The sequence below is a fragment of the Neofelis nebulosa genome, chromosome 6 (genome assembly GCF_028018385.1).
Source record: "Neofelis nebulosa isolate mNeoNeb1 chromosome 6, mNeoNeb1.pri, whole genome shotgun sequence".
In the NCBI taxonomy this organism is placed as follows: Eukaryota; Metazoa; Chordata; class Mammalia; order Carnivora; family Felidae; genus Neofelis; species Neofelis nebulosa.
In genome coordinates, this window is record NC_080787.1 from 48,466,151 (window position 1) to 48,610,329 (window position 144,179).

A 144,179-nucleotide genomic window follows, 5' to 3' on the forward strand; every position below is an offset into this window, starting at 1 on the left:
ATACCTGAGTATTTACCCTAAAGAAATGAAATTTATTTCCACATAAAAGCCTGTGCACAAATGGTCATAGAAGTTTTATCCGTAATAGTCAAACACTAGAAACAGCCCAAATGTATTCATGAATAGTTAACGAACTGTGGTACATCCCTACCGTGGAATACTACTCAGCAGTGAAAAAGAACGCGTTCGTATGTGCAACAATTTGGTTAGCTCACAATGGAATTATGCTGAAGGAAAACAAGCCAATCTCAGGTTACATCCTGCATGGTGCCATATATATAACACTTTCTAAATGACAAACTAGTGACAGAAAACAGTTGTCAGGGTTTAGGGTGGAGGGGAAGGTGTCACTATAAAGGGAACACGGGGGAGAGTTTCTTTGTGGTGATAAAGCAGTTATGTATTCTGATTATGGTAGTGCCTTCATGAATCTACATATGTGATAAAATTTCATAGTACTACACACACACACACACACACACACACACCAAAAAAACAGGGGCGCCTGGGTCTGGGTGGCTCAGTCAGTTCAGTGTCTGACTCTTGATTTCGGCTCGGGTTATGATCTCCCGGTTCATGGGATCAAGCCCTGAGTCAGACTCTGTGCTGACAGCGCAGAGCCTGGTTGGGATTCTCTCTCCCTCTCTCTCCCCCCCTCCCCTGCTCTCTCTCTCTCTCTCAAAATAAACATTTTTTAAAGAAGTGCATGTAAACACTGGTGTGAGCTGAGTAAGGTCTGTAGCTTAGTTAGTAATATTATATGAATGTCAGTTTCCTGGTTTTGGTAATATCATGGTTATGCAAGATGTTATCCTGGGGAAACTGGGCAAAGGGTGGATAGGAACTCTCTATACTACTTTTGAAACTTCTTGTGTATCTTAAATTATTTCAAAGTAAAAAAAAAAAAAAAAAAAAAAAATTAACAACGTGAAAGCCAAACAAAAAAGCAATTCAACTTCGGTCGATTCCAGATGAGATGCTCTAGAAGGGCAGCAATCCAGTCCACCTAATTTGTCATTTAGGACCATGCTTGGCTCACCCAGTTCTACAAGGGTCTTCCTGGCTCCACCATTTACTAGCTGTGTGACTTGGGGAAGTCATTATCCGTGCACCAGCTTCCTCATCAGCAGAAGAGAAATTCTAACAGCTCCTGCATCATACGATGCAGGTTAGGATTAGAGTGAATAATACCAAGTGCTTTGGATACTTTATAGGAGGAGGAGTTGTTTCATGAAGGGACATATACATCTGGACTCCCAATATGTGATGTATGCAAAGCAGTCACATGACTGGGCCTCGCGTCTTATCATGATGGTCAGCCAATATTTAAACAATATGAACTCCTTGCTTGCATAATAATGTCTACAATACCTACGTTTTCCTTTTGGAAAACTTTCTCTTTACAAACTATCTCTCTCCCCAGAAATTTGGAATGTATGGAACTGTAACTGTCTGCCCTTTCTTTTAGTGCAATGTTCTTTAAAATTAGAAGGAAGACTTCCACTAAAGGATTTTGTGATATTTTTTCCTTGATTCATATTTCATTTCTAACTCTCCTAATACCCTCTTTGTATTTCTATCATTTCATTTAGATACATTTGATTATAATTTGATTTGATTATAATGTCCATGTCTGTTTCCTTTCTGAGATGTGAGCTTGAGGTCAGGGCCTGCATGCTTTTATTTACTAAACATAGAGTAACTGAGCGCCTACCATGTTCCAGGCATTGTTCTAGATGCTGAGGATACAGCGATGAACAGACAAATGCCCTGGTGTCGACGGTCGTTACTGGCTTGTATAGAATTCTTTGTATTCTTGGCTCTTGGCTTAGTGCCTCACCCATAGTAGGTGCTCACATGTTTCACGGATGGATGAATGGAGTGACAAAATGAACATTTCTGTTGATGGGTACCCTGTGTTTAAACAAAAGGGGCCAAAACCTAGCATGAAATTGTTCTAACTTCTAAAGAGAATGAGACACAATTGTCATAGGACTTTTGGAAACGAGCTAGCTATGTCCCTCTTCTGCCTCCTTCATGGGATTTCTAGTTTGGCATCTTCCTATGGACAAAGCACTAGGTGAGTGAAAACAAGACAATGCCAGAGCAGAACAGAAGTGTCTCCTTTGGAGAGATGAACAACTATCAAAAGACTCTCAAGAGATCTTTGACCTTTTTCCTCCTGAAGATCTTAATTACGAGTGATTCCTGTACTGAGAAATATAAAAAGATGAGCCAGAAAATAGCTGCTATGTTCCACCTCTCTGAATTTCTCGGTTTGAAGTCCCCCCATCTAAATTTTGCATTAACTAAGTTTGTTGGGAGCCAAGTCCGGGAAAAGAATCTAAAATCACAGAGGTTGGGGTTGGCGGTGGGCAGAACGAGACCCTGTCTCCCTTTTGCAGATTTTACAAAAACGCCCCTCACAGAACTATTACTAACATTTTAAGCCTGGTTCATGGGACTCTTACCTTGCTCTTCATGGGTGTACATTCCCTGGATGCCTTAGAAATATTCTAAAAATAGTTTTTATTTATAATTTTTCAAATTCCACACACAATACACACACATGGTGCAAAACTCAAAAGTCTCCAAAGAACAAACTGTGGAAAGAACGTGTCCTTCCTTTCATCTTCCTGTCCCCTGGATAGCTCGTTCCTTTCCCCAGACATATCCATTGCCATATTTTTTATATCCTTGTGAGGTACTTTATGAAAAGCTGTTATTTTGGAAATAGTGAGGCTCTGGCATCCAACATGCTTCACATATTCGGCTACTTGAAGTCAAATAGCATAAAAAGTGTTTTAGATTTCTAATGCAAGTAACTCTTGGTCAAATCGCTAACTTCATTTTCCACCTGCTTTCAAGAAAAGAGGCCAAAGAAGTATCTCGGAATAGTGGACGAGTACTGGCAGGGACTAAGGTAACTGGGGTCTGCCATGAAGTAGCAGAAATGAGCCTAGCTTCCCACCTGAAAACCGCAAGATTTCTAGACAATGTCCAAGTTTCCTTACAAAGGTAAGGGCCACAAGTCTGCTAAACAAGAGACTGATCACATCTCCTTTTCTCAAATCAAAGTGTAAGATAGGTACCGGATACATCTACAGGACCGTACATCGAAACTGACACTCCCATAGCCCAGGTGCTACCCACAGTCTGAGATTCTATGACATAGTCAGTGCAGTTATGACTCATCAGATCTTACTTTATTTTTTGAAAACTGGCAAACCTTCAATCAAATAGATATAGAAACATAAATCAGAAAAACATCACATCCCAAATATTCTTGATTAATCATACCTTATACATTATGCTCAAAGTCATGAAGAACTGGTCAGTTGCATCAATTAATTGTTCAGCAGTGCAATTAAGCCTTAAGATGTTGCCCATCCTTGCTACGTAGCGTATCAGTTCTTGACAGTTACATGTAGTTTTACAGTACGGTTATGGGTTCTAAAGCAAGCCTGCAGAGGTGAGTGGGACGATTTATAGCAAACTCACAATTGCAGATTTCCGAGTTCGCTCCCTGTAAGATTTATCCATCAGATCTGGGGTGAGGATTGAGAAGCACTCTCTCTTCACAAACTCTTAAATCAGTGGCTGCCCAAGCTGACTGACTACACATTGGCGTCTCTTGGGGAGCTTTAAAAATGCTGATTCCTGGGTTCCAGGCCCTTAGATTCTGACATCACTGGTATGGAGGTTGGCCTGGGCACTGGATTTCCCAGAGCCGCCCTGCTGACTTCGATGTGCCGCCGGGATCAAGAACCACTGCTGTAGATCTTGACCAGGACTGCCTGATTCTGGAAATCTCTTTGGATCATTGGAAATCGTTTCCTTCTCTCATTTGGAAATGGTGTCATCTTCTCCCACATCAGCACTACTCTTTGCATGAAAACGAGGCCCAGTTGCAGGCTACTCAATGTCGATCTAGAGACCAGCAGCATCCACATCACCTACTGAAACAGAATCTGCATTTCAACAAGATCCCCAAGTGTTTCATGTGCTCATTAAAGTTTAAGGAGCACAACAAAGTGGCCTCCAAGGATGCATTCTAACAACCTCCAGGGTGCGGTGACAGCCCACAGTGGCAAGGATCTCAAGCACTGAGCCCAAGATTTTTCAGAAAAAAAAAATATGGGAGACACTTGTTCTGTACTTCACGGGAAACCTTCTGAATTGCACTCTCTGGGAACCTGCCTTTAGAACAGACTGCTCATTCCCAGGTGATTATTTACATGAAAGGTTGATAACCCAGTGAAGCACATCCAACTTTTTCCCAGAGTAGGATATATTTTCTCCTTGGAAAAGCAGCCAGATCTAATTGTTGAAGAGCTCTTCTGCATTTCACCTAAATTGGCTTAGAGGAAACAGTATTACTCTCTAAAGAAAAATAAATTGTCTCTTCCTTAGCCCTGCAAATAGCTGAAGATAGTCTTTCCCCTACCCAGATGATCTTCGTAGTCAAGTTTAGATTTCTCAACAAATGCTCCTGTCTCTGTTTCCTACTCTTCTGGTTATCCCTCCAACCCTGCATTGGAAACCTAGTTTAGCACAGCCCTCAAAGTAAGCTAGTTCACACCAGAGAAAACCTCCAAAGTGAGCCACATAATATATAAATCGGATTGTCGTCAACTCTGACCAGAACATTATATATATATATTTTTTTTAATAATGCAGCTTGGGGTTACTTTTGGGGGTAGGTGGAAAGCTATGTATTATATTAACTCAATATTAAGCTTCTGTTTAACCCTAACTTCCATGTCCCTTCCCCTTGTATCATCAAAAGATGCTACCCCCTTCTTACACTTCCACAATTATTCATTGAACTTAAGTATAAGGCTTTCTTTATAAGCCACATACATTTCATCACCGTGATCTCTGTATCCACGGCTTCAGCCTGACAAAATATTTCTGGTTATCAGTCCTGAATAAACGCTTTTGGATTCAGATTCAAGTCTGATCTCTACCACTCTGTTGTAGAGCCTTAAGCAAGTTCCTTAGCCTTTATAAGCCTATTCTTCATCTATAAAATGGGTACAATAATAGTACCTATCTTAAAAGGTGGTTATGAGGTTTCAGTGAGATATTGTAAAAGTCACTTTGTAAAGTACAAAGCTGTAAAGGTTAAGAAAATAATGATCTCCAAGCTAAAAGTAACTTACAAACTTAATAACTATAACGCTGATTTGTTTTCAAGCCCCACAGAAAATAAGTCACAGTCTCCAAATCCTCTGAAAAACCCATCTGTCTCCTTCCCTCCCATCACCGACCTATCCTAGTTTGTTTCCCTTTTGCAGAGTTTCTGTCTTCTGTTCACAAAAGAGGAAGGGAAACCTGGCCTGAGAACCATAAAACCACAGACCAGAATTGTTCTCTAGAAACCAGCCACATGGGAGTGGATGAAAGCAGAAGACCCCTTCAATGTCCCTGACATGGGTGTCAAAGTGTCCAGACAGGGCACCCACTTCCAGTTTCTCACCGAGAGAGGAACTCAAAATTGCTCATCTCCTGGCCACTGGAATTCTATAGAGCCAGGGTTCCCAAGCTAAGGAGATATGATAACATATAATAAAAAAATAATATATATAATATGATGTAATACATCCATCATCATGAGACTTTGCCCTATTGCCAAGAAAGCCCCTTGAAGTTACTCAGGGGCAATGAAGTTTCACACAGAAGCCTGTGAACTTGTACAGAGCCCCTCCACACACACACACACACACACACACACACACCCCGCCCCCCACGAGTGGTAAAATTCCTAGACGGAAATGAGTAAGAATACACTCCAGGACCTATGTCATCGTTTATACCTTTCCACCTCCAAATCCTCTTTTCTTAAAATAGAGACAAAATAGGAGCCTAAGATTTACCCCCAAAAGACTAGGGAATGCTTGGTCATCTCTAACACTTGGTCATCCTTCTCTCTGAATTTCCAAATACTCTTCCAGACACAAAGCTCTGCGAATCTGCATGATTCACAGGTCAGAAACGCAGAGATTTTTAGAATACACACATTTTTTCCAAGAGGCTAACCAAAGAGTTGTAATTTGAGCACATGTACAAGGCTAGTAGTAAATACACTCAAACTACTCAAGTAACAAACACCTAATATTTATTAATAAATTAGTACACTTGAAGGCATTTTTTCTGCTATCGGTCCCTCCCCATGACCCACAAACCCCGCCCACACAAAGGGAGTCCACGCCACCTTTGCATTAGAGTCTGGCAACTGAGCGTTATTAGAGAGCATGTTTATAAACGGGAGCAGAGTTGCAAATATATCAGACAAGAGCTCTTACAGCTGCAGCCACTTTTAATTAAAGTGATTGAATGACAAAGGACACCCACCAAGACCAAGGCCTCGAGGGCAGACTGGACCTACCGACTACGTGTGTATAAAAAAACAAGACATCTTTTAAAGCAAAACTGAGCAAATCCCCTATGGAAAAAGGTGCCACGGGCACTCAGTTGTGACTTTCCAAAGTGCAGCAATACGTTCCAGAATAGCTCAATTCCTAAAAGATGAAGTTCAAGTTCTTTGGTGGCCCAGGTGTCAAGCCACTTAAATAGCAAGGTCTGATGGCTTGAGGATTTCATGTCTCCAGCCCAGAGCATCATTAGCATAAGAGGGGCACAAGTAATCAGGCATTCTACATGGTGCCCAAGTGAAAATCATACAATCAGCAACAGTGTGGTCAAGTTTCAGCCATGAATATGAACTATACAACAAGGCATATTAAAACGATAACTCAAAATCTATTGCATTACAGTAACGCAACGGGGTATTACACTTCTTTAACCCTTAAGAAAATTTGTAAATTACAAATAATAATAAAAAAAGTTACAATTAAAAAATAAAAAGCTGATGTGGATGTCGAGACATGAAGACTGCATATAGAATTCACAAGATGCCATTACACTTTTAAGAAGTTCAGAGCCTCACAATCCAGTGTGCAGGAAAAGCCACACTGCATTTGTGGTACATTAAGTGAATTTAAAGTGCACAGAACAATTTTGAAAACACATAAGAAGTTGAAACAGAAAATATGGAACCTAAAAAACTTTAGTGGTGGGTATTTTTCAACAGTTACACCTTGAGTAAGGCTTATAAACTAACTTCCTAGAAGGGTTAAAAAAAGAAAGAACTCAAAACACTAGCCATATACTCTGTTACACACACACACACACACACACACACACGCGCGCGCGCGCACGCACGCACGTGCGCGTGCACATGCACACACACGCAACTAGAAAAACAGAAACAAAACAAACAAAAAACCACCCTGCCACTAAATTGAGTAATTTCCAGAGTGCGGTATCCCTCATGGTCTACAATAGATCGGGAAGATGGCTATACACAGAGTCCAAGAGGGTCTGGCTGGCTTCCTGACTCTTGACTCCAATAATCTCAAATAGCCGGTCCAGCTTGTCCTCAGCCTGAGGAATCTCTTCAATCACCCGCAGCTCCTCAGGATTCAGAATGTGGAGCATGTCGTCAAAAATAGGCTGTAAGTCACAGGGGTCCAGGCGTACCTGCCGCAACACCGTGTCCTTCTTTTCTGCAGGGAGGACAGGGAAGGTAAGGGGCGGTCAAGGGACTGGACTGGGGAAACAGAACAGCGCTAGGAGGGGCAGTTCCCCTCTCCCAGGCCGTCCCCACCCCCACCCCAAGGTATGTGAGTGAACCCCTGGCACATTTTAAACGATACAATAGTTTTTACTTGCATTGCGCTTAAGATAATAAGATCTGCCTAACAGAGAGCAGACAAGGAACCACTTGCATGGGTTGTTGACTGTCCTTAGCGCGACTTTTGTCTAGACCTAAAAGACTTCGGGATTCTTCTATAACTCAGCAGAATGCTGAAATACTTAGAGAAACTTAAGGAAACAAAACAAAAAAACCACTTTTCCATCTGCAATGTGTTTACTAAACAAAGATCAGTCCGCCCTTTTCCCCTCAAAAATTCTAAGTCCATGTAATCTGCTTATCTAAACTACAAGGGCAAAAGCACACAAATAAGAAAATACTGCTTCTTGGATCACACCTTACAATGAGACAAGGGACTGTAACGTATTTATTACTCCTCTAAAAAGCTTTCTCAAAAATATAATATGTAGCATAAAATACAAACTAAAATATAAATCTTTCCTATAAATATAAAATAGATAAATGTAAATAGGTAAGGTATATAAGAGAGAACATATTTTATAAACATAAACTACAACAAAACATGAAATATAACCCTTTCTTTAAGATCTAACTGGAATTACCCAAACGGGGAAATTTCGAACAAAAACCCATTACAGATATAGTGTGCCTGCTAATTCCCTAGCCTGCCATGAAATATCCGAAAGTGGGAAATTATTTACCAAAAGTACCAATCCTCAATGTTTAAAACCTTGTTCTCTGCAATGATTCTGAAGAGAGTGCATTTTAATTTGAGTCACTGAAACTTACACTTCTGACCCCCAAGATAGGTTAGACTCTAAATCCTTGGATTCTGCAAACCCGGTCTGGTAAATAATTTTCAAAAAAACCTGCCAGACAACATTTTATCGGACCTTCCCCGAAACACCTTCGATAGCATCATGAGGATAAAGGGCAACCAATGCAGGCTCTCGGACAGATCAAAAGAGCTGTAAAGACTTCCTGGGTGGGTCCCCGCTGTCTGATGCCTCGGTTCCTCTAGGGCCAGCCTCACCTTGGGGTCTGTCATAGGTTTTCCTGGGCAGATCACTCCCGTGAGGCAACTATCTGGCTGTGAGACTGGCCAGGGAGAAACCCCGGGGGCTCCTCTGGGGGAGGCTTAAACAATGAATATACCCTGCTGCCGTTCTGCCAACGTCTGTACCTTTGGTAATAAAGGAGCCCGTCCTGCTCAGAGCCGAGGAGCCGCTGGATGTGGAGTCACAGCGAAGAAGAGGCTCCGACTCATCCACGAAGAAGCCCTTGTTCTTGTCCAGCGGGGAAGGCTCCACCGTCAGCAGGGTGGAATTCTCAAGTTTCGTGTTGGGGCTGGGGATGGGGCTCGGGCTAAGTGGGCTGGGGCTCATCGGGAGGGCCAGTTTGTCAGTTTCCAGCTGTGAGGGGAAACAAACAAATAAAAATGTTTCTTATTATATACTTCAAAAACTGTAGAGGAAAACAATGAAATCAAAACACCCTCTCAGATGCTATTTTTGTTCCATTTACTATTTTATAGATGAATTCTGCCATTCTGACAGCCTGTAACTTACATTATTGCTAGACACACATACACACACGCTTTTTAAACCCTCAAGAATATACGTGGTTCTGGCTAAGCGTTAAGCATTAAAAATTAGGAAGCATGTGCACGAAGCCGTTACCTCACAGGAACGGAACTGGACAAGGGAGTGAACAGGAAGATCTCCAACTTAGAAAAAAATTGATTGAGCTGGTGTAGGTCTTAGATAACATCTAGTATGCCCCCTCTGTATGAGTTGAATTATGTCCCCCCAAATTCATGCTGAAGTTGTAACTTCCTGTACCTCAGAATATGACTGTATTTGAAGATGGGGCCAACTAAGTAAGTTTAAAAAGAGGTGATTAAGGTATAATTGGGTTCTAATCCAATAGGACTGGTATCCTTAGAAGAAGCCTTTAGAAGAGGCACACAGCAGAAAGACCATGTAAGACACAGGGTGACGGTTACCGTCTTCTACAAGTCGAGAAGCCTGAGGACACCTCAAACTTCTAGCCTCCAGAACTGTGACAAGATAAGCGTCTGCTGTTTAAGCTTCCAGTCTGCGATACTTTATTACGGTAGCCCTAGCAAACGAACACATCCTCTTTTTACAAGTAAGGAAACTGAGGTCTAGAGAAATGACATGACTTTCTTAATTATGGGCTCCCAAAGAGTAAGGGGCAGAGCTAAGACTCATTCCCATTTCAAAGCAGCTCAGGAGAACACCAGAGGCCAAAGCAGCTGGAAGAGAGTGAGGACCACCCCACTGGAGCCAGTATAGAGCTCCTAAGGACTTAATGGAGACAGTGAAGCTTGCATTCTGGAGGGGAGGGTCAGAAAGACAAAAACAAGGAAGCAAACAAACAAGATGGTTTCACATGGAGATGGTGAGCTTCATGCCCATTGGCTGGTATGCAGGGAATGGATTTTGGGGGGCAGGGGAGGGCGGGCAAGAAACAAAAGAGAGAGCCCAGTTAGGATGCTGCTACAGTGGCCGGGTCAGGTAAAAGCATGGTTTGTACCTAGGTGTGCAGTGGGGAAATGATAGGCGATATCACCCCGTTTTACAGATGAAATGACCAAGGTCCAGAGAGGGCACACAGCCCTTGGGAGAAGGCCGGTGCTCAACTCAGGTCTGCTTAATACCTCTACTTAGCTTGTCATCTGACACTCTGCTTTAGAACTCTGGCAGGCATTTGTGGCATCTCTTAGTCCATTGACTTGAATCTTTTTATTGGCTCTTCTGGCATGGATGAAAATCTGGGGGCCAGGGGGCCAGATCGCACAGGGCAGGGTTCAGGGAGTGCTAATCACCACTTATTAGAACCCTCATGACTTCACTCAGACACGACAAGCAAAACATTGTCAAGTTCCTCAATCAGGAAGACACTGACCCTCATTTCAAAGTATTGTGCTGAAGGGCTGTAAAACGCACAAGGCAAACACAGCTGCTTCTTTTACAACCTGTAAGGCCTGAGGAATTCTTGCAACTGACTGGAGATTCCAAAGACCACCGATTACTGCACCTGCCCACTGTTCCAACAGCAGTTTTCCTCTGCACAACCACCCACACCCTGCTTCTGCTTCCCAGTACAAGCTGAAGACTTGCATAACGCATTCCCAGCTGCCCCCTTTCTGATCCACAGACAAAATTTTATGTTTCTGCTTTTACACTTTTAATTCAATAGGCCTTGGCATGTGCCCCTCCTCTCTGAAATGCACATGGCCATTCATGCCAATACACATTTTTTATTCACTCAATTAGACAAAGAGCACTTGTCTACACTCTGGTTCTCAGGGACCACATTACATTGGACGACATGGTCAGTCAATATAGTGCACTGTTCTTGCTTAAAAAAAGAAATTCCTGCCCACAAATCACATGCCAACAGACTAAGGAGTCCACCCACCTATTTCCTGAACTTAGCTCAAAACTTTAAATATTTTATTTTTCCCCCACTTTGGCCAAAGGATCCTATCAGTGGAAATTAAGTACGTGATTTCCAACACAATTCAGTGAGACAGAATGCTGCAGTGATGCTCTCTTATAATCAACGATGAGTCCAGCGAATAAGAAAATGTCCCTAAGAGTGGTTTTACCATCATCACCGTAGGGCTAACAATCACAGCCAAAGCCAGAGCTCATGTGACAATCATCTTTCTAGAAAATCTATTCAGCTACTAAATATAGGTATCTCTCCCTTTATGCAGGATACACAGCAGCTGGTTGATTTCCAGATTTCTCTAAAATTATTTGCACTTTTCCTACAAGGAAAAAAAAAACCCTGCTCATAGAAAATTAACTTCTTTCCTCCCTTTACCTTACTATTTACAATATCCATCAACACTGGGTTACAACACAGCAACTCAAGCATTGTATTACTACGATACCTATTAGATAGCTCTAAATGGAAATTAAGTCATTGGGGGTCACCTGGGTGGTTTAGTCAGTTAAGCATCTGACTTCAGCTCAGGTCATAATCTAGCGGTTCATGAGTTTGAGCCCCACATCAGGCTCTGTGCTGACAGCTCGGAGCCTGGAGCCTGCTTCAGATTCTGTGTCTCCCTCTCTCTCTTCCCCTCCCCTGCTCGTACTCACTCTCTCTCTCAAAAATAAATAAAACACTTAAAAATTTTTAAAAAAGAAAATTAAGTCACCGGGATATGTGGAATAAATTAATTATTAATTCAGAAAGTTCATGTTCACTGTTGAGTTGATAGCAAATAAAGAATACTTATTAATAAGATTTAGATACTAAAAGACAAACACTCTAAACAAGAAAGCCAGAAAAGGGTCCTTTTGTTAAATCTTTAAGCATACACTTAGCCAAATATTCACAAAATAGATTATGAGGGACTTAATTTTTTCCTTATGCATCTTTGGGCCTTCCAAATTCTCTACAGGGACATATCAACTTCTATAACTATAAAAACAATACAAGTTATTTTTAAAAGAAGTTACCACAATGGGGCGCCTGGGTGGCTCAGTTGGTTAAGCAGCCAATTTTGGCTCAGGTCATGATCTCACGGTGTGTGGGTTCGAGCCCCACATTGCGCTCTGTGCTAACAGCTCAGAGACTGGAGTCTGCTTTGGATTCTGCGTCTCCCTCTCTCTCTGCCCCTCCCCCATTCTCTCTCTCTCTCTCTCAAAAATAAATAAAATACTGGGGTGCCTGGGTGGCTCAGTCGGTTGAGCGTCCGACTTAGGCTCAGGTCATGATCTTGCAGTTCATGAGTTCGAGCCCCGCATCAGGCTCTGTGCTGACAGCTCGGAGCCTGGAGCCTGATTCGGATTCTGTGTCTCCCTCTCTCTCTCTGCCCCTTCCCTGCTCACGCTCTGTCTCTCTCTCTGTCTCTCAAAAATGAATAAACGTTAATTTTTTTTTTCAAATAAATAAAATATTTTTTTAAAATTTTAATAAATAAAATAAAAGCAGTCACCACTGATAAGTATATTTTCTATTTGCTAACTTGGAAATATTATGGCTACAGTAGCTCTTATTTATTTATATTGGTAGCCGAGGAACAGGACCACCTTGGAAGATCACCTACTTGGCAGAGCACCTCGCTATACTTCCGTTAAGTGTCCACACGCACAAAAGGGTAACATTACCCTCCAATTCACTGCAGTGAGGTAGACACTCGACTTAAAAGAAAGGCCTCTGGAGAAGTCTGGCCAATGAAGGCAATATATCCACCGGATATTTGAAGTCCTTTTGCAGAAACTTTAAAAATACAATTCTTTTGGGGCGCCTGGGTGGCGCAGTCGGTTAAGCGTCCGACTTCAGCCAGGTCACGATCTCGCGGTCCGTGAGTTCGAGCCCCGCGTCAGGCTCTGGGCTGATGGCTCGGAGCCTGGAGCCTGTTTCCGATTCTGTGTCTCCCTCTCTCTCTGCCCCTCCCCCGTTCATGCTCTGTCTCTCTCTGTCCCAAAATAAATAAAAAATGTTGAAAAAAAAAAAAAAAACACGTGTAGGAGTTGACCTTTTAAAAAAAAAAAAAAAAAAAAAAAAAATACAATTCTTTTTGCCTTACAGCCAGGAGACAAATCATGCTAACTTAGAAGACTCACTTGAGAAATGAGGTAGAGACGGTAAGACACACGGAAGGGGGAGGCAGCAGGGATAATGAGGGGAGAGCTCCCCAAGCAGCCAAAACCAGAACGGTTCTATTGTGCGAACTTCAAGAGCGTGCAATTTACTTTCGCCAAATGAGCCCCAAATGTCCTCCTGATGAGTTTCTATGCAAGTACACTTAGTCCTGCCAGATTCTGTATTTATTAGTCCCAAGTGATAGGGGAAGGGAGATAGATAAATGATTCACCTACTCAACAGCTGAGTCACACCTAAAGGTCCACTGCTGACCTGACTGCTTTCCTTTCTGATTAGCAGAACCACCGAGTACAAGATACCATCCAAATGGATGAGGGAACCAAGGTATTGATTGAAATTGGTGGGCTTGACCATCCCGGGGCTGTAGAGGTTTGTAGCAGTCCTTGTAAGAACAGTGATTTAACTTGTATTTGGGCTACACCGGGATGAGCCATTCATTTCCAGGTGTGTCTTTGCGACCCTCCACTCCTACGGCATCCAAATGAGCACCCACTCTGGGTGCTCAGCTCAACTACAACCTGAAACTGAAGCTCAGAAGTAATTCTTCTGTTTTAGCATCAAACCACAAATCGCTTTCCTTGTTGAGTAGCCTTGGGGATGGCGTAGCCAGGGATGGTAAAGGAAAATCCTTCCAAGCCTCAGTCATGGCAAAAGTGGTTTATAAATGAAATGAAATAAGGTTCCAAGACTACTCCCAAATATAGTCTGCAAACAGGAATCGGCCAGAGAACGCCAGCTTCAGAGGCTGTCTTTCCAGCATGCATTTCATGTGCCCCACAGTCAACTCCTCAACATCAAAATCATTAACATCCTGGAAATTCCACTGCAAGAGACGAAAGGAAATCGACTTCCAACTAGCTGTGTGGTCTTGGAGAAATCACTTCCCTCCTTAGACCTATTTCCTCATTTCTGAACAAAAAAGATTAGACTAGGTCATCTCTGTTGAAATTATGTCTTATTTATTGTTTGCCATACTATGGCTATTTCCTTCTCTCCCCTCAACCCACCCACCCCCAACTCCCTTTCTCCTTCCAAGTTACCCCTAACTGGTTCACTCAACGAGAGTTTACCACTGAGTTATTTTCAATTACTACCCAATTATAATCTCCCTGTGGTTGCACAATCTGTTTTCATAAAACGAATTCACAACTTTGATGCATCAATGACCCCCTGAAATGAAGCATTAATTACCCAGCCTAGATGCTCCTTGCCAATCTGCTAAAATGGTTCAACTTAACCCCTTGGCTCCTGGCACTAGCCAGTTGGGATTCCACAAGATTTCATATCCCACCGATATGCCCGACAGCCTCGAGAAGAGAACTCCTCACAATCAAAAGCTACCCTTTCAGCTGAACTTTCCCTCCAGGTCTCCTCCAACACTTAGAAAGATGGGAGAATCCTATGTCACATTTGCGACGTTTTCCATCACTTTAATAATGGTGTTTAAAAGCCCATTTGCTAAATTCAGTGAAAACTAATTGCTATTCCATCTGAGTTGACCAGCTTGTCACTCAGATCCAGCAAACAACAGGGACTTTAAGAAATAAACCATTACCAGTACTGTGCTTAAATGATTCAGTGTGAAATACACATATTCCATTTGCTGTGAAGGTAGCTCTTAGGGGCTTCATTTTACAAATGAAAAAACTGAGGCTCTAAGAGGTTTGACTACCCTGCCCAAGGTCACGGAGCCAGGATTCAAGATCAGGTCTGTCCAGTTTCAAAGCGACCCTCTTTGCTGAGCCATGTCACTTCTCTGTCTGGACCCACTACGTTTACAGAAAAATGACAAACCCCGTAACCTCAGTATGAGCAACCACATGACCACAAGGAGGTGCCCTGGCTGCTGAGCCAGAAGGAAGAAGCAAAAGGCGGGGTCTGCAAGGATCTGTAACTCAGGGGCAGAGCTTAGACTCCGGCTGGATGATGGCCCTGAGATAAAGATGAGAGAGAGATTCTGTAAATATCAGACACCTCAACGGTGGACCAATGACTTGCATTTGTATTTGAAAATATTTCCGATCCGACAGACCAGGGGCTGTTTAAAAAAAACAAAACAAAACAAACAAAAAAAAAACCACGTAATTTCCACTGAAGTTTTATCTCAAAGGAATTACAGTCACAAATAAATACATAACTAAAATTATTTGAGGATTATGATATTATCTCAAGCTTGTTTCCCCTGCTCTCCCAGCTGCTCGTGTAATCAAAATCAAATTAGATTTCATGACGTCCTATAGGTCTGGTAGATATGTAAGCCGGGGCTCTGATAAAAGCAAGTGCTATCTTCCCCGCCCATATAAGCATCTAGATATCTGAATCTTATGCAGTCCCTTTGTTTAGAGAACAGGAATCCAGATGATAAGGAAACCTTTGTCATCTAAATCTATGTGGTTCCAGGATTTCATATATAAGTAAGGTTCAGATAATGATGGTTACCAGCTGTCTCTCAAAAAACTTATCTGAATCTATTCAATTCCTAAGTTCAGATACTGAAGAAAACCTGAGAAATACAACGATTTTTCTCTTTAATAAATGAAATACGGTGGTGATCCCAACAACGAAAAAGAGAAAAAATGGGTGGGACACAATGGCTTTATTCTTCTGAGTGTGAGTTCTTATTAAATTCACTCAGAGTAAAGGTGTTGGCAGGAATAATCCAAATTTACACCTAATAAAATTATAAAATTTTCTTTTCACAAACAAAAAGAAAAAAAAGGAAATGGGAAGATGCTGATTCCTCAGCCTTTAAAAGAAGTGTTATCAGTTGTTAAGAAATTTGGAGGGAAGTCTTAGAAATGGGAATATGACCCGGAAATATACATTCACGTATATAGATAAAGCAAAGACGTTAAAATGTGAGTTAATTGTTAAATCTAGGTGGTTAAGCTTATGGGTATTTGTTGTACTGTGTTTTCAACTTCTCTTTGTTTCATAAGCCTTATTTTCTTAATTGGGAAAATAAATTTTAAACAAGGGCTAAGAGCCAAGTAACTATAAGACAAAAATTCCCCAAACTTTTCCTAGGCTTCTGATTTTTTTTTTTTTAACGTTTATTTATTTTTGAGACAGAGAGAGACAGAGCATGAACGGGGGAGGGGCAGAGAGAGAGGGAGACACAGAACTGGAAGCAGGCTCCAGGCTCTGAGCCATCAGCCCAGAGCCCAACGCGGGGCTCGAACCCACAAAGGGTGAGATCGTGACCTGAGATGAAGTCGGACGCTCAACTGACTGAGCCACCCAGGCGCCCCTAGGCTTCTGATCCTTTAGTCTGTTGTCATTCCGTCTTTCTTCTCTTGCCCAGCCCCTGTCCCAGGAAAGGGAGACAAGAGGGGGCTTCCGTTGCATAAGCAGGGAACAGGGCTAACACTTAAATCTAAATCATCAGTTGGCAAGTGGGCATTCCTGGCCTCATGCGGTCTAGATCCCCCTAGGGCCACCGGAGGTCATGGGATGGAAGAAGGAACAGGAGCGCGATGCCAAAAAGCCCTGCTCGTCTTCCCTGGAAAGCCCGATGTCAGCCCACAGCAGTAGCAGAGCTCAGTGGACGCAGAGGTGTGCTCTGTCCCCGAGAGCTGGGGACCAACAGCAGGACCTACAGTACTCATCCTCGGGAGGCTCATAGGATTAACTTGGCCCAAGAATGGCAAAGCCAGCGGGAAATTATTTTAAAAGACACCTCACACCCACCCTAGATCTGTCCAAGCATAGCATCATGAAAGTCTTTTGTATCGACTGCAACCTCAGTTAAGGCTATATTGAAACTGCATCCCAGGTTAGCTGGCCATAGTGTGTTTCTCCCTTAACTACGCCAAGCCCAAGTCAAGGCAGTTGCTACAGTCTTGTGTGTATATGTCATTTCTAAGAGTTAATTTCAAAAGGGAATCCCAAAGGCTACAAATCCACCCACATTTATGTGAAGGTGACTAATCCTTGCCCTAAGCAAGAGAACTGTTCCTCTCCTGAATGCAGAGGGGAAAAGCCACAGGAAGCCACAAGTAGTGCTGTATGAAGCTGCCAGAGCTGGTAAGAACCAGCTGGCTCTGGAAGGAGAAGGAAGGGAGCGTGAGCCCCGCCCAGCTGCTGGCGCTGTGTCTGCAAGCTGTCCAGCCTGCTGACACCAACGGTAACGTTGCAGCCCTGAGCTGACTCACTGACTAGCTTTCTCCAAAAAGGAAGCGATGACAGAGAGAGTAAGTGGGTTCTCTTGGTTCCAGGCTGGAGCCCACTCACATCCAAACATACTGCTGAGCCTTACAAGAGCTCGGCCCCGTGGACACATGAGGAGGTCATGCTGCCGGGAATGACGTGGGTTTCCCTACATTTCACTCACTGGGAACCCATGAGGAAGCCTTTCCCACAAAAAAGTCTTTGACCAATTCTAACCATGAAAAGGAGGTGCATGAATCTGACAAAGCTTGCCTTAAGGCATTGTGGAAGACAGAAAGTAATTTCACAGGAAACTCATGATCTTGAGGTAAGAAGGCTCAAGCTCATCTCAGCGACTCAACTGTTTTGAACTTGCTAAGTTTGATCAAATTAGTGTTAATTAATAAAATCATTAGTTGGATGCATGCCATTAGAATTGGAATATACCTGGTACATAATTCCAAAAGGAGCTACTGTGAAAAATACTTCTCCCTTATTAATCTCTGACTCACAGTTCTCATCTACTCGGTTCCCCTGCGGGTGGTGATTCTTACCAATTCCTCGCGTGTTCTTCCTCCCAGTCGATACTTACACCAATAAAGAGGTATTATATAGTCTCTACCCTTCCCCACCTCTTCTTTAGTTGTTACTATTTTTCTTATTTTACTTTTTTTTTTTTTTTAACACAATACTCGCTCCTCTCGACAAATGCATGCTGTTCCACTGTCCGGGCATTCCACAACTTCTACAACCAGTTCTCTGTTGAAGGTCATTTATGCTGCCTCCACTCCTTTATTACAGATGACGTTACAAGGAATACTTTACTTGGGACATTCTACACACATGGCAGAGGCACGTGGGACAATTCGTAGGACATAGTCCTGGAAGTACCAGGTCAATCATCAACTGCCATATACTTTGGTAGATAATACCAGATGGCTCTCCATAAGGGTTGGGCTCACGTACACACACATCGGCAACAGACAGTATCCCTTTTTCTCTGTACTCTCACAACACAAAAAATGGCGTCATACCTTCTCCTCCTTACCAATCTAAGAAGTTAAAATGGTATCTCTGTGCAGGTTTCCATTTTAATTTTTCTTGTTCCGAGCAAGGCTAAAAAACCTGTATACCTTTAGGAACCCTCACGATTTCCTTTTTTGTGAACTGTCTTGTTCACAGACTGCCCAATTTTCTTTTGGGTCCTTGGTCTCTTCATTAATTTGTAAAAGCTCTTGATTTTTTTAAGGTTGTTAACCCTATGTTGCAAACAACTTCTCCCAGTTATTATTCTTTTGATTTACCTATGATGTTTTCTGGCTTATCCATTTACTGTTAAGTAGTCGAATCTTACTGGTGTGACTTCAGTGTTTTCTATCCTTCTCAAAAGAGACTGACCTACTGTTGGGATAATAAGAACAAAGAAAAATTCCCCCATGTTTTTTTCTAGTACTTTTTTGGTGATAAGTCATGTTCATGGTTGTTCACTGCAGACTGTCCCCTGACAAAGTCCAACTGTGGGTAAATCAAAAGTTTCTCTGAAAAAAAAAAAAAAAAAAATTAATGGGAAAGTCAGGAGTGAAAGCTACCTCTCCCAAAGAATATGAAGAATTAAGCATTGAAAGTGTTGAACTGAAATTAACTGGTATACAATAAAACCTACTGCTGGCCATGATGCCATTCCTCACCAGCACGTGTACCTGCGATTGGTACATGTGTGATAACAGAACAAAAGATAGTCTCATAAACATAAAATGGAGAAACTGGGCCCGAATTGGAAGCTACTAAGCTTTATCAAGATATGAGTTTTGGCTTTAAAAATAAATTAAAAATATGATATCCAGCACTGGTAATTGATGGAGAAAATAAGCTTCTTTTCACCATATTGATTCTGATTTCATTTCAGTGGATTCTTTGAGAAAGCCAGTGAAGGTGTGGATTAAGCAATGGAAAATGTCATCAACTAATAGACTGCCTTTTCTGAACATGGAGATACTGTGCCTCAGGAAAAAAATAAAAGCCCACTTCAAGTCTACAGAATATCCTTTAATGTGGGGCTCAAATACCTACCCCTCCTGTAAAACTGTCAGCAACTTGAGGGAGGATTCCCAGGTTTTGTGTTTTATGTGTGTCTTATACGTAAATGTTTCCATCTAGTATCTCCAGTGTTGGACACAGGGCTCAAAACATAATGGGCATTCCATTAATGTTTACTAAATAAGTTGTTTATGTTAATCCATCTATCCTCAAAAGCAATTTTAAAAAGGAAAAGAAAAAGCATGTGCAAACACGTGTTGGGAGAGAAAATGTATCAATCTCAAGATCCCCAAGAAACTCCTTATAAACTATACACCTCAAGCTCAACTACCATACTGGATTAATCCTACGATATATATTTTTTCACATTTTAACATCTCTCAAATAGGGATAAATCTTACAACTATAATTGGCAGTGTTTTAATTGCTACCTTGGTAGTATATGCAATAATGGTGCATCTTACAATGGACATGGCCTTGAACTAAATACAAAATGATGTCTTAATTCTCATACCTACCTATACCCTGCAGAACGATGAAGCTTGCTAGATAATCACAGATGTAAAGCACCCAGACAGCATTTGGGACACAACAGATACTCAGCAAATGTTGGCTCCCTTTCTCCTTAATGTGCATCTATTGAAAGTAGAGTGGTATCATTTGCTCTTGAGTTAAAAACGGAAGAATGTAGACTTTAATTTCAACATAGAAGATAGTAGCAAAACTGTATTGAGCCCCCACTCAATGGCAAGTGCAGGACTGGGTATTTACACTCCTGATCTCTAGTATACACACTCTGGTTCCAATCTTCCCCAGATCCTTAGAAGACAGCCATGAATTCACGAAGCTGAAAGTCAATTTGTTGGATCCGCCAATTAGTTCTATTAGTTCTTAAAGATTCAAAGTTCGAACTTCAGCACTTCCGTGAAGTGGGGCATTGGAAACTTATTTATGTACCTTTAACATTGTGCAACAGTGAAAGCTTTCTGAACAGCTTGCGACGGAGCAAAACAAAACAAGGTTCTCGGTAAAACAAGTGTTCTTTGCAGAGTCAAAAGCTTGAGAAGCCCTAAGTGTGATTAGGTAGGGCTTCCTCAGCAGAAACCAGACAGAAAATCTCGGGGAAGAGGACCAAAATCCAGTCTTGAAAGAAACTACAGTCTGTTTTTTTAAGAGTGCCTTTTTTGGGGGGCACCTGGGTGGCTCAGTCACTTAAGCGTCCGACTCTTGATTTCAGCTCAGGTCATGATCTTGCAGTTGGTGGGTTCGAGCCCCATGTCAAGCTCCGTGCTGACTTCGCAGAGCCTGTTTAGGATTCTGTCTCCCTCTCTCTCTGCCCCTCCCCTGCTCATTCTGTCTCTCAAAATAAATAAACATTAAAAAAAAAAAAAGAGTACCTTTTTTTCCTTATTTATTTTGAGAGAGAAAGAGACAGTGTGAGTGGGGGAGGGGCAGAAAGGGAGAGAAAGAGAATCCCAAGCAGGTTTCACACTGTCAGCGCAGGGCCCAACGTGGGGCTCAAACCCACGAACGATGAGATCATGACCTGAGCCAAAATCAAGAGTCAGATGCTTAAGTGACGAAGCCACCCAGGCGCCTCTAAAAATGACTTTTTCAAATGGACAAATATACGTCTGCTATTGTTTTCTGTATTTTTGGGTAGGTCAGTACCCCTGCCTTCTGCTACAACCTTATAATTTCCTGTGTACCCTTCTGTTATAACATTTGCTTATCACACTGAATTGCACATTATTTGCACAAGAGTCTCCCTCTCGGTGACCGAGCTGCTCAAAGGCCTAGAGACCACCTTTCTTCTTTACAGAGTACCAGACACACAGCTGGTGCTCCACAAAAGGTTGTTGACCAACTGAATGAAACCCTGGAATGTGATAATAAGTAGAATGGCCTGAAATGACATTAAAAACCTAAAAGCTTATTCACAGAGCTTGCTTCTTTATACGCCATGGCCACCCTAAACACAAGCACCACGAAATGTACCTAAGCCTATCGTGTGGCAACAATCCCTTTATAAAGTCCCCTTGTCACCACACAGGGGAGTTCCCCAGAGCCCACAGTCACACCCTGCAAATTAAGTGACTTGACCTTAAATGACCCTCTATGCTGTGGTAACACGGCCGGCCGAGGGCAGGCGCGAGATACAGGCTGAGTTCAGCTAGCGTCTTAGGGCCTTGGGATAATAATCCCTATCTTCTCAGAGATGACCAACTGGTAAATTAAAGACGAAGACAAATCTGAATGGCCAAAAAGCCAACAGTTGAACATACAGCTGGTATTCGCCTTGATTCGCCCTCACTATGTTAAGTGTCTGAAAAGAGCTGGTCTCAGTCAGACCTTAGGTAAGGACAGCTGCATCCTGCAGCTGGTTAACAAAAAAAAAAACCCAGCAACTGTAGTTCCCTCCGCCACAGAAACAGTGGCAAAATCAGAATGCCCAGTGCTGTCCCCAATGCAGAGACTGTCCCAGTTGATTATACAAAGCAAAGCCATCCAGTGTCCAAACAGCGTCGACTATAGTTGGGGGCCGGAGGGGGGGAAGACTCTGCCTCTGGGACGCAGGTCTCCTGCATGGTTTCTGGAAGGGATCGAGAATGTCTAACAAAGAGTCATTCTATTACCCAGCAGTCCACAACAACAGCACTGGCTTCAAGTCCACTAGTTACGTTACAGCATAGTTTTGATCGGTCTTATCTAATGGAAGGCGGGCAGGAGGGGTAAGGTACCCAACTCCCCTGCTGGATTAGCACCAGTTCTTTACATTTGAGGATCGCTGGTCAAAGCAGACAGCTGAAGTAACACTTTACATTATTTTCAATTGTTGCAGGTCTTCTTAATATTATCATTCTGTAAAAGGTGCATAAAATCCCTTTTTCTATCCTTTATCAAACTGAGACAATAAAGGAATACTGAAATTCCAATCACAATTACTGTCGAACCTAGCCAGTAAGCATTGCTTTACTATGTCACTTTCTTACATCCCGCAGTTTAAGTAAACAGTACCTCATTCAATTTTGATAACCACTCGATCTTCCATTTTAACTAGAAAAATCTGGGGCCTTCAGAAAAATCTGAACCCCGTGTCGGGCTCTGTGCTGACAGCTCAGAGCCTGGAGCCTGCTTCGGATTGTGTGTGTGTGTGTGTGTGTGTGTGTGTGCGCGCGCGCGCGCGCTCAAGTGCACGCACCCCTCCCCCACTCATGCTCTGTCTCTTAAAAGTAAATAAAAGTTAAACAAAAAAAAAAAAGAAAAATCTGAGAGGGGAGGACAGAGAGAGAAGTTGAAGGGAGGGGTGGGGTGAGGAGGGGTGAGAGTAAATCTAGAGATTCAGTTGCTCAATTTTGTTTCCCTTTTTCTGACAGCCACTGAGAAAGCAGACCGTTATCTTCACACATACCATCACCTTTGTTTCTTCGCTAGAGAAAACATCCCCAGCCTAGGAACATTCGCTCAGGCAGCAAGGAATAAATATTTACCATTAGTGGAATTTCCAGTTCTTGGGCACTGAACCCAGATGGCAACCTGATGCTCAACCGCCCACTTTAACCAGTGTTGGAATGGGAAGTACCTCCCCACCCGACACTAAGTGGATGGATTTAAAGGATCCATTATGTGTATGAGTTGGAACTACTTAGGAACACTTTTTCCATCTCTCTTGCCTCTAGAGCCCGGGGAATAATGGCAGCCATGAACAGTAAACATTCACAAAGTGCTTACTGTGGGGGCACACTCACCTAGCTCTCACAACACCTCATAGGACAGGCACTAATGGCGCTCCCATTTCCTCAGGAACAAACTGAGGCAGAGAGGCCAGGGTTCCCCGCGACGTGCTGCCAGGGCAGGAACTTCACCTGGCACACATCTCCACACTGAAGCTCCAATCTGGAGCCTTACCAGCTGATTAGCTGTATATCCAGCAACCCCTCCTCCCACCCTTGTGGATTTATTCCCTCACACTCCCTAAGTATATAGAAGTTTCTCCCATTCAACCGTAAGCTTCCTTGACCGCACTGACTCTGTCTTAGACTGGTCTTTGCATTTGCCCCAAATGTCCGGTATAATACTGCACATCTAGTCTGTTAGGTAATAGAGATTTGAACATAAAATCACATCATCTCCTTTGCTCTTTAGCAGAGGAAACTTACATACAGACATGAGAGCACTGGAAAGAAACAACGGTCCCACTAAATTCTCTTTTCCAGCTATCCTTCAAAACCAAAGGGCAAATAATGCAATTTATTTATTGAGTTGGCATTTTCCAGACACAGAAAAACAGAATTTATTGCCGGAAACCTACCCTAAGTATTCTTGGGGCCAAAGAAAAATGATCTCAGGTAGAAGCAGACACTGCAGAAAGGGACAAGGAACAACAGAAAAGATCAAGATGCAGGTGTTATCCATGGGAATCCTGACGTGAAAAATCGTAACAATTGTGCCTTTTGGGGGCTAAGAAATGTGTGGTGTTAAAATTCAAGACAATAAAAAACATAATGCAAGAGAAGGATAAACAGAATTAAGGTCTCCTAGGGCCGTTGTGCTGTTTAGAAATAGTAAGAAGTACGCACTTATGAAACATCTCTCATAATTTAAGTTGTGATCTCTACGATAACCATTAAAAGTACAGTAAAACATGTGTAACTAGCAAGCTAAAAAAGGAAGAGAAGTAGAATCATAAAAAATACTTGATTAATCCCAAAGAAGGCAAGAAAGAGGGGGAGAAAAAGAGATAAGACAAATACAAAACAAATAATCAGATGGTTAGATTTAAACCCAAATACATGAGTAATTACATTAGAAATGTAACCACACTAGAATTCTCTAATTAAATGACAAAAAGCTGTCAGACTAAATTTTTTGAAACCTTAAATATATGCTACTTACATAAGACTTTCTTTAAATAATGCCACGGGGCGGGGGGGGGAATCAAAGCAAAAGGTTGGGAAAAAAGAGATAACATACAATTTGGAATGCTGTATTGGGGTTTTTAAATAGCTTTGGCAAAGTCCCAATAACTTCCAACTACGGCCCCACTGCCGCTTCTACCAAACGCTGATGCCCTGGAAGGGAAAAATAGATCCGATTCTAGAAGGCTTTAGATGTTGAACTCCAAGAAGAGAGTACTGAAAAACAACTCACACCTTAGATAAAGAAAGAGTCAGGTAGCTGAATGGATTAATCAACTGGTGCAACTAAACACTGGAGTATTATTCCGGGCTAAAAACAAATGAGCTATCGAGTCATGGAAAGACACGATGGAATCTTAACTGTATATTGCTAAGTCAAAGAAGCCAATCTGAGAAGGCTACATACTGCATGATTCCAACTATATAACATTCTAGAAAAGGAAAAACCATGGAGACAGTAAAAAAAAAAAAAAAAAAAAATAGTGGTTGCCAGGGTGGGTGGGGTAGGAGAGAGAGATAAACGGGCACAGCATAGAGGATTTTAGGGACAGTCTAAATACTCCACATGATGGTATAATGATGGATATGTACCATTATACACTTGTCCAAACCTGTAGAATAGACACTTAGTGAACCCTAAGGTAAACTATGGACTTTGGTTGATTATTGTATGTCAATGTAGGTTCCTCCTTGGTAAAAAATGTGCCATTCTGGTGAGTGATACTGACAATGGGAGAGGCTATGTATATGTCGGAGGAGAAGGTATATGAGAAATCTCTGTGCCTCCCTCTTGATTTTCTTTTAAACCTACAACTGCTCTTAGAAACTTAAGTCTTAAAAAAAAAAAAAAAAAAAAGAACACGCCAAAAAGTGAATTTTATTATGTAATTTTTTTAGTACATAAAAACAATTTTTTTTAGGTCAGACTCTGGATGTGTTTAACTAAAACATGGCTAATAGGCCACCATGGTTAATAATGGCCCAACTGTCCTTGCCAGAGGTAACTAAAAGGTACACCAGGCTAATCCTTTGAGTGGAAGCTAATGTGGGTGCTCTCGGGTTCATGAATAGCAAAAACTATTAACCATTTTTCAACATATGCACGCATAGTCATTTTTACACATTAAGCTTCCATTAACTCCTAGGGCAAAGTCTCAAGTCCCCAGCAGTTACCACAATACACCAAGAATACAAATCCATCATAAAGTGGGAAGAATAAGTCTCAGTTATGCCCCCTGCACTCTGTGTCTTGTTTGACTCAACTAATCTCAGAGATAAGCCGCACACAATTACATACTGTGTGATTAATAAAAGCTGGCAGCCAGAAATCCATGCTCATTGGCTCTTAAAATGAGAGTCAGAGCTGGGTCCACAGGGTTGCTAGACAATGATGGCCATTATGAAAACACGGAACAAGAAGCTTCATATTGGCTTCTCAGACTCCATCATCACACATAGGCTACCCCAGGACTACAGAGAAAGCTAGGATGTGTGATGCCACTGTTCCTTAAAAAATAAATAACAAAATAGATATTAGAATCTTGTTGGATATAGAGGAGATAGAAGAAAAGCGCTCAAGGGTACAAGAGTCTGGCACTTCGGGACTCAGTATTTTGTTTTGTTTTCGGATTCACTGACTCAGTGATTTTTGTTACGAATCACTCTCCTTGATACACAAACGTAGTCGCCTCCATAGAAACTTTGGGGCCTACCTCTCCCAACACCTGTCACAGTGCCTGGAATAAAGTAGGTGCTCAAGAAACATTTATGGACCTCAACGGAATCATCAGAGAAACATCCAAAGGTCATTTTTTATAGTCAACACCCTACCACCATCACCACCACCCCCAAAAGAGAATTACCCTGAAGATTAGGACTGAGTTTTCTAAGTGATTGCTGAGTATGCACAGAGAAATGAAACAGACTTGCAGAAATCAAAAAGCGAAATAAGTCTCGGCGATTTTTTTGGCAAATCTAACCCAACATCACAAACCTCAAGTCAGTCCTTGTAAACATTTACAAGGAAGATTGTCACACAAATACGGTCACACTGTCTACTCTCCCTAAACTGAAACAGGATGGCCCTCCCTCTCTCAATTCAGCAGTCAAACAAAGCCCTACCTACCCTTTCGCTTGTGCCCTTTCAGCTCAGTCATTTAAAAAATATTTTAATGGGGAACTTGAGACCAGAGAGGTTTAGTAATTTGTCCCAGATCACACAGTGGGTAAATTGAGGATCCAGAATTTGGACTCTACATAGACTGATTCCAGAACGTACTTTCTTCAAATCTATACCAGCGACACATCTTTCAATTGTATGATTGGGGGTGAAGAGTGGGTATCATTTGATTTATGAAATCAGTATGTGAGGATAACTTGAATATAAATAAGTCACATTTGGGGTGCCTGGGTGGCTCAGTAGGTTGAGCGTTCAACTTCGGCTCAGGTCATGATCTCACACTCGTGAGTTCAAGCCCCGCGTCAGGTTCTGTACTGACAGCTCGGAGCCTGGAGCCTGCTTCAGACTCTGTGTCTCCCTCTCTCTCTGCCTCTCCCCCACTTGCACTGTCTCTCTCTCTCTCTCTCTCTCTCTCTCTCAAAATAAGTAAATATAATTTTAAAAACTTAAATAAGTCACATTCTATTTGCCATTTAAATAAATAAACTTTAAATCACAAAAGTAATGTGTTTTCATTACAGAAGAAAATAAACAAGAAAATTCACTTCTCACTGTACCACCTGGATTTAATGACATAACATTAATGCTTTCTCATTTCCCTATGTTTATATTTTCCTACGCTTGCATTTTTTTTTCTAATAAGACACCTTCTTTTCCCTTAAAAATTCATCATGATCATCTTTCTACTTTACCAAAGATTCCACTCAACCAAATGCTAACATTGCATTGATCACAATTTACGTTTCTTGTAGGGATCATCAAAAAACCTAGAGGCTTATTCTCCAACATCTAAATCCTCAAGTCTCCTGCTTGCCCTGCCAGCTCTTTCCCTGAGTCAATATCCCAAGGAAGCCCGTTCATGTTTGCCTCTCAACTCCCTTATTCGAACGGCAGTCATTTCATCCAACTAGAGATTAAACATCTTCCTTTCCTTTCCCCCAGATCCAGCTAACTCGAAGCCAGCTTTAGTTGTGAGCCATACTTTTGGTCTCATTCTCAGGAAGTCACAAGACACTACTGCGTGCCTTTGAATGTTTACCACTGCATCTGTTCATAATATTTTTTTCTGGGGGCACCTGGCTGGCTCAGTCAGTTAAGCATCTGACTTGATTTCAGCTCAAGTCATGATCTCATGGTTGGTTCATGGCTTCGAGTCCCGTATTGCCTCTGTGTGACAGCACAGAGCCTGCTTCGGATATTCCCTCTCTCTCCCTCTCTCTCTCTCTACCCCTCCTCTGCTCACTCACACTCTCTCTCTCTCAAAATAAATAAATAAATAACAATAAATAAATAGATACTTTTCCTGAAATTCCACATTTCAAAGAAGCTAAAAATATATGAGGAGTTTAAAGACCACCTTCAGTACCAATTAGCACCTATAAATTTTATCCACTCGCTTCGATAAAAGAGCCACCTCTTGACTGTTTACTTCAATAGTGAAGAAAGACTACACTGTTAGTACAAAAAAATAAAAGCACTTGGACCTCTTGGATATATAAAATTGAGTCCCTTGGTACACAAAATTTGGTACAGAACAGTAATGAGTTAGAGTTGATGGGGGGAAAAACTCTCTCCAGCTCTTTAGGTAATGAGTTTGGAGCACTGGAAAATAACATCGACACAATGGCCTTTTAAATTTTAAGTGGGTTTTGGGGCGTCTGGGTGGCTCAGTCGGTTAAGCGTCCGACTTCAGCCAGGTCACGATCTCACGGTCCGTGAGTTCGAGCCCCGCGTCGGGCTCTGGGCTGACGGCTCAGAGCCTGGAGCCTGTTTCCAATTCTGTGTCTCCCTCTCTCTCTGTCCCTCCCCCGTTCATGCTCTGTCTCTCTCTGTCCCAAAAAATAAAATAAACGTTGAAAAAAATAAAAAAAATAAAAAATAAAAAAAAAAAATTTTAAGTGGGTTTTCTCAGGTCTCGGTGGCAACATTTTCTTTACTTTGGGAATACATTCAGAAACTTCAGTCGAAGTTTGTGAGAAACAGAAGTCAATACTCAAATTTGTACTTAATTCACGGCCTTTCAGGGAAGCATATTATGATTAAAGGAAAGGCTAAGTAAAATCAGGTATGTTATGATCATAACTACCATTTGTAGAACATCTTCAACATATCAGGACTTCCATATGCTTTATTTCTAATCTCAATTAGCCCTATAAGGCTGGCTTACAAATGAGAAAATGGAAGTAGAGAAAGGTGAAGTAACTTGCCCTTGGTCACCCAGATATTAAGTGTCACAGCCAGGATTCAAATCCAGCGCTGCCTGGCTCCAAAGCCAGAACTCAGTGACCAGTGACTATAAATAAGTCACACTCCTGGGTCCCCTCCGTTCCCGTCTGATGTACAGATCGAACAAGCCCAAGAAGAAGGATTGATCAATCCTGTTACCTACTGCTGTCAGCACCACGTGCAACCTCAGAAGGTAAGATGGAGTCCTCCTAAACTACATCACAAAAAATATCCTGGGGGAGGGTTGGGAAAGGGGAGAATAGGGGAAAAAAAAAAAAAAAAAAAAAGTCCTCCTTCTTGGATTTGTTCAGGTGTGTTGTGCAAAATGAGACCGTACATGGGATAACGAGATCTGGCTGCATAGTCTGAAGGCAGAACGTACCCCAAACACGATGATTCTCAACTCTGCGCCTCCAAATTAACACCATTTGGAGAGCTTTTTAAAATACTGATTTCTGGGGTGCCTGGGTAGCTCAGTCGGTTAAGCATCCAACTTCAGCTCAGGTCATGATCTCATGGCTTGTGAGTTTAAGCCCTGCGTCAGCTCGGTGCTGATGGCTCAGAGCCCCGGGGCTTGCTTCGGATTCCGTCTCCCTCTCTCTCTGCCCCTCCCCCGCTCACGCACACTCTCTCTCTCTCAAAAAAAAATAAATAAATAAAAATAATTTTTTTTTTTTAATACTGATCTGTGGTGCTCCACCTACAGATTCTGATCCGACTGGTCTACAGTGGAATCCAAGTACCAGAAATTTTTTAAAGTTCTCTAGATGATCATAACGGACAACCACCGAGAACCACACGGTCCCAGAAGGGGAGTGTGTGTGACCCAAACACCCAATATCTGTATTTTTCCTTATTATAGACACCTGGTAAAATCTGAACACAGGGACCCAAAGCTTAGTTGGAAAGACCAACAACCCAGGGACATTACCTGGGCCGTATCTTCCATCAGTCCCCGAATCTTCTCCACGACATCGTTGCGCCGGTGCTGGCGCAGGGCACTGATGAGCTGGGCGAGGCTGGCCTCAGGCCCCCGGATGGTCCAGTGCTGCAGAGCTGCGTAGGCCCGCTCGTGGTCGGCCGTGTACCCGTTCGAGAAAGCGGCCACCTCCCGCTCACTGGCATTGCACAGAAACTGATAGATATCCTTCCACTGGCTTCCCACTTGGGCTGCTACGAGCTTCAGGATGTCAATCCCTAAACCAGAGAGAAAATAAAATGAAAAACAGACACAGGCACACGAGGGAAGGTCTTTATATATGGCGACTGTTTTAGTGACCTAAAAGAAGCATGCTCTCCCCTTGTAATAACATCCAAGGGAGTGGACTGCCTTCTATAAGCACTTAACATACACAGCCCCTCCTAGGGACTAGCCAGGTACCCTCCTATAAATTTCACTTCCTGAGTATGGAACCAGAAGAAGGCACAATCCTGGAAGTACAATAAATAGCCCCCAAAACGATGTTTTGAAAGCCAAATCCAAACAAAAGAACCAGGGACTCCTTTGTTACTGCTAAAAACAAGTGCATCCATGGCTCCTGAGTGGCTCGGCTGCTTATGCATCTGACTCTTGATTTCGGCTCAGGTCATCACGATCTTGCATGGGTTTACGGGTTTGAGCCCCACATCACGCTCCGTATTGAGAATGCCAAGCCTGTTTGAGATTCTCTCTCTCCCCCTCCACCACACACCCTTTCTCTCTCTCTCAAAATAAATAAATAAAACTTAAAAAAAAAAAAAAAAAAAGTGTAACCAGAGGCCCCCGGACTAAAAAAGTGGTGAAATTAAGAAATTAAGAAATTCATGAGATTAAGAAAAAAGTAAGCCATGGATTAAAAGCGCAGTGGACTTTATCCAGCACCATCTGGGTAGAGTGTTCAGATTCTGGAAATAATGTCCTTTATGTCAACTGACGGTATGCCCAGCCATTCCAGCCCAATGGAGGCACTCCTTAAGAACCTCTGGCTCCTTGTGCTCTAATCCTATGCTCAGCAAGCAATTTTTTCATCTATTATTCAGTCTCCGAAGCTGACTTGCACAGTTAAAATGGAGACAACAACCAAAGTGAGACTATAATAACAATAGCCATTATCTCCCCGGTTTTATGTCTCAGGCACTAGCTCTTGGAACATCTTTATAAAGCATTAACATTCCAATCACACGGATAAGACCACAGCACCTAGAAAAGTTAGACAATCTGCCCAACAGCACAAAGGCAGCTGGGTCGGAACTGAACCTGACTCACTGGGTCACGTATTATATGGTAACTCTGGCGGATCGGTCACTTGTAAACTCCGTCAGTGTGGGTCTACGGGACCCAGATCTGATGAACGCAGGGTAAAATGCTGAGTCAAATCCCAGCAGCTGCAAGCTCGAGGTGAGTGCCTGACATTGACCCTCTGTGAGGTGTGGCTCTCCCTTAGCAACACGCTTTGGTGTCTTCCTGTACACAGCACCTTCTCTCGGCATTTACACGTTGGCTTTGCCCAAATTGATCCACGGCATTACAGAGAACCTCACAGTTGGGGACCTGGCAGGCAGGTTTACCACAACAGGGGGTGAGCCCTCTCAGCCAGTACCATGTCTTTGAATGAGGCCATGCTCCCATGCCCAGATACCGGAGGTATTATAGTTAACTGTTATGTGTTTAAAACATTAACTACTCAAAAAAAAAAAAAAAAAAAAAAAAAAAAAAGGAGTCAAGCTCCCACGTGAAGCTTAGGGGAAAAAAAAGAAAAGAAGAAAAGAAGGGAAGACAGGGAAGATTCCTGGGATCGAGAACTGAATTTTTTAATTAACTAGAGGTTAACCAAGGGGAAAAAGTCTTTTTTTTTTTTTTTTTGATTCAGTCAGTTCTTGGGGAAAATAATTATCAAACTAGCTCTCAATGTTTGCCTAAGAAAAGAGCAACACTAATTCCAGAAGTTTCTTTGAAAATGGAGAGCTTTGTGTTTCCTTGATGTCAATCCTTACTCTGCCATGCAAACCTATAGAGGCAGATTTATCTGCAAGATTGCATACATATCCTGAACCAACCCCCTGCAACTGGCTTTTAGAAATAAGTTCCTGGTAGAAGGCTGCTTTCTTGTCAACTCTAAGAGTAGAATGCCACAAATCGAGGCATTACTGTACTTTCCACACGATTTTCCCTGGGCAGTGTGAAATACACTTGAACTAGTTGCTTTTCAATTTTCATGGCAATGTTTAGCCAGATACAGAGCTTTTGATTTCAAGCAACAGACACCTAAAAAAAAAAAAAAAAGTCTGTGTCCTATTTAAAACCCTGCAGGTAACTTTAAGGAGACAGCCAGCTCTTTGTGATTGATGCGGTAGGTTCTTCCAAATACCAAGAGGCTTGTTCATCCCTGAATCTTAATTTAGGTTAATTTGACTAAGGCCCACAGTGTCTTACACGAAAACATGACTGCATTTTCTTGTACATGGGACTTTTGCCTAAATCTTCATAATGCCCATGACAGTGTGGCTTTGGGCAAACCACTAACTGTCATGTCCATTTCCTCATTTGTACAATGGAGATACTCACTAAAGTCCCTGGGGATGGGCTGATTAACATTTTCTATAGAGTTGATTTATTTTTGGAAGCACCCCGTCATTATAAATGCTCCATATGAGAAACACTAAAACTTAAGACTAAATGCATTTCTGATGCAAATACACAGCCTTTATAGAGTAATTACAGAGTTTAAAAGGCTCAAACCTAACAACAGTTCCCTCTCCCCAAACCCAGTATTTATACTTTGTTTCAGTCACAAAACAAAGAAAAAGGAGGAAAAAAAGAAAAACACAAAGAATGGATACAATGAAACTTTCCTTCAACTAACTGATGGAAGCTAAATTTAAGGCCCACAGATCAGGTCTCATTTTATTTCTTTATTTATTATTTTTTTAATGTTTGTTTATTTTTGAGAGAGAGAGAGAGAGAGAGAGACAGAGCGTGAATAAGGGGAGAGAGAGAGGGAGACACAGAATCAGAAGCAGGCTCCAGGCTCCAAGATGTCAGCACAGAGCCCAACACAGGGCTCAAACTCACAAGCGGCGAGATCATGACCTGAGCCAAGTCGGACGCCTAGCGGACTGAGCCATGCAGGCGCCCCTCATTTTTTTTTTTTTACCGTGAGAAAAAAAGAGAGCCAATGCACATGAGCTGCTCTGGGTCAGCGGTGTTCTTCCCCACCACCACCCCTCCCATTGCACAGGGGATAGATCTAAAACAGCAGCCTTTCCACACCACAGGGGATCACAACCCAGCAGGAGACGGGCCAGTCTGAACTGGCCCAAGAGCCTACGGCCCCTGGTCCCCATCCCCACAAAGGGGAAAGAAAAACCTGTGGAGTATTTCAGGAATATTTGCTGAGCGGCCACTGCGGCTTACTGTGTTTGCTGGACTGATGACCCCTACAGAATTTTAATGCAGAAAGAATGATATCGCCAAGAAAGTGAAGTAATGCCAATGAAATGGAAAGTGTGATGGGCTCTGGGAGTGCTCTTTACTTAGAAAGGAGTTTTAGGCAAAACTAAGCCATACAACTATAGAGAAAACCAGTAGGATAACCAAACCACATTGAGATAGTTACGTGGGGGCTGGGGGAGCGAGGCGGAGGTTACCGGGTAACGAAACCAGAAGGGACTTCAGAGGTTCTCTTTGTCAAACTGGATGCCGGGGAAATGGGTCCTCTTTTTATCTTGTTACTTTATTATTGGTTCGAGATCAGCTAGCCAGTTAGTAGTACCTCTACTGTTAATAGAGAACATGTTGTAGGACAGGAGCTTTATTATACGCTGAAATTATGAATGCACTTGGGGTTGGATACAGTGTGTATGCTTCTTCCCGGCCTGTTATTACTGACCAAGCAGATGCTGGGAAAGTTTTCTGTGGGGCTAGTAAATTTATTTCTTTTCTTTAAAAATTATGGTGCCCTTAGTGGGGAAGAAAAGGGAGGTCAGCACAGGTTTTCCGTAAAGGGCAACAGTAAATATATTAGGTTTTGAGTACTGCCATGATCTCTGGCCGAGGTCTCTTCCTCGACTCTGTTGTAACGTGAAAACAGCCATAGATGATACACGAGTGTGCCTATAAGAACCTTTATTTACAAAAACTGGGTGTGGCCTATGTATGGCCCACACACTGTACTTTGCCACCCCCTGAAGCAGATGCACTTAAAAGGGACCATAGCTTGGGGCGCCTGGGTGGCTCAATCGGTTAAGCGTCCGACTTCAGCTCCAGTCACGATCTCACAGTTCATGAGTTTGAGCCCTGCATCGGGCTCTCTGCTGTCATGATTGAGCCTGCTTCGGATCCTCTGTAACCCCCCGCCCCTCCCCGACTTTCTCTCTCTCTCTCTCCCTCTCTTTCTCAAAAATAAACATTTAAAAAAAAAATAAAGGGAACATAGCTAGATTATCAAATGGCATAAAGATTTAGAAAAACATCTTGTTAAAAGAAACACCCTGCCGACACACACACAAGACAATGAGAGTTCTCGCCCCAATCATTAATGTGAAATGGGGGTAACTGAAAGAGAGACCAACCCTGGTCCTGGTCACCTGTCCTATCCAAGTCTCAAGTTTCTTTTTTATTTATTTATTTATTTATTTTTTATTATTATTTTTTTTTATTTTTTAAAAAAAATTTTTTTTCAACGTTTTTTATTTTTATTTTTGGGACAGAGAGAGACAGAGCATGAACGGGGGAGGGGCAGAGAGAGAGGGAGACACAGAATCAGAAACAGGCTCCAGGCTCCGAGCCATCAGCCCAGAGCCTGATGCGCGGCTCGAACTCACGGACCGGACCGCGAGATTGTGACCTGGCTGAAGTCGGACGCTTAACCGACTGCGCCACCCAGGCGCCCCCCAAGTCTCAAGTTTCTATCTATCCCGGAGACAGAGGAGCTGAATAGATGGGACTCATTTAGCTGAAAGAGATGCCACATCTCATTCCTTAGGTTGAAAAATAACACATCCCTCCACCCACGGAAGTGCTGACAAGGGTGTGAAGCTTAACTTTGCTCTTCCTGTGATGTCAGGTCCCGGAGCTCTGAGAATGAAGCTTCTAAAGAAATCAGCATAGGAGTCAAACAAGCCCTTATCTGCCAGATAGTTGCTAGGGGCTGTGCGTGAGAAGGTGGCCCTGGCCCCAGGACACGGCTTTTGAATTTTGAGGAGCAGGTGGCGGAAAGATCATGAACTTAGTCATCACAAGATACGGTTTCAAATGCCATGACTTGTTAGTTGTGTGACCTTGGGCAAATGACCACCCCTAAGATTCCAGGGTCCACATCAGTAAAATGACAATGCCACCTCTGATCTCATAGGGTAGGTAAGGAGATTTATGGGATCGGGTAGTAAAACTGTCAAGCCGAGAGCTTGAGTGCACATCGGTTTCGCTTCCTCTGTCCCCACCACCTCTGCACAGACAGGTCGTCGGGACAAAGGACCTGAAAGGTGGCAGGGGTTTTGCAGAGACCTAGGGATTATAGCTACTTGACAATGAAGGCGAGCACCAGCATCCTGGCTTCCTGTGCTTTTTGGAACCTCACTGGCACATACCAGAAGGGGCACCGCCACACAGAAGGGCACTATCCACAGAAAGGCAGATGTGAGAGAAAAATGTTTCTGCCCCTGCAACATGCAGGGCATCCTATCAGTACTCATTGCTGACCTTGCCCAGAATGGCCACCAGGGAACTCAAGAACAGAGGCATGAAGGAGGTCATTGACTGAGCTACTGTGGAAGCAATGGCATTTTTCTAGTGCATCCTAAAATCCTGAATCAGATATCATCTGGGTAACAACATTAATTTGAGGCTCATTTTGTTAAGCCCAATGTCAGCTCCAATATGCAAAAAAAAAAAAAAAAAAAGTCCACCTCTTTTCATAAAAACCTGAACTGACCTTTATAATCAGAGAAGGTATTAAAGCTCTTTCCTTTTAGAGATAAATATCTGAAATGAGTGCCATCATTAAGAACCCACATTAAAGCCTCCCCGGACGAGGTATGAAGGACAGTGATGATGGAAACAAAGGCCATCTGTAACCCACAACACAGCACCTGGTTTCATGCCGTGCACCCGGCTTCAACAGAACGGGTGCGTGGAAAAGATGAGTAGGTTACAAGCTTTGTGATGGTACCAAATTCTCATCATTTATTTTTTTTATTTTTATTTTTTTTTAATTTTTTTTCAACGTTTTTTATTTATTTTTGGGACAGAGAGAGACAGAGCATGAACGGGGGAGGTGCAGAGAGAGGGAGACACAGAATCGGAAACAGGCTCCAGGCTCCGAGCCATCAGCCCAGAGCCTGACGCGGGGCTCGAACTCACAGACTGCGAGATCGTGACCTGGCTGAAGTCGGACGCTTAACCGACTGCGCCACCCAGGCGCCCCGCAAATTCTCATCATTTAAAAGATTCGAGCATTCCCACTGCATCTCCCATACTTGTGAAATGTAATGTCTGTTCTCATTATTCTTCTTAGAAAGAGAGGTAGAGCGACGAATAATGAGAAAATTCCCATAGAGGCAATTAATACACAACTTCCTCCTCCCTGGACAGATAACTCCATAATTATCTCTATGCTGGTTTCTCTACACACAGCCATCTCTTGCGATGTAGACACACGAAAGAAAGAAAGAAAGAAAGAAAGAAAGAAAGAAAGAAAGAAAGAAAGAAAAGAAGAAAGAAAGAAAGAAAGAAAGAAAGAAAGAAAGAAAGAAAGAAAGAAAGAAAGAGCAGGAGAAATGAGCTCAAGATTATCTCCCTTCTACCATCATCCTAATTCCTACCCCCCCCCCCCCCGACATTACTCTTTATCAACACATGCTGTGACCTCAAGCTTACAAACTGCAGGTACGGGGGCAAAGATGGATGCAGCATGTTTCAACGTATGTACAGAGCAATATACAGCAAGTTGGAAATCTAAATAAAAGCCTGGCTTTAGCATTCCTAGAATTGATGTTCTTCCCTATCCAATGGTCATGTCCTCATTCGTGCCTTTTCTTACCTCCTTCTTCTCCCTGAGCCCCACGTTGGCTGTGACTACCATTATCCCCAGCACCTGCCAGAGCCTAGCACATAACGGGAATTACAACGAACATCTTGAATGAATGAATGGGAGCCTTTTTTTCTGAGCTTTCCCCTCTTGCCTGAACCCCCCCACCACCACCTTTTATCATCTCATTAATCTCTATAACTGCAGCCATCGAGAAACTGAGGGGCCACATGCTGACACAGCCTCGTCATGTTACCGTGCCAGATCTCATGTGGTCAACAATGGGTGGAACCTGGGCTTCCTGGCACGGGGACCCAGTTCTTGTGCAAGAGCCTCTCCCTCTGGCAGTGCCCTCTTCCCAGTGAGGGTGGTCCGCCACAGCCATGTCAGGCACCAGAGGAAAAAGTCTCCCAGACTGTGTGCCCCTGCAGCCAAATCCTCCTGCGGAGAGAAGCTGTCTAGACCAAGGTCTGTCTGGCCCGATTACACAGTAAGTGCTTCTAAAAGCAACATACCCGGGGCGCCCGGGTCACTCAGTAGGTTAAGCGTCCGACTGCAGTTCAGGTCATGATCGCGTGGTTCGCGACCTCGAGCCCTGAGTCGGGCTCTGTGCTGACAGCTCGGAGCCCGGAGCCTGCTTCGGATTCTGTGTCTCCCTCCCTCTCTCTGTCCCTGCCCCACTCGTACTCTGTCTCTCTCTCTCAAAAATAAAACTAAAACAAAAAATAAAATAAAATAAAATATAATCAATCAATAAATTAATTAATTAAATAAAATAAATAAAAGCCACACACCAAAAACGTGCACCTGTGTTTGGTAGTAACTAGTATGGTTACGGCATGGTTTTAAAAATGGGATATCAACAGGAATCACTCTCAACGCATCACACAGGAAACTACTTTATCAGCACTTGGGAGCTTAGTACGCCCCAAGTTAAAAATACTCCTTTCCTCTAGTTGAAGTACAAAAGTTGAAAGAACTGCTTAAACTTCATTTTAACTCGAAAAGTGACTTCCGAAGCAGAATTAATCACTATCTTGTTGAAGGCTCAATGGACAATCACTATAAGCTCAGATGAATCTCAAAAGCTACTAAAAAAAAAAACCACTGTGCAAAGGTCTCATAAAGCTAATGATGGGCCGTCTACCAAAGACAAGTTCTATCAAAACAGTAAACAATTTTCCAGATGGAAGAAATAGATACCACTGATGCTGTGGGGAAAACTAATAACCTTGTATTTCACTCCGTGGAGGAAAACAAAAAGCACAAGGCCCAAGATGCCTCCTTTCTCCTGGTCTTAGTCTGTGTTTGAAGCTGTTCATTTATTCATTCGACAAAAACATATCGAGCCCTTATTCTGCACCTGCCACTGTCGTAGGCACTGGGGACACTGTGGTGTACAGGGCATAACAAAAGCCTTTCCTGCATTCCACTGGGAGATATGGAAAGTAGTAAGATATTTAGCATGATAGACAGTGAGGCATGCTGGGGAGAAAAATGTAACAAAAAGTCACTGGAGACGTTTGAACCAAGGAATGGCACCATCTGACTTCCATTTGAGCAGGGTCATTTTGGCTGCTGTCAAGAATACATGGAAGGGATACAGGTAGAATAGAAGCCACCAGTCAGAGGTCACAGCGATCTCCCCAGGGAAGGGACAGTCATTTGGGCCCGAGGGGCAAAATGATAGGAATATTACTATCTGAATATAGATATATTCAGTATTATAATATATTACTTCTGAATATATTTTGAAGGGAAGGCTGATGAGATTTGCTACTGGGTTTGCTAAATATGGGGGGAGATAGAAGGAGTCACTCTAACATTTTGGGCTGAGCACCTGGAAGGCTGGAGGGGCCTCTTTCTGCAATGGGTAACTGATGTGGAGGTGTGGTTTGAGATTCAGTTTAAACGTCTTAGGTGTCGAACGTCTAGACATCTGGGTCTATCGGGCAAGGGAGAGGATATTTGTATATTACATTCAGGTTCAAGAACCAAGATGCACTTGGGAATCACCAGCAGATAGACGGTATTTAAAGACCTTAGCCACCAAGGAAGGGAGAGTGTACAGGTAGGAAAGAGGTGCAAGTCCTGAGTTCTGGGGCTGTCCACTGTTTTATAGGTCAAGTTAAAGAGGAGGAACTAGCCAAGGAGATGGAGAAGGAATAACCAGAGAGGTGCGAGAAGAACCAGGAGAGAACAGTGTCCTGGAGGCCAAGGTAAAGAAATGTTTCAAGGAGAAGGGGATCAAGAACGTTAAATGCTGCCAATAGGCCATGCAGATTCAGAGGAAACTGAACTGAACAGACAAAATCATGTGGTCAGACTCTACAGAAAAGACGCAAGATTGTAGCTAAAATACTGCCATATTTCACTGATTCTAAGACATCTGAATGCATATTTCAGTCAATGCCTTTTCATATCTTGGTTACAGTGGATTTTCTTCCTTAGTGGTATTATATTTTTAATGTTTATTTAATTTTGAGAGAGAGAGACAGACAGACAGACAGACAGACAGAATCTGAAGCAGGCTCCAGGCTCTGAGCTGTCAGCACAGAGCCTGACGTGGGGCTTGAACTCACAAACCACAAGATCATGACCTGGGCCAAAGTTGGCCGTTTAACCAACTGGGCCACCCAGGTGCCCCCCTTAGTGGTATTTTAAAAAATGTTATGTCACTATCAGTGGTGTCTTAGGTTTGATAAAATATAAAGAGTCATTATCTTTTTAACTTATAAACTTGAACCCGCCTATTTTTTACAATACGACACAGCATCCACACTTAATATGTCAAATTCTGTGCATACCCTGCAATGTTAAAAACCAATTACTCAAGAAGAACAACCAACAGAAATCTAGAAATTCCTCCTCCTCTGCGAAATCTGCTTACATAACACCTGACCAGGTTGATTCAAGGGCACTGATTTTTAAGGATTTTTTTTTTTTTTTTTTTTTGGTTTGGTTTCTATTTGTATTTTAGCCCTCTGTGGGGGAAAACACTAATTTGTTTTCCAAAGAGCTTAAATGCAAAAGCTGTTAGTTAGATAAATTACAAAATAAAATATACACTTAAAACTAAATACCATCCCCTTAAAGCCCAGAGGAAGCATCATCAGCGGGTGGGCCTGGGGAGGACAGCAGCCTGCGATCCCCAAGGGCAAAAGCCCATCCCTGGCCACTTTGCGCACGAGATAATGCTTTTTAGGCTCCAGTGATAAGAGGCTTTTCTCCTGCAACAGTTCTTTCTGCTGCATAATCCTCAGACATCCTCAGAGGTTAAACAGATAGGTGCTGTCGGCGGGAAATGGCATTAGTGGAGGCAGAGGTGGAAAAGGCAGCGGGGTAAGGGGGGGAGGTGGAAAAAACGTCTCTTCCTGCCACTGTAAAATAACTATGGTGGGGCAGCCCCAGCGATGGAGCAAAGGACACAGCGGCCTCTTAAAATGGAACAATCTGCTCCCTTCAGCCCAGCTTCCCGGTGTTTACATTTCAAGTCTACTTCCCATAGGAAATTTGGGCTGACAGAGAGGTGACCGTCTGGAATTTTTAGTCAAGGAGGCTTGAGGCAAAGAAGGAAGGTTTCTTTGGTTGCAGCTGTCTGCTGTCTGGGGCTGAGAACACCACCAAGTTCAACAGATGTGGCTTCAGATTAGCAGGACTCCATCACCTCTGACTTATCTGTAACGGCCTTTATTTATTTATTTTTTTTACGAGAGCCCTCCAAGCCTAAGCTTAAGAGAAACGTGAAAAGTAGGAAATTGGTGTAACTTCTACAGAGGAGAACTCATTATTGATGACAATTTTGTAGTTGTTTTATTTCCGACAAGTTGGGTTTTGCTAAGGGAAATAAAATTTTCTTAATAGAACATGATAAAAAAAAAATCAGGCATAGAAATTTAGAAGTTTCTAGCCTCAGGTGATTCATGGGAAATTTCAAAAAATCTCTCAAAAAATAAAAATCAAATACAAAATTCATAGAACAGGATATGCCACTCAGTAAGCATGAGGTAAGTCTTTGTTGAAGCAAAGTAAACAATGGAAACTTAATGGTAACAGAAGCCTTTCTTATAAGGCTAGAAAAATATATTTACTAGTCACAGTTGTACCCCAGAATTACTCTCGCGATCTTGCCTATGTCAGCACTAACAAGCATCCCGTAACATCACTTTAGGGGGAAAAAAAAACGAGTCAAGTACTTATTATCAAATTCCTAACACACTTCACTTGTTCATCATTTCTGAATGCTGTATATGGTAGTTTCCATAATTCGATTGCAATGTTTTAAGTGCTCCCTGAAACCTGACTGAAGAAGTCTATTGATATTGTTCGAATATATCCAGGGCACGGCTTCCGGTTACTCAACCTCTGTCCCCTACCAACCACTGCAACCTTGGGGAAAGATTTATGCCAGAAACACAGTCCCAACTGGACTGCATCTGGCTGCTTTCCCTGGAAAAAGGATGAAGGCTATGAGAGCTGGGAATCCAAGAGACAGGTTTCCTTCATGACCCCCGTAAAGACCCATTCTCTCATACCTGACCCATCCTGAAGGAGGAACCACAATTTGGGAAGAAAGGAAACACATTTCCTAAGCCTACTGTTGGGATTCATAAGGACCTAGAACCAAGAATGATGCTCGTAAGTAACACTTAAAGAAGAGATAGGTTTTACTTATTTGCTGGGTAGTGCTGTGCTTGAGCAGCGGGGTAAGGATAGAGAACAGGATGGAAGAAACAAAACACATATTACCAGAAACTCAACCCCTAAAATATGGCTTCGTTCAAGGACAGTGTCTGAACTTTTTAAATAAGTGCACTGGCAAATTATGTCCGGGTTCTCAGGCAGCACTGTTTTCCCAAAGAACAGTCTTTACAGACAGACTGGGATATCAATCTTAGACAAATAAAGTTATGCAATCAAGTTATGCAAATAAGAGGTTTAACGACCAAGCCAGCTGAGCTGTACTTGAACTTGAACTCCATCTTCAGGTTTCAAGCCTGAGACACGGAAGCAGTTTGGTGTTTGGTCGTGGGTCGTTCTTAACTTCACTGGTCAGTTTTTGCAGCGCCGAAGGACAGGATTTTGGAATGGAAGATGTTAGAGATACTTGAAGCCAAGCCCTTCATCCTACCAGTGAGCAAAACCGGGCTCCACAAGGTCACAAGGTCCTTCCCTCTGCATAGCCTCCCTCCAAGCCAATGCTGTCCTACTGCACATGTCCCCTGAGCATGGTGGGTTCCTCCCCCCTCCCCCTTGCCCCAGGCTGCACTGTCGAGGCGACCACGGGAGCAGGCTGGGTGAGCAAAACTCCTTCCTCTCGGCCTCGAGAATGCTGAGAGTCACAGACTACGTGCCACACTGTCAGTTTCTTTCCAGCTCTTTTTGTTCTGGTCAGTTGGGCTTTGAGGCACGTTATGGCCACCGTTCTTAGTGTAGATTTTTTTTTTTCCCTGCAGCCATTTCTCCTGACCCACAGGACTCATTAAATCTCACCCTCGATGGAGTTCTACTTGTCTTAAACATCAGATACAACTGTCCCTCCACCCTGGCCTCAGCTCTCCACGAATGCTTAGTACAGCTCAACTTCCTGACCTTCCTGTGAGGAAAGAGAGAAAGAGAAGCAAGCCGAGCTGGCAGCTTTATCAATATTTACATATGATCTCATAATTTAGTCTTCATCAACAACCCCATGAGATAGGAGCTATGTCCACATTACAGATGAGAACACTGAGGAGAGGTTCGGTAGCTTGGCATAGTTGCACAGTCAGGATGGAGAGTCAAAACCGCAGGTGAATCCACCCATCAGCCCACATCTCTCACTGCACCATGATGCCTCCCGGGACCAAGCATAGTGTTACCCACCCTGTCCTTCTTGAGTCTTGGTTGCTTCCCTGAACATAAATCTTTTGAATATGTCTCCCGCCAACCCCGACTCCCCTTCATGGGGTCACAGGAAAGGAGACAAGTGGAAATAAAGGAGAAATCGGTTACAATGATAGATTTACGATAGCCCAGGTTTCAACCTTCTGCCCACTCTTCCTCCTCCAAACAATGGAGAGACGTGGGAGAGGCAGCGGCACATGCTAGTGACCAGCTCAGGATCCAAGGCCAGCTGCGTGAGTGCCAGTCCTGGCTCACCACTGGCTTGACGTGTGGACCTTTGTCAAGTCATGTAATCCTTCTGTGCCTCCGTTCTTAATATGCTGTAGAATGGGCACGGTCCTGCCATTATAAAGTAGTTCTGAGAATTAAATGAGAACGTACATATAAATCCCACAGAACAGTACCTGGCACACAGTAAGCATCTGATAACCCTGGTGTATTCTTTCTCTCCCTTCCTCCAAACCAGTGTGTCAATGCCAAGGCCTTACATAGGCTCCCTTAGAGCAATTTGCTTATAGAATAATCCTAGACGAGGACATTTTTGAGTAAAACCGAGTTAAAGTGAGAGGATGTCAAGAGCAGCCAGAAAGGTGCTTGAGTGCCTGAGAAGCAGGCCATGAGGGTGTAAGGAAAGGATCAATGAAAGGAGAATGCCTCTGCCTCTTCAAGGTCAAGGTGGGAAAGTTCCGTGTATATTGCAAGAGCTTCAAGAACTTCTTTACTTTCACCTGCAGCCAAGATCTAATTCATCTCCAGCTCCCAGCTTCTTCACCTCCCGCAGCCGGAAATCATCCAATTAAGAGGCTCAGCAAAGGTAGCGGAACACCGCCACCACCTGCAGCCCCACCAAATGAATGACCACCTAGGGACCATCACCATCCCCATGAAGGCAATCCAGGGAGACGTCCCCTTCTGAAACACGCCTTCGTCTCTCCCCCCCATCCACTTCTGAGTCCCCGTGGCCAAAGGGCTAAGTTCTTTTGCTCCCCCAGCCTCAGCCTTCAGTATCCTCACAGGCAAACAGCCTCTCCATGCTGTCATTTAAGAAACAGGAGTAATTGCTTTCAAACCCCGATAGCCTCTGAACTGAGCAGGACCGTGCAGTCCTTTGACCAGAGAAGCAACACGTGAAATATAAAAAGCACTGTCCCAGGAGCCAAGAGACTCAGCCTTAGTTTCTTCTCTAAGCCTACTGGCCACATGACGTTGGGCAAGTCACTGTTCTCGTCTGGCACTCAGTTTCAGCTTCTGTAAAATGGTAGATTAGACAAATACACACACACACACACACACACACACACACACACACACACGATCTCCAACTTGAAGCTCTCCCCAAATAAAACTAATCCAAATACCTTGTACGTTACTAAAGCCTAGTCCTTGGACCGTACCTTAACCTTGGTGTTCACACACACATAATTAAATGAAAAATAACAGAAGTCAAGCAGTTTAATAATGAGTCACGTTTAAAATTTCCTCTTTTTTTTTTTTTTTTTTTTTTGCCTTGGGATTCCTTAAAGGTAACCCTGGTTACAAATAGGAAGAGTTTACTTCAGACACTATAGTCCCCTACTTCAGCCAAAGTACAGCTAATTCAGAATCAGGCAGATTGACCATTGAGTTCCTTTTCAGGAAAACAAGTCAACATCTGGATGACAACTCTGAAATGGGAGATAATACAGTAAAAGACTCAACAAAGAGGGAGAAATATGTAACTAAGATGGAGACTAGCTCCTCTCCAATCTAATGCCTCTCATAGCACTTTCCCCTGAAGAAATAAGAAATTCCTGGCTGTCGAGGCGAAAGGCAAAACCTGTGGACCAGAGCTCTGCCTGGGCCTCTGAAGTACCCAGCAGGGCGCCTCGCCTATTCCCTGCAGGTGAAACCAGACTTGGACATTGCCTTTCTGGAAGCGAGATAAATTCTTTCTATAACCCCAGCCTTCCACTGATCTGTGAGTGACATTTTTTCCCTCATCCTCAAGGATTATTTTTGGATTATCCTGTAACATTTTAAGCATAGTCCCAACAAATTACAAAGCTGCACGGATCTGTGCTAAATGTGTAATTTAAGAACCCCTTGACAGGGAGAGTAATCCTCCCTGAGAACTAATAAGAACTCGTAAAAATATATATGAAAGTTAAAGAGGGGCGCCTGGGTGGCGCAGTCGGTTAAGCGTCCGACTTCAGCCAGGTCACGATCTCGTGGTCTGTGAGTTCGAGCCCCGCGTCAGGCTCTGGGGCCTGTTTCCGATTCTGTGTCTCCCTCTCTCTCTGCCCCTCCCCCGTTCATGCTCTGTCTCTCTCTGTCCCAAAAAATAAATTAAAAACGTTGAAAAAAAAAAAAATTAAAAAAAAAAAAAAAAAAAAGAAAGTTAAAGAGAGTTTCAGCAGAAGTCTGAACTTATTCATTGATACTCAGCGAGACTGCCAGGGGGTATTGCCCCAACATGTGTATCCTGGAAGCTGCCTTGACAGATGGATATGACAGGTGGATATGAGCTGCTGGCCGCCCTCCAGCCAGGACGAGAGTCGACTAACTTTTCCAAGGCAGGAAAGCACTTACCAGGTATGCTCTCTGTGTCACCAGGGTAAAGCTGTTCTCAGGAGTTCTGTTGGGAATGGAGTCCCTCGCCCATATGAGGAGACCAAGGCCTTCCTCAGCATAATAATTCAGAAATGGATGAGAGCCTTGGACACAGCTTCACCTTAGGCAATCAAGGTGACACATCTGAAGGGACTGAAAGACTCAAAAGTAGCTCCCCCCCGCCAGTCCCAACCACGCTACAAAAATGTCTCACATGCTCTCCAAAAGCATGCACGATTATCGCACGTTCCCCTGGTCCTCCCCAGCCACGTGTCCTGACTTAGGTGGAAATTTCCGCTGCCCTGACCTTACTCTAGGGTAAGCGCAAGGGAAAGCTTTACTGCGTGGCAGTGAGCACGCGGTCCTTCTTTGGCATCAGTTTGGGGTTAAGCCTGGCCTCTTATCTCGGCCCGGAAGCCCCTGTACTCCACTCTACAGCCCGCTGCAGGATCCATGAGGGCAGATCACACTGGGACAGACAACAGTGTGACGGCAGTGTCCTCGGTTACAGTAAAATGATCATGCAGACCAAAATCTGATGACCCTGCTGTGTTGGGTTCAAGTTTCCTCATTCTTCAAAGTTGAGATTCAAAGAGAGCAAGTCTTCCTCCCAGGATCAAGCAGCCTTTTAGTAGAAGACCCAGATCGGGACCTCAGGTGTCACAGTCCAGTGTCATTTCTGCTGCCGTGGCGCCTTCTGGGCACCGCGATCCAGCCTCTGAAGAACAAGCCCGTGGCTCCACTCAACCAGCTCATGCTTGTTGAAGGGACTGCATTTCAGATATTCTTACTCTGTGCAGCAATCCGGCATGCCTCCCTTCCAGCTCTCCTCAACACCACTATTCGGACAGTGAACGAAGAAAATATTCAATGCAGCCGTGCACGCTCTCAGCTTCTGAGGAAAGAAGGGGTGCGCTGCAGCGTATAGTTGGTTGTGCGTGTCCACTGCCTCTCTCGGTCCCTCTCTCCACACAAAGCACATCGTCCCCTGAGCGAACGACGAAAGGTAGGCGACCAGACTGCACCCCAAACCACTGCCTCCTCCCTCTATGGCTCTGGTTTGCCTAAGAGGCAAGATATAGCAGGTGCATGGCAGGTACCCCCATGAGGTGGACCCACGAGGTGAGACTAAGGTCTCTTGCCAAAAACTAGTATCTATCAGGAGGAGGTGGAGAAACCCTGGAGTAATTTTTCAGCAAAATACAGGGTAACTGCCACCTTTTCCTTGCCCCCCCCCCCCCCCATATCCGATGGTCCTGTTTTATAACTCAGCCCTTCAGCAGTCAGACTGGGAAATAGTTGCTGCTAAATATAAGGTGGAACACTGAGGCTAGAATTCAAGCAGCTGTCCAAGAACCAGACTGCTTCTCCAAGCCGTACAAGGCACCGGGAGGCAAGATACAAAAAGAAGTGCGAAGAGGGGCGCCTGGGTGGCTCAGTCGGTTGAGCGTCCAACTCCGGCTCAGGTCATGATCTCCCGGTCTGTGAGTTTGAGTCCCGCGTGGGGCTCTGTGCTGACAGCTCAGAGCCTGGAGTCTGCTTCAGATTCTGTGTCTCCCTCTCTCTCTGCTCCTCCCCTTCTCACGCTCTCTCTCAAAAATAAATGAACATTTGGGGCTCTTGGGTGGCTCAGTGGGTTAAGTGTCTGACTTCGGCTCAGGTCATGATCTCATGGTTTGTGAGTTCGAGCCCCGCGTCAGGCTCTGTGCTGTCAGCTCACAGCCCGGAGCCTGCTTCGGGTTCAGTGTCTCCTTCTCTCTCTGCCCCTCCCCCACTTGTGCTCTGTCTCTCTCTGTCTCTCAAAAATAAATAATAAATAAAAGTAAATAAATAAACAAACTTTTAAAAAAGTTTATTTTAAAAAAAGCTGCTAAGAGACAACACTATGGTATACATCAGGGGCTGGCCAACTAGTACGTGCAGGACAAGCCCCCCATTTCTACAAATAAGGTTTTCCTGGAACACAGCCACGTCCATCATTTACATATTGCCTATAAGGCTGTTTTCATCCCATAAAAGCAGAGCCGAGTATAGCAACATAGACCGTATAACCTTCGAACGCTGAAATACGTCCTAGCTTGCCGACCCCGGTAGAGCGTAGAGAAAATATTACCATGGAAAGGATAAGTCCATATCTAAATATAAAGCCAATAAGGAGTCTTGTTTGATTGTCTATGAGGCTTTCTGCCATTTCAGAGAGCACTGCCTCCAGCAGCAGATTAAGTAAACCAAGAAGGAACCATACCCTGCATGGAGGGAAAACCACATTTCCAGTAAGCTCTTTGAAGGTAGCAGCTTTGACGCTATGTAAGCACAGCCGCACGCACTATAAAGGAGACTCGTGGTCATTATTTCTGTGACTGAGTCAGGAAACAAACCGAGAGACTACCAGAGAGGACAGAAGTGACGATGACGAGTCACTTCTCGACCATCCTCATCACCGCCCTCAACGCTGCCAGCACTTACAGACCACGGACCACACGGCCGGCAACGTACTGAGCGCTGGGCACACACTCCATTCACTCCCACAACAAACGATCTGTTAGTATGATTCCGATTCTATACACATGGAAAACGAGGCACCGAGTGGCTAAATAACTGGACCTTGATCTTGATCGCACAGCCACTAAGTGGAACCAGACTCCAGAGACCTTGCTCTGAAGTGCATATGAGAACGACTTCTTTCTAACCTTCTAAACAGAGGCCCGGAGAAGTGAAAGGTCTTCACTGAAATGGACAGGGAATGGCACTTCTAGAATTTTAGAACCCAGCTTTATTGCTGTCATTTCCAGGGTGTAGTGTAGTGTAGTGTCGCTCTCCTCCCCAAACCCCTGGCCTCCACTGCCTCTGCTGCTCTCACCTCCAGCCCAACCAAGGGCCGCCTCCCACTGGCTTCCTTGCTTGAGGGCACCCACAAGACTAAGCCATTTGCATTCTGCTTAAATGCAAGCACCGGGAAGCATTCACGAATTAATTCCCTCTCTTCACGTCACCCAGCTCTCCAGTGTCCAAGAGCCCAAGTGTTCCACATTGAAGAAGCATATCAGATGGAGGAATATCAGCAAATTTTGTAGCTGGTTTTTGCATATTTTAAAGCACTACTGTCACGAAAGCTTCCTTTAGCTCCGAATAATAACTCTTGGTATCTACGGCAATTTCGTGTAAAGAAGCCACCTTAAGATCTTTATGTGAAATCCCTCACACCAAATATGATTATGAGCCAAAGGAAAAAAATCCAATATCTGAATTGAAAACAATGCAACCTGGAAAAGGATTAGGTAATTAGTTCATGGTTGCTCTAGACCAGTGTTATCCAATAGAACTTTCTATGATGGAAATGTTTCAGAGCTGTCCTGTCCAATCTGGCAATTACTAGCTACATGTGGCTACTGAGCCCCTGAACGGTGGCTGGCACAACTGAGGTACTGATTTTTTTTGTTGTTGTTGTTAGTTACTTTTACCTTTACGTGCAATAGCTCGGATGGCTACCACACGGGCCAGCTGGACTCCGGACCACCCGTCTGAGGGCCCTGTGCTATTGCCCAGGCCTGGGGACACACAATAAAACCCGGTGTCTGCTCTCTAAGAACTTAGAAACAATGTGGGGAGACAAACCACATAGACACAAATAGTTAAACAGTGCCAGACAATAAGAGCAAAAGGAGTTAAGAAATAGCATCTTAGAATCTAATTCTACAGAATGAGTCCTTTACCCTTTTGTTGCGAAAGAGTTGCTTGAGAAAGAGTGCACCAGCCGCTATTGTTTTTGCAGTCAATTTCTAGGAGATGCCGCTGTCCTTATATGTCATGTGCTTGAAGTAGCCACACCGGAAGGGCTCACTGTCCCTGGCCAATGCTTACTGTCTCCCCGAGACACAGAACTCAGAAGGTGCTAGTCAGGAGCCAAGTTCAGTTTAAACGAGATAAATCCACTTCCTTGGTCTCTCACTCTTTTATTCCTCATTTTTCTCCATATCCTGAAGTCTGAGAGAGAAAGGAAATACGATCGAGGAGAAATACTGTCCATTTTTTGTTCCCTCTATCACCTCGCAGAGCCTCCTGTCTGTATTCTCCTCTCTTATCCATAGAAGCATTTTTCGGGGTGACTCCCACTCCCCGCCCTGCCTTTCAAACTTCCCCTTCCAAATCCCTTGGACAATAGGTTGCTCGGGATCGCAACTTCACACTTTTTGCAAATAGCTAAAGAGAAGGGGGAATAAAGGAAGGAAGAAGAGACAGAAGTGGGAATGGAGAGAGAAGGGGAAGAAAGGAAGGAAAGGTAACTAGAAATGGCCCATAAAGGAACAGCCATGAGAGAGCGGCGACAGATTCCCGTCGTCAGTCATCCCCTCAGCTTCAGTTCTCTCTCTTCCATGGTTACCAGGAAGGGAATAGAGAGACTATTTTGAGACCATTTGAGCCTCTCGCGTTGCAATGTATGGCCAGTTGTGCACAGGCTAAATTTCACTGTCTTTGCTTTTGTGCTTTTTGTGACAAAGCAGATCAAACAAAAACTACTGTTTCCCATGTGACCTCCCAATGAATGTGAACCCACACCTCTCTTCATTTTAAATTAATGGAACATTTTGGTCCCACCATTGACCCATTACGTTGGGGTTATACTACAGAAAGAAGGAATGTTTTTAAAAGTGACAAAACGGGGGCGCCTGGGTGGCTCAGTGGGTTGAGTGTCCGACTTCAGCTCAGGTCACGATCTCACGGTCTGTGAGTTCGAGCCCCACCCCCGCGTCGGGCTCTGGGCTGATGGCCCAGAGCCTGGAGCCTGCTTCCGATTCTGTGTCTCCCTCTCTCTCTGCTCCTCCCCCATTCATGCTCTGTCTCTGTCTCAAAAATAAACGTTAAAAAAAAAAAATTTTTTTTAAATAAAAATAAAAATAAAAGTGACAAAACGATGACAAATGGACCATTGACAGCAGACATACATCTTGAGGACACTCATGATGCAGTAATAAAGAGTGACATCGATTTTTATGTATAAAACTTCTGGGGTGTCTGGGTGGTTCAGTCCGTTAAGCAGCCTACTCTTGATTTCAACTTGGGTCATGATCTCATGGCTCGTGAGACTGTGCCCCACATCAGGCTCTGCACTGATGGTGAACAGCTGTTTGGGATTCTCTCTCTCTCCCTCTCTCTCTGCCCCTCTCCCGCTCCTGCTCCCACGTGCGTGTTCTCTTTCTCTCTCAAAATAAATAAATAAATTTTTTTAAATTCTGAAGGGACTTCTAATTCTGTTGCTGCAATAGATGCATTACAGGAAACCACAGTCCAGACCCAATCAACCAGACATAAAATCGCTACGACTTCAAAAAGGAAGTATACAAGTACCACAGCACCTTTGGTCTTCGATCCTCTTGGCTGTATAACGTCTCATCTGGTGTTTCCAACACTAGGATCCCATGAACGCAGGATTGCAGTTTGCAGGAATTCAACTTTAAAACCCCTAACCTGGGGCGCCTGGGTCGCTCAGTCGGTTAAGCATCCGACTTCGGCTCAGGTCATGATCTCACGGTTCATGAGTTTGAGCCCAGCGTCGGGCTCTGTGCTGACAGCTCAGAGCCTGGAGCCTGCTTCAGATTCTGTGTCTCCCTCTCTCTCTGCCCCTCCCCTGTTCATGCTCTGTCTCTCTCTGTCTCAAAAATAAATAAACGTTAAAAAAAAAAAAAATTAAAACCCCTAACCTAAGTCCATAGTAGGTAAAGAGGGGTGAGTGGGGCCAAATAAAGGAGAGGCTCTTGTTGGGAAAACGGATGGGAACCAATGGCCCCGCGTCCGAGTGCTGAAGGTCTATAAGGCACTCAGGATCACAGCCAGGGTTGCTAAGGTAGGGAGAGATAAGTGACGTCCTACATGTACATGATCGCATATAGAGCACGCCCCAGGGCTAGGTGATTTTATCCCCTCTCATCCTCATGAACAACTCAGTGTGAAATGGGTGAGGATCACAAAAAGATCTTATTATACAGGATTATCTGCTGCCCAGAACTCACTGCAATCAGATCAACAAGGTATTGTTTCTAGAGGCCTCTCTGAGCCCCTGGGACGGTTATTAAACAGAACCTCGCTTTGTGATGGGATTTTACCTGGTTGGACCTTTGAGAATAGCAATTTGGAAAGAAGAGACCTTCCTTAGGTCTTCACACTTTTTGCAATATAAACATTGCAATGCAAAAACCTGGGGGAAAAGTTTAAATACGGGAAGAGATCATTGTACCCGAATGAGACTACTGTGATTTAGCTGGAAAAGCATAATCCCGAAGTACTGATTTGAATGCAGGAGTTATGGTTTTATTTGACTTGGCACTTCCATTCTTTTTTACGAGACGGGAGATTGTTTCAAGGACACAGGCATGGGACACAAGGGCACGGGACACAAGGTGGTCCTAAGAATGCCTAAAGGTCACTGAATTAAGCTGCTTTCTACTGCCGACCAGTTTTACTTCTTCAACTCAAAGTGTTCTCAAGAATTCTGACAGCTATGACCGCGGTTTAATCTGTAAGTGCGAATACTACAGGAATGGACTCACTTTTTTAATAAGGTAGGAGGAGGGTTCCGGACACTTACGGAATCCAGCAAGATGTTCTTTGCTCCTGTTCTCCTAATTAGATATATAAGAACAAGTGTCCTGACTGGCCATTTAGAGGGCAATTCAATGAAATAGCTGATCCTAGACCGACCCTGGACCAGAGGAAAAAGGTACGCTATCCATCGAGGGCTTTACTGGGTCAACTGAAAGCACTGGAATATGGGCGGTGAATTAAAATACTGTATCCAAAAAATAAAGAAAGAAAGAAACCCAGGAGCTCTTGATAACGTTAAAAATAAATAAATAAATAAATAAATAAATAAATAAATAAAAAAAAAATACTGTATCCATGTTAAGTTTATTAAGTTTGAAAATGACTACGTTTTTTAAGGAGAGTATCCTTGGGGCGCCTGGGTGGCTCAGTCAGTTAAGCGTCCAACTTCAGCTCAGGTCACGATCTCACCCTTTGTGGGTTCGAGCCCCACGTCGGGCTCTGTGCTGACAGCTCGGAGCCTGGAGACCGCTTCCGACTCTGTGTCTCCCTCTCTCTCTGCCCCTCCCCTGCTCGCACTCTGTCTCTCTCTGTCTCTCAAAAATAAACATTTAAAAACTTAATTTAAAAAAATTTAAAAAATATAGAGACTATCCTTACTGCTAAGAAATGTATACTAACGTACCTAGGCTTAAAGGACCATGAAATGACTCAGAAAAATTATTGTAGGCATGCACATATGTATACAGGTCTTCCTTAACTTGTGATGGGGTAACATCCTGATAAACCCATCGCAGGTTGAAAGTATCATTTAATACAGTAAGTGGAAAATGCATGTAATACACCTAACTCATTATTCTCAACTAAGAGAAAAATACACCTCACCTATCAAACATCACGGCTAAGCCTAGCCTACCTTAGACATACTCGGAACACTTACATTAGCATACAGTTGGGCAAAATCATCTCACACAAAGCCTAGTTTATAATAAAGTGTTGAGTACCTCGTGTAATTTACTGCATACTGTACTGAAAGTGAAAACCAGAATGGTTATTTGGGTACATCAGGGTTATAAGTGTATTGGTTGTTCACCCCCGTGACCGCGTAGCTGAGAGATGCCTGTCACCCAGCATCATGACAGAGTATCATTCTGCACATCACTGGCCCAGAAAGACCAGAATTCACAATCTGAAGTACAATTTGAAGCGAATGTATATATACATCACTTTGGCAACGTTGTAATGTCAAAACACCTGAAGTTGAACCATCATTAAGTCGGGGACAGTCTGCATATATACACTACGTATTATGTAACACTATTTTATATATATTATATAACATTATGCTATATGTAACAAACTCGTCTGTGTTATTACACATGTCACAACACAAAGTCTGTATGTAATTTTATATAAAAAGAGCAAATAAGCAAAAGGACAAAAGTTAACCACCGGTCGATCTGGGCACAGGTATATCGGTATTCTTTGTACTATTGCCAATATTTCCATAAGTCTGAAATTATGTCCAAATAAAACTACGTTTTATGAAAAAGGAGGGGAGAATTAATTGAAGCCTTCCTTCCCCAGCTGGGTTGCCTGCAAAGAGACATCTTATTCAAATCTATGCAGGCTCTATCCCAAACAGGATGTTCCCCCCAGTCTGATTTTCACTCAGACTAGCAAAAGGAAGCAAAATGAGTTTTGGGTTTTTTTTTTTTTAACTTTCCCTAAATTTTTGATTATAAAAATTGCATGAGCTTATTATAGAAAATTTGGGGAAAAGAACAGAAAACTAATAAAGAAGGGGAAAACAGCACTCAAACATTCCACTATACCCCACCAAACTGGAAGAAACATTATTTTTATTCTGGCGTATTTCTTTTCAGTCTTTTTCCAACATTTTAAGAGAACCAGGATTATATTGTGTAAAGTGCGTAGCCTGGGTTGGCTATGTTGTTTTTCTTTTAAGCTAGTGTAAACATTTCCCTATGTCGCGGGTAAAAAGAACAACACCTCATTAAATCGTCAATGTCAACACTGTATTCCACTACATGGATATGCCATAATTTACTTATTCATTTCCCTAAAACTAGGCCTTTGATTATTTTCAGTTTTTATTTATTACACAACATGCTGAGTTAAAAGTTTAAGGTCTTTGGGCTCAAATCTTTTTTTAGTATTTCCGCTCTATGCCTTTATGAGAGATTCACAAAAACTGAATTACTGGGGCAAAGGGCATAAACATTTTTAAGACTAAACACAGGGGTGCCCGGGTGGCTCAGTCGGTTGAGCGTCTGACTCTTGATTTCGGCTCAGGTTGTGATCCCACTGGATTGAGCCCCCGAGGATTCAAAGAAAGGGAAGTTACCACCACAAGTTAAAAACTGCACTCGTCACATCAAACTTGGCTGCTGGGACACGTCCTGTTAGCTGTTTTTAGCCTTCGAAAAAAGGAAAAACTGAAATATTCTACCCTGTATCAGCACACACTGACCACTCGGTAGAAGACACAGGGTCCAGCTTCGGATGATAACCAGTAGAGTAAGCTTTGGGTGTCTATAATCTAAAAGACTTTCCTATCCTCCTGATAGAAATGGGATCCTCAAAACACAAGGAGGGGAAAAGCACTTGTGAGAAAGTGACAGGAATCTAAAAGCAAGGTTCAGATTCAAAAAGGCAAACTTAATGAAGACAAGATGGGTTTTTCACCCTCTATTTTTCCAGCAGCCTCGTATTGTAGAAGCAAGGGACCTAACAGTCAGGAGTCAGTCCCATCTGGGCTGAACAAACAACCAGCCTGGGTCAAGGACACAGCCAAACTTCCCTGAACTCTATCTCCCCGCTTGTTAAATGACACGGTTGAACAAAGTCCCTAAGGGTCATTCTCAGGTCTCTGATTTGTCAACATTCTCCTTTAAATGTGCCGGGGAGAAAAGGGCAGAGTGATTATTGTCTGTGAATGTATTACGTCAAATGCGGACCACCTCATTTTTTATAGCACAACTAGAGCCAACAGCACATGGTATACAGTAGCTTCCAGAAACTTTGCATTTCCCACTCCTTCAGGCAGCAAGGACTAAGAAAGGACAGGCATGGGGATCTGTGAGCAAGGAGAAAAGAAGGCTCACCATGGCCATTGCAGTAGTAGATCCACTTCTCCCGGTTCTGGGTTGGGGTCATGGATTTCTTCAGCCCTGCCTTTTCCACAATGGCGCTCGGATCCTGCCGGGGCCCCTTTTTCAGAGTCCTTGAGCTTTTCCGGATACTGCATACCACTATCACCACAAGCACCAGCAGCAGGAAAAGCACAATCATCCAGGGCAAATGTTCATTGATGTCAAAATGCTTGTGTAAATTCTGTCTGGGGTGACTCCTCTTGAGGCCTTTGATGGGCGTGCTGGACTTCTCCCCCCCAGTGGCCTCCATGGATGGCAGCAGCTTCAGGATGTGTCTGTGGTGGGGGCCTTGCTGGTGGTTGACTACCTGGAGGTTTGGGAAGGTCTGGTTCACGCCTTCCTCATCCCTCGCTGAGCTTGTGTTGTTGGGGACTGTCCCTTCCTGGATGCCACTCGGTACCTTTGGTCTAACAGAGGCAGAAGAGCTGGATTCTGTTGAGTTCATGCCTAGAAAAAAGGAGGAGGGGAGAGCTTTTCTATATTTGGGGATCTGTATATTCCTCCTCTTCCTGTTCATCTTCAAACCAGGCCAGATAACGCAAGATGTGAACTGTTGGAGCTTAAGAGTAATTTATACTGCACGTTTTCGTAAGGACTCTAACGGCACTTTTACGTGGAAGGTAAAAACTAAACCTAACAGCTAAACTCACTTCCTCATGGCAAAACCAACAGTATCCTCAGGGACCCAACATCTGAGCTTCAGGGCAGCTTCTCCTACGCTTCACGTTCAGAGCAGAGCCATGAATGTTCAGGGTTCTAGTCAACTCTTAATTGTGCTGATTATTCACAAAACTAATCTAATTCCTTTACTCCTCCTCCTTTTGACCATTTCAGGATACAATGGTAAAATTGAGATTATAACTAAGGTAGGGAAAAAGAGCTCAAACGCAGTTCCAAATCCAACCAGGGAAAACTTTGGTGAGAAAAGTCAGTGAATAAAACAAAGCAGGACTTAGCATCTGCTATTAATAGATTAGTAAATTTTGGGCAGCTTAGTGGACTTCTTTCAGAGAAGCTTGCACATACTCCTGGTGTGAGAGCCAGGGATTTCGAGTCCCAAGAGACAGGACCTAGCCTGCATCCTTCACTGAGAAAACCTGGACAGTTCATTTGAGCTCTTTGAGCCCATTTCTTCATTTCAAAATGGCAGTTGTGAGAAGGCCCTCCTTACAGAGTTATCATGAAGGTCCAGTGTAATCACACACAAAGAGTATGCTAGAAAGCACAACTCAAGTTGGCTATCATCTCATGAAAATTAATCAAAAAGGACTTGGAAATAAATAATAAATTTTATATTCTGCCTGACGTCCAAATCCTAACAACTAGGATACTTGATGAAGGGCATAAAGTTAAAATAATTGGAAAAATTAAACTTATAGGCGCACCTGGGTGGCTCAGTCGGTTGAGCGTCTGACTTTGGCTCAGGTCATGACCTCACAGTTTGTGGGTTCAAGCCCCATGTCGGGCTTTGTGCTGATGGTGTGGAGCCTGCTTCAGATTCTCTGTCTCCCTCTCTCTCTGCCCCTCCCCCAGTGGCTCTCTCTCAAAAATAAACATTAAAAAGCTTTTTTTAAAGAAAAAAAATTCAAGTTATTATTTTCCAAATGTGAATGCCAGTTATGTTCAACATGCTACAAATGTGCTTGTTTCCTGAAACTTCTTTCTTTCTCCTTTTATGCCCCAACTTGTTTCTAATATTCATCCTTCCCTTCCAGGCATCATGGTATTTTCTCCCCTTTATCCCTCCTTCTTTCCTCCTGGCTGTGTCTATCCAGGATTGATTCCATGTTGGAAAACTTTGAGTCTGGATGGAACCTTGAACATCATGTATTTAACAAGTTTGAAACCAAGGCCTGAAGAAGTGACTTACATAAGGCCACACACTATCTTTATTTCTCTCGTTCTTATTTTTAAACTTGATGTGACCTAGTTTTTAGATATTTGATTCCCCCCCTAACAGAAAACCTGAGTCTAAATGTTTCTAATACATGCAAAGAAGCCAGATTAAATTAGCCACGAAATGGAGGCCCTTCCTCAAAGGGTGACTTTGGAATATACAAAACGGAGAAAACATCCTCCACACAAGCCCATTTTCGGTACTTCCACTGGGTTCAAAACCTTTTTCAAATAAGTAACTCATGAGGTTAAGTTACCTTTGGGAATATAGGTGGAGGAAGGGACTTCATGGGATTCCATGTGCTCCGGGTATGAAAAGATGGCTGTGCCAGGGGAAGGTGAGGTCGTGCTGGAGGACGAAAGTGTGCCACAGACGTTGTCTGCTTCCTTGGTCCCCGGCTTGATCACCACCAGGTTCTGACTCAGACAGTCTGTGTATGCTTTGCATTTCATCACACTAGAAGGCACATCAGAGAAGGTACCCCGAGCACACTGCTTACACCGCACGTCCTCGGTCTCTGTCCCTTTCTTCCGCACACCCCAACCCACAGGACACACCGTATGGGGGGTGCAGGTACCATTAAACTGGAACATGCCAGGTGGGCAAGTGCATTCTCGGTCAGTCAAGGCAGCACAGGGTAATTTCTCAACCATCGGCCATGGGCATGGCTGACTACAGTCATGGCATTTCTCTATGCCATTCTCATGCCTGGTAAAGGTCCCCACAGGGCAGCTACTACAGACACGCAGGCTTGTGTTGGTACAGTGCTCGGACACATACGTTCCTGCCGGACATTTGTCACAGGTTAGCACCTGGCCAGTGGCACGGTCCACATGGTGGTATTTGCCAATGAGATTTGGGGCCTTCTGTTCTGGCTGAGCTGTGGTGGTGCTAAGGAATCCAAGCTGAAAGAAATAAAAGGGGAGGGAGAAGGGATAAAAACCAAGAAGGTGTTAGATGGGAACAGAGGAGAAGAAAGAAAAGAACACCACAACCACCATCGCTCCCATTAGAGATCCAACCAGTCCCATAGCCTCTTAACACTACGGCAGCAACACAGTAGGAAGAGACCAAGACTCTGTTTCCATCCTGAGGCCTGATTTGGTTTTGTTGCGTGACCTGTGCCTCAACTTCCTTCTTTTTCTGTCTGTAGTGACATGAAGTTGATGATACCGCTCAAATCGATTACAAAAAATCAACTGAGAATATGAACATGGAAACACTTTGTAGTTCATATTCAAAATGCTGTATAGGGGCGCTTGGCTGGCTCAGTTGGTGGAGCTTGCAACCCTTCACCTCAAGGTCGTGAGTTCAACCCCCATGGTGGGCATAGAGCTTACCTAATTTTTTTTTTTTTTTCAAATTAAAAAAAAAAAATGTTTTTAAATGCTGTGTAGAAGTGAAAAGTCCTAATGCAAGAAGAAACTAACTTCCTGAATAGTTGTCTTCCTTCTCGTGGCCCAAATGTTAAGTTGCCATTGCTTGGTACCAGGACAAAGCAACTGAGAAGTATGACGGCGTCTATTTAAGCTACTTCTGCTTATGGCACCAGATTACCCACATGGGGTTAACTGATAATGCATGATTTTTTCAAAGCTTTTCTCTATGCAACGCCAAACATTCTTTGGTTTTGTTTTATTTGCAAAACAGAGGCAGGCCCTTGGCATTCTTAATTTGCTTTCAACAATAGAGTCGATGCTTTTAGATGTACATCCTGTTCTGCTCAGCCTCTGAAGACCATGGTTGCGGGAGCATGGACCTACAGACACCTAGGGGGTCCAAACACAAAGCTGGGTCCAGCAGGGACTCAACAGATGTAAATTTAATTCATAGGACGGAAACTTCACCCAGCTAGATTTTACACTAGCTTCCAAACTGAAAACTTCAGAGAAAGTAAATTATATTTGTGGTACTAAATCTTGAGGTCCTTCTGAGAGGGGAGAAAAATATTTAAGAATGAATATTAAGAGAGAGCTTTTCTGCATGAATGAAGGTTGAGAGGGTCCAACAAGAAAGTTCCCACTGCCCTCCTCAAAATGAAGAAAGGTCAAGCGTCAAGAAAATAATGGCTGCCTCAAACTACCAGATACCCATCAGGGCAATTTCCTTCTAAATTAAAACCAATAACTAGGAGAATGAAAGCAGAATTTTTTCAAAAATTGATTAGAATTCCTGTCTCCTTAGCACCCTGCAACTTAACCCAAGATTCAGTTCCCCTCCACTGCAAAATTTAACTAATTGAATCAAAAGTATCATCCCTTACTCTCACCCAGGGCCACCTCCAGTTAAACAACAATACTGAAAACAAATTTTTAGTTTGTGAGAATCTAGTCATCGTTTCTTTAATCTGAGACACACAAAAAAGAGCTAGTGGTTGATTTTTCTTGGTAAGAAACTTAACTGCAGGTTGGACTGTGAAGAAAAAGAATCTCCTGCTTAATAATGATAAATTCTCTACTATCATCCCCTTTTTGCTTCTGGCTTTCTTTCCTTTTCTTGGTCATTCTGTTTGCAAAATCAGCCCAGCCACACTCTTCTGAGCATTGCAGACGTATTAGATTGAGGGAAGAAAGCCCATCACCATCGTGTGGAGCCCAAGTTCCATTTGTCAAGCACATGAGGACAAATCTTGTCCCCATCTCCTTGACACTAAGGACCGACCCAAGAGGTCGCAAAAGTGGCCCTGCTCTGTGTTGCTCCAAGTTCCTTTATATGTAGCTTCTAAGTGCAAAAGCGCTTCTAGATGGACACAATGTTCTGGAAGTTTGAAAGATGTATAAACAACCCAAATGGCAGGTTATTACACTTTTGTAAAGGAGATAAATCAGAGAACATACGGGAGATCTGGCCAGAGAGAGGTGGTCAGGACAACCACCACCTTGCTGTGCAACGTATGGGCTCTGAGTCTGGCCCCTACCTGTGCAAGGCTAGACAGTCAGCCAGGCATCTACTCCAGGGTGGCTCTGCAGAACAAGCATAGTGGTGAACAGCAGTGTGTGTGTGTGTGTGTGTGTGTGTGTGTGTGTGTCCAGGCGTGGGGTTGGAGCTTGTCTTCTATAGCTTCACTTCACTCCCCAGGGTGCACCCTTCTCAGGGATGCATCAGCCCCTGACTACCGAATTACCAGAGGTCCCCACCCCTCCGGCGGCACACAAAACCCATTTCCAGATCCCACTGCACCCCTGCTCTTCGCCACTCATTAAGTAGATGTTTCAGTTCTCTGTTCCTGTAGAATAATTTGTCAGATTTCTAACTGAAGCAAAGCTCGGGGCTCTTTAACTGCATTATACTAAGTAACCCACTTTATAGACAATGGGGCTCTAAAAACGGACCTTTCAATTACCTCATGTTACAGGAGGCAATTCTGGCTCCTACACACGGAGTTAACAATGATGCCTCAGCATCTCACCCGGACTGAACGCTAGAAATGAGATTTGTGCATAACTAGGCATCTTGAACGCACTGGACAAACGTGTAGTGAAGACCTACTACGTGTATACGAGGCACCTTGTCACCGGTTGACAACGGAGCCCTGTGAACTCCATTCCAGCCCCATGCAGTGCACCTTCTAAAGCAAGGTGGACAGAAACAACGAATTACATCAGGTATTACTTAATTCCAATTGAGATTACTACTAAGGAGAAACACAGATAGTTTCCGTGAGGGGGAGGTTAGCACATGCTTCCTAGCTCAGGGATGTTATGGAAGTGTTTGGAGTCGTTCCAAAGGACAGAGAAGCAGAATTTAATTCTGCGCAGGGGGAAGGGAGGGCGGATTAGGCAGAGGGAGCCCCACAGCAAAATTCTGAAGCAGAGGGGCACCTGGGTGGCTCCGTCGGTTAAGCGTCTGACTCTTGGTTTCGGCTCAGGTCATGATCTCACGGTTTGTGGGATCGAGCCCTACATCAGGCTCTGCACTGACAGTGCAGAGCCTTCTTGGGATTCTCTCTCCCTCCCTCTCTGCCCTTCCCCTGCTTGCATGCTTTCTCCCTCTCTCTCAAAATAAATAAACTTTAAAAAAACCTGAAGCAGAATAAAGCTTAGCTCAAGAACGAAAAAAGTTTAGGTGGCTCTACCTCAAATGCAACACAGTGGCCATAGTTAAATTTGGAGAGGCTCTGAATTTTGATCGTAATCCAAAATGCAATGAGAAGTCACTCTGCATTTATATGGGGGGGGGGGGACATATAATCACATTTGTGAATAAAAAATTTAACTGGCAGCAGAGTAGAGGGGGAAAGTGGCTGGGGGGAGAATGGATGAAAAAAGGTGAAAGCCAAAGTGAAAGTCAGGGGTGGCTGGGATTAAGGGGGTGACCATGGAAAGAGAAGAAGGCAATGGATTCGAGAGGTCATAGCAGCTAGATTTGGTGAACAATTACCTATGGAAGGAGAGAGAAAAAAAATCAATCATCTTCATATCAGACTTGAGAGCACCGTTCTCAAGGCTGCCCCTGAAGCCAGGAGGGTGCACCTGTGGGCCATGGCAAGGTCAGGAGGTAGGGCTCTGAGCTCCCCATTTCTGCCCCAAACACAGCAGCTCTGATTTACCAATTTGCTAAGGGGGCTGGGGCTCTGAGTAAGAACTCATTTGAAGGAAGGATTACTCCTAAAACAAGTTTGCAAATCACTGCACTTGAGGGACCTCTAAGATCTCCTCCAATTCCAAAGTCAATGGCAAAAACCCATCTGAGCTACAAAGCTGGAGGACAGTCTGTTGAGTGTCCGACTCCTGATTTTGGCAGGGGTCATGATCTCAGGGTCGTGAGATCGAGCCCGGAGCCAAGCAGGTGTGGAACCTGCTTGAGATTCTCTTTCCCTCTCTGTCTCTCCCCTGCCCCTCCCCCCACTCACACTCCCTATTAAAATGAATCTACTATATAAGTATTGTCAGCCTGTGGGAAGACCAGACCTGAATAAGAAAGGATATGTGCACTAAGGTTTAGAAAACAGAAGACGTGTTTTTGTCCGGGTTCTGCCTTAAGATCAGTCGGACCTTGCCTCACGTGTGTGTCAAATTAGGTACGTTGTACTAGATCATATTCAACTCTGTCTGCGGCTATAGGTCAAGTTCCACCTCCTCCACGAAGGCTTTACAATTACTCTTATGTCTAGGATTCCAAGCAGATGAGCAAGCTCTTCATCACATTTCCTGTTTCTAGTCTTCATTTCGGTGACTAATTACATCTTGCTGGTAATGTTTGTTGATGGCCTCATAAGTGTATATATTTATCTTCCCATAATGATTATAAGCAGCTCAAGGCCAGGGACAACCACATGGATTGCATTTCCTTCCTTGCTGAACCACTTCAATAATGACGACCATGGAAATCATAAACAAAGCAACCTCTGAGCCAGGGGTCAGCGAACTAAATCGCACATGCTACTTATTCTTGTAAATAAGTTTTACTGCAATGCAGCCATTCATTTAGGTATTGCCTATAGCAGCTTTCAACTAAAAGAGCAGAGCCGGCTAATTCCAAAAGAGACCAGATGGCCCACAAACTTAAAAATATTTACTATCTGGCCTTTTACAGGAAAAAAGCCAACTAATACCTGGTCTGAGAAGTCAAAGGAAATGTCAAAAAACGCAGGGACCAGGAGCCCACTCATCAGAACCCTCAGACCTTCTCTCAGTCTAACAATCAGTATTGAGTTCTTGCCTTCCTTTGTTGACACACACCAAATCTGATCCATTTATCCCCTGCTTAAAACAATAGTTTCGAGGGACGCCTGGTAGCTCAGTCAGTTAAGCAGCCAACTCTTGGTTTTGGCTCAGGTCACGATCTCACAGTTCGTGAGATCGAGCCCCGCATCAGGCTCTGCGATGACAGTGCGGAGCCTGCTTGGGATTCTCTGTCTCCCTCTCTCTCTCTCTGCCCCTCCCCTGCTCATGCTCTCTCTCTCTCTCTCTCAGATATATATAAACTTAAAAAAAAAAAACAAAAAAAAACACCTCAGTGGCTTCACATACGACTTAGGATGAAATGCAAAATCTTTCACAGAGATCGGACTTCCTCTGCAATATCATCCCTGCCCTTCTCTTCCTAACTTAAATCAGGTTTCACGTTGTCCCCTCCCCTTTTTTCCTATGAAACCCATAATTTTGCAGTGGTACATCTGTCAAGTTTAGGTGTGCCTTCCCACCTGGACAAGCTCCATGAGGACAAGGATAGAGTCTGTTTCACATACCGATGCTAACGCAAGCCCTCAAGGCCTGTACCCGATTCATGACATACCTGACGAGTGTTTATTGACTCAATGAGTGGATGTGCAGACCATAAACAATTAGAAGCAACAAATTACAGTGTGATGATACAGAAGCGGCTGCTGGAGCACAGGTATGAGAGCCAACGTGAGAAAACCAAAAGGCCTCCACAATGTAGCCATCAGAATCCAAGTCTGGCAGCCTTCGGTGGGCGGGCACACAGTCTGTTTCACCTCCAAAGACACTAAGGACACATGACCGTTTTAACAGAACCATGCCTGATGTACAAGAATTACGTTGGGCGGGGCGCTTGCGATGACAACCGGATGTCATGAAGAATTTAAAACATCCCTCTTCCTTTTATAAAAAAAAAAAAAAAAAATCACAGTAATGTGAGACTTGGATTTGTGAGAGGTATAATGAGATTATTCTTCAGAAATTATTTATGTTCCATCCTAGTCAAAACTTCAGTTCTTGGGAAATTTTCATTTATCCGGGATGCTGATTTCACCGGCCATAATGGATAAATAACCAAATGTCAGTGTACCAACCCTCACCGTACAGGATGTGGGAGTGCTATAAATGCTTAATGAGTAGCCAAAAGGCAAACCCCAGGATAAACCAAATTGCAAAAGAGGAAAGAGGCAGCTCCAAAATGACCAGCTGTAAAGGCCCCCAAGGCTGCCACACTCACCTTGGTGGCCCACATCACACCGGTCCTATTGTCACTTCTCCTCTAGGGCACTGGGATGAGATTGAGGACCAGAAGCACCCAGATGTGCAAACATAGGTCAGATTGCTGATGTTTATAAATCTTGAACAAGTCTTATCCCATGACCTCATCCTTCAAACCAACGGGAAAGAAAATCCCCTGCGGTTTACCTGTACAATGTATTTATGCCATTCTTGCTCTGGATCAAATTCCAGTAATTTTTCATGGAAAATGAGTAAGCTCAAGGCAGTGACAGACTTCTGCCTATTCACAATGGGCAAGCAAGAAGACTGCTTTTGAGTTTGCTAGAGAAAATGTTTAATGGCACATCAAACTATTATTTTAAGAGGGATCTCAGTTACTGTGATACTCTAACAAAGACAAGGCAAGCAAGTTATTCCTGAGATGGTGACCATAAAGCCTGCCAACTGATGCTCAAAAGGCAAAAGCCAGGCAGAGCTAGGCACCCCCAGAATTTCTGACCATTTTATTATGAGGGTCACATCAAATTTATAAGAAGCAGACATTGCTGGGAATTCTCCAAATTTGAAGAGGAAAAAGAACGGTATGAAGAGGAAAGCTGCAAGGACAAAGCTTCCACAAAACACAGATCTGTTCCCAGGTATGTTATATAAATTTGGTCAGCTTCTTGCATTCCCTATTATCTACGCTGCCTTAAAAAGGTCTTCTGTTGCTAGGGCAAAAGCAGGGACTGCTGTTAACGTCGGCGAATATAAAGAAACACCGAGGCTAGAATGTGCTGACTCCAGGGCTGGAAGGAGGCGAGCTCAGGGCATACTGGGAAAAGGAAAAAAACAGGCACAACTTAACCCAGATGCTGTCTGGCCTGGAACCTGCAATGCAGAGGAGTGCCCGCACCCAGCACTGAGTCCTTGGACCACAGATTTCAGTTCCTTCCATCTAGGCCAGTGGCTAATTCCGTGGGCCAGGACCCCCGCCTACATGGGGAAGCCACATTATAAACAAGACAGTGGTCAAGGTTTAGGGGAAACACTTTTCTGCGCTCCCTGAGCATTTATAGAATCCTCATATAAACCAAGGCAACACTAACAACACCAGCCAGGGCAACGGTCCCGGCAGGAGAGCATAAACAAGACCTATTTTAGCCTGGCATGTGCCCTGCAGGCTGGCTCCACCAGGTCCCGGCTGTAGGATCTTGGCGAGTGACCCAACCTGTGTCTCCGTGTCCCCATCGGTATAATGGCGAGAACTACTCTCCCAAGACTGTTTTCAGGATTCATTGTTAATACAGATAAAGCGGGTGTAACACGCGAGACACAAGTCAGCCCCCCGGATATTTTAGTTATTTTAATCATCACTCCTTCTACTTATCACATTACTATATGGTAGCTTCATTCCCTTGGGATTAGACTGTCTCCTAAAACACCCCAATTAAAATGCAAATGTCCAGTTCCTGAGAAGTGCATTAAAGACACCAGATTTTAGAGGCGTCTGGGTAGCTCAGTCGGTTAAGCGTCCGACTCTTGATTTCGGCTCAAGTCAAGATCTCAAGGTTCGGGAGTTTGAATCCCAGAGTGGGCTCCACACTGAGAGCATGGAGCCTCCTTGGGATTTTCTCTCTCCCTCTCTTTGCCCCTGCCCTGCTCATGCTCTCTCTCTCTCTCTCTCAAAATAAATAAAACGTAACAAAAAAAATTTTTTTAATTTTAAAAAGATACCAGATTTTAGAAAGCTGTAATCCTAAAACATTCCCTACTAGCCTTGGAGCATGCTACAAAAAACAAACAGAAAACAAAATACAGAGTGCACGGTGAGGAGTTAAGAGACAAACAAGGGCCAACTGACACTTCAAAAAAGGTTTAACGTGTAAACAATACATAGCAAACGAGAAAACACAAGAGAGGAGAAAGGATTTACTTTCAATAAAGTGTATTTCAGACAAACGGAGCAGCAGAATTTCAGCAAGCATGTTCCAGAATGAGTTTCCCTGACCTGGTCTAACAGGATGCTCATGCTCTCGGGTCTGAAACTCGGGGGAGGAAACTCCCGCCAGTCCCCTGCTTTTTTATAGCCCAGTCCCCTGCTTTTTTATAGCCCACGAGCTAAGAATGATTTTTACATTTTAAATAGTTGCGGGCGTAGGGGGGTGGGGGTGGGGGTGGGTGGCTGGGGTGAGAATCAAAAGACGAATAAAATTTTGTGACACATGAAAATTTGAAATTCAAATTTCAGTGTCCACAAATGCAGGTTTACTGGAACACAGCCACGCCCATTCTTTTAGGTATTGCCCAGAGCTGCTTTCAAAGCACAAAAGCAGAGTTGAGCGGTTTCCACAGAGACCACATGCCCCTCAAAGCCAAAAAAACACTATCTAGCTCTTTACAGATAAAGTGTACCAACCCCTGGCCTAAAAGTTTAGGAAATACTCCTGATGGCAGCCCTCCCAGAGGCACAATTCATGTTAGCCTGCTGTGGCTCCAGGAGGCTCTGCAGGAGGGCTGCAGAAAATAGTGACTTCGCTGAATCCGGCATTTCCCAAACTTTTTTGGGAACTGGCCATACAATCCTTCACTCACGCAAGATGGATGAACACCCCGCAGAACACACTGACGCAGTTTCCACCACCAACGTGCTGCTCGAGACCAGAAAAGTCAGCTAACCTGACGTTAAAAAGATCAAGCATAAAATTCAAAGCCGTCAGAATAGTCGGTTGAGCCCGACTGTAAAGAGATCCATTTCTGACTATTAAAACAAAACCAATGACAACCAAAGACACTCTCGGACACAAAAAAGAGGAGGTTTAAGAATTTACTCACCTAAATTTTTGTTATTAAATATAATGTTAAAAGTAGAACATAAAAATGTGTGCCGTACACAGCTAACAAAAGCTTATAACCAAAAATGTAACAAATGAATGCAAACGAGGTTAACATAAATTCCACCCAACAGCTGAGACAGAGGACAACATGAGTAATTAATTACAAAGGTAATTATCACATGGACAAACTTATGACACCCTAGCAATTACCGAAATGTAAACGTGGGCAACCAAAGACCCTTACATATCTATATTAAAGCCGCATAAATAAATTAAAATGATAAACTCCAATGTTGGCAGCCTTGTGGGATAGAAGGCACATTTATATTTAAGTTCCTGGTGGCACTTTAAATTAATTCAGTCTTTCTAAAGACAAATCTGGCAGTATGCAGCTAGAGCCATAAAACGGTTCATTCATTTCCCGTGACCCAGCAATCCACTTTGGGGAATACACCCCAAATATACCTCACTTTTGGGAACAACCCAAAAGGAAAAAGAGCGGTTGGTCTGTACAGAGACAACTTCATCAGTGCTGCTCGCTTGCAGAACAATGCCAATAACCCGAGCGTCCACCAACGGCAGGGTGGCTCAACACATGGCCAACCGGAGGAGAGACGGCTATTTAAAAATGGCAGGCGGGAAGGCTGGAACTGCATGAACCACAGGCACCTCAAACTTACCAACACACATCCAAACTTTGGGTTTCCGAGCCCACCCACCCCTCCCCCAGCTTTCCCCTTCAAAGTAGTCAGACCACCAAAGACTCCACTCAGGAACCAGGGAGTCCGGCTTGATGACCGAGTGAAAGCTGTCATGCTTTCCTTCAGCTCCTGCCCCCTCACATCTCATGGTCAGTAAACCCTCTCCAAAATCTTTCAAATCTATCTAGTAATCCCCATCTTCCCTGCCACGACCCCAGAACCACAGTCTTTCCCCTGAACTAACTGCAAAAGAATCCAACTGGCCCTCCTGTATCTCCAGGTCCTTCCTTCCTTCCTTCCATCCTTCCATCCTTCCTTCCTTCCTTCCTTCCTTCCTTCCTTCCTTCCTTCCTTCCTTTCATGTTTATTTATTTTTGAGAGAGAGAGAGACAGACACACACAGAGCATGAGCAGGGGAGGGGCAGAGAGAGAGGGAGACACAGAATCCAAAGCAGGCTCCAGGCTCCGAGCTGTCAGCACAGAGCCCGACACGGGGCTTGAACCCACGAGCTGTGAGATCATGACCTGAGCCGAAGTCGGACACCCAACCAACTGAGCCACCCAGGCGCCCCTACAGGTCCCCTTTCTAAGCCTTACTCCACAGAACCACCAGAATGATCTTTAAAAGAAATCTCATTAAGGGGCGCCTGGGTGGCTCAGTTGGTTTAGCAATTGACTTCAGCTCAGGTCATGATCTCATGGCTCGTGAGTTCAAGCCTCTCATCGGGCTCTGCGCTGACAGCACAGAGCCTGGAGCCTGCTTCAGATTCTGTGTCTCCCTCTCTCTCTGCCCCTCCTCCACTTATTCTCTCTCTCTCTCTCTCTCTCTCTCTCTCAAAAATAAACATTAAAAATTTTTTGAAGAAATCTCATTAAAATCATATTACAAGGTTGCTTACAACTGTATGCCCAGCGACATCCTGACACGTTCACATCTTTAAAGGGCTTGTCCAACCTGACCCCTGCCTGCCTCTTCAACCTCAGCCCACACTCCCTTTGCCCCGACTCGCTGAGCACCAGCTGCAATGGCGTTCTGCCTACACTCTGAACATGTAGACTCCTTCCTACCTCTGGACCCTTCTACATGCTGTTCCCTCTCACTGGCATCCTCTTCCTTGTGCTCTTTCAGAACATCGCCCTTCCTGTCTTCCCTAATAAACTATGAACTCCAAAAGGGAAGGAGTAAAAGGCCACGAAAGGCCTTTTACTATCACACCCAAAGTCTAGCAATGCCTGACATTTTGCAGTGCAATTTAGCAATGTGCCGTAAATATTTATTAAATGAAGGAAAATGTCTCTGTCAGATAAGATAGATGCACAAAGGAAAGCAGGATACAAGCAAGTATGTATACATTAGTTTTAACTATTCGTAAATGTGTGTATATCGAAGAAGAAATATGAATTGGGAAGAGAAATCCATACCCACTTGGTTCCTCAAGTCAATTTGCTTAAGTTTAAAATGTCCTTTGTTAATAACTCAAATACCCTTCAGTTGTAGCTCAAAGTGTTGAGATGCAGCTCAAGACCCAACTACCCTCCAGCCTGTCTAGAATGAATGGTTAGTTTAGAGCGAGATCCTGGACTCCTAGAAGTAAAGGAAGAGCAAAAAGTGAATGATAACCAGTTAAATTATTCTGGAAACCTGTTACCATTTGCCTTTGAATCTTTTCCTCCCTCCCCGGCCCATTTCTCTTAATCCTGGTGAAGCCAACTTGGCCATACCTAGGATGAAACCAGATAATGGTCTTGTCTCAAGAGTTCTTTGAGAAACCAGAATTCCAACCTCTTTCCCAGAACCAATGGTTAAACTTCTCCTCATCCTTGGCCTTTCTCTAGTCTACTCAGCATCTACAATCTAGGAAGAGCTATGTTTAAAAGCCCGCTTAAGAGAATGCTAAAAGTGAGTGTCAGAAACCACACACAAACACATGACTTACAGGACCATGCAGACCATGGAGTTCAACCAGTTTCTAAGAGACCTGCAAAGTTACTGAAGTAAATACTACTAACAGATGAGGCAAACCCATGCACTAATCCTACACAAATAACCAGGCTGGCAGCGAAGAAAACCCTACCAGGTCCTCAAGTTCTCGGGAAAAGTGAGTTAAAACTACTTGCTAAGCAGAACCTATGTCACACCGTTACTCACTAAGCAAATATTTGTCAAAATGACCCAAGGCGCAGGAAAGCAAGGCATCCATTCCCTAGTTATAACATTTCAATTTGCAAGAATATCTTTCCATCCTAACCATGGCACCATCGACCGTCCACTTTCAGTCCACACACACACACACACACACACACACACACACATACAGGTTGCTCTTACTTTATAATCAGCTGTTCTGGCTAAACTTCCTAGTGCCATCACAGGGCAGAATGGCTTGCCAGGGAGAAAGAGAAATGTTCGACTCTCAGGTAAAATCATTCCCTTAACGAGAAACAAAATTCCAATATATGAAGGTTACTTGTTCCCTACCCACAACTTGGCCGAGAAAGCAGTGTGTACGAAGCCACAATGGCCTAGATGGGAATCCTCTCTCTGCCACTTGCCAATTGCTTGACCATAGCTTCTCTCACACCTCAATCCCTTACTTATAATATGGGGCTAATGCTGCTACATCACGGACTTGTAAGATATACTGAGATCATTTGTAGAAGGTATTCAACATGATGTCAATGGTAATGTCAATAAACAGGAGCTTAGTAATATCCACATCAATGATTAATATGCACAGTCATTAATATTCCTCCTCTCTGGGCTCTCGGTGCAGAAGCCTTCTTGAATCCACAGCTACTCTCATTTGATTCCAGGACTCACGGACGCAAGCCTCTCCTGCCTCCTAAATCCATTAAACTCAGGTTCCTTCTCCCAAAACAGATCTGCATACAGCTCCAAGCGGATGACCCACCAAGCAGTTCTGGTGGTGAAAAGGCAAATGGAAAATGATATAAGATCGGGGAAAGAGCCCCTGCTATGACGTAGCTTACAAAGCCCCCTTACTTCTCTGTTGTTTTCCTTTTGTTCTTTACTTTGCAACAAAGCCTTAGACAGAATTTCCAAATCTCCTAAATTTTGTTTAATGTTAATTTATTTTTGAGAGAGAGAAAGGGAATGAATGGGGGTGGGACAGAGGGAGAAGGAGATACAGAATCCAAAGAAGGCTTCAGGCTCTGAGCTGTCAGCACAGAGCCTGACGTGGGGCCCAAACTCACAAACCACGTGAGATCATGAACTAAGCCGAAGCTGGATGCTTAACTGACTGAGCCACGGAGGCGCCCCCATAATTTCCAAATATTCTAAAGAGGAGATGGGGCTATAGAGGTCAGTGTCCTGACTACCCACCTATACCCGGCCCACTCTCACCCTGCTTGAGCTCCCTTGGAGCAAACTTTCCCTCCACTGCAAGCATCGGTCTCTACAAGGCCGGGATGCTGACCGGGGCGGGGGCGGGGGTGGGGGGAGGGGAACAGCCAGAATCCAAGGAGAATGGACCATTCCAGGAGGACTCTCCACCCCTCAGGAAGAGTGAGGTCAAAAGCGTAAATATCCGTGAAACCACGGCTTTGAATCAACAGCCCGAGTATCAGTGAGCCTCACCTGTCTGCAGCCCCAAGGTTAGGACACACTCACTGACACCTGTCAAGCTCCTCCCTGGTTATACCTCTGCCCGGGCTCCTCGCCCCTGGACTCAGGCCAGGAAACAGGAGGTGGTAGGAAAGCCAGGTGGCAGCAGAGAAGCCAATTTCAGACTCTTGTTTATTTTTTGGTACTTGACAAATACAAACACTCGGACAAAGCCAGTATTTATTCATGATCTAGCACCCCTCCCCAATTCCTAAAGAATCAAAGCTCAGCAGCTGCTACCCCGGCAGCAACAAAGCCCAGTGTCCTGCTAATGCTAAACACGAATCCAATTTGGGGGAACAAGTTGACTCCTATTAAGGCTTCTGTTTTCATTCCATCAAACACATATATCCGCGCCTGATGGCCCGGACTGAACCTGCTTCAAATGGTCATCAGGCATATGCCCAAAGGCGATGACATACCCTAGGCTCCTCCAGTCACAGAGCAGAAGCATCTGAGTTTTCCAGGAAGTTGCCAGTGACTTGGCCTCAGCAGAATTTGCCAGGCCTGTTTAGGAGGGAAGAGGGTCAACAGTGTTTAGTGTTTACTGGAAAACAGACGTTGCCATTTATGCAGTGATAAGTCACTCAATTCATACTGGCTCCTAAATAGTCTGGCGATCTATTTCCTGGCATCCATCAATCAATCGATCGATCGATCAGGTCTACCCAAGCCAATTATGTGTTATAAAGAGCGGGTGGAGTACAAAACCAATTTGCAGCTTGTCAATGGAGTCACCAACGACTCACTTTCACCCCTCACTTTCACAGATGGACTCAAAGGCAGAGTTGAAGTGTGAGGTCTCCACATTCTGATCTACAGTGCAGAAAGTACACAGACCACCTGTTAGAGAGCCCCTTAAGCCGTGCCTACTTGCCTCTATCCAATAAGGCATACCTGGAGAAAGTCACCTTCTTCAACCTGTCCTGGAAAAGAGGGCATTAACTGTTTGGACCACATCCAGCTTGGTAGCCTTTGTGCAAATTTAGCCACACTAAAACACGTATAATTTCGCCAGTTGGTGATCTATGTCTATTTAGTCTCAGGTTTTTTTCCTTTAACTTAAGGTAGTGTACTTTCCACAAGGAATTTTTTTCTTGCTGATCTGGTTTGCCCGTGTATTTTATTTTACAGTAGATTTTTGTCTGTTTGTCTTGGACTGAACCTGAGGCAGATTCAGCCATATGCCTTTGGAAACAGTGCAGATTGAGAAAGCTTGATCCTATTCTACACATTTTGACAAGGGGGATGGGAGATTCACGGGGTAAGTCAGAAATCCTGCGTTCCAGTACAAGTCGGCCCTCCCTATTCTTCCGATTATAAGTCACTTCCCCTACCAGTGCTAATGTAGGTTATTCTGAGACCTGGGAAGGTTTCTCTTCTGCTGGCTTTCAAACTAAACAAGCCAAAGTCACTTAAAATAGTCTAAAGATTTTAACATCAATCACACGTTGTGTATTACTTTGAGTACATTCATCCACGGACTTCATATCAGCCCTACTGATAGCCATGTGCATTTTACATACCACAGAAACAGTGCCTGAGGAGCAAGATCCAAATCCTAACTCACCCCTGGGTTCCCACTGCCTAGTACAGTGCCTCTCTCAGAGCAGGTGCTCAGAGTAGGTTTGCTAACATGGAAAGTAAATCAATTTCCCTAATCTAGGCTCTTGTCTTCCCTCCAGCTTTCCCTTGCCACTTTCCCACTCTATGATTTGGAAGTTATATTAAAGAAAGGAGAAAATCTTTTGGATATAATATCGGCTCTGGTTCAGAGTTCTACTTGAACTTGCCATCAAGCACTTCAGGACTTCAGGCCCCACCAGACCACTCCAGGCATGCCTAGCCCAATAGCCAAAGTCAAGTGCCAAGAAGCTAGATGATTAACTTCAATAAGCGAAGGGCAGGAGGTGACATGAAGCTAGACATCCAGTCTCAATGACCCTGGCATTAATTAATACTTGGTACTTTCTAGGCCGGCACACGGCTGAAAAGGCTCCTAGAACGAATGCCCCTCTATCTGGAATTTGTAATACATGCAGAATAGCAGTTTCCAAAACTTCAGACCTCATTTCCTTATCCATCACGGTTCCCTTGTCTTCTGACTGCCTCCCTGCCAACATTCTATCTGTCCGGTCAAAGCAAGCTCCCTGAGAGCAGGAGACCCCTGTGAGTGTGTCCTTCCTCCTGGGCAAGCCCTTGTAGGGCATTCCTTAACAACGGCACAAACTTCAAGGCCTCACTTCTCTCCAGACTTTCGGCCTGGAACACATAACATTTCATCTCTCAGTTTCTGGTTTACTTTCCAATATCACGCCGACTCCTCAACCCATCAGAAACAGAACTGCAAGGAGCAGGAACACTTTCTTCCAAAGGCACTCGTGTAACTCTCATTAATGCTCTGCAACAAACCAAACCACCAGTCTCAACTTTCCTCCGGTGAGCCTTCGGTTGCTACACTTCATCGTCTAGCAATTTGGAGTTGTGAAATGGGTAAAGTGGCACAGGAGTGAGCAAGAGAACGAGCCGAGGAGCCAGGCGCTGCTGGGTCCCGGCCCAAGTGCCATCACTAGTGAGCTGTGTGGCCCAGCACAAACCAATGAAATTTTTGCAGCCCTAGGTTTCCTCATCTGTAAAATGGGCATAACACCACCTGCTTTGCAGAGATGTTGGGAGTAAATGAGATATGGTATATAAAGCTCCTGACACAGTGATTTATATATATATGTGATATTGTATGTTATGTAGGTATCATAAGTTTTTTTTAAAGCTTATTAAAGAGATATGAGATTTTCATACAGTTAGCCTGTCATCCCGAAAAAACAGTGTCAAAAATGATGACAATAATGGGGTGCCTGGGTGGCTCAGTCATTTGGGCTGCTGACTTCAGCTCAGGTCACGATCTCACAGCTCGTGAGTTCGAGCCCCGCGTCGGGCTCTGTGCTGACAGCTCAGAGCCTGGAGCCTGCTTCAGAATTCTGTCTCCCTCTCTCTCTACCCCTCCCACACTCACACTCTGTCTCTCTCTCAAAAATAAACATTAGAAAAAAAATTTTTTAATGATGACAATAACAATTATAGTCATAAAAAGAAGATATTTGAAAAACTAGAGTAACTGAAAGCCATAATAAAAAGAATATTTTATTGAGTGCACTCTTTTTTAATCCAACTGCAATATGTGGGTAGAACACTAACTTCCCCACTTCCCCCACGAGTGTTCTGAGCACCTGCCATGGTTCGCTGGGCTCCAGTGCCTGGTGTCTGCCATTTTCACATGGCTAAGAACTCCAAAGGGATAAATAATCCTATACCAATATCATGAGATCATCATTTTACACATTAGCAATGCCTATCCTGAGGGCTGGGGCTTGCAGAGTGGGGATGGGAAAAAAATAAAAGACATCACCTCGTTGGGTGTTAGAGCAAAATCCCTGGTGACCCCTGGTACACCCTCTCAGTCACCCTCAGGACAACTGGGTCAACCCCAAGCCATTTCATGGACTGAAATTAGTTGCCAGGAGAATAAGGACTCTCACTTGAGTTAACAGCCTGAGATAGCCTCTAAGCCCCCCTATAAATCTCATTTTTAAAAAAGACAGCTACACTTAAATTCTCAGGTCTTTCGTTGCAAATCCAGGGCACAATTTTTAGATAAACTGAGTTTAACGATTTCAGAAAAGGAGCATGGTTCTTTCTCTGACGGTTAAAGCAGTGGAGACACTTTCATTATGTGGAGACCTTCCTTTAAACACCTATCTCATGCTCAAATGTAAAATGAATGAAATATCACACGGACTTAGGATTTAACCTAGGCATGGACTGTGTGGGGCATGTAATAATCAGATATGTCAGAGGGACCAACAGGCATGTGGTGGGTAGAGGAGCATGGAGAAATTCAAGGACTGATGTAACTCCACTGATGTTAGGGTCAGTGTTCCCATGGGCCGAGATGGGTTTCTCTCCTCACCAACACTGTCAACCCAGGTCCGTTGCTTGAAGAGCCGCCCATCCCCACCCCCTTATGCTCAGCATCCCTCCCACTTGTTTCAAGGATACAGATCTTGACTTTGCCATTACTATTAATGGGCAGAAAAGACGCTGAAAGGAGACTGGGACTTGCCTCATTATAAATGCTAACAGCACCAAACTTTTCTTTAGCCTCTCTTTTCCCCTTAAAACCTACACTCACACAGGGAACCAGAGCGTCTGTAGGATGAATTCCCAGGCCATAGCAACTGCAATGCCCTGGGATCTAAGAGATCTTGGCTAACCAGCCATTAAGCCCTTTTCGGGAAGGAGACAGCGAGCCTGCCTTTCCCTTACACAGCCCAGCCATGAAAATAGGCTCTTGTCTTTTGTTTTTGTTTGGGTTTCAGCTAAGAATCTCTGTCCTCCCTCCAGAGACAAAAAGACAGGCATGGGAAGCTTATGGTGGCTCAAGGGCTTGATCTCAATTTTTCTTCCACCTGACTCGCCCCCTCCCTTCTAACATTTGGAAAGGGGAAGGGATCTGGGGAAGTTGAGGATAAGTTTTAGGTCAAGGGTGGTTTCAGGCTTTGACCAGGTAAGCGAAGGAGGACTAGGTCCAGGACACGCCCTGGAGGCTGAATGCGGCTCGGGTGAAGAACGAACCTGCTCCCCTTTGCAGGGAGGGTCACCTGCCTGGCCGCAGGTAAGCGAGCGATAGGAAAGGCTGGAGCAATTCATCTTCCTTTATGTGGGTCTCTCCCCCTCCCCCCCACTCAAGTGGCAGCGCGCTGGCTGGCTGGGAGCCGGCGCTTCGGAGGCGCCCGACAGCGGGTCTAGGGGTCCTTTTTTTGGGCACCCAGAAACTGCGACCCACCCGAGGCGCAGAGGAGAGGTGGGGGAGGGGCGGCCCGCGCGCCGCTCGGGAAGGCACCGCGCGGACGCACCTAGGTCTCCGGCGGCCGGGGCGCACCGGAACCGCTCTCCCACTGCGGTAGCATCCAGACACGACACTGCAGCTGCAGCACAGCGGCGGCCGCCGCCCCCGGCGCCCCGCCCCGCAGCCCCCGCCCCACGCCACGCGGAGGGCGCAGCGGCCGGTGCCTGTGCAGGTGTGTGGAGGGGGTGGGGGCACAGGGGGCCCGAGGTGCGGGAAAAGCCCCGAAATGCGCAGGAAGCCGGGGGGCCACCTCTAGCGCCTCCTCCAGCGCAGCCAGACCGCGAGGAAAACAGTTCGCCTTCATTCCAGAGTCCCGGCTGAGCCCGGTGGCTCCCCCAGACGACCCGGGTACCTTCCCCTCGGCCTGCACGCTCCGCCACCCCCACCCCCACCCAGCCGGGCGGACCCCGCGACCCCCGCAGCCCCGGCCCGGGGACCCGCCCCGCTCCCGGAGCGCGGCGCCTTGGGCTCCCGCGCGCCCGCCGCCCCCGGTCCCCCCGCGCGCTCACCAGAAGAAAGGAGCCCGCGATCATCGTAGCTCTAGCGACGCGGCTGCAGGAGGCGAGGGCGGTGCTGCTGTTCGCAGAGGTCCCCATGGCTGAGCCCGGGGCTCGCAGAGGCGCCCGGGGCGCGTGGCCCCCTGGCAGCTGGAGTCGGCGGCTGCTTCTGCCCAGCGCCGCATCCACCGCCGCCTCCCGGGCCGGGAGCCCATCTACCTCCAACACCCCATGTGCACTGCGGCAGCCGGGCAGCCGGGCAGAGGAGGGAGGCGGCGAGGGAGGCTCCGGGGGCGCTCAGCACCTGCCCAGCCGCGCGGCCGCCCGGGCGGGGAGAGGCAGCGGCGGCTGCAGCCCGCGCCTCCCCGTGCTCTCCTCCGACAGCGGCTGCGGAGAACCAGGGAGGAGGGCTGGGCGCGAGAGAGCAAAGGAACAACTTCCCATAGCGAAGCCTCCAGCCACTGCCAACCACCCTCCACCGCTGCCCAGACCGGCCGGTGAGGGACTGAGTCGGGTGGCCGCCGGGCGCGGGGACACACGTGGTGGCGCCGAAGGGGCGGGGGATCGGCCCTTTGTGATGTCACCCGGGAGGAGGCCGGGCTCTTTGTGCGATCAGCACCGGGAAGGCGTTCCAGGTCGAGCGGGGAGGGAGAGGGTGCCCCTTGGCGTTGGCTGAAGGAATTGCAGCTGCTTTTTGACCCGGGGAAACCGCGGCGAAGGTATGCCCACCCCTGGCCCAAATTTACTTGTTTTTTCTAAGACGATTCTAAGTAAATTATTTCTGCGACAGACGCCCATCTGTGGTTTTTGACGCAGTGATCAACAACAGCCAAGCACCCTAGAACACGTAGATGAACTGCGTGCCAAAAATATACCAGTGAGTTGGTTCTCAAACCTGGCTGCGTTTTCGAATCACCTGAAGAGTTGAAAACACACGTATGCATGCCTGATCCCACCCCAGAGATTCTGATTTAATCGAAAATGGGGTGTGGCCCGAGCATTGGGATTTTTAAAGGTTCGCCAGGTCATTTTACTCTGGAGCAAACTCCGAAAACCTCTGGGCTGATGAGCACAGTTAAGGAAACCCAGACTAAGGGTTCCAGACTCAGAGTCTGTGGAGTTGGGTCCGTGGGTGGTCTTTGTGAGGCCTTGGAAATCCTTGAGATGTGTGGGCAGGTGCATCTTTCTAATTAAAGGATCCAGTGTTTTGAATCAGATTATCACCGAGATGAAAAACATTTCTTCCCCCCCCCCCAAAAAAAAAAAAGTGTTAACATTTTGTAGTTGAGTTTCAAATGCCGTTGTGGGCGGGTAGAAAGGAAGTTAGTTAGCACAGTGCTTCAGAAGTAGGAACAGCCAGAACGTTATCTTGGATAGTTAACATCTACATTTCTGAATGTGAGATACGACCCAGCATCCCTTTCTTTGGAGGGAGTTCGTCCCCTGACTGTGACCACCTTGTCTGGTACCATGGTGTCCATCGTCTAGATACTGACTGCTCATAGAATACTGTATTGAACCTGCCACTTTCACTCTGTCGTCCTCATTTGTGAGCCCTGTGGTGCTGGGCTTGTTCTAGCTTTCCTTGACCCCTTCTAGTTCAAGGTACACACTTTCTCAGTCACCTGCTTCAAGACTCCCAGTACCCCTGAAGATAACCTATTAAAACAGAGGTGTGAACTATTCATTTTTTGATTGACATATTTGTGCTTTGGCCATTGTTCTGTGCTCGCTTGGAAGATGATAAAAAGGTAGATAGATAGATAGATAGATTCATTCCAATCTCTTATTTCAGACATCTGTTGGTAAAGAAAAGGATTATCCATAAATATTAAAGGGGGGGACCATAATGTGTAACCTCTGGTGAAATTAAAAGAACATGTAGAAGATATTACCACTCAATATGTAGTTTGGGGAGAGGGTAATGTTTGGATTTGAATGTCTCTAGCTATTTCCAGAAGTTCAAGAGAGTGAGGGTTATTTATTGTGTCTCCATATATAAGGGTTTCAACTATTTCTTTAAAAACTCAAAGGACTGGTCAATATCATCATGTTTTTTTAAAAAGTTACATGGGTGTAAAAAAATGAGGGTGGATGGGTGAGAGTGACAGCCCTTGTTTGTTAGCTAGTTCATTTAACTCCTCACAACTAAACCTACCTTACTCAAAGCCGGAGCTGATTGATTTGCTTCATGAACTTGGGCAAATTTCGGGTTTAGGTTTTGGGTTACTATGCAGGTGTAAGGAGTCCTGTCTTAACTGTCTCTCTTCTTAAAAGAAGTTTGAATTATGATTTCACCACTCACAAATTTTATCATTTCCCGGTGTGGTATTGATCACATCAAGTTGAAATTAAATATCCATTTTGAGGGATGAAAAATTCACTCAATCCTGTTTACTACTAACATTTAAGTAAATGTCCCTCTATAGGAGTCATAAGTGGATTATGGATAATTTGAATCTAAATGGGGTGTGAAACTGTTACTTTGAATTAAAATATATGAATGATCTTATTTCACTTCTTAAAAATTCTTCAACTATTGATTAACTCATTGCCACATTTTCAGTATGGTCACTCAGATATGTTTATTTTCTGGGAAAGGATGGAAATCCAGTAACCCATAAGGATTAGCTTTGTCATATTTCTGCCACATCACCCTCCAACTCCCATCTCCTCATACACATCCCAGCTTTGGGCTTTTTTTCACATTTCTGCCATTGCTACACATTTCTTCTAGGCTTCCAGTTTCAAAATCGTTGTTGATTCTTTTCCCTCTGTTAGCACATTTCCAGTCAATCTGCTTCTTCTATCCTCCTATATATATTTTTTCCATTTTCTTTGTCTTGCTGGCTAGACCCGGATTATATATTTGGACGCTGGAGAAATCACCAAAACTACCATCTTGCCTTGAGTTTTGCCTTATACTGTTATTTATCCTGCACACCTGGGGCGGTTCTAATAAAATTCCAGTTTTCAAAAAGGTGAGCATGCCCAAAAATGCGAGCACCCAGTTTTTATAATGAAAATAGAAGTGGGCCGCATCCTGAGTAGTGTATGGCCAATATCCTGAGCTGATCCTCCGTGAAGGAATGGCAGGAATTGACAGGAATAGGTGTGAGCACGCGGAAGGTACAAGAATCAAAGGAAGCCAGGCTCGGAGAAAGAGCAGGAAACTTGTCTAAGCAACAGCAAGATTGTTTCATTGCAACAGGTATCAAGTATCTATTCTGTGTCAGGCGCTGTTGGGTACTGCAAAAACAATACTAAGTGATCCTGTCTGAGGCGTTCACAGTCTCCAGGAGAAATAATAGTATAGCAGGCGTGGGTGGTAAAGATTGCTTTGTACCCCCATTACAGATGCACACCTACTGCAGGGGTCACGCGGCTGCCCACAGTAAGAGTCGACCTTTCCCAGCCTACAGCGCTCCTAAGCGTGCACGTGTCTCACATATCAGCGAAGCAGAATTGTCCCGTGTGTCTTCTGAAAAACATTCCCATTGGCTAGAACTTATTCATCACCCCTCCCATTCAAACTTCACTAAAACCTGCTAATCCTATCTCAGTCAAGTCTGATCTGGTTCCACATCGAAAATTTCCCCCTTGCTCCTCCTCTGTAAACCTTCTGCCTCTTGCCTAGGGGGTTAGGCAAACCTCCTGATTGCATCTCTGCCTCTAGTTTTCCTGGACCCCCTCGGTTCTGCAATAAATCTCTTCTTCACACCCTAAGGAAAAGGAGCTTGGTAGAACCCAAATCTGATCATGCCCTTCCCTTGCCGAAAGCCCAACAAAGAACCCTCATTAGGCTCAATTTGAAGTTCAGAGTCCTAATAAAACCACTCACATTCTGAACCCTGCTTATGAGTCAACTGTCACCACTGATACAAGATTGAGTAAACAGGCACAAATATGGCACACAGAGCCTTTACGTCCTATATCCAGCTCAGATTTCCATCCCCGATGCTACCAGTCCCTGCAAATCCCAAGGTCTACATACTAATCCCATTAGATCACTGTGTTTCCTGACTACTTTGTCCCTGTGATTCTTCCAGACCTTTGTTAGGTGGTGTTTTCATTTCCCCTCTTCCACTTTTGAATTCCTGTGAACCCACTCTTTAAGACCAACCTCAAACGGTACTTCATCTAGGAAGCCTTCTGTAATGTCCTCTTTTCACCTTCTCCACCCTCATTTGAAAGATTTAGTTATTCCTTCCTTTCATTTTTTTTTCCCCAGGCAGCTTTGTTATAGCATGTATGACATTATATAGTTAGCTTACTTCTCTGTGTCCCCAGCCAGATATTGAGCTCTTTGGGGCCAAAGTTGATATCTTAATCATCTTCATATCTCCATAGTCAAGGTTCAAGATATTTACCTGCCTCAGTAAATATGTGTTGAGCGAAACAAACTTGGAAAAATTTGACAAGCACCAGAGGAGTTAACATACCAGATTGTACATTTCCTTTTACCAAGCCTTAATTTAAACATCTTGAGTTGTGTTATTAAACAACAGGTTTAATCTTGTATGTTACTAAAGGGCCGCGTCCCACACTTGGGTTAAACATATTGTCCGCAGGCTCTGTTTCCTTCAAAAATTCATTTACCAACTTGCTGTGCTTTGGCCTAAGAAGGAATATCAGCCATTCAGCAACAGATTGCAAGATTAAGTGCATGAGCATGAGTTTGATCAAGTCTCCATGGTGACATTCTACAAAGAAGGCACTCTTGGATAAGATCAAATGGGAATAGAATTGCAAAGCAGGCACAGTTCCAGAAGCTTCCTTGTCTCTTGGAGGATAAGAGAGGGATGATTTGGAAAATAAAATAGACAGCCCTTTGAAGGGACGGCACCTTTGTCTCACTCCGAAGAGCAGGGAGGTGACTAAATTAGTTCCCTTCCCCGAAGGAGAGAATCTATAGAGCTGGGAATAGTGGGGCTCACCTCGAAATGCCCATCATCCATGCACTTTAGGGTTCCCCACCCGTAATGTTTTCATTTTGCCATAAGCTTTTTCACTCAGGGCCCTAAATAATTTTTCACTTCATGTGAGAGTTGAGAAAGTTTAATAATTTTATATATAATACTTAATTTTTTAATTTATGTATTTATAAATATATCATTATGTAATTTTATATAATAATTTCATGTATGATATATTTATATTTTTATATTTAACATTTAATAGTTTAATTGAAAGACAGTGGGTTTGAGGAGTGACCAGATATGGGATCAAATCTCTGTTACACCACTTACTAACTAGATGGGTATGAGAAAGTCCCTTAACCTGTGTGAGCTTCTCCATGTGTAAGACGTGAGAACTATCTCACAGTGGTGATATGAGGAATAAATGGAATAAAATATGTAAAATTCCCAGCACAGTGCCTGTCCTTTCGTTTGTACTCAATAAATCCACTCCTTTTCTCCAGTTCCCTTTTGAGAGGGCAGTATTTTATAAACTACTCTAACTACAGAAAAGCTGGAAAGTGTAATATTTCTTCCTAGACACATTAGAATTTGGCGTTGGGACAAATAGAAAAATCGCTTACTCTGTTAGGATGCAAAGTGGTGTCAAGAAAGGTGCAACGGGGGACGCCTGGGTGGCTTAGTCGGTTAAGTGGCCGACTTCGGCTCAGGTCATGATCTCGCGGTCTGTGAGTTCAAGCCCCGCATTGGGCTCTGTGCTGACAGCTCAGAGCCTGGAGCCTGTTTTGGATTCTGTGTGTCCCTCTCTCTCCCACCCTCCCCTGTTCATGCTCTGTCTCTCTCTGTCTCAAAAATAAATAAAACATTAAAAAAAAGATTAAAAAAAAAAGAAAGAAAGGTGCAACGGGACATCTGATTTCTGATCTTGGCTCTGGCAGTAGCCAGCTGTGCGAATTTGGACAATTCACTGCATGCCTCTGCATCTGTTTGGGTTTGTTTAAGCTTCCTGGTGTGCAAAATGGTAAATATGAACTAAGTAATCATTTATGATTCTTTCTACTATTGGCTAGGCTGATGCTTCCTTTTAGGATCTTGACTTCACTGCTTCTGCCTCTAAAATCACAACTCCTTCTCACCCTGCCTCTAGAAAATCTCTTTTTTCTGGTTTTCCCATCCCTATAATATCCAGAGACCTTCATCCTTAAATATGTAAACCAACAAGTAAATAAGCAAATACACAAATAAAGAAAACCCGTACACTTCTCCATTTCTTTCCTAAATCAACCAACACCTCTTTTTTGCAAGGACTGGGGGGGGGGGGCTGTTTTTTGTTGGTTTGTTTCGTTTTAATGGCACCATATTTTTCTCATCCACAGCTCTGGATTCCCAAACCATCCCTGAGTCCTCCTTTTCTTTGCCTTCTCTCTCCCACCTCCCAACCCTTGCGTCTACGTTGCTGCTAAGACCTGTGCTTTAGCAAAGTCTCGCATGTCTTTGTATGTCTTTCCATTTCTCTCTATAATCAATCTCATTGAAGTTGTTAACATCTCTGCTTAGCTGAATTCATTAGTTTGATGACTGGGCTCCTGGTCTTTAGCTCATCTCCCCTAACACTCTGACACACCAAGGCCAAATTTGCTTCCTAAATCACAGGTTTGATCATTCCTGCCGACGAACACTCAATGGTTCCCCACTGATTGAAAAGTTAAGCATGAAAATTTCGTTTTGGACTTCAAAGTCTCTACAGTATGGCTTCATCCTCCCTTTTCTGCATCATCTTCTGCCACTCCCTTAGCTATAGAGAATAAAAACTTTTCATCATTCCTAGCACACATCGTGCATTTTCCTAAGTGATTTTGTGTCGTCCGTTTTCTCTGCATGCGATCTCTACCAGTTGAAATCTCAGTCAAGACTCACCTTAATATTTCACCTCTCTTATTTAGTTCCATTCAATTCAGCAAACATTTACTGAGGACTATGTTCAATGCTCTAGGCTAGGCAATGTAAGTCATACAATGGTGAATGAAGGTGACTTCTGCCTTTAGGGGCTGGCAATATTATTGAGAGACGTGATGTTGGAAACATACAAATGGCATTCAGATTTTCACACTCTGCCTTAAATGCCTAGCTAGGGCCTGGCACCCAGATGATGTGATGCGTGTTTGCTGAATGACTAAATGATTAAGCGTTCTGTGAGATGCAAACATAGTGCAGTAGTAGAGTATAGGAAGCAAAGATTCATTTCAACTGGGAGCACATCTGAGAAGACCTCAAGAGTGAGATTTCCAGGAGAGGGAGGCCCTGCAGTGTAGTGGTTAAGATCATCGGCACCACACAAAGTTGGATTCGATGCTGTTGTTCTGAAGTCTACTTGCTTGTCAAAGGGAGCCAAGGGAGTCAGAAGGAGGCCAGCAGCCTTCTCTGTCCTGAAGATTCCCACCTTGCTTCTGGGCCGGCCCTCTCTACAGAGTTCTTTCCAGCATCTTTTCTCAGCTTCCCTGCGCTTCCCCAAACCTTTCTAATGTCTCTCCCAAGGGAACCCCATGTTATTTTGCATGGAAAAACCTACACATCATAGGGGAGAAATATTTTGCTTTTCACATCCAGCCCTTTGGCTTCCTGTGTCTTGACACGGAGAACCTTGCCTTGCAATTAGGCATTTTTCAAAGCAAACAGCAGCTTTCCCCTTTTGCCAACTTCAAATGAAGAAACCTGATTCCATTTATGATGAGAGCAAGGAGAGGGTTTGGGGCACCGTAATCAGAGTAACACTAACCGTCAGCAGCATGTATTGGACATTTACCATATACCAGGCACCATATAAGCCATTCACGTATAGTATTTTGTTTGATCCATACAACGGGGTACGTATTATTAGAATCATCATCTCCCTTGCACAGGTGGGCAAATGGAGTCTTCCCGAGGTTTTGTAATTTGCCTGTGGTCACACACCCAGTCATTGGCGGAGACCGGATTTGAACCCAAGTCTTGTGGCTTCCTAGCTCACCTGCTCAGCCAATACACAGATTCTCTCACAACGGTAGGTTGTTGGTTGTAGACGATCCCTTGGAAAAGGAGATACTGCAGCACCTCTCTTAAGCCATTTTCTCAGCTTTTATAAATGGTAAAGGCAGCATTAAAAGCCTCTGACAAATGGACAGACAACTTCATCAGCAAGAGAAAACTGGATCCAGAGTCATTTAAGCAATGGAAATTTAGGTAATATGATCTCATATTCCAATTCACCACCCCACACACCCTGCCTCACCCCTTCAAAGGCCTTTGGGGTTTTCTGGATGATTGGTCTTTGCTGCCCTGCATGCAGCAACTGATCTCAGGGAAAGGGATTTTTTTTTTTTTTCTTGAGAGGAAACTTCCCCTTCTGATTAAATCTTTTTTTGCTTTTATTCCTCACAGCACTTACTAGGTAGAAGGTTCTTACAGAGAGTGCCCCCACAGGTCTTAGTGCAGTTTCAAACTTCAACACCTGCAGAAGTCTATGTTGCAAACTTAATGTTCCAAGGTTTCATTTTTAAACTTTGTACTGTGACTACATTTTTTAGTCTTTGGAATAATATACATTTAATTTGAATTTTGGACCTAACTGAAAATGGCAAACATTGATCAGAACACACACAAAAAAATTAAAATAAAGCAGTGATTATTCAGAATTCACCAAATTGCATAAAGGTAAAATAAATGATATGATAACACTTTCAACCAGTTCGTTATTGTTTGTAACACATAAGCTTTTCCAGCAATTAAATCTTAAAACCACAGTAAGCTATGGGGACATCCTATACATATTATGCCTTAGGCTCAGTTGAAGTCACTTGCTTGAATCTGAAATCATTTCCCAAGCAATGTGGACAACCAGAATGTGCTTGGAAAAATAATCATTTCACTGAAATATCTAAAGTACTTAAAGAGCTTAGTTTAACCAAAAATGTTGTCACTGCACAGTTTTCAGCCATCCATCTGCACAGCACTAAAACTAATGCTACATAAAGAATTCATAATGATGAGCACAAGGGACATTTGTATTGTAAAGTAGTTTATTTCTAGAAATGATTTATGAACAGTGTTACTTGAAAACCCATCCTCCTTACACGTCCACGAATCAGTTAAACTCTGTCTTTAACACGGAGCTGTTTACTATTTTAAAAAGTAAAGGGTTGTAGGGGTGCCTGGGTGGCTCAGTTGGTGGAGCGTCGGACTTTGGCTCAGGTCATGATCTCATGGTTTGTGGATTCCAGCCCCGAGTCGGGCTCTGTGCTGACAGCTCCAGAGCCTGGAGCCTGCTTCGGATTCTGTGTCTCCCTCTCTCTCTGTCTGCCCCTTCCCCACTCATGCTCTCTGTCTCTCTCTCTCTCTCTCTCTGTCTCTCTCAAAAATAAAAAAAATAAAGGGGTTGCAAATGACTGTATTGGTTGCTAAGTTGCTGTCTTACACAATTTTTCTTTTTGAAGTGATTGTAAAAATGAGTTTCATGTTAAGGCATTAAATTATTGTTTCCCTAAAAAAAAAAAATAATAATTTATCTGTTTACGAGCCATGAAAAAAATAACCACACCCTCATTTCTCTTGCTTCTTTTTCAAATTCTTCTGTCAGTGAGCTGTGACGGAAGGATATGGAAGGCAGAGGACGGAACTGAAAGATGGAGAAGCAGGGTTCAGGGATGGAGTGTTATCTCTGTAGAGCTCTGAGAAGGTTATAACTTGAAATGTCATGGGTCAGCAACTTTAGCTTGAGGGAATACTATATGCCAGATATTTTCGCAGATATCATCTCGTATTAATCCTATGAGGTAAAAATCCTTAACCATATTTTACAGATGAAGAAACAAATTACCAGAGAGACAAGCAACTGGTCCAAGCTCACATAGCCAAGTGATGACGCTAGAGTCCTTCCCAGCCCCTTGGGGAGGACACCTGTTGGTGGCAGGGACAAAGACACAGTTTGAGAAATGCAGTGCTAGCCAGCTAAGGATCAGCTGAGATCAGAGAAGAATCTGAGCTCTGTCTCTCCCTGACTGGTTGACCCCTTGCTGAAGACAGGTCTCTAAATTCACAATGTACATTGTCCCCAGCCATTATATATCCAAAGTATTCAAACTTTTACCTTCTCATCGATACCTTTACTATCTATTCATTTCAAACATTGATTAATCGTCCACTATGGGCCAGCCATTTTTCTAAGTTCTGGGTAACCGACAGCAAACAAAACAGACTTACCCCTGCCTTCTTGGAACTTACCAAGAAGCAGATAAAAATAAATACTTAAGTTACTTTTAGGGGCTGGATTGTGTCCCTCCCACCCTCCCCCTAACTTATATGTAAAAGTCCTAATCCCCAGTATCTCAGAACATGACTATGTTTGGAGATGGGGTATTTTAAGAGGCATGTAAGGTAAAATGAAAACATTGGAGTGAGCCCCACACGACTAATGTCTTCATAAGAAAAGGAGATGAGGGCATGACACGTACAGAGGGAAGACTGTGTGTAAATGCAGGGAGACGGCCGCCATTTAAAGCCAAAGAGAGAGAGAGCTCAGAATCGACCGACCCTGTGGACACCCTGACTTCTTACTTCCGGCCTCCAGAACTGTGAGAAAATAAATTTCTGTTGTTAAGCCAGTCTGTGGTACTTTGTTACAGCAGCTCCAGCATACTGATATAGTTACACGGTATGATAGTGACAAGGCAGAGCGGAGAAAGATTGCAATCTCTAAACGAGGTGATCAAGGAAGACCATACCTGCATAAAGATCTGACACAAAGGGAGGGAAGGAGGGAGCCAAGCAAGTGTCTGGGAGAAGCAACACCCGCGGTAGCTCTGGCAGGAATGTCCCCATTGTTCTGGAGGAATCCCAAGAAAGCCAAGTGTTACAGAGCTGCTAGAGAGAGCTCAGAGAGAAAAGAGGGACAGGACCGTGATAAAACATTGGCTTTTTCCCAGTGAATCAAGAAGCCATGAGCAGAGTTTCATGATCTGATGTGTGTTTGTCCAAATCGGCCTGGCTGTTGTGTTGAGGACAGACCGTGGGGGAGCTGGAATACCAGTTAGGAGGTTACTGAAATAACCAGACTAGAAAGGGCAGTAGCTCGGACCCAGGCTGGCATCAAAAGTGCCAACTGTGTCCCACATCCTCATATCTTCTGTAGCTATAAAAACCTCAAGCACAGGGAGAAAGGACAGTTAGGTGATTTGGTTCTAACTCAGTCTCTTTTTATGCATGGATGTCTGCACTGCATTATGGTCATTGTATTTCCGTAAGATTATATGTGAATGTAGCTAGAGGGTGAACCACTTGAAAGTAGAGACTTTCCTTGCTCATCTTCGTATCATCTCATGGCACCTGGAACAATGCTTTCTGTACAGAAGCTTGAAAAACTTTTGCTTATTTAACCAACTCAAGATTAGCAATATATCTAATCTTTTTCTGGACTACATTACTTGACTTGATATAAAAATATGTTTGCAAAACTTGCCCTTCAGGAATTTATATTCTGAAAGGGGGAGAGGGGAGGAGAGAGAAAGAAAGCGGTGGGGAAGGAAAGAGGAAAAATTATGTAGGCTTTTCCTGCCTTGTTTTCTTCCTTCCTTTCTTTTTTTTTCTTCCTTCCTTTTCTTCTTCTCCTCCTCCCTCTCCTTGTTATTGCTTTGAGTTTGGTATGACACCCATTATAAACGCTGACACATTTCCTTAGAAAAATGTCAGCATTTTTATTAAATTCTTTTGGTATGTTTGTACTTTCTAAGTATCTTTGGAATGTCATACGGCTCCTTAAAGAATCAGAAAGAAAAGGTGGAGAGAGGAAGGGAGGAAGGGAAGTTAAAAAGAAGTGAGAGTGGGCCTTACCTACACGTTAGGCAACTTGCTAGACATATGCTGTTAGTTAATCCGTGCATTTGTAAGCCACATATTCTTATCCACATTTACACCCAAGAAGAACTCCTGTAGGAAGAAATGTAACTATGTACCTAAAGTTATACAGTTGTTAAGTTCCAGAATTAAGACTTGAACTCAGGCCTGCAAACCTACTCTTTGAACTCTTTTTAGAAATATATCAGAGTCCAGGTGCCTGGATGGCTCAGTCGGTTAAGCGTCCGACTTTGGCTCAGGTCATCATCTCACCGTTCAGAGTTCAAGCCCTGCATTAGGCTCTGTGCTAACAGCTCAGAGCCTGAAGCCTGTTTCAGATTCTGTGTCTCCCTCTCTCTCTGCCCCTCCCCTGCTCACACTCTGTCTCTCTCTCTCTCTTTCAAAAAGAAACTTAAAAATATATATGTACCAGAGTCATGAGATCTGTCAAAAACAAAAAAGTTACATTTTGTTTTTGTTATAATTGTTATTATGAATATTTGGTTTCACCCTTTCAGTCCTCAATTTTGACCAGTGTAATTTTAAATTACAATTTTAAAACCTGGGGCACAAATATATACAGACATCTATTGCATTTCTGTAACAAACTATCAGAGAGAGAAATTAAGGAAAAAAATTCCATTTATAATGGTATCAAAAAGAATAAAATACTTAGAAATACTGGAAACTGTAAGACATTGATGAAAGAAACCGAAGACACAAATAAATAGGAAGATATTCATGCTCATGGATTGGAAGAATTAATGTTGTTAAAATGTCTACACTACTGAAAGCCATCTACAGATTCAGTGCAATTGCTCTCAAAATTCCAACAACATTATCACAAAAAGAGAAGAATCCTAAAGTTTGTATGGAATCACGAAAGACCCTGAATAGCCAAAGCAATCTTTGAAGACAGGAACAAAGCTGGAAGCATTACACTCCCTGATTGCAAACGCTATTACAAAACTCTAGTGATTGAAACAAAAACAGATACATAGATCATTGGAACAGAATAGAGGGTCAGAAATACACCCATGCATGTATGGTCAACTAATTTACGATAGAGAAGGCAAGAACGTACAATGGGGAAAGGACAGTCTCTTCAGTAAATGGGTTTTGGAAAACTGAATAGCCACAGGCAAAAGAACGAAACTGGACCCCTACCTTACACATACGCAAAAATTAGCTCCATAAAAGTGGATCGAAGACTCGAATGCAAGACGTGAAACCAGAAAACATCTTGAACCAAACAGGCACGAAGCTCCTCGATGTTGCTTTTGGTTATGACTTTTTGGATGTGACACCAACACAAAGGCAACCTACCAAATGGAAAATATTTGCAAATGATATATCTGATAAGGGGCTAACATCCAAAAATACATAAAGAACTCCTACAACTCAGTAACAAAAACAAAAAACAATCCAATTAGAAGATGGGCAGAGAAGGGCTCCTGGGTGGCTCAGTTGGTTAACTGTCCAACTTCCACTCAGGTCGTGATCTCACGGTTTGTGGGTTCGAGCCCCACTTCAGGCTCTGTGCTGACAGCCCGGAGCCTGGAGCCTGCTTTGGATTCTGTGTCTCCCTCTATCCCTGCCCCTCCCTCACTCACACAGTCTCTCTCTCTCTCTCAAAAATAAATAAACATTAAAAAATTATATTAAAAAAAAAAAGACAAGAGGGAACAAGTGTTGGTCAGGATGTGGAAAAAAGGGAACCGTCATGCACTGTTGGTGGGAATGTAAGTTGATGCAGCCGCTGTGGAAAAGCCAATACGGAGCTCCTCAAAATATTGAAAATATACTTATGTCACAAGGTACCAAAGGTGCTAAGAAAACATAAGGGACAAGGTCATGGTGTCTAACTCTTTGCTCCCATATCATTTGCAGATTGTTTTAACATTGGAAGAGATTTGAGATTAGATCAAGGATTTAAAATGAATATTCCTTTGGCTGTTCTCCTTTTTTTAATTTCTTACAGCAACACTGTTCAGAATGTCTGTCTTTACGTAGCTATGGTCCTAGTTCCTACGATAACCTATGGAACGACATAAAATCAATAAAACCTTGATGATTCTTCAAGCAAACAAGCAAAAAGCAAAAACCTAACGCCCATTTTTCCTCCTCCACATCCTCAAAGGTGAGCTCCCCAGCCCTCGGATGTTTCAGCTGCAGGAGGCAGACAGGACTGTGCCACCGCTGGTGGGGACAGTCAAGGACATCCACTCTAGCCCCTGGATTGGGAAGAAAGCATTAACAGCAATGGTGTGGAAGTCGATTTCTCAGGGGGGATCAGACTTCTCTCCCTTGCTCTATTTTGTTTCTTTACCCTTGCTTCAGTATGCTCTCAACTTGTCCTTCTAAGCTCCCACCTCCTCTCTGACCTCCCCCTGGCACCTTCTATGCTTTTGGGACCCTCTTCACCCCGTAGGCCAGACGTGCAAATCACGTAACAAAGGAAATCATAGGAGAGGTCAACAAAACTAGACAATGGAGGAGAAAGCAACATTTCTTTTCAAATATAGCAGAAAGAAGAAAATCCTCTAAAAAATCTTGACATGTGGTGGTGACTCATATATTGGAGTTTGGGAAGAGATGTGTCATTTCGACTCTCACAGAAAGGTAGAGCTGGTCCAATGCAGAGGCGGAGATCTTGAGAAGCGGTGACTTGCCCGAGGGGAGGTACGCAAGAGTCAAGGGCGAATACAGGAGGCTGTGATCAGGTATGCCTCCAGGGCATCCAAGAGGACTTCCCAGCAGAAGTGACAGAGAACAGGGCTCTGCTGAAGGCAGCACAGCTCTTCGGTTGAGAGGAGGAGAGGGGCACCTGTCTCCCTGACCAGAGGAGAGGCTGAAGACATAAAATCCTCCGAGAAGACCCTCCCTGGAGACCGTCCCAGCTTCATCCACCACTCCTGTCCATGCCACACTCACTTTCGTGCTGTTCCTCAAACTCACCAAGCAAATCCTGCCTCAGGGGTTTTACACTTGCTGTTCTCCTTGCCTGCCCATCTCTTTGTGAACTCCCTGGCTGCATCCTGGGCTCACAGGCCACCTCCTCAGAGAAATTCTAATTCCTCTTTCTGAAATAGCAATCCCTTGGAGTGCCTGGGTGGCTCAGTCGGTTGAGAGTCTGACTTTTGGCTTGGGCTCAGGTCATGACCCCAGGGTCTTGGGATCAAGCCCCACGTGGTACTCTGTGCTGAGTGCAGAGCTTGCTTGGGATCCTCTCTCTCCCTCTGCTCCTCTCCTGCTCATGCTCTCTCTCTCTCTCTCTCTCAAATAATAATTTAAAAAAGAACTTAAAATAGCAAGCCCTGTTATTCCCCATCCTCTTCCCTGTTTTATTTTTATCAGCATTTTTCTCCAACTGGCATTATTTTTTATCTTTATGTGTATCTTTATTTGTATCCTTATCTCTATCTCATTTCCTGTCTCCCCCATAAGAATGTAAGCCCTGTACTTACATGACCTTTTCCCCAAGCTTCTAAGCAGACCTGGAAAGATTCCCTTCTTTTGAGTTAGCCACACAACTTTCCCTCTGCTGTAGAATTCCATCACCGAGAGGGCGTCACATAAAAACTCTCCACTGTCAGGGCAAATGTTCCTCACAATTCACTTTTTAATCCAGTTGCATTGTCTTATCTCTATTTAACATCATCTACCTTTTTTCCCCTCTCCTTTACTAATTATCTCAAACTGAATCATTCTACCTCTCCCTCTACCCCAGTCTGTGCCCCGGGGTATGTCAAGAGCTCTGCCATAATGCTGAGGGCCCACTTCAGATTTGGGGTAAAAAATATTAGGCAGGACCTGCTGGCAAAATTGCATTTTTCTCCAGACTCATTTTGCTGCTTGGAGAAGTTGAGTTAACCGGGGATGAGGCTTACAACAGAAATGAGAGCAAGGGTGTTGAGAGAGTATACAATGGAGCCTCACAGACCATCCAGGAATCTACACTGGGGAAGTGGGGAGATGGGGACAGATGACGGATGGTTGTGGTGGGCCGAATAATCTCCCCCTCCCCCCCACCAAAATATCCACATCCTAAGTCCCAGGACCTGTGAATATTGCCTTATATTGCAAAAGAGACTCTGCAGACAGAAGTTAGGCATCTTTAGATGGGGATATTATCCTGGGTTATCCAGTGGGTCATAAATGTAATCACTAGCATTCTTATAAGAGGGAAGCAAGAGGTCAAAGAAACAAGCAGGCAATGTGATGACAGAAGCAGAGATTGGAGTGATGCACTCGGAAGGTGGAGCAAGGCCATGAGCCCAGGAACGAAGATTGCTTCTAGAAGCTGAAAAAGCCAGGGGAACAGATTGTCCCCGCCCCACCACAGCCTCCATGAGGAACCAGTCCTGTTGACATTTGATTGCAACATTCTGACTTCAGAAGTGTAAGAGAATAAATGTGCGTTGTTTGAACCCCACCTCCGGAAGGAAGAAAGGAAGAAAGAAAAAGAAAGGAAAGAAAGAAAGAAAGAAAGAAAGAAAGAAAGAAAGAAAGAAAGAAAGAAGAAAGAAAGAGAAAGAAAGAAAGAAGAAAGAAAAAAAGGAAGAAAGAAAAAGAAAGGAAAGAAAGAAAAGAAAGAAAGAAGAAAGAAAGAAAGAGAAAGAAAGAAAGAAAGAAAGAAAGAAAGAAAGAAAGAAAGAAAGAAAGGAGAAAGAAAAAAAGGAAAAAAGAAAAAGAAAGAGAATTCTGCCTTCGGGCTGCTTGAGCACTGGTAACTCCCAGGGTGTTCCCTGAGTTCAGTCAGGAAGCCAGTCTTCTTGAATCTCCATCACCATCCATATCATTAGTGTCTTTGGGCTCAACATTGCTACCCCCATGGCAACATGCTCAGGTTTACTGAGCAACTGACCTTATACCAGGTTCTTCGATAACTATTTTACATGCATTATCTAATGCCATATTTATGATAGCCCTATATGGAAGGTACCTTAATCACCCTTAATTTTATTTGGGCTTCATTGGAGGCTGTGACTATTGCAGTTTGGATTTCTGCTGAGCTGGGAACTTAATAAATAGAACCCTGACCTTGAACCTGAATCACAGCTACCCCAACCTTGGGATGGTTTTGTCGGCTGTTTAGCCAAGCAAACTAAGGTATTTCATTCTGAGACATTCAGTTTCCAGAGATGAAGACAGGCACGTGTTTGGGGGCCATTATTCAACCACCACATCGGGAAATGCAGATCAACCCAACCTTAGACCGATAGCCCGAGTCCCTCCCTTCAAATCTGGCTTTAGATTCCACATCTTGTCTCACTATCCACCCTGTACCACCGCTGCAATTGGCCAAATTCACGAGAAATTCAACAATAAGTAGTTACGCAATGCCCTAACACGAGCCAGTCACGGCGTTAAGCTCCAGGAATTCCAGATCACATGTGGTACACCCAGAACCTGCTCTCCCGTCATGGATGGGAAGCAGAGGAAAAAAAAAACAAGTAACAGTAACAGAGCAATAAGTAAAAAAAAAAAACACAAAAAAAAATTTGCAAATTTTAGCAAGTTCTAAAAAGTAGCAACATTTTGTGACATGGTCAGGTAAGAAATCTCTGAGGAACGTTTAAAACTGAATCCTAAAGGAAAAGAAAGAGCTAGGTCATGGAAAGAGTGTGGAGAAGGGGCACCGGGATGGCTCAGTCAGTTAAGCATCTGACTCTTGATTTCAGCTCAGGTTATGATCTCACAGGTTCGTGGGTTGAGCCCTGAGTTGGACTCTGCCCTCTCAGAGCCTGGAATGTTTGGGATTCTCTCTCTCTCCCTCTCTCTGCCTCTCCCCTGCATGTTTTCTTACCACCCCCTCTCCGTCTCAAAAAGAGTGTGGAGAGGAATATTCTAGACATAGGGAAAAGGCCTAATTAAGACTTTTTAGAGAGTCTGGCATGGTTGAGCCACAGAAGGACGTTAAGCAAGGGAAGAGTGTCACAAGATGGCTGCAAAAGCAGTCTGGGGACAGATGGTGTGGATAGTGTAGGCCCTGGATACCATTCTAAGAGTAGTCAGAAGTCCATCGTGGGGCACCTGGGTGGCTCAGTCGGTTAAGCATCCGACTTCGGCTCAGGTCATGATCTTGCAGTTCATGGGTTCAAGCCCCGTGTTGGGCTCTGTGCTGACCCCTCAGAGCCTGGAGCCTGCTTTGGATTCTGTGTCTCCCTCTCTCTCTGCCCCTCCCCTACTCATTCTCTCTCTCTCTCTCTCTCTCTCTCTCTCTCTCTCTCTCTCTCAAAAATAAATGAAAGATTAAAAAATATTGAAGAGAAAGAAGTCCATTGAAAGGAGAATACGGTTCAAGCAGAGAATGAGAAGTGGCCGATGATATTAAAGGACCAACCTGTCCTCCTAACTCTGGTTACACATTTCTCCAAAAAAAAGATGGACAAAATGGAAGTCGGCCCTCAAGTGGGCTCCCTTCCCGTGAGAGAGGAAACTGAATGTGGACTCATCAAGTTTACCCCGTACTTGGGAAGAGGGTCCCACATCTTCCTTACCACTCCATCTCAAAGAGAACTTCTTTCTTTGCTGGAAACATCATCATGCTTTTTGGCTCACTATTTCTAGATCTGGGGATCTACCTTAGGGAATAATAATTAATGTAAATAAGGATTTACGTAAAAGAATATTTACATCATCATTGCCATAGCGAAAACTGGAAAACAACTTAAACATCCACCAGGAGGGAAATATTTAATTTATACGCTATACTGAAGTGGTGGAATATTATGTAGTTTATTAGGATAACATCTTTTGAGAATAATATCTTTCTACATCTTCAGTTACATAAAAATTCTTATAAAGTGAAATTAAGACAAATAGAATATTAATACATATGTATGCATATACACACATATTCTCAATTTTATTTGAAACATGAACGAAATAAATGTAAAAATAAAAACACTCACAGTGGATATCTCCGTGGGGGCTCCTTAGTTCTGTGCACTAATTGGCATTTCTTAAATACTACCCACTCCGTAGTAGGCATTAGTGTGGGTTCACAACTCTCCAGGAATACAAGTGAACTCATTCCAGGTCTGTGAAAGATAGTGTACCTCTGCCTTGCAGGAGAGTGTGATGGGTAATAGAATGTTCAAGAATTCTTTAAATTAGAAACATTTTCCCTTCACCTTGTATTGCATGAGCTTCTTCTGGAGCGTAAGAAGTGGTTACATGTGCCAGTCTCAACATCCCTAATCTGGGTTGTGCCCAGAAGTTTTATTAACTTCTTAATCTTCATCTGTGAAATAAAGGTGGTGGTGACAGAGGAGATGATGAATGTAGAAGAGGCTGGAAGCTCTACTTACCGGCATACAACATAAGTTGCGGTTTATATGGTAATTGGAGCGCCCTGGAAACTTTGCTTCCTCCCAGATTCTTCTTTCCTTCTTGAGCAGCCTAAAATGCCACATTAGAGGGTAATTTGCTCAGCTTAAGGCATTGTTAAAATGTAAATACCCAGGGAAGTAGACTAAGCCACTCTTAGTTATAATGACTTTTTCGGGGCCTTTTCAATAACTCCAGGCTCTGAGCGTGGGCCTTGCTCTGTGGGAGAGCGAATGCACCAGGAGGCCATGCACAGCATAAGGTAAGGGGCAGGCAGGTGGTAAGGAAGAAATACACGAACCATTGGGAACCCAGGCGAGCGTGGCATAATAGAAAGGGCGCTGAACTAGGAGTCTGAACCTGGATTTAAGCCCTATCCTAGTCACTAATATTTATGGAGGGTCCGCTTGGAGAGGAGGTTGGTTCAACACGGCCACCTGCACAATCCTGTCTTACGAAAGAAAACTCCTGCCATCCTGGCCACAAGGGAAGGGCCCACGGACAGCTGATCCACAGGCCAGGTGGCAGTCTCCAAGAAGGGCTGCCACAAGAATTTTGTCCACAAGGAATAACTATGAGACTAAATGAACCGGTCAGTGCCTCTCAGGGAGACTGAAGGCTAGACAGAAGGAGAGAGAGTTAGCAACAGAGAAGCTGAAGCTTCCACAGAGGGAACCAACAAGCAGAAACCACAATCAGGAGACGCCAAGAGTCAGCATAAGCCCTAAAGAAGACAGATGAGGTTTTTTTCAAGTTATTAACATGAGGTGATAGAAGCAGCTGGAATAGTCAAAGCAGAGATCAGGAGAAATGGGGATATGGCAAGGCATACCCTTAAGTAGGAACTTAGAGTTCCTGATGCTGAGGGCATGGCCAGATGGCCTGGATTCGGTGCTGATTCAACTTCTGCAGAGCCTAAAGAATGTTCCAGCATCCATAAGCCTGCCTGTATGGCTGTTGGGATTGCATGTTACCTTTTCCACTTTCCCACATAGCCCCCGGGCTTCCTACCCCACACTCCTCTACAACACACACACACACACACACACTCCCACAAACACACTCGCACACACTCACACTTTCTCATATCACTCACACACACACACTCACACATATCCCCCACTGATTAAGGAATCAGAAAGTGCTCGTGTTGTTTTCAACTGCAGAGCCTTGTTGACTTTAGATAAATTTCTCTGAGACTTTTTTTTTTCTAAAATGAAGGAGGTGGATTTCATTACACAGCCTCTGAGATCCTGTCCAGATCCTTACAAGTTCATGAATCTAATAAAGATGTGAGGAGATTAGGATCAGACCATGTTTTTATTACAGTACCTTCCCCTACATTAAGGGAGATAGGTTCTAAGAATTTACCCCTTCCTTGTTATGGCAATCCAATGAATATTATAGCTTGCCCTAACAAGAATCAAGACCAGACAACAGGAAAGAGACCCACTTATACGAAGTGTGTGTGTGTGTGTGTGTGTGTGTGTGTGTGTAGTAGGGGAAGGGGCTGAGGGGTGTGGAGATAGGGAAAGAGAAATTCCCTAGGGAGACAGGCTGAGAAGCAGAGTGAGCTGAGCCAATCAGGACTGAATTAGGAAGGTCTGAGTTTCGCTGCTCTCAAACTAGTCTTAATCATGTTATTTGAGTGTGTGTAATGGGTCTGGTGCCTTTTCTCCAAATGATGTTGACACATGTCTGCTCAAATAAATTAATGCTCCCATCTCCACTGACTCATTTGGTGGGACTGACAAGCACACATGCTGACTGGAATAGAGAGGAAGAGAGGGCACAGGAGTGGGGTGCCACAATTAATCAAACCTTCCCCTCACCACAGGATAATACCCAAGCTCCCAGCTGTGTGCCTGACTGGCCCCGCCTCATCTCCCTCCATCTTTGCCATCCAACCGTGCATCCTATGATCCAACCATATTAAGCATTTCGAGTGCTTTAATTATATTTCGTGCTATTTCTTGCCTTTGTGCCTTTGTACGTCCTATTCTCTCTACTGGAAAAGTCTTGACTCCCTTACCTGCACAGTGGACTCCTATCCTTCCTGCAAGATATGAATCAAAAGTCTATTCCCCTACTGGAATATAAACCTTGGTAGGGCACTGCTCTTGCTGTCTTATTCATGACTGTATGTCCAATGGCTAGAACAGTGTCTGGCACATAGATGATTCTCAGTCCGTGTTGGATGGATGGATGGATGGATGGATGGATGAGTGGGTGGATGGGTAAACAGATAGATGAGTGGGTGGGTGTATGGATGAGTGGGTGGATGGGTGTATGGGTGGATGGATGGATGGATGGATGGGTGGATGGATGGATGACTACTTATACAGCTTTCCTTTAATCCCCACAAGTCCCCTTGGGTGCAAGTCTCTCCTTTCCTGATACCCTCCCCGCACTTGGCACACATCTTTTTTTTTTTAATTTTTTTAATGTTTATTTATTATTGAGAGATAGAGAGACACAAAGCGTGAGCAAGGGAGGAGTAGAGAGAGGGAAGACACAGAATCTGAAGTAGGCTCCAGGCTCTGAGCTATCAGCACAGAGCCTGACTCAGGGCTCGAACTCACGAACTGTGAGATCATGACCTGAGCAGAAGTCAGTCGCATAACCAACTGAGCCACCTTCCCTTCCCCACGCTCATGGCCCTCATTTGGGACCCCAGCATCTCCCATGTTACTCTCAGGCTGCTACAATAGCTTCCTGACTGGACTAACAATTTATCGGCTCTCCATCGCTTTCCATCCTACCATCCACGAATCTTAAAATGCCATCTTGATTCTGCTCTCACCTGTGCCCTCTTATCTGAAGAATTAAGAATAGACTATGCACTCAGCATGTCTCCTGGGCTTGTTCTTCAAGTCTCCACTACCTCGGGCAGAGTTTAGTTCTTTCTCTTCTCTAGACCGAGTGCTTTTTACACTCCCCGACTGTTAGAATTAATTGTTTGTGTGTCTGCTTCCCCACAAGACTGTGATCCCCCCAGGACAAAACTGTGCCTCAGTTCTCTGCAGCTTTGTGGCTCTGGGCCACCGCACACACTCTATGACTACCTGTTGAGGGAAGGATGGGCATGAAATAAATATCGTTTAAGTAATTAGGAAGCTACAGTATTCAAAGCTCCCTGCAACTTGGAGTGAGACCTTTGTGAGGCAGCGGCAAAATGAAGACGTGGGCTAGAAAAACCCAAGTTTCAATCGGATCTTTGTGCCCAAATAGCTGTGTTGGATGAGTGCCAAACACGCCCCACGCCTCAGTTACTTGGACTTGGTTGTTATGAGGATGGGACGCAAGCTGTCTGTTTTCAAATCCTGCCTTGACCACTGGCCCGCTCTGAGATCTTGCACAGGTGATTTCCCTTCTCTGAGTTTCAGCTTCGTCACCTGAAAATGAGAATATAATGGCGCCTATCTCACAAAGTGGTTTGTGATATGTACATGCATGTGATATGCTTGGGAAAGTGCCCGGAAATGCAAAGTCACATTAGCTCTTGTTACTACAATACCCAAGCATACCCCATGCACGTAAGCCTCTTACCTTTGTTTATGCTATTCCCGCCTTACTATTTCTGTTGAAATCCTACACACTTTCTTCTTTAAAAAATGTTTACTTATTTATTTTGAGAGCGAGAGGGCATGCATGTGTGCGGGGGAGGGGCAGAGAGAGAGGGAGAGAGAATCCCAAGCAGGTACAGAGCCTGCTCATGAGCCGTGAGGTCACGACCTCAGCCGAAATCAAGAGTTGACCCTTCACCGACTGAGCCACCCAGGCACCCCCAAATCCTACACATTTTCCTGATTTTCCAAGTCAGAACCTTTAGCTAGCTAATTTTTGATTGAACATCTATTTGGAATTTATGAGAAGGGCCGTGAAAATCATCCCCAAACTTGGCTGATCATAAGAATCACTTATGGCACTTGTGGAAAATACAGAGTCACAATCCTGTCCCAGAATGTAATGTGTGTTTTTTTAAGTGGGTTCCATGCCCGGCAGGGAGCCCAGCAAAGCCCTGAGCTGAGGTCAAGAGTCCGGTGCTCAACCGACTGACCCACCCAGGCACCCCTGTGGATGTGCACTTTTAATGTACCAGGTGGCTCTTCTGAAGAACAGGTTTAAGAAGCATGGTCATATAGCATAGCTCACAAATACTCTGGCTTTCAAGTCAGACCCATCTGCTTCTTGAACCTCCCTCTTTACCACACCCCAAGACCACCATAAGTTCATCAATGTAGACTCTAAGTGTTGGCTTAGACACTTATCCTTATCCGTAAACTGGGGGTGATCATTATACATAATTAATAAGATTATAGTAAAGACGAAATGCAATAGTATATAATGCATTTCCTACAATGCCTGGCAGAGTAAATTCCCAATTAATGTAAGGTTATATCAAGTGCCTACTGGGTGCTCATTCTTGGCCCACGACCTCTACTGTCCCTGCCGAGGTATCATCATCTTCAGTGTGCAGATAATACTGACCTATCTACATACTGAATGGTTACTATGAGCAAATAGGTTCATACAATTTGGCTACCTTGTCCACGATCATAAAGCTAGCCACTGGCAGAGCCAGGATATCAGTCTAAAACATTTGTTGCTTCCAAGTCCACCACCTTGACACTGAACCACACTGAGACACACACAAGAGCTTTTCTTCTTTAAACTGCTACAGCACTGTTTTTGTATCTCTCATGGTATTACTCTGTCTCTGTTAAGTTTTCAACCTATTTGTGGTCATGTCTTGTTGCCTCTGTAGCCCAGTGTTCTCAACCAGGGGCAATTTCCCCTCTGAGGACATTTGGCAACGTCTGGAGATATTTGGGAGGGGGCAGGGGGAGACAGTGCTACTCGCCTCTAATACATAGAGGCCAAGGATGCTGCTAAACACCCTAAAGGAGCTCCTGGGTAGCTCAGTCAGTTGAGCATCTGACTCTTGATTTCGGTTCAGGTCATGATCTCACGGTTCGTGACATCGAGCCCCGTGTCGGGCTCTGAGCTGACGGTGCAGAGCCTGCTTGGGATTTTCTCTCTCCCTCTCTTCTCTCTTTCTCTCAAAATAAATAAATAAGCTTAAAAAAAAAAAAAAAAAAAAAACACCCTACAATGCACAGGACAGCCCTTCCCAAGAAAAAATTATCCAGCTCAAAATGTCAGTAGTGCCCCGGTGGGACAGCTGTAGACCGTGAGCCCCCTACGAGCGGGTGCTAGGAACCACTTGTGTTTGTATCCTCCACAATAGTCCTTCTCAACACGCTGCCTTTCACAACCACTTGGGAAGCTGCCTAAATCACCCTGAAAAGTCTGACTACCTGGGTCTGGGCGGCCTGGGCATCCATACTTTTTTTCAAAGTTCCTGACATGATGGAAACGTTCCAAAATAGGATTGCCACAATGTTCACACAACTCTGCAAATGCACTACAAGCCATTGAATCGTACGCTCAAAATGGGTAACGTTTAGGAGCATGTGAATTAAACCTCCACAAAACTGTTTTGAAACAAGGAAAAGAAAAGCTCACCAGGTCTTCTTCTAGTCCCTCCGTGAGTGAGAACTGCTATCCATATGCGTCTACATAATGCTTTGTTCATGGTACCCACTTGGCAAACATGAATGTTGTTAATTGAAATGTAACTGGACTGATGTAAATGTATGGGATAAATGGCCTGTATGTTAAAGCCAAAATAGAATTACTTTAAGTTCCTTTGTGGGTTCGAAGCACTTCATAGAAATCTGTACTACGTGAGGAGGAGAAAAGACCTTTGATTGGAGAGCCTGGTTAATTGGACAGCCCGGAGCTGGACGAGTGATTGGCTTCCTGGGAACCGCTGTAACATGGAAACCGAAAAGGCAGCCCGTGTGCATTCCCACCAGCCAGGGCACCTGGCTTTCTGCACCCAGGAAAATGGGGATCATCTCTTTTCCCGGTGAATCTTGAGGAAATGCGCCGATTATATAGCCATGAGAGCATCCATAAGGCTTAAAGATTTTATAAGAAATTTAGCTATCACTCCCTTCCCTTACCAGTTAAACTGTATTTTTTTCTGATTGGGAGCAGTAGGATGAGAGTGACCTATTTTTGTGCTTTGGTATATCATAGGCCCATGGGAAATTATGAGTTTAAATGAACTAGGAAAAGACAAGCCTTTTGACTGGGAGTACTGCCTTATTATCTGGAGAAAAGAATGATTATCTACTTTAAATTTATCATGGAAAAAATAAATTGTCCACCTTCCTTTGTGGCTGCAGATAAGGAGAAGTTGAGTCACCACTATGTGTGTGGAGGCAAAAGAAAGACGCAATTTTTTATTTTAGAGAGAGAAAGAAAGCACACAAGTGGGACAGGGGCAGAGGGAAAGAGAATGTCAAGCAGGCTCCATGCTCAGTGAGGAGGCTGACAGGGGGCTCGATCCCACGACCCTGGGATCATGACCTGAGCTGAAATCAAGAGTCAGACGCTCAACCAACTGAGCCACCTGGTGCCCCCCTCTCTCTCTCTCTTCTTTTTTCCCCTACCACTGATCACCAGTGGGGTATGTTAAGTCAAATGCAAAGGCCCCTCAGTTTGTATCTATTCATGATAATAACATGCAGCCAGGTTCCTATCCTAATGGGTTCACTCCCTAGCAGTTTACACAGGCTGGATTGTACACAGTCTTCCTCTATCCCTCTTCCTTCTGGCAAGGTGGGTTTTTCTTTTTCTTTTTTAATGTGTATTTATTTTTGTGATAGAGACACACAGACAGAGTGTGAGTAGGGGAGGGGCAGAGAGAAAGGAAGACCCAGCATCCAAAGCAGCCTCCAGACTCCTGAGCTGTCAGCCCAGAGCCCGACGTGGGGCTTGAACCCACGAACTGCAAGATCATGATCTGAGCCGAAGTCAGACGCTTGACCGACTGAGCCACCCAGGCGCCCCTGACAAGATACGTCTCTCTTTAATGCCTGTTGCAGTTTTGTGATCCTGCCTTCACGGGCTGGTAGTATCCAGTTCACCTGATTAGGAAGCTTCCTGAGACGTGCTCTTATGGAAATGCTCATCTCCCCCCACCCCGCCCCCCTAAGATTCCCTGGGGTCCCCTCTGACCATGTGAGGCCATGTGGGGCCAGGCCCTGGAGAAGTGTCCTTGCCAGCCAATCCCTGGCCCCATCAAATCTGGTTTCGAGGATTGGATGGAGAATGAGATTCCATTTTACCCATTTAGAAGTCTGAGGGAAAGGAAGCTTCTAAGGGAAGCATTCCCATGCATTAAGACTCACGAGATGAGATAAGATTTTCTCTTCCTTATTTAACTGTGAGTGGTGGTGGAGCAATGGATTAGATTAGGCAGTGGAGATAGACCTTATGCAAGTTATGCAAGCTCTCTGTGCCTCAGTTTCCTCAATTGTAAAATAGAGGTAATGACAGTTCATATCTCATGGGCTTAAGCATAAATGGTCCGTAAGAGGGAGGTAATTTTATTACAAGACAATATAGAAATGGAGGCTTTGCCAGCAGAGTGAGGCGACAAAATTGTCCCCTGAGCAGCATTTTACCCTGACAAAAGAAAGGTTTGTTTATGGCTCTGAAGTACCCGCCTCTGAAGAATCCGAAGGACGCAAAGCCTCTTTCAGCCACACCCAGGGAATATCTACAGATACTCTGGATGGAGCCACTAATGATTCCCAGGGCACAGAGACCCAGAAAGTGCTTCTCTGGGAGTCCAGCAGAGCGCAAAGCAAGGAAAGGTTGGGAGGGATCGTCAGGGAGGAGAAAAGAGGAACCAGTTGGAAAAGGCCTCTGGTTGCCCGAGGTTGGCATTATAAGGACTAACTGTGGGCACACACAGAAGTACTTGGCACCACCCGCTGCATTGAGGTCGTGTGCCCAACAGTGACATTTTGCTTCACTTTCTGATAATAAACTTTTCCTTCACACCTGTCCAGACATGTTGCCCCTGACTGAGATGTTTTCCTGGAGGCCTCTGGGAAGGCTGGGGGCATCCTCATCATCATGCCCACAAAGGTTTACTAAGTGCCAGGTCTGCTAGGCACAGGAGGCGGGAAACAGGGAGAAGAGGCAGGGGACAAAGTGAGAAGAAGGAAAAGACCGTCATGCCAAGCTCTTCCTGGTGAGATGAGACTTACACCATGAAATGAGATTACCATCAAGACAGGAGGTTATTGAGTTGCACCTACCTGTGTTGGGGAAACTCCAAGAAGGGAGAGGTGGACGGGGACAAGAGTAGTCAAGGCCTGTGAAGGGGAAATAATGTGTAAGTATTGATCTGAGCATCTTCTCTGATTCTTTCATTGCCACAACTTGAAAGTTAGGTATCCCCCACACCCCCGCCATTTTACTCGGGAAATTGCAGCACCGTGAAATTTAAAACTATGCCCAAGTTCACGCAGCCAATAAGAAGTGGAATCTAGATTTGAACCCCAGTTTGTCTGTATCCAATGCCCTTGCTCGTTCCGCTCTCTCTTGGACTTGAGATGAAATTTGAAGAGTGATTATGAATTGGATGGGTGGTGTTGATCAAGCAGGGGCACTCCTGGATTTAGTTCAGTAGAAGTAAGTTTAGTTTGGACCAGTGTTTTATGAAGGAAAATGCTCATTTTCTCTACTTTGGGAATTACTGTGCAGAAACAAGACGAGTGAAAGTATCCTAGTGGCCTTCTCCCCTTAGAAATGCTCCTGAAGATCTGGTGCCACAGAATTTTGTGGAGACAGTTCAACCCAGTGCTGGAAAGTTCCAACAGCTTCTCCATGATTTTATGAGCAGATGGCGCCCTTTGGACCAAGACTTAACAGATTTTGTCCAGGAATTTGTTTCATTTTCTGTGTATATAATTCATAGGCACCTTGACAGCTTGCCTTACTGAAATATTTTCTTTTTTTAAACTCTACCCTCCCAGGGACACTTGGGTGGCTCAGTCGGTTGAGCGTCCGACTTTGGCTCAGATCATGACCTCACGGTTCATGAGTTCAAGACCCACATCGGACTCGCTGCTGTCAGCCTGTCAGCGCAGAGCCAACTTCATATCCTCTGTCCCCATCTCTCTGCCCCTCCCCCACTTGCGCTCTCCCCAAAATAAATACATATTTAAAAAATAAAAATAAAAAAGATAAACTCTGCCCTCCCAGTTGCTCTCTACCTGACTAAGCCACAGGCCAGTTAAAACGAATAACTAGTAATTTTTATAACAGTAATTCATGTCTAAGTTTTACAAAGGTAATTCAAACTATAGTTTTCGTGGGAATCTTCACGAATGTTTCTCGAATGTTTATCTAATCACTTATACATACATTATCTCATTTTATCATCATCAAAAATATTATGGGACTCGTGGGCACACAGAATTGCATAGGACCAACTGATAGGACCAATCAGGGGCTCCTGGGTGGCTCAGGTCATTGTCTCAGAGTCATGAGGTCAAGCCCCACATCAGGCTCCACCCTGAGTGTGGAGCCTGCTTAAGATCCTCTCTCCCTCTCGCTCTCTGCCCCTCCCCCACCAAAATTTAAAAAAATTAAAATTAAGAAAAAATAGGGCCAATCATACTCCTTAGTTTGGAGCATATTATTTGGAGCACTACCAGCAGTCTTTTTTTTTGTATTCCTCTGTGCCTTTGCCTAATCCATTTTTAATTTAATTTTAATGAGTTTATTTATTTATTTTTTTGTCATCTTCCCTTTCCCTTACCCGCTGCCATTCACCATCTGATCTCCACCACACATAGCCTCATGGGTATTATTTCACCATCCATATCTTTCTTCACAAATCTGTGTAACAATGGACAACATAAAGTATCCTTTTATGTTCTGCGTCAATTATGTCATGCCAAACATTTCATTTTGCTTTTCAGTTTTCATACTCAATATCACATCTGTAAACCATCTTTACTGACATATCTACTTCCTTCTCTTTCGTTGATACACTTATTTGATAACATGCATATACCACATGGGTTCATCCATTCTCTGTTGATGCACTTTTGGCAGATTTCAAATCTTCACTCTAACACATATTAATAACAACGCTGCCATGAATCACCTTCCTCTAGCTTCTCTGGGAAGATTTTGCAACGTATTTACCAGGCATGAAATTTCCTGGGTTGTAAGCTAAATGCATAATTGTTTGTATTAAATACCACCAAATTGCTCTCCAAAAGCTTAATCTCACCAAGAGTCTGTGAGGCTTCTGTTCCCCATTTTTCATCAGTATTTGACAGAAAATAACTTAATTTGCCCTATTATTTGGATTAAAGTAAATATTTTAATTGCATTTTTAGGACTGCGAATGAGGCTAAGGCTCTCGTTCTGAACTTATTAGCTGTAAGAGTTTCCTCCATCTCTGAACCACTTATTCTCATCCATTGCCCATTTTTCTATGAGGTTCCACATCATTTTCTAGCAGATTTACAGGAAGTCCTATGTATTCTGTATATTCCATTAAAAATACACTGTATTTTATTATTCATGTCTTCTGTGATTTTTTCTATCATAATTTGCCATCTGGTAGTCACCAGTTAACTACTTAAACGCCATCCATTCTTGAACAAAAACCTTTCATTCTAATAGAGTAAACACCAGTGAATTCCCCCCTTTATGGTTTTAGTTTTGTTTTAAAAAAAATCATTACTACTTCCAGTTCCAGAATGGCAGCATGAGGAGCTCTGTGGAAGAGACTCAACAGGAAACAACTAGAATTTGGCGAAAAATATGTAAAAATGGCCATTTCGAGTTTCTGAAAATTGTCCTAATGGCATACAACAAATGAAGAAGCATTTATTCAAGAAAATCTACTAAGTAATCTCAGTAGTAACACCAAGGATCTGTGGCACTTGAACCAACCCGGCTCCTTTCTACCCTCAGCTGTAGCTCTGTGCAAAGACAGAGGCTTCAGTCCGGATGGGTGTGGCCAAGAAAACAAAGCTCCTTTTCCTCCCAGCTTCCCATCAAGGAATACAGTACCTTACCAGAAGGAGCAAAACATCATCATTTCTCATTTCCCTCCAGCTACAAGTTGCTGAACTTAAATTCTTGGTGAGTGTGACCAAAAGATAGGGGAGTCCCTTCCTCCATCCATCTCATACTTACAAGGGCACAGACTTGGCCCAACATGTGTCACGTGGACAATATTGAGGCCCTGACCACCCTTGCCCCACCTCACTCATAGGGCAGAGATTCCATGCTGGGAAAAGCAAATGGAGAAGACCAGAAGCTATTACCTCCATCCAGTGCCTTGCTTGTTAGGGAGCAATATCGTTACAAGAGACATGAGCCACTGTTTCTATATCAAAAGCAGGAGCTCAGAGATTTTGAACAGGGGGAGAGGCAGTTCCTAAGAACAGAAAGTTCCAAGGCTACTCCCAGAGGAACCGATTTTATTTAAAACAGATTATGGGGAAGCTTAGGCTTACATTCACTCTTCAAAACATTGGAGATTTTGGGGGTAGCAGTTAAGAGGGAAGTTGGTAATTCCATTGGAGTAACATCTTAAACCACAGATCAGCTAGTTCATCAAAGAGAACCAGGAAAGCATAGAGCTAAGGAGAGCCCTCCAGGGGTCAAAACAAACCTCGAAGAATTGCCTCAAAAACTATCTCTGTGAAGCATTCAAATTTAGCTGGCTCTGAAAGACAGCAAGTTAACAACCAGGGTGTCTAAGCAATAGAGCAATCAACCAGCTATGAGAGGAGTGGGAAATCTGGGTGTGAACCCCCCAGAGGCAGACAGCTTAACAGGGAGATCAGGGGGAGGACTCAAAGCGAGTCCCAATGAAATCACTATCATCCCAGGTGTGACAATTTCATTTACAATAGTATCAGTAAAATAAAGTTCTTAGGAAAATGTTTAACCAACTTTTTGTGTACAGTGAAAGCTACAAAACATTGCAGAATGAAATTAAAGAGGCCCTAAATAAATCTTCATGGATTGGAAGACTTGCTATTGTTAAGACAGTAATATTGACCAATAGTCTAATCTGTAGATCAATTCTGCCTTTTTTGCAGAAATGGACAAGTTGATCTTAAAATTCACATGGAGGGGTGCCTGGTTGGCTCAGTTAGAAGAGCATGCAACTCTTGATCTTGGGGTCGTGAGTTTGAGCCCCACGTTGGGTGTAGAGATTACTTTTAAAAAAAATTGTAAAATAAAACCACAAACCTCACATGGAAATGCAAAGGACCCAGAACAGCTAAAATAATCTTGAAAAGGAGACCACAGGGCACCTGGGTGGCTCAGTCAGTTAAGTGTCTGACTTTGGCTCAGGTCATGATCTCATTCATGGTTTGTGAGTTCCAGCCCCACATTGGGCTCTGTGCTGAGAACTCGGCCTGAAGTCTGCTTCAGATTCTGTGTCTCCCTCGCCCTTTGCCCCTCCCCCACTCACACTCTGTCTCTCTCTCAAAAATAAACATTAAAAAAAATGTTTTTAAAGAAAAGGAAACTACTGAAAAAGTGAAAAGGCACAGAGAAAATATTTTCAAATCATTGGATCTGATAAAAGTCTATATCCAGAATAATAAAGAACACTTATAATTTAACAACAGAAAGACAAACAACACAATTTAAACATGGGCAAACAATTTGAATAGACATTTCTCCAAAGATATACAAATGGCCAAGAGACACTGTGCCTCTCTGTCTCTCAAAAATAAACATTAAACAATTTTTTTAATATATGAACGCAGGTGTAATTTTAAATTTCTTAACAGTAACATTAAAAAAGGTAAAAAGAGGGGCACCTGGGTGGCTCAGTCGGTTAAGCGTCCGACTTCGGCTCAGGTCATGATCTCACGGTCTGTGAGTTCGAGCCCCACGTCAGGCTCTGTGCTGACCGCTCGGAGCCTGGAGCCTGTTTCAGATTCTGTGTCTCCCTCTCTCTCTGACCCTCCCCCGTTCATGCTCTCTCTCTCTCTCTCTCTCTCTCTCTGTCTCAAAAATAAATAAACGTTAAAAAAAATTTTTTTTTTAAATTGGGTGTGGGTTATATTCATAGCACATCTCAGTTTGGATAACCACAATTCAAACACTCACTAGCCACATGCGGCTAGTGGCTGCTACATGAGACCACGTATTTCTAGAGCAACCCACGCTCACCCTCCTCATAACACCTATCACGCAGGATTGTTATTCTGCTCTCCTAGCCTATCCCCTCTTGGGCTATAGCCCTCTGAAGGCAGAGACCATCTCAGGGCTGTTATATCCTTGGCGTTTGGTACGGAGCCTATGTGTTTGTTGAGTGTATTTGGTTAGAAAGTAAGTGTGCTTCCTAAGCATAAGTAAAGTAATGCACTGACAACTCAGAGCCTGGAGCCTGCTTCAGATTCCGTGTCTCCCTCTCTAGCGGGAGCTTCTGTGTCTCTCTCTCTTTCAAAAATAAACTTTAAAAAAAAAGAAAAAAAAAACTTAAAAAAAAAAAAGAACTGAGCAAGGAACTAGGGAATCAAGGATAGAGGGTGTGGACGGTGATAAGGAAAAGCAAGTCTCATTCTACTTGAGATTTTCACCTGTGTGGTCTTCACTGCCTCAGGGTACTCAGAAAACCGGGACTGGGGAGTCCTTCCCTGGAAGAAATGCCATTAGCACCTTCTCTGGCTAACATTAATATTAATCATCACTACTCTCAGCCACTTTCAGTTTTTCATTATGTTATGTGACACAAAGTCCCTGTGAGATGGGTAAAATGTGTTTATGCTCCCTCCCCTAAAGGTGAAGAAACTGAGGCTCAAAGATGTCAAGTTCCCTGATCAATACCCAGTGTTGTGCTGACACATTATTTAGCAACAAACTTTCTGGGGAGAGAAGTAGATGAGAAGGCCCTGACTGAGAGCATTTGTCAGTTTCCACGGTGTAAATAATCCCACCGCAGCAAATTCCAAGCCACCAACAGTGTGTCCCTTCAACATAAAGGGGAAGCGACGCATGCAACTCACCCTAGCTCCAGTGTGAGCCGATTCCCAACACGTCACTATATGAGACAGAGGATTTGTGGGAAGGATGTGGCAGCTGATGTTTTTTTAGTACCTGCTACATACTGGGCCATCTCCAAGGTGCTTCACCAACATTATCTTGCTTAATCGTGGCAATAAACATTTGAGGCCGATACTCATTATCCCCCCACGTCAAAGCTGGGGAAAATAAGACTTTGGTGAAGTAACATGCCCAAGGTTGCTTGCTAATGTATGGGATGGTATCTTAGCTAAGCCAATGGCAAAACCCCCTCCTTCTCCTTTACTTCTCAACTCTCTCCATACATATTTTGGGTTCTCCATTCCTGGCCTTTGTAAGAGTTTTATTTTTACGTGGACTTCACTTCTATGCCAGCTGCCCAGGACCAGCTTGCCTCGCAGAAGATTCTAATAGCAGCAGCAGTCTTGCTCCAAGGAACTTTAGATGTTCTTCTAAAATATTCTAGGGATTCCACTGAACAGAAGGCTCAGGGAGGCTGAGGTGAGAAGCTCTCAAGGCCGGCAAATAAAAGTACCTGTGTGGTCATTCTGGTTCTAGAACATCCTTCTGCAGACTTGCGTCCATAATCAATGCCCATGTGAGCAGGAGACGTGTGGAATAAGACAATATCACCAATGTGCACGGCATGAGAAGAGAAACCCCTCAGGAGGACACAAGCTTACATTTCATTTTTAATGCATTTCCAGTAAGCTCAACTGTAGCCAAGGGTGAGTCGACACGAAAGATGTTTCAGGAGAAAAGCAAAAACAAATGAAACCGATAGGCAAGGGACTATTTTTGAAGCAAAATTTCATCTTCAAAATCTATTTCCCAGTTTAACTGGTGGATAATAGTTTCTCCCAGCACGTAAGAGAAAAAATGGGCAACTTTCTTCCACCTGAACGTACAACAGGACTTATCACACTTAACCTGCTCTCTCCCCAGAGTGTCAGAAACAGTATCAGCTAGTAATTACTGAGCGGTACGACAGAGTTTTGGTTTACATACAGGTTTCTAATTCTAGTTCTAGACTGTTTGTATGGCGATCCCTAGTTTAGTCTTGGAAATAAGGCTCGATCATTTAAGTAACTTACAGAAAGACCCTCATCTGGGATTTCAATCTGAGCCTGCCTAACCTCCAAACATGTGATGGCTCGATCACACCATCCTGAAACACAAGACCCAGACCAAAGCTCTGCTACTCAGCAGCCTCTCTTGGGCTCCTTTCCTGCTTTTTTGTTTCCCCGGTTCCATGCTTCGTTGCTTAGCTGGGCCATTTGATGCCAATCTCAGTTTGAACACTGGGCGACTGGCACCTGGCATGTGAGCAGACAGCTAATTAAAAAACACTTTCCACCTCTCCTATGTTCTCTTTGGTTAGGCAAACAGCAGCTTAATGAAGCTGACGTCAAAGTTATAGTCCTTTGGGAAGGTGTGGCGTTCACACACCCATTTCATAGATTGGGCAAACAGAGGACTAGAGAAAGAACCAGACACACTCAAAACAAATAGGTGGGGAAAAGCCTAGTGGTTTTTCCCATTGCCTCATCATTAGCACCTGTTCTCATAGATTATCTTTGAGATAATGTCAGCACTCCAAAACGTGACATCTAGAGGTACATTTCACAACTTTCCAGAGGGACAAATTATCTAGGGTACATGAATGTTTTCTGCCCGGACTGTCTAAGACCTAGCTAATGTGATTCAGCGCTCCCTTTCTTTCTTTTTTTTTTTTTTCTTTTTCAAAGTTTATTTTTATTTATTTTAAGAGAAAGATAGAGAGCAAGAGGGGAGGAACCCCAAGCAGTCTCCACACTCTCAGCACAGAGCCCCATGTGGGGCTCAAACTCATGAACTGTGAGGTCATGACCTGAGCTGAAATCAAGAGTTGGACGCTCAACCCACTGAGCCACCCAGGCACCCCTGGAGCATGTAGATTATTATCTTTTATGGCAAAATATGTGATTAAGTTAAGGGCCTTAAGAGGGGAGCTTATCTTGCATTTTCCAAGTGCACCCTGAATGCAGTCACAGGCATACCTCATAAGAGAGAAACACAGAGCAGGAGACATCCAGGAGAGCAGGAGGCAACAAGGGACAAGAAATGCCAACAGCCTACTCAAAACTGGAAGAGGCAAAGAAGGAATTCTCTCCTGGAGCCACTGGAGGGAGTGTGGCCTTGCTGAGATCTTGATTTGGGGTTTTTGCCTGTAGAACTGTAGGAAAATAAATTTCTGTAGTTAAGCCACCTCACTTGTGGTGATTTATTACAGCAGCTGTAGGAAGGCCTGGGTGGCTCAGCTGGTTGAGCCTCTGACTTCGGCTCAGGTCATGATCTTGTGGCTTATGAGTTTGAGCCCTGTGTTGGGCTCTGTGCTGACAGCTCAGAGCCTGAAGCCTGCTTCGGATTCTGCGCCTCCCTCTCTCTGACCCTCCCCTGCTCACACCCTGTCTCTCTCTCTCTCTCTCTCTCTCTCAAAATATAAACAAACATTTACAAATTTTTCTTAATTTAAACATAAATAAAAATAAGAAGTATTTGAGTTGTCATCAATTTTCCTAAGGGCCTTTCCTAATCCTTTGGCATTCTGATCCATTTCTTGACAGTTTAATCCTGTCATTAATGTTGATCTTTTTTTTTTCCATTGTAAACCAGTGGTGCCCTGCCAGATCCTGTTTACCAAGGGCTTTCACTTATGATGTAAGCAGTTTCCTATCAGTGAGGTGGGTGATTAGGTGGAGATTAATCTTATATAACGATATATATTTATATAATGATCCACTCTGTAGTAAATACTGCCAAATTATGACCACTTTTGCTCTCCTGGCCTAATTTATAAATGGAGACTCGGAATAGAGGACTTATCTTGTAAGGAAAGATCAATGTGGGCTCCATAGAATAATCAGAAACAAAGAAATACTTGGCCTGTGTCCTAAATGATGGGCCAGGGGTTGGATTAGGGAGAGAGGGAATTGAAAAAGGGCATTCTAGGCCGTAGGTGGTTTAAGATCTGAGCCACTTCCCTTGCCAACTTTACTTGGTAGGTTGCCATGAAATGCCTTACTCAATCAAGCTATGGCTAAGGGTAGGAGGCTCACTTGGGCTTTGGTGATGCAGGAAGAATCAAAAGCAGAAGAAACAGGTCTGGGAGGAGCTTCCAGCCCACATTTTCACTCTGTTTACCCATCTCTTTCTGAGCACCTGGAGGGTGGCAGATGGGCGCCACTTAATTGCCTTCCCAGAAAGGAAGTGACAAGGGCAAACCCAGTTTTGATCTGCAGGCAGGCTCAATGGCATGTTCTGTTCCCTCCACCTACTGAACTCAGCTGTGCTCTGCCACCGGAAGCAGGCACCAGGGTCCCGACCCAACATAACAAATTGATAGCATAGCCCTTTCATCTATTTTGTAGGTGCATTCCTAGGATAGCCTGTCAATTAAGTTGATACAAATTGAACCTGATTTCCCCACATTTGGACACAGCATTGGATGCCAGAGTCAAAAATCTAGGTCAAGTCCTGGTCAATTTCATTTTCTAGATATGTGACTCATAACTTTCTCGAGTCTTGGTTTTTCATGTCTAAAATGGTTACTCTCCCTCTCCCACTTAGATCAGGCGGATCGCCATTACATCTTGGAAACTGTGCTGTACATCCTCATGGGTCCCTGGGTGTTTTGTGGATGTTTATTCTTTTTCCCCAGGAAGGGGTTTTCTCATCTGGCTTTATAGGTTTTCCGAAGCCTCTGTCATACTTCAGGTTTTTTTGCAAAAAATACATATCTGAAGTCCCCTTCATGAGTAAGTAAGCCATTCCCTGCCATGAAAGGGGGCACCAGGGGTGCCTGAGTAGCTCAGTCCATTGAGTATCTGACTCTTGTTTTTGGCTCAGGTCATGATCTCACAGTTCGTGGGTTTGAGTCCCGCATTGAGCTCCATGCTGACATCGAGGATCCTCCTTGGGATTCTCTCTCTCTCTCTCTCTCTCTCTCTCTCTCTCTCTCTCATTCTCTGCCCCTCCCCCACTTGCTCTGTCTCAAAATAAATACATAAACTTAAAAAAATCAATAGGTTCTAGGGATTAAGACATAGAAACATATCTTGGGGTCCACCATTCAACCTCTTACAGTGATCATGTTACAAAACTTGATGACACAGCAAAGAATACGTTTATTGTTCTAGCACAAAATCTTGTGAGGAAAGAATTTCAAAAGCAACACTTGAAGAGTTCATCCTTGTTTTTAGTTGATGATTGGTACTCATACCTAAGTGTACTAAATATAGGATAAAATACATCAGTGACTCTAAGAATGTGGTGATAGGACTCTGATTTATTCTGCTGATTACAGAAGTGTGAAAAAAAGGCATATGCATACGAAATACTACCGGTATTACTTTTCAGAGTATCCTCCTGCCCCCTCCCCCAATGGCAATACTCCTTCTTTCATTTGGTGATTCATTCAAAACATCCATTGAACCCCAACTATATACTAGACACTATTCTAGGTCCTGAATACAGGTGAGCAAGAGAGCAAGGTCTCTACCCTCATGGACTTATAGTCTATAGTCTAATAACCAGTAATTAGACTATGATAACCAGTAACCATTGTTTTTCCTAGTACAGCATAAATAATAAACAAATCAGGGAGTCCACACTCCCATCATCTGCTCTAAATCCCCTTACACAATTCTCTTAGTCTTGCCCATGTTCAACGGTCTATGGTTGCAAAGTTTACATAATGAATCGGCTGAGTCATGTTTAGAGGCCTTCAAAACCTAGCTTACCTCTCCGTAGCCAAATTTCTAACTAGTTCTTTAAGCCATGACAAACAAATTGGTTGAACAGAAATAATAAAGGCGGATCAAAGCTATTTATTAATTATCCAAAGGAAATTCAGGAAATAAAACAAAAATAGAAGGCAAAGCTCTTGTCCCTGCAGAAAGACATAATTTAAATCACAAAGAAAACATGCAGGAGGAACACATGAATGAGCATCAATTTAGAATTCTAGGACTATATGCCATTCTGTTCTAGGCATGAAGGATAAAGCAACGAAGTAGGTAATGTCCTTGCCCTGGTGGGTCTTCGATTTCAGTGGGAGACAAGAGCAAGAAATAAATGATCAAATAATTATGTAATACGATGTCAGAGGTTAAGATGAAAAATTAAGTAAGGTCAAGAAACACTATTGGTTGGGGGATGCTATTTTATAAAAAGAAATCTGAAAAGGGTACGTGGTGTACAAAGCATCAAGCATGAAAAAATATCTGGGAGAAGACAGTCTCAAGGGGAGACACAGACCATAAACCACAGCTGACATTTCAAGAACCAGAACAAAGACACTGAGGACAGAGGGGAATGCGTGGAGAGCCAAAGCCAGATTTTGTAGAGTTTTTTAGGTCATGGTAGGGATTCCATCTGAAGACCTCTGTCCACCAGGAGCTGCATCATCCAGGTGTCGGGTCCTCTTGTATTCCTTTGCCAATTCTTTCAAAAGGTATTGTTTTGATCTTCAATCTGAGAGCAGGAGAACAGATGTTAAAAACAGGTCATAGTCTGCCATTAATGGAGTCAATTATAGGAGCACCACTGGAGAGTTTGATTTTGAGGTATGGATTATTATCCTCTCCCACTTTCTTATCTCCAAATGCCTGCACTGGTAGTTCATGGAACAGAGAGAGACATCAGCCTTGATGAGCTGTACTTCTGTTCAGAGTGTTCCTACTTCTCAGGTCCTCATTAGTTTTTAGGTACGTTCTAAAAACTATTTGCGGAGAATTTGATTAGTCAGATTCATTAGATTAATCTTCAGACAACAATCACTTGATGTATGACATTTCTATCTGAAAGATAATAAAATTAAGTTTCAGGGAGGGCTGGTTACCATTCCAGTGTCACCCAACAGGACTGTGGAAGAGGTCTCAATACAGAGAACTCTGCTTCCCACACCAGGAGCTCTAGATGGTTTCAAAGTATGAGCTGCATGAGCGGTTGGATCCAAGTACACATCACTCAGGGAGAGGCTGACAGTTGTAATTACTTTAGGAAATGACAATAAAATACTACCAGCTGGAAAATGCACTTAAAAGATTTGAGAAAAACACCTTAAGGGAATTTTTTTTTTTTCTGTAAGTGGTTTTGCACCTTATCGGACCCCATAGTCCCCTTTTATAATAAATATTTCGTAATGTCCCTCTCGCTACCCCGAAATAAAATTTACAGATGATATAACCTCCTGGTGGTTTGTAAAATGGAGATAAGTTCTAGCCCCAGATAATGATAAACAGGTTTTTCACCTACATCAATGTCCCAGGGGACATATGCAAGTTGGTAGGATTTTGCAAAGTTGTATATAGCACATGGGTCAGCCCTTTTTCATTCAAGAGGTTCCCACACAGGGCAAAGTGATGAGCGTCCCAAACCCTCACCCACTGTACCAGTAGTGTCCCCAATCGTCCTAATTCCCAATTTCCTAAACTCCCCCCTATGTGACATTACATTCCACGTCAGAGTTCTTTCCCTTTGATAATTAGTCTATTTGCCCTATATGAGAAAGCTGGAACATTTACGGTTAACCATTTGTAAGGGGTTAATGGTGGCTCCCAAAAAGGTACGTGAATGTTCTACCTTCTGGAACCTGTGAATGTGAACTTATTTGGAAAAAGGATCTTGACATGTAATTAAAGAATTTGAGCCGAGACCATTCTGGATCATAAAAGTGGGGTCCTAAATCCAATGACGAATGCCCTTATAGGAGAAGAGAAGACACAAATAAGAAGAGAAGGCCATGTAACAACAGGCAGAGATTGGAGTTCTGCTCCCAATAAGACAAGGAATGAAAAGAGCCATCAGAAGCTTCAACCTTAGAGCTTTGAGAGGAAATAGAGCCTTGCTGACACCTTGATGTTGGACTTCTGGTCTCCAGCACCATGAAGGCCCACAAAGAGCCCTGAGCTCTCAGCAGTCTTTGAGACTAGCCTTCTGCTGAAAAGAGCTACCTTGGGGCACCTGGGTGGCTCAGTCAGTTAAGTGTCCGACTCTCGATTTCGGCTCAGGTCATGAGCCCCACGTTGGCTCAATACTATGAGCAATACTACTGTGCTGAGCACGGAGCCTGCTTAGGAGTCTCTGTCTCCCTCCTTCCTTCCCTCTCTCTCGCTCTTTCTAAAAAATAAAATAAAATAAAATTTGAAAAGAGCTGCCATAACCCAGCTCGTGTCCCTGCTACACCGGAGCACAGATTGGCATAGGAGACAGAGTCTGGCTCCCTTGCTCCAGCTTGGGACCACTGGGAAGAGCTATCTCAGTTGCAGAGCCCCCTGTGAAGTTGGCTCAGGCCTTTCTTGAATCTGAATCACATCTGCTAACTTCTCCCTCTGCTTAATCCTACTTTCTTCCTTTCCCTCTCCAACCGATCCCAAAAGAACTCCCTAATTTAAACACACACACACACACACACACACACACACACACCATGCAGTGTCTTCCTCAGATCTGCGTTTCAGAGAATGTAAGCTGCAACACAGACTCACAGGTCTCTTCATACACAAAGATTAATGGGTAGAACCACAATTGAAAGAATATTGGATGAACTGATTTCTTGGGTTCTTTCTTTTTCTTTTTTTCTTTTTTTTTTTTTTTGCTGTAAAAGTAATGGATTTTTGACTGAAATCCCCCTACTGCCACTAATGAAACAATCAAAATGCTGAGCAAATAAACTTAGGTTTGCCAGACACACATTTACAATATATTTGACACTGTAGTGCTTTTCAGTCAAAGGTTGTACCGTCCTTATGAGGAGCTTTGGGAATTGGTAACAGCATTTTTTAATATAATTTTTTTTTAATTATTTTGAGAGAGAGACTGAGAGCGTGGGCTGGGGAGGGGCAGAGAGAGAGGGAGAGAGAGAATCTCAAGCAGGCCCTATGCTGTTAGTGCAGAGCCCAATGTGGGTTCCCAGTCCGTGAACTGTGAGATTCTGACCTGAGCCAAAACCAAGAGTTGGACACTTAACTGACTGAGCCACCCAGGCACCCCTGTAACAGCATTTTTGTGGTCACCATGACTAATAGTAATTAGTATGTAGTGTTGAGGTTCAGAGATGTTACACATCCAGGACTAATCAAAAGAGTCCCAAAAGCGGAGGGATCTTCTTTGCTGAAGAGAACATAACGAGATATAAGATACAGTCTTCTCTATCTGCCCTTATGGAGTTTATTTTTTAATCCTGGAAAAAGGGAAAGTACTAAATATGAGAAGTGTACCAACAGGATATATATTATGTGATGATTAATTTTATGGTCAATTTGATTGGATCACAGGGAGGCCGGGAGTATTTGGCTAAACATCATTTCTGGGTATGTCTGTGAGGGTATTTCCAGAACAAATCAGTATCCGAATCAGTGGACTCAGTAAGTGGGCCCCTTCCTCAACGTGGGAGGGCATCACCCAATCTGCTGAGAACCTGAATAGAACAAAAAGGCCAAGGAAGGAAGAATCTGGAAGAATCTGGCTTCTCCCGCCCCATTGCTTGAGCTGCCATATTAATCTCGTTCTGCCGTTGGTACCCGTGGTACTCAGACCGAATGTCACCACTGACTTTCCTGGGTCTCTCGCTTGCAGATTGTGGATTGTGGGACTTCTCAGCCAATTTCCTTATAATAAATCTCTTCCTATATATACCTGGTTGGTTCTGTCCTTAGCAAATCCTCACTAATTTATATTAATAACCAAATGGTTTGCATAGATGGTAAATACAAAAATGATTTAGAGGTTGAAAATATTATTACAATGGATTGGGGTGTGCAGGAAGAGCTACAAGATTTTAGAAATTGGCAAAAAAAAAAAACTGAATCTTTAGGGATTTAACTCACTGAGAACTTTGTGTCTCAAAATTCGGGTCTCATAGTTTTGTGACAAGTTATATATGACTCTGCTAGTAATTGAGGAAGCCTAGATTTAAGCTCAGGGCTGTCTGATTCCAAAGCCTATTCATGCTCTCTCTGCTCTGCTGCTTTTATTTATGATATTTTAGTCTTTAAAACTCCCACATTCACTTAACAGTGAACCTGTCCCCTCTCCAAATTGAAAAGTAATTGTTCTTCAGAGGAGACATAACTCACTTCTGTTGGTCACTACAGAGGATGCTGGAGGCCAGCTCTCCCTAGAATGCACTGGCAGGAAGTGTCCAGCTGTCAGTGTGGATGCTCCCGGATCCTGCCCCCATGATCTCTGCAGATATCTTCTGTGCCCATAGATATCATGGTGCTGGAGAAATGGCCACGTGGGCATGTTCTTCCTCACAGCTAGAAATCAAAGTCACTATGGTGATTCCAGACGCCAGCTTCCCGCACTGCTATCCACCTGAATTGAAGAAAAAGAAGTTGCCAGAATAACAGGAAGAGCAAAGATGTCTGAGAGTGGGAGTATAACATACCATTATGCCATATTTTTAGGTTGTTAGCTTCATGCCAGAAAGGTTATTTCCTCTTGAGCTGTGTTGCCTACTGAAGGTCTCCAGACACCAGGAAAACAGTCATGGGTTTGGTTAAGCTCCCGGAGAAACAGGAATCCTTTGCCATGGACGTGGTTTGCTTGAGTTGGAAATTTTGGCGTAAATAAAATAAAAACAGAACTACATATAAAAATAGCTAACTCCATCAAGTATTACTAAACTATACTAAGTCTGTCAACAAAGGATTAAGAATAGAAACAAATATTTTGTCTTTTCTTCACTCATTCTTACTAAATTCTTATGGTTCTAAATCATTTTGCATTGGTCCACTTTCCTCCTTATGTGCCAAGAAACAGTTAACCTGTTGTTCTCACTCATTGGACACGATTGTCAGAATTTTCCCAGTGGAATCACTGAGTGGAATCACTGAAGTCTGTGGAATTTTGGGGAGTAAAGACCCAAATTCTCCAGAGCCTTCACAACGAGCCAGCCCTCGGTCTCTCTCTCCCTTACTGGAAGCAGATTGGCCGGGATAAAGACATTGCCCTTTCTCCTGTGCCTGTCTCTTAGCCCTTTCTTAGTTTTCCTTACAAGACAGAAGCTAGAAAGCTTCTGGTGCCCTCCAACACAGAGGCACAGAAGATATTAGGTTATCTTCCCTTTTCACAGGTTTCCAGACAGCGTGTCACTTTGGAAAGAATCAAGTGACTTCTCTTGTCTTAGCTTTCTAGATGCCATTAAGAGTTTGCTTAAACAAAGTCATGTAAATACCGCATTTTTCTCCGCTGACAAGATTAAGCCTGGCAACGTGTTTTCACATATTAACAGCTACCGTTACTTTTTGAGGCAGCTTGAGCCTAGGAACAAATTCGAGCAAACACCAGGACAAGATTGTTGAAGTAAAGTTTAACACAGTGTCTTTTTTTTTTTTTTTAACAGATGTCTGGGGTTTCGCATCCTTTGCTATCTGTTAACTGACTTGGATGTAAGTAAATAAATTATATCAATAAATAATAAAAAGAAAAAAAGGAGTAAACATATTCGGGAAAAAAAAAATACAAAACAAATCCTAAATCTGCATCCCTATGCAAGGACTACCTAATCATTCTGCAGATTCCCTGAGTTAATTCTCTCCACGAGCATCCACCCATATGTGTTGCCAGGTTACAGAATGTCTAGTCCTTTGGAAGTTCCACACAAATGTCATTCACACCCGAGCATTTTGTGCCTCAGGAACTACAGGCAAGGCCGCATCATGAACGGGCCGCTTCTTCGTGCATAGGCCATTCCTTAATACCCCCACCACTGTTCTCCCTGCTTCTCTGCCTTGGAGTGATGGGCACACTCTCCCCCTGTTATCAGCAGAATAGTTCTTTATTCGGATCCTGGAGGCTCATCTCCTTTCCGGGCGTGGCTTTAAATAAGCATCTTCCCAGCCATGGCGCATCTCAGTCGATAAGGAAACCTGTACCTGCTGTTATAAAAGTAGAGATCCTCCAACTCACTGTAAAAAGTCAAGAGGGTTCCATGATGGGAGTGTCTGGGTATCCCCGTGTGAAGTTGAGCCACGTGATTCCGTTGTATAAGACTGGATTACCCAGGGGCACCCGGGTGGTTCAGTCGGTTAAGAGTCTGACTCGTGATATGGGCTCAGGTCCTGATCACACGGTCTGTGAGACAGAGCCCCGTGTCAGGCTCTGGGCTGACAGTGCGGAGCCTGCTTGGGATTCTCTTGCTCCCTCTCTCTCTCTCTGCCCCTCCCCCACTTGAGCTCACTCTCTCAAAATAAATAAATAAAGATTAATTTTTTTTTTTTTAAAGACTGGATTATACAAATGGAAGGTGTGTCCTCTTTGGGGCTGTAAAACATTTCTTCCACCAGTCTGTCACAGAATCTGTAACTCCCAACTTTGTTTATATATATATTATTATATATGTTAGTATATATTATACTATGTATAACAGCATGTATTATACTATGTATAATATATAGTATATACATATGTTATATATAGTTATATATATGTTATATATATATGTTATATATACATATATACATATATGTTATATATAGTTATATATATGTTATATATACATATATACATATATGTTATATATAGTTATATATATGTTATATATACATATATAACATATATGTTATATATGTTATATGTGTGTGTTATATATATAGTTATATATGTTATATATAGTTATATATATAGTATATATATTATATATATATACTATGTATAATATATAGTGCATATATATGTTAACATATATGTTAGTACATATTTTATATATGTTAATATATTAAATATGTTAATATATATTAAAATACACACACACACATACAATGGCACCTGGATGGCTCAGTCATTTGAGCGTCCAACTCTTTATTTCAGCTCAGGCCATGATCCCAAGGTTGTGGGATCAAGCCCCATGGTGGGCTTCTCACTGAACTTGAAGCCTGCTTAAGATTCTCTCTCTCTCAGGGGTGCCTGGGTGGCGCAGTCGGTTAAGCGTCCGACTTCAGCCAGGTCACGATCTCGCGGTCCGTGAGTTCGAGCCCCGCGTCAGGCTCTGGGCTGATGGCTCAGAGCCTGGAGCCTGTTTCCGATTCTGTGTCTCCCTCTGTCTCTGCCCCTCCCCCGTTCATGCTCTGTCTCTCTCTGTCCCAAAAATAAATAAAAAACGTTGAAAAAAAAAAAAAAAAAAAAAAGATTCTCTCTCTCTCTCCCTCTGCCTCTCCCCCCTGATTCATGCTCTCTCTCTCTCTCTCAAATAAAAAATACATAAAATTAAAAAATATATAATGTGGAAATACATATAATAAATATATAAATATATAAAATAAATATGTATTATGTAAAAATATGTCTTTTTAATATATTTATTTTATATATATTTGTGTGTCCATCTATTACATATGTATGTTATACATATGTATTTAAATACCTTATCGAAAAAGACCAAGCTCTGAAATATTGGTGTGCGTGATTCTGGCTATCCCTTTGGAAAGAGGGGAGAAGGGCATGAGAAAAGGCACCAGTAGAGACCAGGTCCATATGGAGGGACTGAAAGAGAGAAACAGAGAACTCTGTGAAGATTGGACTCTTCACACAAAGGCCAGGCAATGGTGGAGCATCTCAGTAAGGGATAGCTCTACTGGCCAGGGCTCTTTAGGTCACAAAAGAGGAGAACTAAAAAGGGAAAGGTGTTGGCTCACTTACCTGGGAAGGATACTTGGGCTATTCACATGCCTGAAGAGTGAGCTGCAGAAACCAGGCCTCCAAGAGAATTCCCTAACACCAGGATTCACTCTCTCTTCCTCCCACACCCAACACCCATCCTGCTTGTTTCTCCACACAGCCTCCCTCCACCTCACACAGGAAGATGGCTTCCTGGAGCCATAGCCTCAGATCCACCCACAAAGAAGACTTTTTTCCCACCTCCCTTAGGTGAAGTTCAGATACTGCCCTGATTGGTCCTGCTTGGGTCACAGGACTGTGGGGGTGAGGGGGTGGGAATCCTCCTCACCGGTGGGGGAGGGGACCCTCACCAGGATCACCAGGAAAAGAGGGAACAAATACCAAACAGGAAGAGTGCTGTAACCTGAAGAAGGAGGATGAGAAGGTATGATAAGCAGACAAAACATCCACCAGCTATCACCAACCCCGCCACCAGTTGAGATTAGGCCTGAGAGCAGGAGGCAGCCAGGAAGAAGGTGTGCTGAAAGAGGGTGGTGCGAGAAGCAATGCTCCAAAATCTTTAAAGAAGCCATACCTCTCCTTGACCAGATGTATGCAGATGTCAGGAAATCTGAAGATGCGGCTTAGCGTCTTTTGTGTTGACCAAGAAGATGCGTCCCCGGAGGAGTAGTTAACCGACAAGGTCCTGAAGAGTTGAAACTGGAATGGAAATTTCACAGTGGGAAACAAATACTGAATAGCAGCTGGAGACTCCGTCTAGAAACCACTATTTTCCAGTCCAGCAGATGGGGAACTTTCACAACTCCCTCTACTGTTGTGCAGCCAGGAACAGCTCTGAGATCAGAGGCGGAGAGAGCATGCCTGACATGATGATGTTGTGCCTCCTTCATTTTATATTCACGTACACGTGTGCATCCCTGAACCAGATGGTCATAAATGAACTGAAGGTATTGGGGCCCCTGGGTGGCTCAGTCGGCTAAGCATCCGACTCTCGGTTTCAGCTCAGGTCATGATCTCACACTTTCATGGGTTTGAGCCCCGAGCTGGACTCTGCTCAGGCAGCGTGGAGCCTGCTTGTCCCCCGCACGCCTTGTCTCTCTCTCTCAAAATAAATAAATAAACTTAAAAAAGAAAACTGAATTGAAGGTATTGTCCTGCCACTTGCTATGTCTGTTCAGCACTCTGCTTTTGAGATCTACCCATGATGATGTAAATAGCCCATTTCTTTTAATGACTCTCTAGTATATTCCATCACACAAATATACCAGTGCTTATTATCCGTTCCCTTATTGATGGTCAGTTTGGTTAGCTGCAATTTTTTTTTTTTTTTTTTTTTTTTTTTACTCTTTCACTATTTTTACTACTGTAGTTTTAGGGAGGGCTAGAATGAGCATCTCTGAATGTTTTTCTCCTTTTGCAGACAAGTGTACGAGTTCCCCTTGAAGCATATTTAATTGCTGCACCAGGAAATGAACACATTTTGGGAGTTTTACCAGAAACTCCCAAATGGTTTCCAAAATGCTTGTACTTCATGCTCTTATACTTAGTCCCTGAGCACTTGGGAGAAAACAGTAAAACATTTACATTAAACTTTCTAAAGAGACTCTTGTTCAGGTAGCACTAGGTTGCAAACCCCCAGCCTCTTTGAAGGTGGAAAATGAGGCTCAGATTTGCAACAACGGGGATGGAACTAGAGTGTATTATGCTCAGTGAAATTAGTCAGTCAAAGAAAGACAAATATCATATGATTTCACTCATATGTAGAATTTAAGATACAAAACAGATGAACATAAGGGAAGGGAAGCAAAAATAATATATGAACAGGGAGGGGGACAATACAGAAGAGACTCTTAAATATAGACAACAAACAAGAAACTCTTAAATACAGAGAACAAACAGAGGGTTGCTGGAGGCGTTGTGGGTGGGGGGATGGGCTAAATGGGTAAGGGGCATTAAGAAAGACACTTCTTGGGATGAGCGCTGGGTATTATATACAGGGGATGAATTACTGGGCTCTACTCCTGAAATCATTATTGTGCTATATCCCAACTTGGATGTAAATTTTTAAAAAAGAAAAAAAGAAAAGAAAATGAGGCTTAGGTTAGCCCAAGAAGCTTCTAAGCTTGCCATGTGTGGCTGGGAATAGAATGCAGCTGTTAAAATTGGATCTTCAAACACTATTGAAAGCATACAACATGGTAATAATATAATGTTTAGTAAAATAAATAAATAAATAAATAAATGCCACAAAATAGTCTTACATTATATCCCGATTTTGTGAATGCATATGTATCTGAAAAATGGCAGAAGAACTAATCACAGCGATAACAGTGATAGTAGTCTCTCTTTCTGGGTGAGTTTTTTGTTTTTTGTTTTTTTTTCTTTGTAATTCAACCTCCCCTGGGCACATGTGCCCCAGGCGACTCAAAAGTTTTCACCCACCGCCCCCCTCCACCCATGCCTGTCGGCAAATGACCACAAAAGCACTGTGAATAATGACTTGGGGGTTACAAAGAAATTTCAGCAAATAAGCAAATTTGCAAATACAGAATCCATGAATAATGAAGAAGAACTATATATACTTATGCAAATCAGTCACACAAATTATAAATGGTAGCAATATCTAAACAAGACCCTATTATTAAAACCCAATAAGTTGTGGGTATTCATTCAAGCGACAGACATCAACTGCCCTCAGTCCTGCTGAGACTCCTTCCTGTGGCATTTAGCTGACCATGTCACTTGAAGAGCCCATCCACTTAGCAGGTAGACATTTTGCACCCATGTCTGGAACACCCCAAGCCTCATGGGTCTCCCTTTTTTTTAATGTTTATTTATTTTTGAGAGAGACAGAGACAGAGACAGAGCACAAGCAGGGAAGGGGCAGACAGAGAGGGAGACACGGAATCCGAAGCAGGCTCCAGGCTCTGAGCTGTCAGCATAAAGCCCAACGCAGGGCTCGAACTCACGGACTGTGAGATCATGATCTGTGCCGAAACCGACTTGGGCGCTCAACCGCCTTAGCCACCCAGCTGCCCCTATTTATTCTATTAAAAAAAATTCTTGTTTTACATTTATTTATTTTTGATAGAAAGAGGCAGAGCACAAGTGGGGGAGGGGCAGAGAGAGAAGGAGACAGAATCCGAAGCAGGCCCCAGGCCCTATGGGGGGCTCGAACTCACAAACTGTGAGATTATGACCTGAACCAAAGTTGAATGCTTAACCGACTGAGCCACCCAGGCGCCCCTCATGGGTCTCCCTTTAGTCTTTCAACATAAAATACAATCAGGATATTTTGTTTTCAGGAATCTTTTCCTATTTAGAGAAGTCAGGGCTGTATATACTGGTCTTTGCGTTGGTTATTAAAATTCCACTCTACTTATTTTTTGTTGTAAGCAATCTCTGAATTTTCAAGTCTATAAAGGATCCCATGTGTACACTTTTAATTGGTTTAATTTCTCCCTGTATAAGGGAGAATAAATTTTAAGAGAAGCATTTTTAAAATGAGACACTGAAGAAAGGAGTTAGCATACCAAAATGCAACCCACCATTTTGAAAGATTTCAGACCTCATATCTATTTTTTCGGGGCCTCTCGGTGGCTCAGTTGGTGAAGCGTCTGACTTCAGCTCAGGTCATATCTCGAGGTTCATGAGTTTGAGTCCTGCTCGGGCTCTGTGCTGACAGTGAGGAGCCTAAAGCCTGATTCCGATTCTGTGTCTCCCCTGCTCTCTGCCCCTTGTCTGCTCATGCTCTGTCTCTCTCTTTCTCAAAAATAAATAAACATTAAAAATTTTTTTAAAAAGACCTCATATCTACTATTTTCAGGTGTAGCCCTCAAAGATGGATTACCCCTACAACTCTGCCAGGAATATGAACTAAGAAATGTTATTTGGAAAAAAACAGTCATTCTCTCACAGCTGACCTCTGTATGCCTGCCAAACTAATAACAAAACTTCAAACACAAGGGGCACTTGGGTGGCTCAGTAGGTTTAGCAACCGATTTCAGCCCAGGTCACAATTTCATGGTTCATGAGATCAAGCCCAGGTCACAATTTCACGGTTCATGAGATCAAGCCCTGCCTCTGGGTTCTTACTGAGTATGGAGCCTGCTTGATATTCTCTCCCTCCCCCTCTCTGTGCTCTTGCCCCTGCCCTCCCCTTCTGCCCCTCCCCTGCTTGCACTCTCTCTCTCTCTCAAAACAGAACAGTTTCAAACACTATATTTTCTGATTTTTTTTTTTTTTTAGCAGCAGGCAAAAGTTTATTAGAGTATAAGCTCAGAAAATAAGAATAGTGTGAAAGCTCTCTTTGCAGAGAGGGGACATTCGAAAGTCTGAATTTTTTAAAGATTATATGCTTGATGAAAATTATCTTTTAAAGCCAGTCTAATTTTTAATGATTTTAATCATATCGTAGATGGGTAGCTTTTCTTTTTTCTTTGTTATGACTATTCTCAAGTCCTAAAGCATTCCAAGATAAAATTGCAGGAAAATGCACTGGCTCCAAGAGCTTTGTGGAAAGTCCCCTAGAAACTCATGGATATGGAAAGGATGAATATTGAACGCGGTGAAAGCAATCACTTTGGTGGAGTCCCAGAAGATTCAGATGCATAAACATAAGCCTTGTGATGTTTGGGAACTACAATAGGCAATATAAATAAATCATCTGTAAAACGGTAACATGAAAAAAAATACAAGAAGAGATAGAAAAATGAAAGAAATTACTTTTACCAATATGTTTCTCAAATAATGGGAGGGAGGATGAGGAAATAAATCAGAGACTGTGGTGTTTTTAAAAAAGGCTTAGTAACAATTGAAGTACACTGTTTTAAATTTCTGAAATTTACAGATTTTTCCACAGAAAGTCAGAGTTTGTACAACCCATGTTGATGATTTGTCTGACATTTGAATTAACACACACACACACACACACACACACACACACGTGCATTTTTCAAGCCAGGTCTTTTAAAAATCTCCTGTTAAGAAGACTTAATAAATGGAAAATGGCGTGAATTGTTGACTTACTTTAACAAAGCAATGAAAACCATGCAAATGCTTAACTTTTTGGTGCAGACATATTTCTGCTGTCAGGCCCTCATGTTTAGATTCAGTGGCATCAATGCAGTTCTGTCTACAAATCTGAAATGCAACCCAGGCAATAGAATTAAAGGAACAGACTGCCTTGGACAGCAACATCAGAAACCGAAACACAGAGGTGCCTGGGTAGCTTAGTCGGTTAAGTGTTCAACTTCAGCTCAGGTCATGATCTTGCAGTTTGTGAGTCTGAGCCCTGCTTTGGGCTCTGTGCTGACAACTCAGAGCCTGGAGTCTGCTCTGGATTCTGCGTCTCCCTCTCTCTTTGCTCCTGCCCCTTCACACGCTGTCTGTCTGTCTCTCTCTTCCTCTCTCTCTCTCAAAAATAAAAATGTAAAAAAAAAAAAAAAAAAGAAAGAAACTGAACAACACATGACAATTTAGTTTTTAAATACATACAATATCCCTGAAGGCAAGTCGACACTATATGTTAACTCAAGAATAAAAAAAGTAAAATAATAAATACATACATACATACATACATACATACATAAAACATCTATGATTTCAAAGTGAGACCATCGCCATGATTTTCAATTTAGGAGAGAAGTAGTAAGGTAGGGACCTGAATGTAGGAGAATGAATACCCAAAGAAGCAAAGACCACACTAACTTTGGTTCTAAAGGAGTACAAGTCAAATGAGGACCAAAAATTATAATGTTGAATCGAAGGATCAGAACTAGTTTGTAAAAGATGTAATCCTAAAGAATCAGGGCAGAAGAACCAGAAACTGAAGAGTCAGAAGGGTTAGACAATGTCTGGGGTGCTCCACAGTCAAATTGCTCTCCTCTCCCTGTGATTCCTTTAGCTCTGAAAGTTGGTTTGATTAACCCAGTTTCAGTCCAATTACCTTTTTAATTCTTCACATTTACTCTCAGCTAAGGTACCCAAAAGCTTTAATTTCTTTCTAAAATTACCTCATTGTTTTAAAAAAGTGTCTTTAAAAACTCAATGCCTCTAAAAGATCTGTGTGAGCAACAAAACATCTTTTTCTTTTGCAAATCTACTAACAATGAGTCTTGGGAAATAACCCTAAGTTTACCGTCAACATGAGCAGCATAAGCAAAACACGAGTGCTTGGCCAAGTGCTCCTAATGACACCAAAGGCCACAGGAGGGCAGGTCAGCACGTACCTTGAAATGATGATCATCCTTTGCATTTGCACAGTATGGTTAATATCTTTAGGGTCTGCTTTTATTGACTGGATGTTAAATTACAATGTATGTTCATTTTAACAAATAAAAGCCTACAGAAGCATGCTATAAAAGGATAGCAAAGTTACTAATCCCTCCTCTCATCACTTCCATTTCAGGCCCCTCAACCAGCACACCCCCTCTCCCACTTGCACACAACTTTGAATGGCAGTCAAGTCAAGGGCTCTTGACCACCCACAAGTGTCATTTAGTGCAGGGTGGAACTCAGGTATAAGGGCCCCTTCTTCTCTTCTGGGGATAGACAAACTTGGGTTGGGTACAACTAGACACAGCATGGGGCTGTGCTCCAGAAGAGGGACCCCACCTCTCTCTGACCCTTCCTTTTTATGGGGCAAGTATTGAGATGTGCTCACAAATAGGGGGAAACAGCCTTGAGCTTGGGGACCAAAAGGATGAGCGTGGGTACCAGCTCCTTTACGAGATTCTAGGACCATTATTGTTGGCAGCTGGTAGTCTTATGAGAAATTGAGTTGGTGTGCCAATTCACCACCCCATCCCTGGGGGAGGAGAAATCCCTGTCCTGGCCAGCTTAGTGCCAGTAACAAAAAGAGATACTCAGGGGTCAAAGATCCAAGCATTCTGTGCAAAGCTTGCTTTGTGTTTATCCATGTATGCATATTTATATCTTCATATAGATCTAGACATATATGTATGGGTCTGTGTGTGTGTATACAGCCTCCCTATATCTATACAGTTTATGTATGCGACACAACACAAATAGAAAGGGTTTGCTTTTCATATTATTGAAACAAAGGAGGAAATAGGATCATACATTATTCTGCAACATGTCTTTTCACTAAATGTATCATGACTTTCCTGATTAAAGCCGAGGAAATCAGGGACCAGAGAGGTAAAATGAGTACTCCGTAACTGGAGATCATTCAATGACCGAGCAGAATTGAAATCCTTATGCCCCGGTCCACTACACTGCCTGGCCTGGACTCTCCCCTCAGTAGCACGGGCCCTGCCCAAGATGGGGTTCGGTAGATGTGAGACCTTTGTGGGTGCAAAGCTGTACAACTTCTGCTCCTCTGCAAAAGCGCGATTTCATTCCAGATCCCGCAGAGCTGAAGCATCTGACAAGACAAGTCCACTCTTTTTGTTCTGTTTAGCCAAAGGAAGACAAGTCCCAGGGAAGGTCCTTAGGGCTAAAAGGGTCAGGCGCCTCAGAGGCCGAAGAAGTAAGTGGTACCAAGGAATCGACTCTAAAAATTCCATCTTCTCTCATCCTTGTCTCAAAGAATGCATACATCTATTTATTAAAGTGGGAGATGGCAGCTTTGTTTCACGAACCTCAGAGACGACAGTCCGAAAAATTTGTTCTCAGCACAGTACTATTTCTCAGTTTAGGGGAGTGTTTTCTCGGCGTCTCTATCTTGTTATTCTGTGTAATTTAGATAAAAAAAAAAAATCGGGGCAATTGTCCGGTGGCACACTGTATTTTTCAGGATTGTTTAAGAACAGAGGATGTGTATGCCCATTAACAACGGTGCCCATGATGAAATGAATAAATGATATTAACATGTACACAAGACCTTCTCAATGAACTGTGACATATCATATCACAACACTTGAGAAACAACAGTCCATTAGTAAATTAGTCTACCTGCTCTTCTCACACATCCTTTCAGTACATTCTCAACATAGTAACCAGAGTGATGCTGTTAAAACAGAATCCGAACCCGCCCACTGAGTCCCAACTATGCTACAGTGGAGGCAATGCTGAGTGCTTTGAAGAAAAATAAAACAGGATGAGGGACTAGAGAGGGAGAGGCACTCCTTCAGATAAAGTAGTCAGAGACAGCCTCACTGAAGAGGCAGCCCTGGGGCAGAGTCTGAGCCCAGTGAGGGAGTGAGACACGGATATAATAGGGGCTGAAGGAAAGACAAGATGTGAGTCCGTAGCAGACAAACAGCAATCTCAGTGCCTTACTTATAGAAATGTACTTCTCTGTAAATGGGCACTAGTTATTTTTCTTCCCTACACAGTTAGCCACACCATTGTATCTTCATATCTGCTCCCCAAAACGGTATTAAATAAAAAGTTCTCATATAACCGATGCCATGGACTCTCATCTCCCCTGGAGTAAATGCCAAAGTTCTTTCAATGGCCTCAGTCCTCCCACTCTGACCTGCCTCCAAGCCCCCACCCCCTTGCCCAATTCCCTCTCTGGCCCTCATTCCCCCTACCCTCCCCCTCCTCACTCAACTCCACCTCTCTGGCCTCCTTAGTGTTCTTGGAACATTCCAGCTTCAGGATCTTTGTACTGTGTTGTCATTTGTCTGGAATGCCCTTCACCTACCTGGTTTTTATGACTCGCTCCCTCACCTCTTTCTGGTCTTGACTCGAATGTTGCCTTCTTAGGAATTCTTTCCTGGCTAACCTTTATAAAACTGCAGCCCCACCCCACCCCCCTCCACACACACACACACACACACACACACACACACATACACAGGCACACACTCTCTCTCTCTCTCTCTCTCTCTCTCTCAACTCCTTATCTCTCTCCCTTTCTCCCCTGCCTTATTTTTCTCCTTATGGCTTCACATTATCCAGCATACTACAGTCTATAATCTTATCTAATTTTCTTATCTCTCCATGAGGTCAGGGATTTCTCATTCTGAAGGGGGTTTGGTATTGTTCGGTTTTTTGTTGTTGTTTTGTTTTGTTTTTTTTCTCCCTCACTGCTTTATCACCAGCACCTAGGACAGTACCGCGCAACTCGTTAGGCACTCAAGAAATACTGGTTTGTCGAATGAATGAGTGACAACTGTAGTCAACAAAATGATCGCGTTTTTTTTTTTAATGTTTTTAATGTTTATTTATTTTTGAGAGAGAGAGAGATTGTGAGTGGGGGATGGCCGGAGAGAGAGGGAGACACAGAATCTGATGCAGGCTCCAGGCTCTGAGCTGTCAGCACAGAACCCGATGGGGGGCTTGAACTCACAAACAGTGAGATCAGACCTGAGCTGAAGTTGGATGCTTAACTGACTGAGCCACCCAGGCGCCCCTAAAATGATCAGCTTTTTGACGCTATTTAGCATTTCGGTGAATGACACCAGAGCCATGGACACCTGAAGCCAGTTTTTCCAACCAAAAGAGTTTTTCCAACTCTTACTCTGTCCTAAGAGTTAACCAGGGCTTAGTTTACAACGGGTCAAATGCACCATGCGTTTCTTATATTAGGGTTTGCCAGGGTCCAGGATGGTTATAAGGTTGGGATGTTAAGCCAGCCAAATATTCCAAGGGGAGCCAAAGCATGAATGGACAAAGTCCTTGTACAGGGTAGTTCCAGCTGGAGGGCTGTGTCACTCTCTAGGGAGAAAGGCCTCTAGCTGCTCGGAAAAGACTTCGTGGAGAGTGGGCTGGACACTGTTAGGTTGGCTCCCAATAGAGCTGCTCCTCAAGGCTCCCATCCAAGAACCCTCATTGTAGTGGGTTCACATCTGCCCCTTTTCCTCCTCCTCCTCCGTGCTCTACAACCAGAGTCCTCTCAACTCTGCTCCCCTTCAGGAACGTGTTGCTACCCTCCAATGGAAGGGTAGATAAGACCTATTTGTCTTTATTGCACTGTGAGCAAGGCAGACCCTGGTAACTCTGTGGCCTCCCTACAACCAGAAGGAAAATTGACCCCACCCAGCCACTAGCAGAATCTTCTGAAAATCTTCACCCCTTTGTTATCATCCTATGGCATATCTAACACTCTTTGGTTTCCATAAATGCTGGTTCATGAATTAATGATCTATTACTAATGTCTCCGGTCAATATAGAGCATTTATTTATTCCAGAGTTCTCTGCAAGACTGCGCGCATTATACCTTGTCGGTAATTAGATTATGCCCTAGGGATCTGTGGGTAAACCTAAGCCTGTCTCAAATGTCATGTTTCAGAATCCGAAGTATAAAAATCCATAATTGGCTGGCTTCTTAAGAACAAAGAGAATGATAGCTTGTCTGCTCCAACAAGGATACGCCAGAGGAACACAAACAAAGAATTGTTGTATAGGGAAATGAGATTTTAAAATGACCCGAGAAAAGCTGATGGTCTGGTGCACGCGAGTGAACCCTGCTAGTATGAAAACCTAGCTAGGAACATGGCTAATCAATGCATATGCAAATGCTCTCAGGAAAGCCCTCTGAAATTAGTGTGAGCTCTCTCTGGATGCTGGAGAATTGTGAAGATAATCACCTGTGACACTCAGCCTTTCCTTGAGACACAATTTTGAACAACTGACCTTATTTCTGAGCTGAGTGGATGCCAAAATTGAATTTCTGCTCAGCTGGAACCAAATTCACTCCCAGCCATCTCTCAAGTGAGTTGGCAACACTTGCTTTGAATTCTTTGTCCCACTTATGCAGAATTAATTTGGAGTCATTTTGAAGTCTTTCCCGTTTGGACCGGGCAGTGCCGAGGAAGAAGTGTGGTGTCCATCGGGTCTCATATTAACCTCTTTGTCTATGTGTCTGCTTGGCTTTCTATTAACTTTGGAGGCTTGTTCACTTAACATGGTGAACAAGGCTCCTCTAGGGTTCACCTGAATTCCACAAATATTTGTGGAGTAATCACCCCAGGTCGGGTACTCTGAAACACGCTGGGGTGGCAGGGCTGGGGTTCACAGACAGTGTCATGCAGGAAAGGATCTAAGCTCTGGAGTCAGACTCTGGCTTCTGATCCTGGCTCCACCCGCAGATCCGCGGCCGGGGGTAGGTAATGAACAAGTTACATACGCACCACGAGCCTTTGATCCCTCAGCTGTGCAATCGGGGTGACGATCCCAAATTGGAAGACATTGTGAACAAACTCAAAACAGCGTAAAACAGAATAGCGAACAGCCCTAAATGCAACACGTAATAAAATGAGCTGTGACTTTATATCTTCAGTGCATTGTTAATCCCTAATCTCTAGAAGCTGACACACTCAAGCAGAAGGGAGCAGAGGCCAAATGATGACATTCATATTAGCCAGGACAGGAAGAAGCAGAAGGAAGGGAAGCCCATGTGAAAACGTACACTAAAGGACGTAAGTGCTGTGAGCGCCGGGAAAGCGTGTCCCAGTCCCCACCTGGAGGCCTCCTTCCCAACATTCACCCTCCAAGCCTCTCGCCGCATAATTAGAAAATGTCTTCTTCTCTCTGTGGTGAGCATGCCTCATTTAAATTCCATTGCATTCCAGTCCAGTCACATGAGATCAACATATAAATTAAAAGCAGTTTGAATCTCTGAGATGAGATGTAATTTTTGACTTTTCTACTTGAGGGAACAGAACAGCATCATTGTTACTCTACTGAATAAAAAAGATTTTTTAAAAAATGTAAAAATTTAAAAAAATTAAAAACAAAAATCTTCGAGCCCCCCTCCATGCTCCCATGGATGGTAAGGGGAAAGGACAGAGAAAATCATGCCTAAAGTTTGACTGAGGAGTGGTATAATTTTATAATGCACCACCATGAGTCTTACTCTAGAGAGAGAGAGACAGAGAGAGAATATATATATATATATAAAGTATATATATATAAAGTATATATATATATATATAAAGTATATATATATAAAGTATATATATATAAAGTATATATATATAAAGTATATATATATAAAGTATATATATATAAAGTATATATATATATATAAAGTATATATATATAAAGTATATATATATAAAGTATATATATATAAAGTATATATATATATATAAAGTATATATATATAAAGTATATATATATATATAAAGTATATATATATAAAGTATATATATATAAAGTATATATATAAAGTATATATATATATATAAAGTATATATATATAAAGTATATATATATAAAGTATATATATATATAAAGTATATATATATATAAAGTATATATATATAAAGTATATATATATATATAAAGTATATATATATAAAGTATATATATATAAAGTATATATAAATAAAGTATATATATATATAAAGTATATATATATAAAGTATATATATATAAAGTATATATATATAAAGTATATATATATATAAAGTATATATATATAAAGTATATATATATAAAGTATATATATATATAAAGTATATATATATAAAGTATATATATATAAAGTATATATATATAAAGTATATATATATAAAGTATATATATATAAAGTATATATATATAAAGTATATATATATATATAAAGTATATATATATAAAGTATATATATATATATAAAGTATATATATATAAAGTATATATATATAAAGTATATATATATAAAGTATATATATATATAAAGTATATATATATAAAGTATATATATATAAAGTATATATATATAAAGTATATATATATATATAAAGTATATATATATAAAGTATATATATATAAAGTATATATATATAAAGTATATATATATAAAGTATATATATATAAAGTATATATATATAAAGTATATATATATATATAAAGTATATATATATAAAGTATATATATATAAAGTATATATATATAAAGTATATATATATATATATATAAAGTATATATATATATATATATATGAATGATAGTAAGGGCGCCTAGGGGTTTCATTTGGTCAAGCATCGGACTCTTGGTTTTGCTCAGGTCACGATCTCATGGTAGGTGGGTTCCAGCCCAGCAACCAGGCTCCATGCTGATGCTGTGGAACCTGCTTGGGATTCTGTCTCCCTCTCTCCCGGCTCCTCCCCTACTTGCTCTCTACCTCTCTCTCTCTCAAGAATAATAAACATTAAAAACAAAAGCCTTTGGGGGCGCCCGGGTGGCTCAACTGGTTAAGCGTCCGACTTCGGCTCAGGTCACGATCTCACGGTCCGGGAGTTCGAGCCCCGCGTCGGGCTCTGTGCTGACAGCTCAGAGGCTGGAGCCTGTTTCGGATTCTGTGTCTCCCTCTCTCTCTGCTCCTCCCCCGTTCATGCTCTGTCTCTCTCTGTCTCAAAAATAAATAAACGTTAAAATAAATAAATAAATAAAACAAAAGCCTTTAAAAACTAGTAATATATATCTGTATATGTGATACTGTATATGTGCATGCATGTATATGTGATCGTATAATCACATAGCCAACTATTGTCAATGGACAACCTCTACAGTGTAACCTTTGGCCCACGTGAAGTTCCTCAAGGTCAGTGACCCTCTAAATGTAAAAACAGTACACGTGAAACCCCACTTATGGTTTGTTCAGAGCTCCAGGAAAACAGGTGACCTGTGAGTGAAACAGGTATTTAAGGCATCGACTATCCTCCACAAGTGAGCATTTCTGGGTTTCTGACTTGAAGATGTGGATATTTTCCACCTTTTGATTCCAAACTGCCTTATTCTTGTCTCCCACGGCGAGGCACACACCCTGCGAACCGGGCCCCCTCACCCAAGAAAAACAGCCTCGACAGGCCGCCTCCTCTTCATCTCACCTGGCGCTTGTGCATCTCAGCTTGTGCATCTTTCCCTGACATCGGCACGTTGACATGCACACAAATGGCTACGTCACTGAAGCTCCCAAACTGTCTATTAAAAACTAATTCTCCCTTAATTTAATAACACCAGTCTCTCTTTTAAGACCAGTTTCTGGCCAATAAAATGCTTGGGTCAAATGACTGTGTAATCAAATTCTTTCCCTGTCCTGCTAACACAGCTTGATGACTTTAATCAATGGCCGCTTTTAACTCCTTCACGCATTTTTGTTTTTCCCCTAAAGCATTTGTGATGCCAAGATTTCAAATAGAAATTTCCCCTTCCGGGCAGCTTTGGCAGACCATACCTTCCCCCCACCCCCGCGCCTTCCAAGGTGAGCTTAGGTTGACTGCGATTTCATAATATCACTGATACAGTGTTCCCTTTTTAAGGAGGTGGATTAATTGAAGGTGTGGGGAAAGCGTAGATGCGTAGAGGAGGAAGCGTTCTCTTTTTACACAGTTATTGAGTAACCTGGGAGGCACTGCAGAAACTATTTACATCTCCTCTGTAAAATGAGGGAGCTGAATTGAATTTCCTTTGTGTTTCCTCCAGCTTTGGCAGATTGTGAGTCCACCAGGCCCTTGACTTTGAACTCCTGGGGAGCAGTCAACAAGAATTAATCATCCCTGCACTTCCAAAGCCTCTCCCGAGGTCTGGCACCCAGTCCGGCCTTCGATGTTAGTAAATGAGTTAATCACCTTGCCTTTTTACAGGCTCCACTCCAATTCATTCTGACTAGAGCAAGAATCATAGGTTGCCATTAATGGCTCACAATTCCGTTCCAAAGATCACAGAATCTTGAGTGTAAAATTTTCCTCTGTTTTGCGTTTTATTCTGTTGCTGGAGGGCGCAGGCACGTTTCCTACGTATTGACGTAGTGCTGACGCTTTCTCTCGAGATGGACTCGTTCGTTAGTCCACACAACAAATATTCGCAGACACCTGCGAGGCAATAGTATTACAGTGCTGAACTACACACGGCTCTTTCTATCAAGGAACTTACAGTGCCATGAAGAAGTCAGACAAGTTAGCATAAAACAAGTTCTATGAAGGCTAAGCACGGGTGCCGTGGGGACAAAAGAAGCTGACTGGGTCTGAGGACTTCAGGGAAGGTTTCCCAAAGGAAATCATAAACAAACTCAGAACTTTCAGCTAAATAGGAGTTAGCAGAGTGCATGTGGTGGGGAGGATGGATGGCATTGAAGGCAGTGAGCGTGACAGGTTGCTGAATTGGTCTTTATTTACAGGCAGCAAAGGACCCTGGAAGAAAGTTCAAGCAGGGACTTGACATGATCTAAACTGTATCTTGGAAAGATGTTTCTAGCTGAAGTTAGAAAATTAGAAAGGGACGAGACCAGGGGCCAACGGCATAAGAAGGCTTTTAGGGGGGGCACTGAAGATAAAGTGGATGGCAGTGGACATGAAGAGAATTCAGTGGATTCTGGCTATATTGAGAAAGGTGGATGTACATGTGTGCGTGTTGGAGGGCGAGGAGAAAAAGACAAGTCAAGCCCGGTTTTTGCTTGGAGAAACTGGGTGGACGGGGTGTCATTCACTGAGATCAGAAACATCTTCTAAAGCAACAGTACTTTGGGAGGCAAGAGAAGTGATGATGAATTCCATAGGGCAGCCAAGGGATAGTCAAGATGAGATGCCCAGCAGTCAGTGGATTAGATGGGTCTAGATCTCAAGAGAGAGTTTGGGGGTGAAATATATACAACTGATAGCCATCGACATGTCGACAGAAACTGAAGCTATTAGAATGAATGTCTTGAGGAGGAGAAGAGCGGCTGGGGAACCTTAAGAAATACTTTAAAGTCATTCAAATACTTTGCTCACTGATTATTGTCACCTGCTTGGTCCCTATTGCAAAGACACCGTTTGACTCTAAGTCTTAAAAAATCTGGCCAGTCACTTTCCATTGTGGTCCCAACTTGGAGCTCTGTGGAGGACGGTGCCAAGCTCTAGGCACTTCAAATGTCTCTCATAAATTATCAATTGCTCACCCAAAAGAATTCGCAAATATTGCTTGGTCATATGAGTGCGGAGAACAGGAAATATTACTATGAAACACGTGGGAGCTAAAACGTGTTCCTGAGTTTAATGCAAGAATGTTCTTATTGATTATATCGAACACTAGAGACGGAAGATACAGTATGAAAACAATCCATCTAGGGCAGAGATTCCTTGTGTCTGTCACTAAGCTGTTCCTGGGGGGGGGGGGGGGGTTGCGGGTAGGGCAGAGGCGGCACAATTCTCTGCTTTTTACCATCTTCCCAAATCACAGACACAGTTTAATCAAGGAAGAGGAGAAGACGGTGGCTGTGATGTAACAGCCAAAGTGATGTCCACAAAGAACCACAACCAAAAACAGCACTTACACCCCTGGTAACAAACTGAAATCAAAAGCTTTTGGCATAACCCTTGAGTCGCAGATGTATGATGTCTCAGTGGTCGTAAATGTGGGTCTCGGAGGCATTTTAGTAAACAGGGTTAGGCAGAAATTCATAGCCAAGCGAATAATAATTCCTTTCACCATTTTATGAAACCCTGGGGAGATTGAAGTTACTTTTTATTTTAGTTTGTTTTGTTTCACGTAATCTGAAGTATTCCAGAGCCATTTAAGATCCCATCTGTTGAGAATTTCAAAGGTTTTGTCAACTTTGCAACAAATATTTTGATGTTCTAAGGAGCTTAAATCAGATAAGAGATTCCGGGGAATACAAAACCATCCAAAAATTGTTATCCCAAAAGATTTAGTTATTTTCTTAATCATGCATCTGCTACAAACTCATATTTTAAAGAGCTAACTTTTTGCAGGCAATCCAGTTCTGAGGATATAATGAATCCCTAAGATTAGACATCTTGGTAAAAATAGACATGTGGATTAGTGGCAAATAATAGGGTGCCGAAAATGGAATCATATATCCTGCTGAAAAACTTCTCCAAGTGTTGAACTCTTTGAACTTTAACAGGAATGTGGGCATTGCACATTGGTCCAATGATTTTGTAAATAAAAATCCATCACTCTTAATTTTCTTTGTAGAGGGATGTTCTAAGTAAAATAAATCTCTACTTTTTTTTTTTTTTTGGTCTAATACTGGACGTTTCTTATATTTCAAACACTTAACATTTATCAACACATCCAATCCTCACAGCCATACAAAGTAGGCACTATTATCAGTCCCATTTTCCAGATGAGTAACCTGAGAGACAGAAATGCAGATCAATTTCCCCAAAGTTGCATAGGTAATAACTAGTAGTATTTAGATTCTGACTTTAAAGTCCTCATGCTGAGTCACTGGCATCCTAGAGGCAACAGTTCCCCCTGCGTTGTCCCCCACAGGACACACACATCAGTGTCACCTGGGGAGCTTGTTTAAAGCTCCCAGCCCCTGGGGAAAACGACCTCTCCGTGCTCTACCTCACGGGGGCGGGGTGGGGGTGGGGGGTCCCACCTTCCCTTTTCCTTCTGAAGCCTGTGGATATCATATGCCAACATGTCTCAGATTTGGGCTCATTAGAATCACCTTTAGAGTTTGTTAAAAATGCAGGTTCCAGATATTAACTTTTTCAAGTTTATTTCTTCCCTTTAAGTAATCTCTACATCGGACGTGGGGCTCGAACTCACGACCCTGAGATCAAGAGTCACATGCTCTTCCGACTGAGCCAGCCAGACGCTCCTAGATATTTTTGTTTTTAAACCTTTATGGTTATAATGATGGAAAACTTCCAGTTTTCCTGTTTCTTCAAGAAATGTACATTTTCTCCTATTCTGTGTTTAATCCTGCGGCTGTAGGGCACACACACACATATACTAAGTGTATATGCAGTGCTGACACTTTTGCTTGAGGGGAACTCATTCATGCGTCCATGCAACAAATATTTGCAGAGCACATACTAGGCAGTGGTACTACGAGGCTCAACTACACCCAGCTCTTTCTTTCAAGGACCTTAGAGAGTAATAAAGCCATCAGACAAGGAGAGAGGTTTATTGGATCTTTCCACGGTTTACACCATCGCAAGAGTCCAGGTACGGAGGTTGGGATGGAGCCGGGGAGCTGGCTAAGCGCAGTAACATAGAAGTTTATCTTCATAGTGAACGGAATTGCGTCTCTGAAGATGTTTTTCCTGCAGCTGTGGGACGAGGTAAAACAGAACAAGCGCCAAGAGGTCTGATTTCTCCGTAGGGGAGATATGCTCAGGTGCACCCCTGCTGAAGGCAGATCTACTGACCCCTGCAACATCGTGGCCGAAGTCTAAGGAGGCAGGAGGTCCGTGGAGCCGCTGCAGATGTCTGCTTGATGAATTAACAACCACTCTCTGGTTTCACGGTGATTTCGTCTTATCTCCACTATCGGCTTATTAGTTACCTTGTTTTTAAAATTCTGTTAGTGGTTGCTGCATGTACCTTTTGGCATCACAGTCTACCTTCAGATAATATATTACCACTTCAGGCACAGTGTGAGAACCTTACAGAACATTCCTTCCAATTCCTCTTCCCTGTCATTTGTGCTATATTTTCCCACATTCCTCTCGTACATGTATTATAAACTCCATTATACATCGTTGGCACGTTCGCTTTCGACAATCTACTATCTTTAAAGTCATTAAAACTCTCACTCCTCTCAAAATAAAAACACTTAAAAAAAATAGTCATTCTATTTTTCAAGGGGAAAGAGACTTTTCTTTTTATCCCTGTTTTTGCCATTTCTGGTGTTCTTCCTTCTTTTTGTCAGGTTTCCATCTGAAATTTCTGTCTGGATTCCTTCTGCCTGAAGACCTCCTTTGATATTTCTGTAGCACGAGTCAGCTGGCAGTTAATTCCCTCAGCTTTGGTTTGTCTGAAAATACTTGACTGCGCTTCCAGTTTTGAAAGTTGTTTTTATCACGTGTATCACTTCAAGTTGACAGTTTTTCTCCCAGTATGCCAGAGATATTATTCTGTTGTCTTCCCGTTTGCTCACTTTGTTGAGTTGTTGGGTTTTATCCTTGCTCTCTGGGATGAATCTCCTCACGGTCTTCAAGATGGTCTCATTATCTTTGGTTCTCCGTGATTCAACTATGTTTCATCCAGATGTGGGTTTTGTTGGTTTGTTCATCTTTTACTTTTCAGCTGTTTTGGGTTTTCACAATTTTTTTTTTATGAAGTCAATTCTACCCCCAACAGGGGGCTTGAACTCTCGACCCCAAGATCAAGAGTGGCATGGCTCTACCTGAGCCAGCCAGCCGGGTGCCCCTATCTGTTCTTCTGTTTGTTTGTTTGTTTTTTACTTTACGTTTATTCAGTTTGGAGCTATCTGAGCTTCTTGGTTCTGGAGTTTGGCATCTTTTACTGTTTTTGTAAAGTTTTGGCATTATCTTCCAAATATTGCTTCTGCCGTTCTCTCTCTCAACTCCTCTTTCCCCTCTTCTCCTCTTCTTTCTTCTGGGATTCTAATTATACATATATTAGACCATTTAACATTGTCCCACATGTCTTGGGACCTCTTTCCAGCTTTTTTTTTTTTTTTTTTTTGCTTTTTCTTTTTTCTCTTTGTATTTCCGTTTGGGTCATGTCTACTGAGCTATCTTCAAAGTTGCTGATTCTTTCTTCAACTCTATCATGTCCATGGATAAACCTGTCAAAGGAATTCCTTATCTCGGACATCACATTTGTTTTTATTTCTCACATTTCGTGTGACTCTGTCTTACAGGTTTCTGATCTTAAATCATTCCATTGTTGTGGCAGATGGTTGTTTTTGCCTGCCCCAAATCCATTCCTTCTTTTTATTTCTTGTTTATACACTGTGATTTTTGGTTGGTTTCTGTTTGTTTGTTCAGTTGTGCAGGTAGAGAGCAGACATGTATGGGTATAAATTAGTGGAGGCCTATACACATTAAAATTCTACTCTAAGCTACTCACATTTAATTGATTTTTTTGTGTGTGTGTGAAGACTTTTGGAAAAGCTCTTTGCTAATATCTTCTTAACATTTGATGAGTTATTTTTGGCTTTCCTAGAACTTTTTTTTTTATTTTTATTTTTTAACATTTATTTTGAGACAGAGAGAGACAGAGCGTGAATAGGGGAGGGTCAGAGAGAGAGGGAGACACAGAATCCGAAACAGGCTCCAGGCTCTGAGCTGTCAGCACAGAGCCCGACACGGGGCTCGAACTCATGGACCGTGAGATCATGACCTGAGCCGAAGTCGGACACCCAACCGACTGAGCCACCCAGGCGCCCCTGGCTTTCCTAGAACTTTAAGGAAACACTTTAATCACTAAATACATCGAGTCTAAAATTCCTGGCCTGTCATTTTACTTGCCAGTGTTATATTGGTAGTATCTGGCAGACCTTAAGAGATTCATATGCTTGTGTTATTCTGTACTCAATCGGGGTGATCATTTTTCAATTATGAGATTGAATTTATATTTATTGAATTAATTTCACTTTTCCAATCACTGATGAGAAGAATTCCTGCCTGGTCTGAAATCATGACATGTTTTTCAAGATTTCTTGGAAGACCTTGGCTGTGTGACGTCCAGCATTTTAAATGTTCTCATTTCAGAGAGTAGTTTTCAGAACGTAGTAGGTGAGGGGATGGGGCGAGGGGTCTGGTGATTACTTGTCTCATCTGTTTTGTCTGGGCTTCCGGGAAGGCAAGAGTCAGGACTGCTGAAAGTGAAGAGGAGAGATTTGTGTACAGAGAGCTTGGGTAAGGGTGTGGGGAAAACTAGGAGAGAAGAAGGTAGCATGTCACGTGTCCCTCTGGGTGATGCCTCATGTACAACCTCTTTGATTGTATCTTTCTCCAGACTGTGAGCCCCTGTCTCCTAGCACTTTCTACAATTACATTTGTGCATGTGTGTTTGATTAATTTTTGAGCTCTCCAGATACAAGTTCTGTGGTTTTGTTCACTGTTTATTCTTAACCTCTGAAGTTGCGCCTGGCACATAGTAAACACTTTGCAGTTACTTGTTAGATGGATGGATGGATGGATGGATGAGCCACTAACTTATTCCTGCTAGAATCTGATACCAAAGAGAAATGCTTAAAACTGCAAATAGTGGAATATTGATAATGAAGAAGGTTATACATGTGTGGGGGCTGGGGGCGTGTGAGAAATCTCTCGACCTTCCACTCCATTTTGTTGTGAACCTGAAACTGTTCTAAAAACTAAAGTCTATTCTAAAAATTGCAAATAATTATATGATTTTAATTGTTTTCTCACTAGATGATCGAGATTAATAATCTTCAGCTACTATTACAAATAGTGTTGCTTTCTAACATGAATACAGCTTTCAGTAGTAGAAAAATTTTGCTGTCATGAGTCTCTGCTCTAAATGTGCCATGATATTCTGGGGCACCTGGCTCAGTAGAGCATGTGACTCTTGATCTCAGGGTCGTGAGTTCAAGCTGCACATTGGACGTGGAGCCTACTTAAACAAAAAGAAAAGACAGAAACTGTAAATATGCCATGATATTCTGCTATTGACTAAGATTATAACCTATATTTCATGAAACAGAGATTAAGCTGCAGCCCTGGGGTATATCACAACCCCACCAAGCCCCATTTGCGTGGGTTACAAGTGAATGTTATCCCCTGGAGCTGTGCAGTAAGGTCATCCTGGTTAAGGTCCGAGGTAAAACAACTGAGCTGATGATGCACTTTGGAGACTTTGGGGTTGGATTGAAAATGAGGAGTCACTTCAAATAAGGGCAAAACTTCTTTGGGAGCTGATGGAAACGTGCTAAAATTATTGCTCTAAAATTATTGTTGGGATGCCTGCCTGGCTCAGTCAGTAGAGCACGTGACTCTCGATCTCAGGGTCATGAGTTTGACCCCCACATTTGGCGCAGAGATTACTTTAAAAAATTAGATTGTTGTGATGGTTGCGTAACTTTGCAAATCTACTAAAAGTCATTAAATTGTACATTTAAAATGATTGAATTTTATGTTGTGTAAATTATACTTCAATTAAGCTGCTCTTAAAAAATGAGCAAACAAGGGGCACCTGGGTGGCTCAGTCGGTTGAATGCCCGACTCTTGATTTTGACTCAGGTCATGATCCCAGAGTCGTGGGATCGAGCCTGGCATTGAACTCTGCACTGAACATGGAGGGAGCCTGTTTAATATTTTCTCTCTCTCTCTCTCTCTCTCTCTCTCTCTCTCTCTCTCTCTCTCCCCCTCTGCCCCTTTCCCCTGCTTGCTCTCTCTCTCAATCTCTGTAAAAAATTAAAAAACAGGGGCGCCTGGGTGGCTCAGTCGGTTAGGCGTCCGACTTCGGCTCAGGTCATGATCTCGCAGTCTGTGGGTTCGAGC

At 43.3% G+C, this 144,179-nt stretch overlaps 1 protein-coding gene and 2 long non-coding RNA genes across 3 annotated transcripts; 1 reads left to right on the forward strand and 2 right to left on the reverse strand.

Annotated features, from left to right (window-relative positions):
• Window positions 1-6,104: 6,104 nt before the first annotated feature.
• TNFRSF21 (TNF receptor superfamily member 21) lies at window positions 6,105-76,516 on the reverse strand. Its single transcript, XM_058734190.1, has 6 exons — window positions 76,391-76,516; window positions 57,185-57,833; window positions 54,984-55,478; window positions 29,772-30,037; window positions 8,865-9,093; window positions 6,105-7,571 (listed from the first exon to the last, which is right to left on the reverse strand). The coding sequence occupies exons 1-6, from the start codon at window positions 76,475-76,477 to the stop codon at window positions 7,342-7,344; spliced, it is 1,956 nt and encodes a 651-aa protein (XP_058590173.1). The 5' UTR covers window positions 76,478-76,516; the 3' UTR covers window positions 6,105-7,341.
• Window positions 76,517-113,785: 37,269 nt separating this feature from the next.
• LOC131513441 (uncharacterized) lies at window positions 113,786-130,766 on the reverse strand. The gene is made up of 3 exons (XR_009262589.1): window positions 130,718-130,766; window positions 118,560-118,800; window positions 113,786-114,954 (listed from the first exon to the last, which is right to left on the reverse strand). It is a non-coding gene; the product is annotated as an uncharacterized LOC131513441 (long non-coding RNA).
• Window positions 130,767-133,353: 2,587 nt separating this feature from the next.
• LOC131513442 (uncharacterized) lies at window positions 133,354-136,578 on the forward strand. The gene is made up of 2 exons (XR_009262590.1): window positions 133,354-133,553; window positions 136,429-136,578. It is a non-coding gene; the product is annotated as an uncharacterized LOC131513442 (long non-coding RNA).
• Window positions 136,579-144,179: the final 7,601 nt, after the last annotated feature.

Excerpts from the sequence above, each read along its gene's own strand:
- TNFRSF21 (XM_058734190.1), bottom strand. The coding sequence starts at position 76,477 with ATGGGGACCTCTGCGAACAGCAGCACCGCCCTCGCCTCCTGCAGCCGC. Across the intron at positions 9,094-29,771 it reads TGATGGAAGATACGGCCCAG|CTGGAAACTGACAAACTGGC; the intron begins GTAATGTCCCTG and ends TTCCCCTCACAG. Across the intron at positions 7,572-8,864 it reads GGGCTCCTTTATTACCAAAG|AAAAGAAGGACACGGTGTTG; the intron begins GTACAGACGTTG and ends TCCTCCCTGCAG.